This window comes from Humulus lupulus, chromosome 2 (assembly GCF_963169125.1).
Source record: "Humulus lupulus chromosome 2, drHumLupu1.1, whole genome shotgun sequence".
NCBI classification, from domain to species: Eukaryota; Viridiplantae; Streptophyta; class Magnoliopsida; order Rosales; family Cannabaceae; genus Humulus; species Humulus lupulus.
Window position 1 is genome coordinate 2,397,338 of NC_084794.1, and position 144,179 is coordinate 2,541,516.

Genomic DNA, 144,179 nt, shown 5'->3' on the forward strand with positions numbered 1-144,179 from the left:
CTATATATATATATATTTATATATTTATAGCATTTGAAAATTTCAACTCCACGCCCAAACACGCACACATATATAAAAATACATATATTTAAATATGTATAATGCTCTTACACTTTTAAATAAATTAATAATATTAATTAAATCTTTTCTTACAATAAATATTTTAATTTTTTGGGACCCTACAATACAATCTATCCATAGATGTAGTAGTGGTCGTGGTGGTCGACATGAATAATAGTAATACCATTAATTGGAAAAATGCATTTAGAGAAATAGTAAACCAAATTTATCATATAATAATAAGTTTAAGAGTCGAGTGTATATTATCAATGTTGTTCAACACTATAATAACGTGACATATTGTTATTGATGTAATTTAATATTGGATGCCACACATTTTAATTTGATAATAAATATTATAAATTATTGCTAACCAAACATAGAGTGTCTTCTCATACGTTGTTCGTCGTTGAACATCTTAAGGTGTCAAATAACAACAATCATATATAATATAGGAGGTGGTTGTTTTGAGTAGTTGAGCTACCTTGGAAAGTGTAGAATTACTTAGAATTGAGGTAATATTAAACTCTTGTATACAAAAGGGTTCACTTTACCCGTAAAATACACGTAGGGCTCACACAAATTATTAATTTTACCTCCTTAAAATTTGAACCAAACATAGGAAGGGATTTAGATTCGCATTCTCACATTTACTTTACCCCATACCAAACCCTAATAGAGAATTACTAAGGGGCACCACTGGTACCCAATACAACAAGTAAGTGATACTTACTAACCAACTTTGGTATATAATCAAATATAAGGTCTCACATATTTAAATTTAATAAAGTATTATAGAATATCACTAACCAACTTTAAGGTGTCACCTTATTTGAAATTAGACGTCGCAAATAATTAACTATAAGCCTATAATAATTAATTAATAATCTCTCTAACACCTTATTATGGTCTGTCCCGATGCTAGATTAGTAATATGTGAGGAAGGTTTTATGTGGGGATGAGTATATAACCCACATATATGTATATATTCATATATTAACTCCCGTTGACTTCTCTTATCTATATATTTACAATATATTTCCATACATATCTTGCCATCTATTATATATATATATTAAAAAAAAAAAAAAAGGCTATCATCTTCATAAGCTTAATTTTCTTGATCTCTCTTTCTTTCTATATAATCCACAATAAACCAGCTGAAAATCCATTTCAGCTCATATACTTATATATCATGATGAATAGTAATATCACAAGATCATCATCATCTTGTTACACCAATTTATTATCACCCGACGATGAAGATCAAATCACAGGTAGTTTGTCTCTTCAAATGTACTCCAATAATGTCAACAATGGTAATATTCCATCTTCTTCTTCTTCACTCCCACCGCCTCATGACCATGCTCAGACCGATCATCACTACTCAACCACCACCACCACCACCACCAGCCTCAGCTCAATTCTCTACACTCTTTCCATTCTCAAACACAAGGTCCAGCAGCTTCAATCTCTGGCCGCCATCCTTCTTTCTCCGCCGCCAGCCGCCGATGATGATCAGCCTGAAGCAGCAGGCTCCATGGCCATAGCCGCCGGCGTGAACATGTACAATGCAATCCAAGATATCATTGCAGCTTCCTCTTCTATGATGGTCACTTTTCAACAGATGGGGATTTTGTCAACCACGGCCTCTACCACAGATCATAATAACATTAGTAATACTATTCAAGATCAATGGCAGCAGCGTCTTAACAAGGTGATCAACAATCCTCAACCAAATTTCTATTCTAGTAGTGAAACTGTTTGGTTCGGTACTAGTGGTCAGGATCATCATCATCATCATGAGATCTACAACAACACTACTACGACTACTACCAATACTTCTTCTTCTATTGATAATAAAGATGTTATTAACAATACCACAAGTAATACTAGTAGTCAAGATCATCGAATCATGACCCTTCAAAGTAGAGATCAAAGGGTGGATCATCACCAAAACATGACTAGTTGTACCTTATTTCCTAGTGATACTACTACTACTCCTCTAGTTCTAAAGAGTGGAACAAAACGGTCAAAGAATGAGAATGATGATAATAATAATCACTTCGACATAGTTGAGTTGGAAGCTGCGGATTTATTGGCCAAATACACACACTATTGTCAAGTTTGTGGGAAAGGTTTCAAGCGAGATGCCAACTTGCGCATGCACATGAGGGCTCATGGAGACGAGTACAAGACTAGCGCAGCCCTAAGCAACCCCACCAAGAACAAGATTATTAACAATACTATCATGATCAGTAGTAGTGGTTGTAGCAGCGATTGGATTAATCATAGTAATGGTATGATGATGAGTTTGCTGCCTAAGAAGTACTCGTGTCCACAAGAAGGGTGTAGGTGGAACAAGAAGCATGCCAAGTTCCAACCTTTGAAGTCGATGATTTGTGTGAAGAATCACTACAAGAGGAGCCATTGCCCTAAGATGTACGTGTGCAAGAGGTGTTCTAGGAAGCAATTCTCTGTGTTGTCTGACTTGAGGACTCACGAGAAGCACTGTGGGGATCTCAAGTGGCAGTGCTCTTGTGGGACAACTTTCTCTAGGAAGGATAAGCTTATGGGGCATGTGGCTTTGTTCGTCGGACACACTCCTCTCACCATCGCCTCTTCTTCTACTTCTCGCTCTCGTCATCAGATCACTACTCAGCTTCCTCATGACCATAATATGATAAAGATGATGGACCAGTAAGATTGATCATATATATATATGCAAGTATGTATATATATATCATGCTTTTGTTTTTGTTTTTGTTGTTGATTGTATTGTACGTGTATATGTTTTTGTGATCTTGGTATGTAAATACTACCTATTATTATAACTCTAGAATTAGATTTATATGATATTAATTCGGTAAATTAATGTATATCTACATTATGATCAGTATTATTAATATATAGACTACAAAAATTAAGGGGGATGATGAGTAGTACTATTTGAACTTCATATGTATAGTTTTATAATTTCTTGATGAAAATGTATGTGTTTTTATTATATATTGATTTGTATTATATATATATATATATACTAGTGAAACTCTAATACATTCATTGTTCATTTGCTTGTAAATATTATATAGAAGATGAAAATAAATTAGTAGGTTGTAAACATAAAAAAATGTTTACATGGAGAGTTGTTTCCCGATCTTGGTTGCAGAAGACACAATAATTGGCATCGGAGATATTCATGAAGGCAGCCAATTTGGCTTTGCATGGTAGAGCTGAGCATTCGATAGAATTTGCCACCACATCACATGATCTCTTATGCTCTTTAGTGGATCTTACTCTTCCATATTGTTGGCCGAATATCGTTCTTCTCAGTCTTTGAAAGGTAACTACTGTAAAGCTGAGCCCGAATTGTAGTGAAAACTAAACAATCGGATCGCTATTCCGGGTGATCTAAGAATAATAATCGCACTAATCAATAATGTTTGTTGAATTTAGTGTTCAAAATGCACTGTTCGATCACGATCACCGTCGATCTCACCTTTATGTGGTATTCTAAGACATCCTTAAGTGATTATGGATTATTCCGAACCTAATCAATGGTTTAGATTGCTATGCAGTATGTTCTAAGAATAATAATTGCACTAATCCATAGTGTTCTTGTTGAATTTAGTGTTCAAAATGCACGGCGATCTCACATTTATGTGGTATTCTAAGACATTCTTAAGTGATTATGGATTATTCCAGACCTAATCAACGGTTAGATCGCTATGCGTGATGTTCTAAGAATAATAATTGCACTAATCAATAGTGTTCTTGTTGACTTTAGTGTTCAAAATGCACGGATCGGTCTCGATCGTCGTCAATTCCACCTTTATGTGGTATTCTAAGACATCCTTAAGTGATTATGGATTATTCCGGACATAATCAACGGTTAGATCGTTATGCGTGATGTTCTAAGAATAATAATTGCACTAATCAAGAGTGTTCTGGTTGATTTTAGTGTTCAAAATGCACGGATCGGGATCACCGTCGATCTCACCTTTATGTGGTTCTAAGACATCCTTAAGTGATTATGGACTATTCTAGACCTAATCAACGGTCAGATCACTATGCGGGGTGTTCTAAGAATAATAATCGCACTAATCAAGAGTGTTTTTGTTGATTTTAGTGTTCAAAATGCAGAGATCATTATCGATCGTCATCGATCTCAGCCATATGTGGTAGTCTAAGGCATCCTTGAGTAATTACAGACTATTCCAGACCTAATCAATGCTCAGATCGTTATTCGGAGTGTTCTAAAAATAATAATCGGAACTAATAAAGAGTGTTTGTGTTGACTTTAGTGTTCAAAATGCACAAACCAGTCTCAATCGCCGCCAATCAAACCCCTTTTAATTTTTTTTTTCAAGAAGAGTTTACAAGAATGGCAAGGAAAAAATTGTAAGAAATAAAAATTGAAAGAAAAGTTACAAAAAAAACCAAAAAAAAAACTATTAACACCAAGCTCAATTATTTTCTAAAAGTAAATAATTTTTTATGAAAAAATTTATTTTATAAAAATGTAAAACAAAAGTTATATTTTTCTTTAAAATTATTAACTTCTTGAAACAAATAAATTTAAAAAATATTATTTTGTAGTTAAATAATGGAAAAATTAAAAATTATTTAAAAAGTTTAAAAAATTATTAAAAATTCAAGAGTATTTGCGGCGAACATGTCGCCGCAGATACTTGTGATTTTGCCGCAAATAACATCATGAAAATAATCGCAAATGACCAGTTTTTTGACCTCATTAGCGGCGACCAATTTCGCCACAAATAATTATCTTTCACCACAAATATAGTACCATAAATCTATAAAATCATTTATGAAGATAATTAGCAACAAAATTCCAGTTTCACCACAAATAATGTCATTAGTTGCGGCGAAAAAAGATGGCCGCAAAAGACATTTTTTCTTATAGTAAATTATTTTACTAAGTAGACGAAAGGAAAAGAGTATGGACTATTCAAAGTTGATTGAAGGCTATGATTTGATGGTAAACTTGTTTAGCTTTCATTTGCATAAATTTGTAATTATTAAGCCTAAAACCCTATATGCTACATCCCCTAAAACATAAAATATTATACACACAAATATTATACACTATATTTGCACGTAATGATGTATAATTAATTTTAGTCTTTAATATTATTATGTGAGATATATTATTTTAAATCCAAACCTAAAACCTAAGCCCTAAAACCCTATATGCTACATCCTAAACCCTAATCTAAACCTTAAAACATAAAATATTATACACTCAAAGATTATACACTATATATGTTTACACATAATGATGTGTGATTAATTTTAGTCTTTAATATTGTTAAGTGAGATATATATTATTTTTAACTTGGTGGTAGAAATTAATATCACATTATTGATAAATAATGCCATTTCCTTCCTTTTTTTTTTCAGTTTTAACTATTTATTTGTTCTTTTTTTTATTAATGTCCAAATGCAATTTATTTCCTGAAAATTAAACACAAATTAATATTTTCAATTATAAAATATATTACAATAAATTCATGAAAATATTAATTAAAACTTAATTTATTTTACAATTTAAAACCAATAAATTTGCATTTTTCAGCACTAATCATGTGTTGAGTTCTAAGTGGGGAATCATGTATTCCATTGTGTTTTGCCTATGAAAGGAATTAAAAGATTTGGAAAAAATGGAAAGTTAAGCCATCGATTTGTTGGACCATTCTAGATTTTGGAGAGAGTTGGGGAAGTGGCCTATAGGTTAGCCATGCCTCCAGTGCTAGCAAGAGTGCACAATGTATTCCATGTGTCCATGTTACGAAAGTATGTCTCAAATCTTTCTCACATTCTTAGATATGAGGCGTTGGATATGCAACCAGACTTACCATATTAAGAAAAGCCAAGAAAGATTCTTGATAAGAAGGAAAAATATTACAAAATAAGACGATCGGGTTAGTCAAGGTTCTTTGGAAAAATGACTCTACAGAAGATGCAACGTGGGAGTTGGAATCAGATATGTTGGAGCAATACCCAAAGTTGTTCATGTAATTTTGATGACGAAATTTCTTTTTAGGAGGAGATAGTTGTAATATCCGCTTCTACTGGTAAGATAATTTTGGTAAACTGGCTTGGGTCAGGGTAATATTATAAAATGTATGTTTTTATGTGTTGAATTATATGAGTTATGATATGCATGAATTATCATAGTGTATTTTTTGTTATTTATGTATTTCGGTAGGCAATCTACACACATGTTTCTCCAAGTATGAGAGAGATAAATGATAATAATAGTTATGATATGGGAGTCAAAATAAAAATATAAGTTTTGTGGTAAAAAGTGTAATTAAAAAAAAAACTATTAGCTTAAAAAAAAGACAAGTATGGACTTCGAAGATCACGTTAGAAAATATAAAAGTTAGAAATAATGATATAATATGGTCAAAAGTAAGTTACAAAATAGAATAAATGTGGATACAAAAGAAGAGAATAAAACTCATAAAATTTTAACATAACCATTACCAAAACAACACTTAGCCATAAAATGACACAAAACTAACATAAGCAATAAACAAATCCATAGTCAATATTTAAGAGCTTAACATTTTAACTACGTTGTAATAATGCTTATGAAATATAGATACATACCAATTTATTAGCCAATGATTAATCAAATGAGAGATAGCCTAGCAAAATTCTTCTGAAAAAGCAAATCTTCCCCAATGAAAAAAAATTTGTTGTCCCCAATTTTCTGTCTCCTCTATGTCTCACAAATTATTTTAAGACACCTCATTAATTTATAGTTTTAGTATATTTGGCAAGAGAGAAAAATGTAAATCAATTTAAATATATGTTAAATAAATAAATGATATGTCTTAAAATAATTTGTGAGACATGGAAGAGACAGAAAATTGGGGACGACGTATTTTTTTTTTCTTCCACTATACCACAAGAAATTTAAAAGAATGAATCGATAAATTATCAATAATAATCATAAGTAAAAAATAAATAGCAAAACTAAACTAACCAAAAGGTAATCCATTTGGTTACTAAACTATATTAGTACTTGTAACTGAATAATCGACCACTCCACGTCACCGATCCGATCCGCGTTCCCCATAATCAAACCACTCCACGTCACCGATCCGATCCGCGTTCCCCATAATCGATCACTCCACGTCACCGATCCGCGTCCCACTCTTTAAGCCAATCAAATCTCTTTCTCCCCTTATATATATACACAAACCCAATACCAAAAATCTCACTCACTCTTTCATTCGCTTTCGCTTTATCCTACACTTTCTCTCTCTAGAAATTTCAGTAGCCTCGTAAGAAGTCAGTAACGAAGAGCAATGGCGCCCAAGGCCGAGAAGAAGCCAGCGGAGAAGAAGCCGGCGGAGGATAAGAAGGCGGAGAAGGCTCCGGCGGAGAAGAAGCCGCGGGCTGAGAAGAAGTTGCCGAAGGATGCTTCGGGGACCGATAAGAAGAAGAAGAGAACGAAAAAGAGTGTGGAGACTTACAAGATCTACATCTTCAAGGTTCTCAAGCAGGTTCATCCCGATATCGGAATCTCCAGCAAGGCGATGGGCATTATGAACAGCTTCATCAATGACATCTTTGAGAAGCTTGCTCAGGAAGCCTCCAGACTCGCTCGCTACAACAAGAAGCCCACCATTACCTCTCGGGAGATTCAGACCGCCGTTCGCCTTGTTCTTCCCGGTGAGCTCGCTAAGCACGCCGTCTCTGAGGGCACCAAGGCTGTCACTAAGTTTACAAGCTCTTAGACCAATGGCTCTGTTCTTGAGTTATAGTCTTTATATCTTGCGAATGGTCGTGTAGGGAATTAGTGTTTGTAGTTTGTAAAGTTCTGTTCTTTTTTCATTTTTAGGTATTGCATTACAGAAGTCTTATCAAGTTTTGTAATTCCTGAATTTAATTTAGTAACAATCGAATGGTTTTGAAACGAAAAGATGGTTCTTTATCCCATTTAAGATTCTTTACTTCAAATTTTAATTTCTAAATGAAAAAGAACTGGAGTATGCAAAAGATTTGAGAACTTGTTATGGATCCTTGTTTGTCTCATCTACGGTTATTTTTTATTTTTTTGCATTTTTACGTTTTTTTTTTCTATTTCATTTTTTTAAAATCTTTTTCTCAAATATACAACTTATGTTTTATTTAATTCATTTTTACAGTTTCTATATATATATATAGTTTCGAATTTTTCATAGGAAACAGAATTTAATCCGATATTTTGATCATATTTAATTAGGTAAATTTCATGTTATATATATGATAATTTAGTGAAATTTTTAATACGACAAATTAACTTACAAATGTTAAGGATATTCATAAAAATGCCAATGCAATTTGCGGTTTAGAATTTTTTGTAGTGTGGTTGTGTTTTTGCAAAATTGCATGGTGTAATTTGTATTTTTAAATTTTATAAATGCAATTTAAATTGTACTGTATCATTATATATAATAATTTTTTTATATATATATTTTTTACATATTTAAAATTGATGAATTAATATTTATATAGTAAAATATACACTATGTAAAAAAAAATATAGGAAGTTAACACATTCTATTTCGATCTAAATATATTATTTATTAACTAAAATTTTTATTTCTATATGACATTTTTTCTTTGTTATTAGTTTATGGTTTTGCTAAAAGTTTATTAGTTTGTTGTATATTTAATTATTTTGTTAAATACTCAATAATTATGAGATTTATTATGAATAGTTATTAATTATAATGTTTAATTGTTAAATTATTTGGCGATAAGTATAAACCATCCACACCGCCCCGCACCACACTGTATTTTTGCGGTACGATTTATGCAGTTTAAGGTCTATATGCAGTGCGAGTTGTGATTTGAAAAATTGCTCAAACTGCATATGCAGTGCAGTAAAAAAAATTAGAAAAAAACCGTACTACCCGCACTACGTACACTCTACCAAATATATGACAATTTCAATTTTTTGAATAAAATTACCCTTAATATCCAAACAATCATTTTCTCTCTCAGTCTGAATTCTCTCTCTAATGTATCTCATTGCATCACTCTCTCTCTTATTCTAATCTTGTAAATCTCGAAGAAATACTAAAATTAAAAGACAAATAATCTCAAACGAACATTTGAGTGAAAAAATATGAACCTCCAAAGTTTTTGTCAAATTTCAGTGCAGAGTATCTAAATTGCATCAAAAAATCATCGGTTTGGACAAGTTTTCATGATTGTATCGCAAAAACTTCGAAATACCATCGGTTTTGCATCGAAAAAATATCGTTTTGGCAACAACAAAAAATTTCATCATTGCATCGCAAAAGAATCATAACATCATTGATTTTGCATCAAAAAATTATCGTTTTGGCCAAAAATTAAATTTCATGATTGAAAAGTATTATAACATTTTTCAACTTTTTTGAAAATATGGATTTATTCTAGATTCTCCAACGTAATGATATTATGAATTACTAACAAGTTGTCAAGTTAGAATGTAATCTTTTGATGCTATGTATAGCGATACGTGCTCTAAATTATTATAATAAGAGAGAGGTACGTATATCCATGAATGAATAAATTAATTAATTAATTAATGTATTTGTATATATCTCTTCTATATAAAAAGAGTGCACATAATAAAACTTATTAGTTTTAATTGTTTTTTATTTTCCTTCTGTTAATTTTAACAGAATATTCTTATATTTAACAGTAGGTTATAAACATGATTTAAAATTAAATAATATATTTTTGAGATATTTTACAATGATAATTATTTAAAAATAATAAAACTATATATTTTATAAATTAAATAAAATTTAATTAAACTTAAACTTAATATTATATTAAACATATAATGTATAATCTTTTGTGGTCATTACCAAATTCAAAAACTAGAACAAACATAAACTTAAACAAAAATAAATTAATTAATTAAGATAGGGTATTTTTAAGATATGTTATGATAATTTAAATAATTAAATCATATTTATTTAAAAATAATAAAGACATACATATTGTAACGACTCAAATTTCTGAATAAGGCTTAGGGCCTTGATTATGAGGCTGGGAGATCCATAATTGATTTATTATGCAATTAAATGATTATATGCATGTGAACTCATTTTTGATTAATTGGGTGATTTTCATAATTTGGTCCATTTTGAGTATATTTGGCATATATGTGGCATGTGTGTGAAGCTTCGTTATTATTTGGTTATGCTAGGGTTACTCAGCATGAGACGATCCTAGGAGGTAAGCTAGTGGAAAAGTCACAAAGAGATCCATACTTGACTCGGAGTGAGTCAAGGGGTATCTTGAGTATTTAGCACATTACCGAGATATTGGGTAATGGAAATAAATATTTGATGATAAATTGGGAGTTAGTGAGATCAGGGGGAAATTCTGGGAATTTTGACTATTTTACCCCCGGGGGCATTTTCGAGACCCCGAGCATTAGGATTTGCTTGAGGTTACTTAAGCTTGAAGTAACCTGTTAGAATTATAAAAAGAACATTCAGAATGTTCTATCTCCCTCCAATTCCATTTTCGACACTCGATCGCATTTTTGAAGAAAGCTTAAGTTTTAGGACTCAGATTCAAGCGAGGATCGAGGCATCGCGATTCTAGGAAATATTAGAAGCTTATTAGCCAAGGGATTTAGTTGGGAAACAACCCAATAAGAGGTAATCAAAGTTTTAAGTTTTGAGTTTTTAAGCTTGAATTGAATTTTGTGTTTTGATGAGTTGGAGTTTGGGTTTTATTGATATTGGATAATTAGGATGTTTGGGAACTTTGATTTTGGAATTTGGAGATGTTTTGATAGGTTTTTTGGAAGGCTTTTAAATGGATAAAACGAGGTTTTTGGCTAGGTTCGTGGTTGGGCCGCAGTCTTGTTCTTGGGCACCGCGGCCCAGGCTTGAAGAAGGAGGAGGCTGGCTGATTTGCAGGTAGGGTCGCAACACAAGGTTGGAGCACCGCGACGCAAGGTGCAGTCAGAGAAGAGGCTCGGCCTCTGTTTGGAGGCGGGTCGCGGCTCAGTGCTGGGGGGCCGCGACGCTTAAGGGCAGTTTTGCCCAGAGTTTGTTTTTAGTAGGATTCGACGTCCTGGAAACTAGTTTTGGTTTTGGAAGTATTTATTTACTCATTTTGATGGGGTTTTATATTATGGTTGTGACTAGGCTATCACTAGGGGCTTGGAAGGAGGATCGTGCTTAAGGATCATTTATTGGTAACCAGTGCTTGGACCAAAGGTACGAAAATTGCACCCAGAATGTGACATGAATGGTTATTGACGAGGCATGTTTAGTGCTCTATATATGGACATTGATTACATTGAAAATGCATAAGATACATGTGATTAGGGCATGATATGAATGTTGAATATGAGATTGATCAGAGCTTGAGTATCTGTAAATGTGCATGATCATAATTATGCTGGCAAATGTTGAGTAAGCATGTTGAATGCCTTATATTTGAATATATTGACATTGATTGCATAGTAAATGCATAGCAACTTTTCTTATCTGTGTATGGTACTGACTCATTAGTCAGCAACGACAATGGTGTCAGTGTTGATTATGAAGTTGTGACTTATTAGTCAAGTTCGGCAATGGTACTGGGCACTGGTTGTATGGTATTGGCTTATGAGTCAAGAACAATATTAGTGTGTTTAACGCAAGCCGAAAAGACTAAATCTAATCGACATAAGCATCATCATCATAAGCATGAAATGCTTGTCCGACCTTAAGTTCGATGAAAACAAAAGCGCTTGTATAGTCTAAATGCTAGTTACTTAAAGCCGGGGCCAAAAGGCTCACGTGACTATCCGCTTTTCTGGGTTCTTATTTTCTTGCCTTAGGGCAATCATTCTTAAGACGACCCACTGCTCCACATGAGAAGCAGGCCCTTGCCCTACATTCTCCCAAATGGTGCCTCTTGCACCTAGGGCATTTGGGATAAGACTTCCAGGCTTCATTACCACCTGGACGACCCATTGAAATACCACGAGGCTGCCTATCAGGACCTGGAATTGGGAAGGTGTCAGGAACCTTCCTCTTCTGATCACTGGGGCCTCCACCCCTACTTGAACCCACAAATGGAGGAGTTGTCCTCCTGAACTCCTTTTTGGCTACACTATATTGCCAGATTTTGTTCTCCGCACTCTCAGTTGTGTGGGCCTTCTCAACCACCTACGCATAGGTAGTAACCTCAGCCACAGTGGTAATACGAACATCACGGGCTAATCTGGGTTGTAGCCCCTGAAAAAATCTCTCCCCCCTGGTCCCATTAGTGGGCACCAGCTCCATGGCAAATTTTGCCAAACGATCAAATTTCAAGGCATACTCAGTGATTGACAAACCTCCCTGAAGTAGCCTGATGAACTCCTTAGCCTTTGCCGCCCTGATGGCATCGTTTTAATATTTCTCGTCGAACAGTGTAATGCCCCAAATTTCCTAATAAGGTTTAGGACCTTGATTAGGAGGTCAGGAGGGCCATAATAACTATATTATGTTATTAAATGATAATATGCATGTTTGGGTTGGCCAAGTTTGCCTTTGATATGGCACCCACAGATATAACTCGAAAGGAAAAGTTTATTCAGGGGTTGAATCCTGGAATAGCTCAGGGCATTAGAGTTGCCTTAGTGCATGAAGTCTCTACCTATGTTCAGGTGGTAGGGAAGGCTCTTGCTGTTGAGAGCGCGGGACATCAGATTGGGCAGCAGAGTGCTGGAGAGCGCGAAGCTCAGATAGTGGCACTTCTACTTATTGGAACTGTTGGAAATTCTCATTGCAGGATCTTTATTTATTTTCATGCATTTTACATATTATCAAACAAACATGCAAATTCCTAGAACATGCTCCTATGAAATTGATACAAATATAGAGTAAAGTAAAAACTTACATTACGCAGCGGAACTGGAACAACTCCATCCTTCAATCTCTCTAACCCTTGATTCCTTTCTGTAGCAGAGTATTATTAAGAGATTGAACAAGATCAGCAACACAGCCTTCCTCACCAAGCCTTTGATCATCCTAGAACTAGTGTGGGCTGGTTCTCAACACATGAGATAGAAATCTAGAAAAGAAGAAGAGATTGTGGCTCATAAAGGATTAGAGTGTCTAGGTTTTTACTTACCCAAATCAACTAAGACTAACTTGCTTCATTTTGAAAACCCTAGATATCATATTCCTTATATATGCAACTTAATGAGATTTATTTAAATTTAAATTAATTAAAAATAATAAACAAAAATAAAAGTCTTGGGCTGCCATAAATGGACTTGGGCCCAATCTCTTTGTTTTGAATTTAAATCCCAACTGGGTCTAAATTCAAAACATTTTATTTATTTATTTATTAATTAATTGATTAATTAAATCCTTATTCAAATTAACTAATTATAATTTGAAACTTGATTTAATATTATTTATTTATATTGATACAAATTTATCAATATTAATAAATTTACCCAAAGATTCTCTTTTATTCTCTACAACAGGAGCTTATCAGTGTCGGAATAGAAGTGGTTGTAGGCAAGCTGGCTAACTTGTCTATCCAATCGAATCTGCTAGAAGACATACGGAATGGTCAGAGTCACGATGATTCGCTAGCAACGCACATGGATGCAGTCAGAGAAGGCAAGACTACAGATTTCTCAATATCCAGTCAAGGTTTATTGAGATATAAGGATCGGGTATGCGTGCCAGACGATCAAAGTATTAAGAAGACGATCCTAGAAGAAGCGCACAGCACCCCATACTCGGTTCATCCAGGGTCTACCAAGATGACTCATGACATCAAGGCAGTCTATTGGTGGCCAGGGATGAAGAAGGACATAACGGAGTATGTATCTAAGTGTCTGGTATGCCAGCAAGTGAAGGCGGAGCATCGGCCTGCAGGATTATTGCAACCGCTTATCATACCGGAGTGGAAGTGGGACGATATAGCCATGGACTTCGTGACGGGTCTGCCAAAGACAAATAAGCAGCATGATTCTGCTTGGATAGTCATAGATAGACTAACCAAGTCGGCTCATTTTCTGCCTGTTAAGACTTCTTATACGGCAGACCAATATGCAGACATCTACATCCAAGAGATTGTACGATTGCATGGAATCCCCAAGACGATAGTATCAGATAGAGGATCAGTGTTTACGTCAAGATTTTGGAGAAGCTTACAGCAAGCCATGGGTACTAAGTTAAGCCTTAGTACAGCTTTCCATCCTCAGACAGATGGGCAGTCCGAGCGTACGATTCAGATTTTAGAGGATATGCTACGCGCATGTGTACTTGACTTCGGAGGATCGTGGAACAAGTACTTACCGCTGATCGAGTTCTCGTACAACAACAGCTACCAGTCGACGATCGAGATGGCACCTTATGAGTTGCTATATGGAAGAAGGTGCCGATCACCGTTGCACTGGGACGAGGTAGGAGAAAGGCAGCTTCTAGGGCCCGAAGCTGTTAGGCAAGCTCAAGAAGCAGTAACGCTTATTAGACAGCGTATGCTTGCTGCTCAAAGCCGTCAGAAGAGCTATGCGGATACCAAGCGACGCGATGTGGAGTTCCAAGTTGGAGATCAAGTCTTCCTGAAGATATCTCCTATGAAGGGTGTCAAGCGGTTCGGGAAGAAAGGCAAGCTCAGTCCCCGATTCATAGGTCTTTTTGAGATATTGGACAAAGTGGGACCAGTTGCGTATAGACTAGCCCTACCGCCAGCACTAGCCGATAGTCACAACGTCTTCCACATCTCGATGTTACGCAAGTATGTGTTAGACCCATCTCACGTCCTCAAGTACGATACCATAGCGCTCCAGAAAGACTTAAGTTACGAGGAACGACCGGTTAGCATCCTAGATAGAGGGATGAAGCAGTTACGGTCCAAGAGCTTTCCTATAGTTAAAGTCCTATGGAGCAATAGTTCTGAACGCGAGGCAACGTGGGAGTTGGAAGAGGACATGCAGAGCCGGTATCTGGAGTTATTTGGTAAGTAAATTTCGAGGACGAAATTCTTTTTAGTAGGGGAGAATTGTAGAGTCCAAGAACTTTACTTAGCTAATTGTTTAGTAGTATTATAGTATGTTTAGTGTTATCTTTGTTACTATGGATTTTTGGTTCAGACCGGGAATTATTTGGACACTCATAGTAGTACTTATAGATTTTCTAAGTTTAACCTATAGTTTAAGAATATTAAGTATAACCTAAGGTTTGATTAATGTGACTGATATTAAGGATTATATTTACTATATTATAAGGTTTAGACATCAACTAATAGGATTTTAAGCACATGTTATGAATGGTGATTAAGGATTAAAGATTTTTGAGGATTAAATTAAATAAGAGTAAAGTTTGAATGTTATAGGGTCAGTCAGCAGCCTTGAGTACGTTGAGGGCTTAGTCAAGGCTGTTTACTCCATTCAAACTTAGCTAAAAATGTGTAAATTCATGTTTAAATATTCAGCGTATGCCGATATATCGCAGCTATAGGGGGCGATATATCGCAGCACGTAGTTACGGAAAACACGAATCGATGCACGGTCGCCTCGGGAACAAAGGTCCAGGCGATATATCGCCTATAGGGGGGCGATATATCGCCTCCACCAGCATGTTTTCAAATACTTTTGAATTCTTTTCCTTTCAGCCATTCAAACTCCTTCAACAGTCCAGCATCTTCTGAACGAGTCTTCAGCCTCTGCTGAACGATTATTCAAATGATTTTCACCTAAAAAGCCATTATTTTTATTCAAGTAAAATCAAGATATTTTCATTCCCAAACTCTATAAATAGGACCTAGTACCCAGCCATTATTCACCATTTGCTCTAAGTTCAGAAGCTGCTAGTGTTAAGTGAGTGTGAGAGTGTAAACACTTGGTTTGGGGAAAAACTATAAGCTTAAACATCATAAGCTTATCAAACACTTTGGGAAGTGAGTTCTATAGTATTTCGGTGGAGGTTAGATTGATCTTGCAATCTTTGAGGTAAACCCAAAACTCTAGTTCTTTTCTGTATTTTTATGTTATTTCCTTTCTCAAAACCTTCTACTCAGTCCCCTAACCTTATTCTTATTTTGGTTAGGGAATCCAAGCTTTTAAGCATATAAGTCGGTAAGTATGTTTTCTATGGTTTAGTCTTTCCATCTCTTTCATTTCATCTCCTTTCTTTAGACTTACTCTTTCTTATGGTTTTAGGAGTGTTCCAACAATCCCAACTCAGTCCATAATCTCGGTAACTTTGGTAAGGAAATAGGCTAGAATCAACATGTTATGTGATTATGTTATCTATATGTTTTATGTTATTAAAAGTGTTATGATATATGTGTATGTTTGTAGGCTTGGGCATATGACCCATATGACTAACAAGACCCCAAATGGGTTATGGGCATATGACCTACTTAGCTAGTAGGACCCCACTAATCCCATGGGCATATGCTTGTTTAGTCTATGGGACCCCAAGTAATAATGGCCATTATAATAAGTGTATGTTATATGTATTATGTTAAGTCTTTATGTTTTCTTATGAAATTATGTATGTGACTTTGTGTTAGATTTTCCTTACTGGGCATTAAGCTCACTCCTTTCTGTTTATGTGCAGGAAAATAAGCTTAGAGGCGGTAAGATTCGTGGCGCTTGGAGGATGTGTATCGATGATGAATGGAGTCAAGGGGCCGACCGTTAATCGATTCGAGGATGTAGTTTCAGTTATATGTCTTTTTATATGTATTTTCCGCACTAATTATGTAATGTTTTATTATTTTAAATTATGTTTTTGTTTTAAAGACAATGGGATCCCATATCCGTTTTGGTATTTACTTTGTAAATAACTCTTATTTTGCAAGTTATTCAATAAATTATGGTATTTTCGCAAATGTAAGTTCTTTTAAGGATTTTATGTATAGTTTCGTTAATGGTCCAAATAGTCTAGAGTAGTGGGTCATTACAACTGATCTAATCTTAGGACTCGTTCTTTTGAACATATAATTGCAACTATAATCCACTGTGACCTAGTCACTATAATTGTAACTATCCATATGTTCGAGATTTTATAAATGTCTGTATTATTTCAATAATCATGTAATAAAACAAGCAAGCAACGCAGTTGTGAAACTAAATGATTTCTACTACTTTTATTGATAATATGAAATCGTGCTACATGTCCGACATGGTTTTATAAGGGCATAAAACCCAACAGGAACAAGTAAGAATGAAAGCTGGAAGACTCGTCCAATATGCACGCGGTGCAAGAGGCATCATCTTGGTGTATGTCGAGCAAGGGCATGCTTCTCATGTAGGATGTTTGGATATCGTAAGAAGAATTTCCCAAGGCTAAGAGAGCTTGAGCAAAGGAGGATAGACAACTCGATTTCAACTCGAGTGTTTATTCCAGGGAAATTAGAGTCTGAGACCGAGACCGAGACTAGTTCCTCGGGGGTGATAGGTTAGTTTTCTAGTTCTGAGTTTTGAGTTATGTTGTCTGGCTTTGGTGCCATGCTATTTCTTTTGTTAGTATATATAGAGAAGGGTATAAAGATGGTCTATATAGATCACATGGTTATGTTGTGATGGAAGGCAATATTGTATTGGCAACTTAAGAGATGAGTTGGGTTATGGAAATGACTCATCAGTGATCTTGATAAAGTTGGTTATGACAGGCTTTGGTTTGATCCAGGGTATGGATTGGTTATGTAATTAAAGAGCAATCTTGAATGGCAAGGAAAGTATAGTAACTCTAGGGCTTGGGAGCAGAAAGCCTTGTGTTAGTCGGTTTGGTACATGGTTTTATATGCTTATGATACCTGTAGTGAGAGCTAGAGTTTTGTTGCAAGGAGATGCATGGAACTCTTAGCTAGCGTGATGGATATCACTTGAATCGTGCCAGTGAGATCAGGACAGACTAGATTAGTCTGTGGGTTCTGAATGTGTTACCAGGTGGTTTATCAGGGTTTCCTTTATATGTAAGGAAACTAGGGTGGTGATTGGATTAGTGCCAGAAATAGAATCAGCTGTAAACACTGTTTTGAGTGGCTCAGCGGAGTTATAAGAATTAAAGGTTTAGTTGTTGAGTAAGATGAAATTCTATAAGGTGGATCTTGGATCTGGTTAGGACCAGTTAGAGATCAGAGAGAGGAAATTATATAAAGGATTGTGTTGGTATCAAATTAGAGCACTGCGAGTGCTGAATATGTCTTGAGAATTGGTTAAATGCTAAGTGTTTATGAATAAGATGAATAGTGCATTCAAAGGTTTATTTGAATGGGATTTGTGATCGTCTTGGACGATGATATTGTGGTATTTTCTCTATGGAGAGTTGCCAAGGTTGAAGAGTGCCTTAGGGACAGGAGTGTCCATGGGTGGTAAAGATGTTTCGGGTGCCTTGGGAAGGTGTTCTGGGTCTTTTATGGACTAGGATCAGCTAGTGGTTGTTATAACATCCCAGTAATAGAGAAAAGTGATTGCCTATGCAACATGTTGATTAAAGGATCTGACCAGAACTGGAATAAAGTTTCTGGTGGGCCAGGTGGCCAGTATATTGTTTAAGATTATTATCTCAAGAAAGATAAAAAGGAAAGATGGTTAAGTGAGCCACATATAGGAAAAAAAAAACGAATGGAAAACTTAAACTGGATTAGCTGAGAGTTGTACAGTGACAAATACGAATTTATGATGGTATAGAGATCGGACTTGAAATCCGATGGATATCGAGATTAATTGGGAGATTCTAGATGAATCTCATGCTATTCTTTTATTCGCTTCATTCAGGCATCGTGGAAAGGTAACAAGATATGAAAGCTTTTTAGTAATGGCCTGAGATGAAGAGGGATGTAATGGGATGCATGGTAAAGTTCTTCACATGTTAGCAGGTCAAGACAGAGTATCAGGAATTAGCAAGGCCATTACAGCCTTTGAGTATTTCATAATGTGAAAAAGAAAGCACCGTGATGAGTTTCACGGTGGGATTCCCAAGTTGATAGATCAACGTAAGTTGGCATTAAGTCATTGTGGACTGGTAGGCCAAGTGAGTTTATTTTATCAGCAAGGATAAGTATATGGTACAGCTGATCGGTATTCAAATATTTTGCGAGAAGGATAAAGCGCCTTCATGAAATTTAAGGTCTATCTTATCAGATGAAGACTCTAGTACGACTTCCAGGTATTGGAAGGGTTAAGAAGGCGATGAGTATGTAGATGGAACTCAGTACAGTTTATTACTCTCAGACTGATAGTAAATCAGAGAGAGAGGGTTATCCAATTATTATTGGAGGAACATCTTATAAGATGAATGAGTTAATATATATATATATATATATTTGGATCCTGAGGTGGTTCAGGGGACTACTGAGATTGCTGGAGATTGAAGGTTGGTTGCTCATTTATCAGAATAAATGAAAAAGTTTTATTGAATTGAAAAGCAGGAATGTGGAACTCCAGGTAAAAGAATATGTCTTCTTTAGAGTATCACCATGGAAATGGGTAAGGAGTTAAGAGCTAGTTAAGCCCTAGAGTAATTTAACAATTTGAATCCTGGGTAGGATTAATCAGGTTGATTTTGGATCAGCCTTTTCTTTGGCACTGTCAGTTATGTAAAGTGGGTTATATACTTCCATGCAGTGGACATGGGTTAAAGGAACTTATGAGTTAAGTTATAAGAATATGATGGTTGAGGTTAAGTATTCCGGTAAGGAATAGCCAATTCAGATTGTGACAGAAGTAATCGCGAACTAATCAGACCCTAAAGAATCTTACCATATTTTTTTTCCATTCTAATCACAACACAACAAATTACACCAAAAAGTATATTATTTATTATTTTATATAAAATAATATACATATATTTTTTTTATTAAATACTAATATAAAAATAAAAAAATAGCACTGCCTTTTGTTTTTGTCGTTGTTATAGTACTCTACCGTATTTGGTGAAGCTGCCCTTAATTTTGATGTTGGTACAACACCATACATGGTAATATAAAATATGGATACACACCAATTTATTAGCCAACAATTAATAAAATAAGAGCTATCCTAGCAAAATTCTTATGAAAAAGCATAGTACATAAGAAATTTAAAAGAATGAATTGATAAATTATAGTCATAAGTAAAAAACAAATAAATAAGTATACATTTGTAAAAAAAAAATATTATTATTACTTGTATTTTTTTGTTGGTAAAGCTTTAATTAAAGATTCGTTAGAGAAAAATATTTGAAATTTAGAGGTTTTACGAATAAATAATGAAATAGTAGTTTTCGGATGAAGCGACGCCAAATTAAAAAATTTGGCCAATTTCAAAATCCAAACAAGCATTACACAACAAATCCAATCTCCACCGTCCATTCACTCGTTCCCCATAATCGACCACTCCACGTCATCGATCCGCGTCTCGCTCTTTAAGCCAATCAAATCTCTTTCCTCCCCATTGTATATATACACAAACCCAAAACCAAAAACTCACTCATTCATTCGCTTTCGTCTTATCATACACTCTCTCTCTAGAAATTTCAGTAGTCTCGTAAGAAGTCAGTAGCGAAGAACAATGGCGCCAAAGGCCGAGAAGAAGCCAGCGGAGAAGAAGCCGGCGGAGGATAAGAAGGCCGAGAAGGCTCCGGCGGAGAAGAAGCCGCGGGCTGAGAAGAAATTGCCGAAGGATGCTTCGGCAACTGATAAGAAGAAGAAGAGATCGAAAAAGAGTGTGGAGACTTACAAGATCTACATCTTCAAGGTCCTCAAGCAAGTTCATCCCGACATCGGAATCTCCAGCAAGGCCATGGGCATTATGAACAGCTTCATCAATGACATCTTTGAGAAGCTTGCTCAGGAAGCCTCCAGACTCGCTCGCTACAACAAGAAGCCAACCATTACCTCTCGGGAGATTCAGACCGCCGTTCGCCTTGTTCTTCCCGGTGAGCTCGCTAAGCACGCCGTCTCTGAGGGCACCAAGGCTGTCACTAAGTTTACTAGCTCTTAGACCAATGTCTCTGTTCTTGGGTTATAATCTTCATTTCTTGGCAATGACCCAGTAGGGAGTTAGTGTTCCGAGTTTGTAAAGTTATCTTCTTTTTTCATTTTTAGGTATTACATTACAGAAGTCTTATCTAAGTTTTGTAATTCCTGAATTTAATTTAGTAACAATCGAATGCTTTTGAAATGAAAAGATGGTTCTTTATCCCAATTTCGTTGTTTATGATTCACTGATCCACATTCTGTTGAATATTTTAAATTTCTTCATTGTGTTTCAAAGTATCAGAAACGTATTTTAGTTCTTTATTTAGTTTTGATGTTATATTACTGAAATTCACTAGAATGATTAAATGCTGTTTTTCGTTTCATATTAGTGTTTTTGGTTTTATGTGAAATAACAGAAGGGTTTGAAATTGATACCCATTTAAGATTCTTCACTTCAAATTTTAAATTTTAAGTGAAAAAGAAGTACTGGAGAATGCGATAGATTTGAGAACTTGTTATATTTTTTTTCATTTTTACGTATTTTTTTTCCTATTTCGTTTTTATAAAAGTTCATTTTTCAAATATATAATTTATGTTTTATTTAATTCATTTTTACGGTTTCTATATATATAGTTTCGAAATTCTTATAGAAATTAGAATTTAATCAGATATTTTGATCACATTTACATAGGGAAATTTTATGTTATTTTCCTAATAAATTAGTGAAATTTTTTAATACGACAACTTAAGTTATTATTATAAATATATTATGTATGTTCATAAAACCACCCATACTGCACTGTAATTTACAGTTTAAAATCATTCGCGTTGCGGTTTGTATTTTTGCCAAATTGTGTGGTGTGGTTTGCAGTTTTAAATATTATAAATGCGGTTCAAATTACACCGTATGTCGACATTATATATAGTAACTTTTTTATATTTTTTTTCTTTTTTAGCACATTTAAAGTTAATGCATAAATATTTATATAGTAAAATATACACAATATCTAAAAATATATATATAATGTTTTATAAGATGTTAACACATATTTTACTTAAATCTAAATATATTCTTCATTAAATAAAATCTTTACTTCTATATTATATTTTTTCGGTGTTATTGGTTTGTTATATTTTTATTGTTTTGCTAAAAGTTTATTAGTTTGTTGTACATTTAATTATTTTGTTAAACAATCTATGATTGTGAGATTTATTATGAATAATTATTAATTATAATGTTTAATTGTTAAATTATTTGGCTATAGGTATAAACCGCCCACACTGCGCGGTGCGGTTTATGCAGTTTGAGGTCTATGATGTACGAGTTGCGGTTTGGAAAATTGCTCAAACTACATATGCAGTGCGGTCTAAAAAATTAGAGAAAAACTATACCACTCGTACCACGAACACCTCTACCAAATATATGACAATTTCAATTTTTTGGACAAAAATACCCTTAACATTCAAACAACAATTTTTTCTCTCAGGTCGAACTCTCTCTCTCTAGTGTATCTCATTGCATCACTTTCTCTCTCATTCTAATCTTGTAGATCTCGAAAAAAATACTAAAATTCAAAAAAAAAAATCATCTCAAATGAACATTTGAGTGAAAAAATATGAACCAACAAAGTTTTCGTCAAATTTCACTGCAGAGCATCGAAATTGCATCGAAAAATCATCATTTTGGCCGAAAATCAAGTTTTCATGATTGAATCACAAAATTTTCGAAACACTATTGATTTTGCATCGAACGCTCAAAACACGTGTTGTAGATGCATTGCCATACCGAATATAAAAGAAAAAGTTCAACTAGATTTTGTGCGCAAGGCAATCTATTAGCCTCATCGCATCTGGAGTAATTTAAAGTAGATGCATTGTCATACAGGAATATAATTGTATTATTTTAGTTTCAAAAGTCTTGAGAACTTGGTGTTATGAACCCTTGTTTGATTTCTGTGGATGGATTTTAGGCACATTCAAACTCAGAAAAAGGAACTATGACAAGTATAATTTTGCATGCACACCTCTTCTTTAAAATTCCTTTCTTTTCTTACATCTTAACATTGTATCAATTCGTGACACACTGATGAGTTCGAGACTGATTTCTAAAGAGTATATAGATTTTTCACTCTTTAGTTCCTCTCTAATCAATGTCAGCATGTACATAATATTACACGTGACCCTCAAACGACTTAGCACGAAGTGTCTTAGTAAATTGTCACGATCTAACTAATCATATAGTATTTCATTTCTATATGCTTGCGCCTCTTGTAACTCCTAAGTTCTTTTCAGCTAGTTACAACTATATTGTTGTCAAAGTATAGGATTAGTATAAAACTTGAGTCATACAACTTTTTTAGCTGTTTCACAAATAAATATATACTCAATTTCTATGGTTGAATCTGCAATATTGTATTGTTTATTATTTTTCCAGATTACAACTTCACCACCAAGAGTAAATATTGAAACATACGTCGACTTTCAACTGTTTTTATTTGATTGGAAATATCATAATCAATATATCTAGTTGGACTTAATTACCTTTTGAATGAACAAGCATAAGATCACTCATTATCCGAAGATACTTGAGAATATACTTTACCGCAATCCAGTGTTTCAAATCCGGATTTGATTGATAACAATTGTTGTTAACTCTATTAAAAACAATTATTTTTCAATGTTTTTGTTTAGGATTTTAATTAGTTTAACGTGCTTTGGATTTTTTTCTTTCAGTTTAATAATTAATTTGGTATTTATAATGGAAAATCTTAGAAAAAATATGAAGTTTGAGGTTAAGTGTTAACTTTTTTTGTTCGTCGCATATTGACTTGGTACACGTTGCACAAAGCCGAAATTTCAACTTTAATTTTAATCATGATTTAGTAATAATGAGCAATAAATAATAGAGAACACCAGGATTTATAGAGGTTCGACCCCAAAGATCGGTAATAATCTACGTCCTCTTAGATTTGTATTAATCTTGAAGGTTTACACAAGATCACAATAGATACAAGTGGATTTCTATGTGTAAAAGACAATACAATATGACTGAATCGTTATTGAGTACCAAGCCAAGCTGCTCGATATTTCCTGGTGCTGGTTGGCAGGTTATTTTTCTGAACCCCATCCACTGTGGTGGAGGGTTTGCATATATATTGATCTTGTCGCCCAAGGGTTGTGCCCGAGCGTAACTGATGGAAAAATATCCATATATTCTTGCAGGTGGTTGCTTCCCTATTCTTTTGGAGGTTTGACCGAGTCTTCAGGGTTGTTATTAGGCGCTTAGTCAGAAAATGACACAAAACCAACATATGCAATAAACAAATGACACAAAACCAAATATATTATAACAAAACAACACTTAGTCAGAAAATGACACAAAACGACCATAAGCAATAAACAAATCCTGAGTCAATATTTATGAGCTAACATTTTAACTACGATTTAATGCTTATAAAATATAGATACACACCAATTTATTAGCCAAGACACTACAAAAAAATGGGGTCTTTACCTACCAATTGTAAGTGTAGGTAAAACTAGCCTAATGGTGGGTAATATGGTTTACCTACCAATATTGAATTGGTAGAGATTGGTAGGTAAATGTTAGTGGGGAAAGAGTCTTTACCTACACTTATTAATACTGGTAGGTAAAAGAATCAGTGGACCCCACTAAGTTATAAATCAATTGATGAATTATCAGATGACGTGTTTGATGACGTGTCATCCTACGTGTCTGTTGACATGGTTTCCATAGTAGCATACACGTGGCATACGTCAATACCGCCACTTGGAATCTTGTGGTTGCTCCACATGTCAAACAATAATTTGTCCACGTACTACAAGAAATTCGAATGATTGTGTTACTTATCCCCTTTTTATCGGTTATGTGGCACTAAATGATTGGACCACGTGGCATGTTGTGGTATATCTATTTTTACATACACTTATTTATTGGTAAGTAAAGATTATTAGATAGGTAGTTTTAATTATATATTTAAATTAAATTAATATAAATAATAAATGAAAGTAATTAATTTTAAAAATATTTAACATTGTTTCTCAAATAATTATTTAACATTAATAATAAAATAAACAAACATATATTATAAAATATTCATTGCTTAACGATGAGTATTAAACTAATTACATTTCATAAAAAATATCAGCAAGTCTATTACAAGTCATTACAAAATCAATAATGTCATTTTATTGATATTCTTCTTATTTTTCACTTTGGGATTATTGCACGAGAGGCTTCTTTTTCTCTAACTGAACTTGTGAATGTCGATGATGACTTTGGGAGGTGGACACCGACGATGGCTGGAGGTGGGGTTCAGGTTGGCGACAATGGGAAGATTATATAATTAATTTCAACACAATAATTTTCCCAATTTAATCATTACAAGGATTTCAGAAAACATGACTTATTATTATGGACATTTATGACACATGACATACCAGCATATATTTAAAACAAATATATGAGCACACCAAGTTTCATAATCACCAACATAGAATGAGTACACTTATTCTTGAACATCATAGGTGTTGACTCCGTTTTTCGTCAACAGTGAAAGAAGAGCACGAAAAACAATAATCAGTTATGGCCAAAAAAATATGATCAAACAAGCAAGATTTTTTACGTGGTTTAGCAGTTAAAATCTGCCTAGTCCACGAGTCTTTCTTATTAAGACTTAAGAATATCTCTGAAAATCCTTCAAGGATGAATTCTCTAGAGTTTATTCTCAAGATTACAAAAATTTCGTCCTTTACAATGGTGCATGACCTCTCTATTTATAGAGAAGATTTCAGAATACTATCCCACATATTTCGGGAAGTTATTCCGTATATGCAAATAAATTAAATGGCATTAAATGCCTGCAATTCGATATACAAGGAAACGTCCCCTGAAGATCAGGGGGCGTATAACTGAACAAATAAAATCCTTTGATTGTAGGGGATTTACAGTAATAAATGTAGACCGCGTCTCTTATTGATGACTCATTAGGATATTCAAGTTATTATCCTATATCACCAAGGCCCCATTCACTCAGGTTTCCCATTGAGTTTCGAGCTATAGCATCTTCCCGAGGCTACACGACTTCGAGCTCATACGCACGTCAGGCTCGGAACCCTGATCCGAGGCCATCCCGAGAACAGATGCACTTCGGGTCTATCTTTCGAGCTTGTGAGGATTTCGAGGATATCATCTTCGAAGTCGTCTCTGCTTCGCAGGCTCGATGCTTAGATCTCAGACATATTCCAGACTTTACAAGTTCGTTCATTATGAATCCAGCTTTCGAGGTGACAATTCTCATGGCTCGAAATCTGGGTGTAACATCTTGCCCCCTCAAAAGTATTTGTTCGAATTCTATGAGAAGGAAACTTTTGAACTACTTTCTTCGGGAACTGCACCGTCACATACTTGAAAATGGACACGCGTCAGTTGGGTATTGCTCATTCAGGGTACTCGAGTACCTTGGAAATCTGCCCACGATCGTTCGTCTGCCACCTTTCTGGTACCATCATATCATTAATCCCTATCCTTTGGATTTTGCAAGGGTTTTGTTCAATGGCTCAGATTAACCCCATTTTGCCTTCCATATATAAGATCCCATTCATCGTCTTCCTTTTATTTTTCGCTCATCAGAAGAAAGAACAAAAGCAAATTGGAGCCGAGCGTTCTCCTTCTCAAGTTCTGCGAGCTTGGAATTCTCCTTCTCAAGCTCCGTGAGCCTAGCATTCAGCTTCTCAAGCTTGGATGCCTTGGCCTCAAGCTCCTTAGCTCCTGCCTCAAGCTTTGCATTTGCTGCCTTCAGGTCATCACTTGCTTTGAGGTGGAGATCCTTCGCCTCCTGAGCATAAGACTTGCTCGAATGGATCTCATTGTTCAACTTATAGTTGAGCTGGGCAGTAAAGGCAAGAGACTGACAAAAGAAGAAATCGTCATTAACGTCAGGACTGTATAAATATAACCAAAAAGTAGAAGAAAACTCATCGCGGCAGCGAGCTCAATGCTCTTCTCATAGAGGGCAGTGCAGTCTTGGGCATTGTTCAAAACTTGCCATTGAGGAGCTTCGAGACTGCTGAAGCTCTGGCCGATTCGGGACATAACATCTGAACACAGCATGGACCCGTGGGTTCTAGCCGCGTTGTCAATTACATACTCCTCGACGTGAGTAGAAACTGACAGCTTTTGAGCTCGAGAAGCAGAAGGCTTTCTAGGAGGTGGACCAAGGGATGGCTGAACCGCTATAGGAAGTTGGGGCTCGGCCATAGTGGAGGCACCAACCTGCGAGGTTAGCGCCACTGCAGAGGCACCGACCTGCGAGGTCGGTGCCACTGGGGGAGCACCAATCTGTGAAGTCATCGCCGCGACGGAGCTCGTAACAGGCGGAGCAGGAGGAGGAGTTTTCTCGGACCTCCTGGGGACTTTGGTGGGCCGATCCACCTTTCGCGACCCCGCCCTGGGACGCTTGCTCCTCTTGTCACCACCACTTTCGATGATGTTGTCAAGGTCGGAATCCATCTTGTCTGCACAAGTCACGACACAAGGTGAATCATAACAAAAAGAGGGAATAGTATATAAAGTGATTCAGTATCGCATAGATATATGAAGCAATGATAGAAGGAACATAACTGGAGCTCTCCCCCGAGCTCGAGCTTGGGGACCATGAAATACCCCCATCTTCAGAAGAGGCGGGGGGAGTACCTTCCCTATAGGTGGACGTCAACCTCGAAAGGTCCCTATAATCATTGGTCCCATATTGGACGGCTATCCCGTCTCACACCTCGTTCAGACTATACATGGTGTCATACTTCCCGAACCAACTATCGAACCTATGAACTCGGTCGTCTACCCAAGTCCATATACATGGTGTCATATTGGACGGCTATCCCGTCCCACACCTCGTTCAGACTATACATGGTGTCATACTTCCCGAGCCAACTATCAAACCTATGAACTCGGTCGTCTACCCAAGTCCATATATAGAAGTGGTCCCTATCATCTGGGCACAAAACTAACCTATCGGGTTTATGTTTTAATAAGGTGGGGGACCACATTCTCGAGCTAAGGATGACTTTACCTTCTTCATCCGAGTCTGAGCTCGAGGCTTCATCGTTAGCCTCATTCCCCGATGGCGGACTCCTTCGGCGAGCTGGAGGTGGAGGCCTCACCTCTCTCCTCGGAGGGAGGATGCCTGTGGGCAAAGGCACCTGCTCCCAATGATCATACTTGTTATTGGACTAGTCCAAGGTGGACTGGCCATCTCCCAAAAGCCCGCAAGCTCGGAGCTTACTCTCATGTAAGAGGTACGAGAGAGACCTCCGGCCGTAAGGGAGTTGGAGCAGAGTCTCTCTATGCTCCTTCATGGCATCATCGGGTGTAGGGCGGTGAAAATTGGCTGGAAAATAAGACACGTTTCAACTAAGTACGAGTTTACAAATAAAATCCCGAGCACAGAGATAAAGAAGGTTGTAATACTTACGAATCCGTCTGAATGAGTAGCATCGAGACGGGGACAAGCCATCTGTCCAGAAGAAGGCTTTCTTAAAATCTGGTGGATGATTAGGAAGATCCTCAAACACCTTTTTCTCTTTGGGGTAGCTCGAAAGATAGTAAAAGCCATCTCCTCCCCGAGCTCGGGAGGGGTTGCTTTTCAGACAGAAGAGGTATAGAATCTCCTGTGGTGAAGGTCCTTCCCACTTCAGCTCGTGGTATAGTGACCTCAGGACAGACAGAACCTTGTAAGAATTGGTGTTGAGCTGGAATGGAGCCAGCCCAACAAAATTTGTGAAGTCCTTGAAAAACGACTTCAAAGGCAGTAACGCTCCTGCCTTCATATGCTCTTGGCTCCAGGTCGCATACCTCAGCTTGGGATTTCCATCTCTCGGGGTACGGCAGCTTCTCTCACTGGGGGTAGGAGCTCGACACCTTAGGGTGCTTGACAGCCTAAGGCCATGGAAAGCCAGGATATCAGTTATCTGGCCTAGTGAGGTAATCGAGCTCCAGTAGTGCTTGGCTTCGAAGAACTCCCTCCTCGGTTGCGAGGTAGATGGCTCCTCCATGAGCGAGAATTGGAGCTCTCCCGGGCTATACGCAACGGTCACCTTTAATTAAGGGTCGAGAGGAATCGGCCTAGGACCAGAATCAGGTTCTGGATAAAGAGCCCCCCAAAGGGTTCTCCTCTTCCTTTCTATGAACTCGTCAATTTGGCGGCGATAATGAGCTCGAATCTCCTCTTGTTCGCGCGCGAGATCGTACTCGCGAATTCGACGTTGATTTCGAGCAAACAGGGACTCCGGGCTCGGGGTTTTGGGCGAGTAAGGGATTGCCAGCAACGACCCCCACCGTCTTTCCAGATTCTGTGACATCTAGCGAGAAAGAACAAATGGTGAGGGCCATGCATGCAAGAGTTCAAGAATTATGAGCTTGACAGGATAAGCTCGGAGAATGCTTAAGAATGCAACGAGCTCGAAACTAAGACTCCGATTGAGAGTCAGAACGTGTATTCCACGAGAAAAAGGAGGAGAGTGGACAAATTTTTTTGAAAATCCCGAAAATCAGGGGAAAAAGAGTGGCGATTATCCAGAAAAGGTAATCTTGGGTATCGTGCGTTCTTTAAAACCAAGGTTTTATACTTGGTATCTTGGTGTGCAAGATATGTCATTTAAATTTTGAAACCCAAAAAAAGAGAGACCTTATTCTACACAAAAACTGAATTTAGAACCAGTAAATTGAGCCTAGCATGGAGACTTAAACATGAAAGCCCATTGGTCAAAAATCTCCTAGCGTGACAAACCAAGAAAATAAACTAGTACATTCACAGAAATAACAAGAACAATATGGACAGAAACTGGCATAAAGGAAAATAAAAAGACAATCGGACACTTACACAAGGATATGGCGATTGCAGAGAAATTGTCGATTGAAGGAGAGGCTGCAGGCATGTGCACACGGTCTCGAACAAACTGGCGGTCCTCTGTTTCTTCGGTTGAGAAAACATGCACAAGCAAGAACTTCTCAGGGATAGTCTCTGGTTTTGTTCTCTTCTTTCTTCTGATGAGCGAAAAATAAAAGGAAGACGATGAGTGGGGTCTTGTATATATAGATGGAAAAAGGGGGTTAATCTGAGCCAGTGAATAAAACCCTTGCAAAATCCAACGGATAGGGATTAATGATATGATGGTACCAGAAAGGTGGCAGACGAACGATCGTGGGCATATTTCCAAGGTACTCGAGTACCCTGAGTGGGCAATACCCAACTGACATGTGCCCATTCTCAAATATGTGATGGTGCGGTTCCCGAAGAAAGTAGTTCAAAAGTTTCCTTCTCATAGGATTCGAACAAATACTTTTGAGGGGGCAAAATGTTACACCCAGATTTCGAGCCATGAAAATTGTGACCTCGAAAGCTGGATTTATAAGGAATGAATTCATAGTCTGGAATATGTCCAAGATCTAAGCATCGAGCCTGCGAAGCAGAGACGATTTTGAAGATAATAGCCTCGAATTCCTCACAAGCTCGAAAGATAGACCCCGAGGTACATCTGTGCTTGAGATGGCCTCAGATCAGGACACCGAGCCTGACGCGCGTGTGAGCTCGAAGTCATATAGCCTCGGGAAGATGTTATAGCTCGAAACTCAATAAGAAACCTGAGTGAATGGGGCCTTGGTGATATATGATAATAACTTTGAGTATCCTAGTGAATTACCAATAAGGGACGCGGTCTACATTTATTACTATAAATCCCCCATAATCAAGGGATATTATTTGTTCAGTTATACGCCCCCTGATCTTCAGGGGACGTTTCCTTGTATATCGGATTGCAGGTTTTTAATGCCATTTAATTTATTTGCATATACAGAATAACTTCCCGAATTATGTGGGATAGTATTCTGGAATCTTCTCTATAAATAGAGAGATCATGCACCATTGTAAGGGACATAATTTTTGTAATCTTGAGAATAAACTCTGGAGAATTCATCCTTGAAGGATTTTAAGAGATATTCTTAAGTCTTAATAAGAAAGACTCGTGGACTAAGCAAATTTTAACTGCTGAACCACGTAAAAAATCTTGCTTGTTTGATCATATTTTTTTGGCCATAACTGATTATTGTTTTTTGTGCTCTTCTTTCACTGTTGACGAAAAACGGCGTCAACAATAGGCAAAATAAATTCAAAGTAACAATGGAAAAAATCCACAAACTATAAAAATCAGATTATAGACACATAACCAGACCCTACAACCTAAGAGCAACATTAAATCTTAATACAAATATCAGAAACAAAGTATCAAACAATATATACTAAAACATATCCTAGCTCAAAACAGATGCCTTCATATATAGGCATTAAAATAGATTCCTTCCTCAAAACAGAACCTCGCCCTACACTTAAATAGCAACACTAAAGCTAAATGCAAATGTTAGAAACAAAGTACCAAACAACATATGTTAAACCAAATCCTTACTCGAAACAGATCTCTTCATATATATATTAAAACAGATTGCTTGCTCAAAACAGAACCAGTAACACAAACAAAGATTAATGCAAAGTTTTGGAAATAGTAACACAACACAAGAACCAACAAAACGAGAATACTGAGGACAAACTAAGCTGTCAAAGAAGTAGACCCTATAAGAAAGTTGTAATTAGAACCAGAAACAAAGTACCAAACAAAATATATTTAAAAAAAAAATCCTTGCTCAAAACAAATCCCTTCATATATAGACATATTAAAACAGATTCATTACTCAAAACAAATCTCTGCATATACATACAAATTTATATACATGTATACATAATTAACCAAACCAGAAAAAATATATTTAATAAAAAAAATATAAATCTAAATGCAGCCGAAAAGCAAGCCACTAACAACATTTGGATACAAAGTACCAAACTAAATCTGAATAAAACCAACAGAGAAAAAATTAAAATACACAAACAGAAAAATCATAAACAATGTATGAGAACACCATAATCAAATCATAACAAAGTACCTCACAACTACGATTCATCATCAAACCTTCAGATTAATGGGGATTTAATCAGTATAAATCATACAATTTTACCTCCAAGGCCACAATCCATCTCCCTACCATCAAGCCTAATTCAAAAATGTCAAAGCCACTATAACGCCCTGGATAGCCAATACCGCTACACTGTGTACTTATAAAGGTGCATGACTTGCTAATCAAGTCATTTAGTTAAAAACGTGTCACTGAAACCATTAATGTGCTAGGGTTAAAATATTTTGGTCTCAAAAGGTACATTTCATATAACCAAACATTTTACACATGGGATCTCAAAAAGGAACAACGTTCAAAAGTCAGTTTACAAAATTTCCAGAGTTCAAAACAACCATTAGCCACTCTAAGGGCAAAAAAGATGATTATGGTTCTCCTGCTCTTGTCCCCCTCTCAACTGTGGTGGCTGAGCAGCTGATCATGTACATTCTGCTCTCACAGCTCTCCGACTCAGGGCTGATCAAGTTTGCCCTTGCCTTTACTTGCACCACAAAGCACCCGTGAGCCAAGGCCCAGCAAAAACACATCATATTATATAACAAACAATGATAACAATTTAATAACCATTTAAGCATGACCATATACTTAACATTCCATACTAATCACATAGCACGTAGATACAACCAATGATTCAACCAATTAACACTCAGCTAATCAGCATGACAAATCTACCAATCAATAATAACAATTAAATCAAATGATAATCAGGCTCGACACCTTAGGCCGCACCCTCTGTTTACCCCACTGACTCCGGCCAGCTTAAACCGAGCTCAGTGCATAATAAGCTATTCTCAGCTACCAATGGCCGAGCCGCTCCCTTTGCGCTAATGTAAACTGCGGCACTCTTAGGCCGCTCGTTTACTATTTACATGGCATAATACCATCCTCTATAAAGAATACAAAGCAGGGAACCCTTAGTCCCATTATCAATTCACAACCGGTGCAGTTTTCTTACCTTTAATTACCAAACATACTGGTTACACGAGATGCCTCTTGAGCACAATCCATTTCTCGAGCCCCTAGCTTAAACCTAGTCACAACCAAGACAAATGGATACCATTAATAATTGTAAAAGGCTTCTAAATAAGGTTTTAGTCTCCAGAACATCGAAATCCACCAAGCACGGTAGTAGATTCGATCCCGAGCACCCTAGGTTAAATTCCCATGTTTAAAACGCCAAAATCCCAAATTCCCTTAAGGGTCGCAGCTCAAGCCTCCCATGTCGTGGCATAGCCCCCAAACAAAGCCCATCTAGGCTCAGAACCAGACATGGGCCGCGGCCCTACATAGACCATGCTGCGGCCCGCCCTCCATCTCCCACATCCATTAACTTCAGAGGGCCACGACTCACCAAGAACTATGTCGTGGCCCGACCCCTTCGAACCTAGAAAAACCTCCATTTTTGACTCTCAAACCTCACTCAAAACCCTCCCAAACTATCCCAATTCCACAACTCAATTATCACAAAGCTTCTAACATGATTCCAGCAACACAATCCAACGAAAACCCAGCCTAGAAACTCCTCAAAATCCCACTTTAATCTCTGAAATCAAAAAGCTTAAAAACAACAAAACCAGTCAAGGAAACACTAGAATATAGCCTTTAAACCACAAATTCGAGCTTACCCTCTTTGATGAACCAGCTCTCTAAAAGGTTTCTGAGCTAACTCCTAGATTCCAAGCTTCAATTCTGTCCTTCAATGTCAAAATCCATAAACACCTCAAAACCCAGCCATAAACACAAAATTAATCACCGTGCATAAAGCTTTTATCTTACCTTAATTCTGTTTAAACTCCTTAGCTGAACACTAGATTAATCCTCCAAGACTTTAGCTCAATCCACTGAATTCCAGCTGAGTTTTCCTTAAGTTTTCTGTAGTGTTCTTTGGGAGAGAAAGGGAGAAAGAGGGGAAGGGTCGGTTTAACTTGTGTTCTACTATTTTCTAGAGTCTTTAGTCTATCCTTATGCAATTAAGTTAATCCCGAGGCTCGGGGTGCCGAAAATGTCCCCGAGGGCAAAGTGGTAAAATTCCCCAGTATTCCCACCTAAGCTTCCTAACCTCAAATATATCTACAATTATTTATTTCCATAACTCGATAACCTAAATAACCATCCAATACCTGAGATACCCATTGACTTGCGCCAAGTCAAGTATTAAGCCCCGTTGTGATTTTCCCGCTAACTAGCTCCCTAGGATCGCCTCAAGTCGCATACTGCGGATTTACCCACATAATAATGTGGTTCTCACAATTATAGCATATAATCACATTTACATTCATATAAACACACTAACATGCTTATCATATAATCATGCATTAAGTTAATAAATTCACACATAAATCAATTATGCCCTCCCGACACACTAATCAAGGCCCTTAAGTCATATTAGTGATTTTGGGTCGTTACAACTATCCCCTCCTACTGAGAATTTCGTCATCGAAATTTACCTGAATAGCTCGGGATACTGATCCCGCATCGCCGTCTCAAGCTCCCAGGTCGCTTCCTCGACCTTGGTATTTATCCACAACACTTTAACTAATGGAATCGTCTTATTCCGTAGAACTTTGTCCTTCCGATCCAAAATCTGAACCGGTCGCTCCTCATAGGACAAATTTGTCTGCAGTTCTAAGTCCTCATACTTCAGTACATGCGTCAAATCTGAGACATACTTCCGCAACATGGAGACATGGAATACATCATGAACTCCCGACAACGACGGTGGCAAGGCCAACTTGTAAGCCACCTGTCCAATCATTTCCAGAATCTCGAAAGGTTCAACAAACTGAGGGCTCAACTTGCCCTTTACTCCATATCTCCTCACCTCTCGCAATGGTGAAACTCGCAGAAACACGTGGTCCCTAACCTGGAACTCCACGTCTCTACGCTTGGGATCAACGTAGCTTTTCTGTCTACTTTGCGAAGCAAGCATTCTGGCTCGGATTTTCTCAATAGCTTCATTTGTCTTCCGAACCATATCTGGCCCCAAATACTTCATCTCACTCATCTCGTCCCAATGAATGGGTGATCCACACTTCCCTCCAATATATTCGTAAGCAAAACCCTTTACCTACCAATATTATTGGTAACGAAATATTATTCTAAAATATTTTTAATTTTATCAATATTTACCTACTGTTGACCGCGTTTTTGGCCAACGACGTGAAAACATCAAAAACGATAAACCTTCAAGAGAAATAAAACGACACAGACAATTTTGAACAGAAAGTAAATAACACACGCAATTTTTATAGTGGTTCAGCCCCAATATGTTGGTAATAGCCTAATCCACTTAGAGTTGTGATTATAGATATGTACTCAAGATCAGATGAATTGAGCCAACTGAGTTTCTTCAGTACACATTACAAGAATACAAGAATTCGTTATGATACCAGCACTTTTTCTCTCTAGAAAACTCAGACCCAAAATTTCCCAAAAGTCTCTAAAAAGAAGAGAGAGCCCCTTTTCTGATCTCATAAGCCATATATTTATAGGTTTAGGAACATACATCTGATATCCCATAGAATCGGGATATTTTATTATATTTATTACATTTAAATTACAAAAAACATTCAAAATGTAACAAAACCCCAAATTTGTGGGAAGAATGAGAGATTCCCGCGCGTGCCAAGACCGATTCTTGTTGAAGCTGTTTCTGGGAATCTTGACTTAGTCCTCCTCTATCTGGTCGACCCATATCTCCTACTGACCACTCATGCAAGTGCTGGTCGGACACATGCATGTTGGACACATGCAAGTGTTGGTAGGACATACACTTGCTGGTAGGACATGCACTTGCTGGTCGGACATGTGCATGGTGGTAGGACATGTGCATGCTGGTAGGACATCCACTCCTCTCGCCTAACATGGCACTCTCCTCTAGCATGCCATATCTCTCGTCTAACATGGCACTCTCCTCTAGCATGCCATGTCTCTCGTCTAACATGGCACTCTCCTCTAGCATGCCATATCTCTCCTCTAACATGGCACTCTCCTCTCTTCGGACCAGAGTCCGACCACATCTTGGACTACTCTTCGGACCAAAGTCCGACCACACCTTGGACTCTCCTTGGACCAAGATCCGACCACACCATTGGGCTCTCCTCGGACCAAGATCCGACCACCACCCTTGGGCTCTCCTCGGACCAAGGTCCGACCACTCCACCTTGGTCTCTCCTCGGACCAAGGTCCGACCATGCCCTTGGGCTCTCCTCGGACCAAGGTCCGACCATGCCCTTGGAGTACTCCTCGGACCAAAGTCCGACCATACCTTTGGAGTGCTCCTCGTACCAAAGTCCGACCGGGCACACCCTAGCCCAGGTACTCTCCTCGGGTGCACTTGGCTTGGACATGCCACCTCTCAAGCAGTCCAAACTCTTCACTGATGCACTGGGCTGCTGCTAAGCCAGATCACCCAACTACTCCATGCCACTCGCCATTTCTATTTCCACATCATCATTTTCAAATTTTGGGGATAACACCTACCAATAGTTCGTACCATTAAATATTGGGTAGGAAAATGTATCTTTACCTACCAATATTTATAGGTAGGTAAGAAATTGATAGGTAAATGTCAGATTTCCTGTAGTGAGAATTAATAAAACGAGGGGTTTATACATTTTTGGACCTTGTGTTTTATCCCATTACTTATTTGGACCCTGTGTTTTGTTAAATGATTAAAATAGAACCTTAATCCCAATTTTGGTCAAAGTTTTTTTCAACTGAAATCACAAATTATTCATCAAACTAACAATTCAGAACAAAAATAAAATCATTCTGCTTAAAAATTGCGTTGTTATATATATATATATATTTTTTTCATCAAAGTTGAGTTTAAGAGTCTATTTGAACCATTTTACAAAATATAGGGTCCAAGTATGAATTTATTAAAATACAATGTCCAAACAAGTGATCAGAAAAAATATATAGTAAAAAAAAAAAACCCTAAAATAAGAGCTAGCCTAGCAAAATTCTTATGAAAAAGCATAGTCCATAAGAAATTTAAAAGAATGAATTGATAAATTACGAGTAATAGTCATAAGTAAAAAAAAAATAAATAAGTATACATTTGGAAAATAAATAAATAATTAAAGATTCTTTAGAAAAAAATATTTGACATTTAGAGTTAGAATCCAAAATTGGGGTTTTATGAATAAATAATGAAATAGTAGTTTTCGGATAAAGCCCCGCCAAATTCAAATATTTGATCAATTTCAAAATCCAAACAAGCATTACACAACAATCCTGTAATAATCCAATCTCCACCGTCCAATCGCTGGTTCCCCATAATCGACCACTCCACGTCACCGATCCGATCCGCGTTCCCCATAATCGACCACTCCACGTCATCGATCCGCGTCTCACTCTTTAAGCCAATCAAATCTCTTTCCTCCCATTGTATATATACACAAACCCAAAACCCAAAATCTCACTCACTCATTCATTAGCTTTCGCTTAATCTTACACTTTCTCTCTCTAGAAATTTCAGTAGCCTCGTAAGAAGTCAGCAGCGAAGAGCAATGGCGCCAAAGGCCGAGAAGAAGCCAGCGGAGAAGAAACCGGCGGAGGATAAGAAGGCCGAGAAGACTCCGGCGGAGAAGAAGCCGCGGGCTGAGAAGAAATTACCCAAGGATGCTTCGGCAACTGATAAGAAGAAGAAGAGAACGAAAAAGAGTGTGGAGACTTACAAGATCTACATCTTCAAGGTCCTCAAGCAAGTTCATCCCGATATCGGAATCTCCAGCAAGGCCATGGGCATTATGAACAGCTTCATCAATGACATCTTCGAGAAGCTTGCTCAGGAAGCCTCCAGACTGGCTCGCTACAACAAGAAGCCCACCATTACCTCTCGGGAGATTCAGACCGCCGTTCGCCTTGTTCTTCCCGGTGAGCTCGCTAAGCACGCCGTCTCTGAGGGTACCAAGGCTGTCACTAAGTTTACTAGCTCTTAGACCAATTGCTCTGTTCTTGGGTTATAATCTTCATTTCTTGGGAATGACCCAGTAGGGAATTAGTGTTTCGAGTTTGTAAAGTTATCTCCTTTTTTCTTTTTTAGGTATTTATTATATTAGGGTTCCTTTTTGTAATTCCTGCATTTGATTATTACCAATCGAATGCTTTTGAAATGAAAAGATGGTTCTTTGTCCCAATTTCATTGTTTAAGATTCACCGGTGCACATTCTGTTCAGTAATTTAATTTTCTTTATTGTTTTTCAAAAAATTAGAATCATATTTCAGTATTTTATTTAGTTTGATGTTAATTATTGACAAAGCAAGTCTTTTAGTTCTGGTTGTTTTAATTATATAGTTCTTGGGTGGTAAAAATTCATTCTTTATGTTATATTAACTCATATTAGTATGTGATTGTATAATTAATTGGTTTTTAATTTCAAACAATTTAGTAATATATTTTTATTTGCAATTATAAATTAGGTGTATGCAACTTCATTATAATTCAATGTTGGGGTATGAGACATACATGTACATATATGTAACTCGAAACATCCCACCATATAAATCCAACAAAAGAATATAAAAATCACTACTCAATATATCAAATTAAGCCAAATTTACTCAAATGTGCAAAGATATCTTCAACATCTCTTTAAAAATGTCTAACTGATCAATCCAATTACTAAAATATACATCTAAATTAAATTTAAACAAGCTCTAATTATTCATGTGCATATTAATATCGAGTCGGCCGCATTCTCTTCCTATGCATTTTTCATAAGATAAATTATAGTAAATGATCCAAAATAAGGACATCAAGATGTTAAATGTTCTTATTATAAAAATTGTAGAGAAATGATAATTTAAATTGTTGATTACTTAAATTGTTATTTTTTATGTGCGTATAATTTTAATAAAGTAGTATATGTATATTATTTTTTATTATAAAGTTATGTTGATTTTTCAAGTTTTTTATGGGTAGTTGTTATATTATTTTCCAACTAGTGATATGTTTTTTGTGGTATGGTATATCAATTTTTTTATGATATTTAGTTTCTATCTTATTATACATAATGGTAATATATAATTTTGTATCATAATATATACATTTTAATGGTAGTATATTATTTTGCTATCATAGTATATACATTTTTTAGTAATAATTTTGTAAGTTTTACTTAGTAATGTATTTTGTGTATGATATATCATTGAATAACTCATAAAAAATGAAAAAAATTCAATATAACTTTAAAATAAAAACTAATTAAACAAAACTAATATACATATATCATAATATTAAAATATTTAAAATAAAATAGTAATTTGTTAAATGACATATTTAGTAATATGTAATAATATAAATGTGGATTGGTCATTTTACTTCAAAATTAAAAATATTAACATTTACTTACTTTCACATGCTATTGGTAGTCATTTTGCACCAAGCTCCTTCTTCATGATAGTCACTTCGCCTATATACACGATCTCTCTAATCATATATTATTTCATTTCTATATGCTTGACCCTCTTGTAACTCTTAGGTTCTTTTGATCTAGCTACTGCTCTGTTGTTTTCAGAGTGTAGGATAAGTGGAACAACTTACCACAATTACTTTCTTCAATTTAAATGGAATGAGACCTCTACTCGATCCTGGATTAGGGGGTCAGCAGGGTCATAATTGATTTAATATGCAATGATGTGATTATATGCAAGATTATGTGAGTTATATTATTATATGATGATAATTGCATGCATGTGGGCTCACTTCTTATTACATGGGCATTTTCGTAATTTTGATCCGTTAAGGGCAAAATTGTATATTTATGTGCATGTTGGTGATTTATGGGTGAGACCACATTATTATGTGGATATGTTTGAGTTATTCGGCATGAGACTGTCCTAGGATGCAAGTTAGCGGTTTGGTCATAACAAGATTAATTACCGGGTTCGGGGTGAGCCTAGAAGTAATTTGATGCTTAGTACATTACTGGGAATAAACGGGTAATGAGATATGATTTAATTATTATTTGAGAGTAACGAGAATTGGAGGACATTAATTATGATTAACGGGATAGATGGATTATGACAGTTTTACCCTTGCTAGCCTTGAGAGGAATTACATGGCCCTAGGGGCATTTTGGTCTTTTGACTATGGGATAAACTTAAGGCTGGTAAGTTGTAGAAGGAAGTAGGCAGCCAAAAACAGACTTCTCTCTCTATCTCTCGATCATCTCTTTCTCTCTCTCAGGTTGAGATTTTTGAAGGAACTTGAGGATTCAAGCTAGGGGATTAAGGTTTGTGAGCTTAGGATCTTAGTTCAACCATTGAAGGGGTTTGATTGTGTGTTTGAGGTAAGATTTCCAGCTGAAGTTTTAAAGTTTTTGTTATGTTTTAAGGTTATGTTTAAGCTTTGGATTTTGATCATGGAATTGTGTACGTGTTGATGTTTTGAGTGATTTAAGCCTTAGGTTTTGTTGTTAAACTGATGGATATGTTTTGTTGATGCTTTGTTTTGATTTTGGGACTAGTTTGATGAGGTTTTGGCTAGTTTTGAATTGAGAAAAAGGCAGGGGAGCTGGGTTCGCAGGGTAAAGTCGTGACCTGGACCCATTGTAGAGCCTCCGTTGGGCCCTGTCTAGCACGTGCGCTGCGACCACTAGGTTAAGTCGCTGCCTGCCCCTGGTACTCTAGACAGAGGCTCTCTATCCTAGGGGCGCGTCGCGGCCCTAGGGGGAAAGTCGCGGCCCGCCCCTCCTTTTTGTGCCAGGATGAGTTTTCAAGAGTTTTAGGCTCGGGGTTTTATTTCTCTGAGCTCGGGATCGAATCTACTAATTGTTTTAGTACGATTCGAGGTCCCGAGAGTGGGGTTTTAGAACATGAACCTTTTATTACTTATTTTTGGATCGATTGTTCTCAATGGTCATTCTTTTATTATTTCACGCTCGAACTAGAGGTACGAAAACTGCACCCATTATGTGACATGAATGGTTATTGATGAGGCATGTTGAGTGCTCTATATATGGACATTTATTGCAATGTAAATGCCTAGCAGCTTTGCTTATTTGTGAATAGCACTAACTTATTAGTGAGAAACGACATTGGTGTTAGTACTAGTCGTGAAGTCTTGACTTATCAGTCATGATCGGCAGTTGTACAAGGCACTGGTCGTATGGTATTGGCTTATGAGTCAACATCGACATTAATGTGTTTAACGCAGCTCGAAATGATTAGACCTAATCAATATGAGCATGAAATTCTTGATCGACCTATAAGTCGAAGAAAACTAAAGCGTTGGTCTAGTTTAAAGGCTAGTTATCTAGAGCCAAGGCCAAAAGGCTCAGGTGACTGAAACGTCACATGGCTTAGGGTGTGCAGAGCCCCAAAGTATGACTCATTAGTCACTTATCCAGAGAGTGACTCATTAGTCACCTATTAAAAGAGTGACTCATTAGTCACCCATGAAGAGTGTGACTCATTAGTCACCTACCCAGAGAATGACTCATTAGTCACCAATCTGGTTAGGGCTACAAGCCCCAAAATGAGTACATGATGATTTATTGATATTGTATACATGCAATAATAAGTTTTCTTGCTGAGTCTTCGCTCACGGGTGCTATATGGTGCAGGTAAAGGGAAAGAAAAACTCACCCACCCTTGAGTGGAGAGCTTAGGTGACGATGTGTACATATGCGACCGCTTAACCACTGAGGCCAAGGTGTTTCTCAGGGGAACTAGGGTTTAACCCTATATTTTGCTGCTTAGGTCGGTAGGTTGTAATTTTTATACTGTAATGACCATTTTGGATTGTAAATAACTTTGTAAACACTTTTATGGACCCATGTACAGTTTAACGTTTTAAAAATAAATATATCCATTCCTTTTGACAGAGATTTTCACCTGGCCTATTAATGACAACTAGATGCACATTTATAACCTAATGACTTATTTAGCGAGTTAAGCACTATTTAAAGAACACAATGTGACAGTTTTGGGTTATCAAGGGCGTTACAGATCCTCTCTTCTTATTCATCTTCTTCTAACGTTTTTTATACTATCCTTCAATTGCGAACACCTCCACTGCTGGCCGTGGCTCATAAGTCAAGTCTTTCAATCAAATAATATAGACAAACATAAATCATTTATCATAGATATGAACAATACAACCAGACATGATTAATAAAACATCTCAATCATAGTTATAACCATGTTCAATGACCAAACTCAATACTTAACCATAGACAAGGTGCAATTTTCTTAGGTTAGGTTCTTAACGAGACACGTATCACGACCCTGAGCACGATCCTTTCCTCTTGAGCCAATCGGTGAACCCTAGGCACAACCATAATAATGAATAACCATTAATAACGAGCGAATAATGGCTTCTGGATCGAGTCCTAGCCTACAAGACCTCGAATTCTACTAAACTGAGTAGTAAAATCCTTCCCGACCTTAGGTTTGAGTCCCAACAACTCAAAACTTCATTTGGCCATTTTCCCCAATTAGAGCCGCAACGCCCCCTACTAAGGGCCGCGACGTAACAAGTCAGAGAGCCCCATGCAATAAAGGCACATGACACACCCAAAGGCCTTTGAGTTCATGCGGGCTGCGGCGCTCCAAGAATAGTGTCGCGGCGCAACCCGCAAACCCAAAATTCCAGTGTTTTCCAGCGATTTTCTCTGAACCAAAACCACTAAAATCAGTCCCCAAACTTCAACCAACACACCAGAATTGAGTTCTAAACTCATAATAACACGTTATAGGCAGCATATTAACATCAAGAACAAAGCTAAAACCTCACCACTGACAAGAATCATGAGGCTCCATCTAAAAACCAATTGGTGATTAGTGGAGTTACACATGTTCTTATTAATAGTTCAATATTCTTACACATATTCCATGTGGGACACCATAGTCTAATATCCCCCCTCAAGATGGTGGCGATTTTTCGCTCACCAATCTTGAATCACCTGATCACAAGTGGCCCATTTTGTCAGCTCGCTTATTTTTTTTGGATCTCAAGTGTCTTTTCGCACTATGCGGATCTCGTGCGGCTTGGCTCACTCTTTTGGATCGGTGTGGATCGAATGCCCGCTAGGGAATTGGCTCTTGATACCATGACAAGAATCATGAGGCTCCATCTAAAAACCAATTGGTGATTAGTGGAGTTACACATGTTCTTATTAATAGTTCAATATTCTTACACATATTCCATGTGGGACACCATAGTCTAATAACCACAACTTAAAATCCAAACTTTGAGTTCAAAACTCAAGAACACTAAAACCAAACAAGAAATTCACCAAAAATAGAGTAAAATTCTTACCTCAATTGAGTAATTACGACCTAAAGCTGCACCTTAATCCAATTTCCAGCTCTAAGCCTCCAATTCAAGAACTTCCTTCCCCAAAATTCAAAAGCTTAACCAAAAACCAAGAGAGAAAGGGGGAAGCAAGAGAGAGAGAGAAGTGGGAGAACTGCTTAAGTGTTTTTCTGATTTTGGGGGCTTCTAATTGACTAATTCAATCCAAGGCTAGGGAAAAAACCAAAATACCCCTTGCCCAAATCTTAGCTCTTTAATGCCCTCAAGGGAAAAATGGTAATTTGCCATCATTTTCACTAAATCACGATTAACACCATTTTCCTCAATTAATTCTAATCTCCCCAAATAATCACCAAATAACTTCCCATTACGTGACAAATCCTGGTGATGTGCTATATTACCGAAATACCCATTGGCTCACCCTGAGCCGGTTGTTTAAATCTGTTGTGACTTTTTCGCTAATTTTCTCACTAGGATAGTCTCGTGTCGAATAACTCAAATATATCCATTTAATAATGTGGTCCAAATAAAAAAACACATATATTTACAAATATACCATCAACGGGTCAAAATTACGAAAATACTCTTCTAATAAGAAACTAGCCCACATGCATACTTAATACACCTAAACATGCTACAATAGTCATATCATATTATAACTCACATAATCCATATAATTATAAAATGCACATACTATTCGTTTATGCCCTCCCGACACATTAATGAAGACACTAAGTCTTATTAGAAAATTTAAAATATTACACGCCTGCTGCCATTTAGCATGCAAGACTAGGGCATGTAAATCCCGATGACATTATCATCACATGCTCATCTCAGAGGCACATTGATCACTTCATGAGCTTACTACAACAAACCTTTGTTGTTCGTGATTTAGGTACGCTTCACTACTTCCTTGGCATTGAGGTTACCTACTCCACTAATCAGATTCATCTTTGCCAGCAAAAGTACATCAGAGACATCCTCACTATGACTGATTTACTGGACTCAAAGTCTGCTTCCACGCCATTTGAAGATCCATTCGAAGAATTGTAGGGTCTCTTCATTACGTCAGAGTGACTCGTTCGGACATTAACTTTGATATAAATCGTGCATGTCACCCTACATAGAAAAAATTAATAAGTATTCTTTTGGAAAAAATTTAAATTATTTATTGGAAAAAATTTAAATTATTTATACTTGTATTTTATTTTTGGAAAAGCTATAATTAAAGAATCTTTAGAAAAAAATGTTTGAAATTTAGAGATAGAATCCAAAATTGACGGTATATGAATAGCTATTTCTCATCAATTTCAAAATCCAAACAAGCATTACACAACAAATCCAATCTCCACCGTCCATTCACTCGTTTCCCATAATCGACCACTCCACGTCATCGATCCGCGTCTCACTCTTTAAGCCAATCAAATCTCTTTCCTCCCATTGTATATATACACAAACCTAAAACCCAAAATCTCACTCATTCATTCGCATTCGCTTTGTCTTACACTTTCTCTCTCTAGAAATTTCAGTAGTCTCGTAAGGAGTCAGTAGCTAAGAGCAATGGCGCCAAAGGCCGAGAAGAAGCCAGCGGAGAAGAAGCCGGCGGAGGATAAGAAGGCCGAGAAGGCTCCGGCGGAGAAGAAGCCGAGGGCTGAGAAGAAGTTGCCGAAGGATGCTTCGGGGACCGATAAGAAGAAGAAGAGAACGAAAAAGAGTGTGGAGACTTACAAGATCTACATCTTCAAGGTTCTCAAGCAGGTTCATCCCGATATCGGAATCTCCAGCAAGGCCATGGGCATTATGAACAGCTTCATCAATGACATCTTTGAGAAGCTTGCTCAGGAAGCCTCCAGACTCGCTCGCTACAACAAGAAGCCCACCATTACCTCTCGGGAGATTCAGACCGCCGTTCGCCTTGTTCTTCCCGGTGAGCTCGCTAAGCACGCCGTCTCTGAGGGCACCAAGGCTGTCACTAAGTTTACTAGTTCTTAGATCAGTGGCTCTGTTCTTGGGTTATAGTCTTTACTTTCTTGGGAATGGCCGAGTAGGGAATTAGGGTTTCTAGTTTGTAAAGTTCTGTTCTTTTTTTATTCTAGGTATTGTATTAGAGAAGTCTTGCCTAATTTTGGGTATGTGGTGACTGTAGTGAAATTCCTGGATTTAATTTATTTCCAATCGAATGCTTTTGAAATGAAAAGATGGTTCTTTATCCCAATTTTCATTGTCTATAATTCACTGGTCCACATTCTGTTCAATAATTTAATTTTCTTTATTCAGTTCTTTATGCAGTTTGATGTTATTGACAAAGCAAGTCTTTTTGTTTTGGTTGTGATAAAATTCATTCTTAATATAGTTACTGGTATTAGGAAGTAATTGTGCTTTAATTGATTTTTAATTTCAAATAATTTAGAGTTAGCTTTCTACTTGCAAATATAAATTAGGGATTTGCAACTTGAAAAGAATTGTGCCCTGAAATTCAATAGAATTCCATTCTGTGTTAGACTGAGAATCTTTCTTTTATGATTAAATGCTTGAAATTTGAAACTAAAAGAAGCCAGACAACTGTAGTAATTGCCCCTTTAGCCAACTATGTTTTTTTTTGTTTTCTTTTCATATAAAGATTTTTTGTTTTTATGTGAAACAGAAGGGTTTGAAATTGAAGCCCATTCAAGATTTTTTACTCCAAATTTTAATTATTAAGTGATTATGAACCCTTGTTTTGTCTAAGGATGGATTTTAGGCACATTCAAAGTCCGAAAAAGGAGAAAAATTTTGCGTCTTCTTCAAATTTCCTTTCTTTTCTTACATCTTAACTCCTATATCTTCAGATTATATCAATTCCTAATACTGATGAGTGACATTGATACAGATTATTCACTCTTAAATTCCTCTCTAATCAATGTCAGCATGTACATAATCAATGAACACAAAATTCTTTTGGAGCTCATTCAGAGCATAAGCCAAACCAGCACTCAGGATTGCTAATCCCGCCAAGAGAATCCGAACTTGAATCTCGGAAGGAATCCCAGCTGCAGCACAGGAAGCAACTGTGGCGCCAATTAGCAGCTTTTGCCATGTTTGGAATGCTGTGTAAGCTCCTTTACATGATGAGCACTTAAGGGTGTGCTGCTCGAATCTGTCTAGCATCTGTCGAAACCAACCGAAATAGATAACAAACACAAAAACCAATCAGATGATTCTGTTGTCTGTGGAGACAAAACCAATTAGATAATTGGTTGGTTACTCACCTCGCGTTTTGATAAGACCGTTGATGGCAAAGGTTGTTGGCTGCTTGTGCCAAACCATTCTGGTTGGCTGTTGCCATGGCGCCTCAGCCAATTTCGAAACGCCAAGACGAAACGATCAGCCTGGGTGGGTGTGAATGTGAGTTTAGTGTATTCCTTGTTAACATCTGTAGAACCGTCCTTTGATTTCGAAAGAAAAACCTTTTCTTGTCCTTGAAGGACAATCATGTCTCCATCGTACACTTTGTTTGAAGTCCAGTGCTCATGCCATCTCGGAATTACCTGACAGAAAAACAACAAATGTCAGCACATAAAATTTTCAAACTAAATGAATCTATCACTAGAAAGATCATATTTCCTCACCTGCCACCAAGCAGGCCCTGGCATTGTGAGCTGGAAGAAGTTTCGAGCACTACAAACGATAGAACGAGTCTTCCCTGGTGCCATTGGTACATTGAATGAACAAATCCAAATAACCCATTTTTGATCTCCAACTATGGGGAGCTTTGTGTCTATCTCTACTCTGAAATGCAATGACATGCGCGGTTAAGTTTCTGAAGCAAAAACAGCAAAACAAGAAAATAAAAATACAAATTCCTCTATAATTTACAACTGAATATGGCAACAAATGTCATTTCAAAATTTTCCCTGCAATTAGACCCCATAAAATATTGCAACGATGGATATCTGAATAAGTGATCCTCGACGCTTTTGCAGGGAACTAAACTAAGAGTTCATGAGCCCTAACAAAGCTATCAAAGTAGAAGTGTTTACTGGAAAGATGTTAGTAGCTACAGAAATGTTTAACTGCCTTAGCAAGGGGTTTGCATTTTTATTTTGAGCTGTTATAAATTTAAGAGAGTGAATGAAGTTACTTGTTTATGTAATAGCAAGGAGCAACAAACTCGGCGCTGATCCGTGGGTTCCCATCATTTGCACCAGCAAAGCCCCAAGGGCCAGTAGCCTCCATCTTAAATGGCAATGGCTTAGCTCTGTCTCTTCTTCCTGTAACCTGTGGAGAAGCAACCGACAAGGTATGTCGACTAATGTAAGTGTCAAAGAAGCCTATGGCTATGGCTATGGCTATGGCTATGGCTATGGCTATGGACTAGCCTTAAATGATAACTAAAAGAGCTATGCACTTAGACCCTTATGGGAAATCAACTGTTTTTTCAAAGAAGCAAATACAATCAAAGTTAGGACTAGAGTTAGACAACGGTTACAATAAGTATTTAACTTAGTGAAGTCTTCCAAATTATTCAGTCAGGTGAGAATGAGTGAGATCAAGTAGATATTATACATGACCAAGTAAGTACCGTGTGATGAGCAAAATCAATATGGGATGGATCAGAGACATTTTCCATCAGTGTATCATAGCCATAGAAGAGATCACGCTGAATGGTCACAGATGAAAACTCAGGATTATTAAAGTCATCAGGCAACCTAAACATTTAAAGGCATTATTTTATTAGAAGATCATTAAAATATTCAGAACATGACAATAATCAAAGCATAGAAATATTTAAATATTGGGTTTATGCTTTTTTAGATCCAGTGTTTTGGTTCATTAACTGTTTGGACCCTGTGTTTCGACAAATTACTTTTTGGACCCTGTGTCTTCTAAAATAATTCAAATAGACCCCTAAATCTAATTTTGATCAAAGTTTTTTGAACTAAAATCACAAATAATTTATCAAACTAACAACTCAGAATAAAAATACAGTTATTCTGACTAAAAACTGTATTGTTATATTTAATTTTTTGTTCATCAAAATCAAATTTAGGGGCCTATTTGAACTATTTTACAAAACACAGCATCCAAAAAATAATTTGTTAAAACACAGAGTCTAAACAAGTAATGAGTCAAAATACAGGTCTAAAAAGTATAAACCCTTGAATATATACACTAGATACCCTAGTATGAGTTAACAACAATATTAAAACACATACTTTCTACAAAAAAGAAATGTTAAAATAAACTATTTGAAAACAAAAACAAAGATTTCAATGAATATAATAGATTACATGGGAGGCTTGGTGGCATTTGCTCTTTCCCAACCATTCTCATCAGGCCAAACGAACAGCAGACCTTGGGAGACCAGTGTGGGGAACCTTGTAGCACATGCTCTCGGAGACCGGATGGCACGAGCTTCCGGCCCTTCTGGTGCAGCCTGTGGAATTTTAGCACAAGATCCACATCCAGCAAAAGACCATCCATGGTATGAACACTGCAAATTACCATCTTCATCAATTCTTCCTTCCTGCAAAACCAAACAAAAACTCACTTCTGTTAAGGTTCATATTTTGGATTGAATGCTCGTTTGAGCTAATCCCAGCTCAAAACCAATAGGCACTCTCAAGATGGTAGCTCTTTCTCATTACCAATCATGAAATGAATGTAAAGTAGCTCTTTTTAGTTCACTTTAATTTTGGATCGGTTACTCTTTTGATTTAATGGAATCTGATACCATGTTAACATCTCTAACTCAAAATCAATAGTAATAATTCGATGCGTGACACGTTAATAAATTCAACTAACTTAACCATATAATTGTGCAAGTATTTCAGTTACCATAGCTATGAATCTAAAGATTTCGTTTTTTTAATCCCAAAAGAGCATAATCAGAGACTAGAGAACACAGTTCGATAAGCTTACAGATAAAGGAGCAAGACGATGTGGGCATTTGTCATCGAAAGCAACCCATTGCCCAGTAGCCTTTTCGTTCCACAGAACAAGGTCTCGACCCAGAAGCTGAAACGGAGTGGGCAATCGAGGGTCCAAATCTTCCACAAGAGAAACTGGGTACCAGTGATCTCTCCAGGAGAATTTCGAATCCGAGCTCTCATCACCCGTCTCCTCCTCAGCGCCGTACTCCTCTTCTACCAGTTCCTGATCAAGCTCCGAGCTCGATGGCTGAGTAGGAGGAGCAGCCACTCGTAGAGGCGAGAAAGTGGCTGATTTGGTAGAGATTTTGCGGTTTGGAGCATTGTTGGATATCAAGCAAGAAAGGGTTTTGAATGGTTTGTCAAAAGAAGAAGAAGACGAAGAAGAAGGTAAGGAAGGGAATGAAGCAAAAGCAGAAGAAGAAAGGAGTAACGCCATTAAAGGTGGGGTTTTGAAGTGTTCAAACTGATTAGAAAGAGTAGTTAATTTATAATGGGTGAGACTTGAAAAAGAGAGTAGAGACAATGGAAAAAGGAGGAAGAAGATGTTGAAGAAGACGACTTTGCGTGCAAGCTTCAAATATCTGACTGAAATGAGAAAGAGAAAGAGAAATCACTCTGTTTCTGTAATTTTTTGAGCTCTAATTATTATTATTATTACTAGTAAATTTGAGAATATTATAGAGGTTGCTAACGTAGCAACAAGTGATTGGTTTAAAGTTTATATTTTTATCATGTCCACAAATAATATGGATGAACCTTAATTTGTTATTGTGTTATTTTTATGATAACCTTTAGTATGTAGAAAAAGTACAAGTCAAGTCTTTCATTTTTCACGTTGATTATGTGTAAAAAAAAATTATGTGTTTTTCACTTCTTATTGTCCAAAAAGTGTGTTTTTAAAATAAAAATAAAAATTTATAGTTTTAAAATAAACTTTTGAAAATGTAATTGGTTAATTTGTAAATTATTTTTTAATTTTAAAAAACTAATATGTAATTGGTAGAGAATCTGAAAAAAATAAAATAAAAAAGTGATGGATTTGTAAGATTTTAGAATATAATAATTTGGATTGAAAAAAAACGTGAAAATAAGAGTATGATTGGTTCGCGATTAGAAAACTGTATTTTTGAAAAGTGAAATCTGAATTTAGCGACTAAAAACATGTTTTTGAAAATGTGATTGACTCAATGTCAGTAAACTGTTTTTGAGTTTTAAAAAACTGAATCTGTGATTGATATTAAATTCGAAAATATAACATAAACTAAATATATGGGATTTTGGAAAATAATTTCACAACCTTAACAAATTTTGGATACAGATTTGAATTTAATTTTAAAAAACAAACTACCAATCACTAATTATAATGAGTCCTACTAATTTTAAGTATTTGAAAACATAAAATTGGATCTCAATAGGATACCAATAAGATCCTAACATTTTCAATTTTGTAGCTTAAAATTAAAATTAGTATTTGAATTGAGAAATTAAAAATAAATAATCAAACAAATATTCATGTGATTCCCACCATTATTAAGTTTTAGAATTCATAAAATTAAATTTGAATTCACTAACAATTATCCAATATGTATCTATTTATTTATTAGTAAATTAAGTTATAAAAAGCAAACTTATAACTTGAGTTTTACACGTGGGATGGGCAATTGGAAAATGCAATAGCTAATAATTCATAACACAGAATCAAAAGAAAATATGTTTTTTTTAAAATCTTACTATCAAAATTATATGTAATCCTATTTTAAAGAAATGTTGGGTACTCTTATCAAAATTATTCCTCCTTGGGTTTGTGTTAGAGATTAACTTAAATAGCTCACAAAATACCTTGGTGGCTTATTAAAATTCCTTAATTATCTATAATACGAATTAATTGATATAGTTTGACTACATGTGATCATATTATTGTTTGAGAATTAATGCAATAAAAATATAGTTTGAATTAGAAGATTAATAAAACTAAGGTTACAACTCTATGTTTAAAATACAAATAAAAGTAGTGAAAATAAAAGAAGAAAAAATATGAAGAAATACAACCGCGAAGAAATAACAATACAATATGAATAATAGAGAAAAATAAAAACAAAAGAAGAAAAAGAAACTCTCACTTACACTATCGTAAGTGGAGAGTAGTGTGGAACAGCAACTTGAACAAGTTTCTAGACTTTTATTCAAAAACTTTTTTCTCTAATCACTAAGCACTAAGGTACATGATAAACGAGTTTTAGGCTCGTTTATGGTCTTAGTTTTTAGGCTATTTTTCATTAGTTAGGACTATGTTATTTCGGAATTATGCTCGTTTGTTCTTGTTTCAGGGTGATTAATGTTAAGCGATACAAATGATGAAAAGGAGCAAAAGTGGAATAAATTTGGGACAGAATTGTGAATTTTGATGGTTCTGTAAGTAGTGCTACAGCGCTACCAAGGGAGCGCCATAGCGCTAGGAAGCAACTTTGAAGAAGCTCGTTTCTGACTTCAGTGCTACAGCGCTGCAACATGAGCGCTACAGCGCTTGGACGCAGTTTTCAGGAGGTGGTTTCTGACTTTAGCGCTACAGCGCTGGTGCCCAGATTTTCCCCATTTCAGTTTCTGACTATAGCGCTACAATGACAGCGCTACAGCGCTGGGTTACGATTTTTCACCAAGTTAATCACTTCTAGATGGGCAATTGGGTCTTTTCCACTCGAGAATTGAGAGGGGTTTTTAAAGAAGCATAGTGTGCGACTGAGGGGCATTGGCCTAAGGAGACGGCTGGAGGCACATGATAGAGGATTGCGAGCGGACTTGAAGAATTCATCACAGCTTTTCTTCTTTTCTACTTTAAATTTCTGTATTTTGGATGCTTTTAATTTCTCTTATGGTTATTATGAATTTAATCATGAACTAAACCATTAGTTTAGGGTTTTAATGGATTCTCCTGAACCTTTATTTTAAATTAATGCAAGTTTTATGATTTCAATTTTATCTTGTGATTTATTCAATTTGATTCTAATGTTTGTGAATGATTGATCACCATTAACATGAAATATATGATTTTGATTCGAAATCTGAAAAGTGAGAATTGAATATGCTGTAATTGAATAAACATAGATTTCATATTAGGACGAGAGTACCTGTGTGGTCTGTGTAGTTTTAGGGTTGTTAATCTTAATGCCTATCTTATGTTTATTTATCACAGAGATGTAGAAAATTTGCATAAGATTGAGACTTATATATCCTAGTACGAATATAAGTTATTATTGTTGACCTGCTATCACAAGAGAATAATTGAATAATAAGATTTGTGTTAAGGAGAATTAAAGAGGATGGTTGATGAAATTAATTGCCCTAGTTTTTAATCCATTGAATTTTCGTAACGTTATTTGTTTTCAGTTATCGAAGTTAATTTTAGATCTTTGTTTTACGATTTTTAGTTGATTCTTGTGACTTAATTATTATTAGCCAAATAGAAATAGGAATTAAGTTTGGGTACTTAGTATACAGTCCTCGTGGGAACGATCTCACTTACTCTTTATTACTTGTTACGATTACGTGCACTTGCGTATCGATTTTACACAACAAGTTTTTGGCGCCGTTGCCGGGGACTATTTAATCAATATCAAATATAATTGATTCTTGATTCTAATTTGGTTTGTATATATTTTTTTTCTTTTATGTTTTTTTTTCTATGTTTGTTTTTTGTCTTGCGAGGAACTTGAGGTGTCTCATATGCAAGTCCTCATGAATTTTTTTCAACACGATTTGGAGCCTTTATACAAGGCATGGTGGAGATACAAAGCTTTGCTAATGAGGTTCCCATACTATGGTTTGTCCAAAGAGTGTCAATTAGAGGTCTTCCTCAATGGGTTGAATGTCGAAGCGAGAGAATGGGTAGAAAGAGGAGATGGTACCGCCAATTTCTACCAATTATCCGTGGATGAAGCCTATTGGATGTTGAAAGACATGGCAGAATACAATGAATGGTTGTATTGGAATTGTTCAGTGACCAACAAAGGATGGGAGAGCACTTATAACAATATGGAGCCAACTTTGAACACTTGCACTCAAGGACCAAATGAGGAAAATTTGGATGATTTTCAAGAAGTAATTATAGAAGAGAAACCTCACCAAGCGGCTCAATCATGTTCATTGAAGGTATTGATGATGGAGTATATGGATAAAAATGAAGCCGTAATTCAAAGCCAAGATTCATCATTGAGGAATTTTGAAAATTCAAGAGGGAAAGAGCAAAGTGAGGAGGTCAATTTGGGGAATGGTGAGAAGATGGAGCTACCAATGGAAGAATTTGAACATCAAATGGAGTCCTCTTCAATACAAAGTAAGGAAGAAAAGGGAGAGAAAATAGTAGTGTCGAATGCCATCTCTACCCAAGATGTGGATAAATTGTTTGAGCAAAGTAGTGAAGAAAGGCTACATCCACCATCACACGCCATACAACAAGTACTCGATCCTCAATATACTGAGCTAATGATAATGGAAAAGTACACATATGACGATCCTTATAGGCCACCACCATCTCCACCTCCATTAGAATCATTCCTTTGCATCTATCATTCTTATATTTCCAAAGAAAGTCAAGTTGAACATTGGAGCTCATCAATTCCAAATCTAGCCAAGCTTGAGGGCATTCCCAATGACAACCTTCAAGTTGTCTTGTATGACGCTTATTATGGGCGTCAACCACTCATTGATGTGTTTCAAAATATAAAACACTTACAAGGTTAGCAATGAGAGTCACTACAATGGAGCAATACTGTAACACCCTCACTTATTTTAGTTAAAAATCATATTTGAGGTGTTACGTTTTAAAACTATATCATAATTTATTTCTGCGGAAGTCTGGACATTTTTTTTTTTTTTTTTTTTTTAAAAACTTGAAAACTTATTTCACATTATTTACATTAAACATAAAGTGTGTCTCAAACATATTATACATAAGTATTAAATAACCCAATTTATTTTCAAAACATAACTTCACACTTTATTACAAACATCTCACTGATAACTGAAATAACCCACAAAAAGGTCGATGTGTTCATATGTACAAATCAGGGTCAGGACCATGCTTCAGTTCTCCTCATATCATTCACATATTTCTTTCTCTACCTGCAACACAAGACAACTGTGAGCCTAAAGCTCAGTAAGCAAAGTAATGCATGCAATGCTAATGATTACCCAATATCAATGGACATATACAACTTCTTTTTAAATTTTGGGCCCCTTAATATTGTGCACACTGTTTGAATTGGTCAATGCCTGCAGGGCTTGTTACACATATAATACAAAATCCCATGGGTTCTCCTCCGGCTAGCCTTCACCACAGTAGGGCACATTAAAAACCTTATTCCATCGTTGCCCCGTCAGGCTCAAGAGTTAAGGCGGCCACACACTGTGGTGTCAATACATATAACAATAACTCATATGGAGGAGAAATAAAAACGGAAATATGGCAAACAATATAATTGGTTCACTAAACCTAGCCCAAATTATTGGGCAGCCACTATAAGCCTACTATAGGCCTCCGTTTACACTTATTAACACTTTCATTTGCCTTTTCAAAACAGTGGTACTGAACTTAAACTTCTTATTACAACTTTCTTTTATGTTGCACAAAACTTGCAAAGGCATCATATAATTAATCATCATAATATCATGCATGGTCTTATATCATATAATAATTTACCATATCACTATTATGCCATGCATACAAATTTATGATGAAGTGTCACTGTATGTTAATACCACTTACTCACAAAATATTCATATAATGCATACTTTCACATAACACATAATTCTTGTGTTGCAGTTGAGTACTTTACTTACCTTTTGTCCACAATATATTTCACCGTGTAACAAGTGATGTCTTAGGTATTGATGTGCTTATCCTGACAATAGCATGGATTTCTCATCATAATGATGGCAGTAATACATTGAACTCTCATTTAAAAATACCCATAAGACTTCATATCAAATTTCATACCCAAAACATGCCTAAAATGCCTTAAACCACCTAGATCGAGCATTAGATTTATCTTAGACATTTGGGGAAATTTTGACAGAGTTTCCCCTTAATTTTAGCTATCCTCAAATATCAAAATACACCAATAATCAACATCAATTAACCTGCCATAACCATATATCCCAAATACCAACATGATTCATCATAAAGTTATCATATACCGATTTTGATAAAATTCTTATCTCCTAGATCATCACCCAAATTAAATGAGTCTCCACATATATTCAAACATTTATAAACATATATACTCTCTTATAAACTCAATCAAATAACCAAAAATCATCTTGTACTCCAAGAACCCCAAAAACCTCATAAAACACAAAATTTCACTTACCGAGCAACTTTTCGGCGAAAACAATCTCTTCAAGCTTTTCTAAACCTCAAACCACTTGGAAACCCCAAGAAATATCTTAAAAAGGATAAAACACCATATATAAGTTCGCAGAAAAATTCAAAAACATAGTTTAACTTCCAAGTACAAGAACTTACCATAAAAAGGCTAGAACTAAGCTTAATCTACTTCTTTGGCTTTGCTTTCACTTGGATCTCCTTAGAATTTCTTCAAACCAGCCAAGAAATGGTTTTTGGTTTTATTTTCTCTCTGTTTTTCAGAATAATGGTCGTGCAAAGTGATAAGGTTTGATGAAAATTCCTTATTTTCAATGATTTAGCCTTATTGTCAAAAGTTGACACCTTTCATCTCATCATTTCACCTTTTGACTTATGAAAACCTTATCACTTCAATAATTTCGACTTAATCATCTGCTAGGCCTATTATCCTTATGTGTAAAACACTCATACCAAACCTTAGGTCCATATGACTTCATACCCAATAGTTATGCTTACCCGATCGAGCGTAGCGCACTTATGCTAAGCTCGTTTTGACTTTGCATCAATACCACTGATTATGTATACCTCCCATCAAGAATTGATCTAATGGTTCTAAAACCATTTTTACATCATCAATGAGACCTTAATCATACCTCGATTACATTTGGTAAATCCATAAATACTCAATTTTACACCGAAATACTAGTAATCGACATTGTACTATTTTCCACTACTTAACCTATTTTGCCTTCTATATCTCACTTTCAACACTTAATTCCATGCCTTGTCCATATTTATCATACTTTCTTATATCTTGAGCACATCAAACACCCATAAAAGACAACTCAAATGCCACAAGGTTAATAATATTGAGCATACATATAGACATCACATACACAACTTTTATACTTATACATGAAAACACTTATAAGAATATGCATATGCTCAAATTATACATATTGTATGATATGTAATGCAATGCAATCATGTGATTATTGGCTATATATATCAAAATAATGTGGGTGCTACAAATACATTAGATTACAGGGAAGTTTTCTTTTCCTTTTCTTTTATTTATACATTGGGGACAATGTTTAGATTAAGTTTGGGGGAAGGGATTTGATTTTTATTGCTTTGCTCATTGTAGATATCTTAGTTTGTTTAAGTTTTGTTAGGTTTAGGTTTATATTTATTTTTATGTTTTGAGTCATGTTTTAGAGTATAAATTAAGTTGACAATAATGGCCATTTCAATCTGATTGACTGTTTTGTAGTATAATCCAAAGGAATTTTTTTCGTGCTTCTAAATTAATCTGTGTGCTTGGTTAGATTACTTTGTTTTTCACTGTGATTTGTTGACATCAGAGATCTATTGTTCATACATTGCAAATGTTATACTTGAGTTATTTTATGCATGTCAAATTTGGTTTGTGGATTAAAAAGTTTGAAAAATTCTAGAACCTACTTGCTTACTATTTGAAATGAAATTTGAAACAGTGCACATTTAGGAAAATGATATAGGCCATTTTTGGACTGGTTGTGCCTTTCAAGCTAACCCTATTAAAGTTTATCCTTAGTCAACCCTTTCGAGCCTTATAACCATTTTCTTGATTAACACATTCTTTTGAGCCTAACTGTAAAATGAAATACCATTTACTCTTTTTGACCCATACCATGAGCATGAAAATCATTATATGAGGGGAGTGAATGTGTAAAGAGATGCTGGTATTATGTGTTATTCAGGAAATTACTTTTGATTGAGAAAGATAAAAAAAAAAAAAAAAAAAAAGAAAGTGAAAAATGATTATGCTCCCAAACAATTATTTATTGAAAAATCAAAGTTTGGGGGAGTTTATTGAAAAAAATATAAACATTCTCAATCATTGCACAGAAAAATGGGTAACAAGGGATGAGTGGTGTGAATTTGTTGGGCAAGATTGTTTAATGGAATGCTTGTGGTATGATTAAGCCTAAAAACTGTCTCTTTGTCCACCTATACCTAAGCCTTCTATTTCAACCCTTATAAAGCCCTATTGATTCTTATTTGTGCATTTGTTTATATTAATGGAGAATAGTAAGTGATGCAGGCATATGGAATACTTGAGTTTGTGGTTAGTTGGTGAGAATTTGATGTGCATAAAGTAGTTCAATTATTTTATTTGCAAGTTATGAGTAAATGATCTTTGATGTTGAGAAATTGCAGTGAATTGTGAAGTGGTTAAGACTGAAAATCTAGATTAAAGTTTAAATTGCATGATTATTTTTCCTGAGAATTATATATGCATAACAGTCTTGAGTGTTTGAATTGGTTAGTTATGTCAACTTGGTTTGTTAGGTCTGAGTCTAGTTAGATTATTTACTCGAGGGCGAGTAAATGTTAAGTTTGGGGGAATTTTTTAGGTTCATTTTAGGTTTGTTTTAGAGATCGTTTTAGGTTGTGTTTTTAGTTATTTAGGATTGTTTAGTGCAGATTTATGCTTGTTTTCTTTTTGTTTCAGGTTTTAATGGTCAATTACATAATATGGAGTGAAATGAGAAGAAACATGTTAAATATGATAAATAAGATGGATTTCGTGTTGATTGTGGAGTTTCAAGACATTATGTGTGGAAAATACTACATTGAAGATGCTCAACACACGTCGTTTATGCTCTATAACGCAAGTTTGAAACTTCAAGCCGCATTTTTACAATGATGTATTCACTTTCTGGAAACACTTCCAGAAATAGAAGTTGTAGATATTTCTCTTAGCTTTCCATAGCTTTTTGAATCATTCAATTCGGAGTTATATCGAAGGAGTTATGATCAAAATACGATGAGATGACGCTGCAGGCTGTTCGAACCGAGTTTTGTCGGTTCTGACTTTAGCGCTACAGCGCCATAATAAGAGCGCTACAGCGCTAGTGCACCAGATTTTGAAGCATTTTGGCACTGTTAATAGCGCTATAGCGCTCCAGAAGTAGCGCTACAGCGCTAGAGACGCGATTTTCACATTTTTTACCACTTTTTGAATGACAATTTGGTCCTTTCACTTGGGAACTTTGGTAGGGATTTTTGAGAAACATATAATGCGACTGAAAGGAGGTCTGGAAAAGAGAGGACGACGGCTGGAGTAAGAACACCATATTGGAGGATTCGTCCCTGAGTTTTCTTCATCTTTTTCTATCAATTTTCATGTTTGTAATTGAACAGTACACAACTTTAGGAAATAACTCTCTAAAATAATCAAGTCTGATGTTTATTTTCTAGCCAAATACTTTGTAAATAGAAAATAAATTATTTTACAAGTGAACAAATGTCTCTATTTATAAAGTTTGAGATTACAAATTGATTTTCAAATTCCACAAATCCCTCGAGTGTTACCAATGATAAATTTAGTGTTTATCAAATTAAAGAGATGATTCGAGATTATTTGGGGTGTTACAACGTTCAAGACATCAATTATTGATTTGTAACTCCAAGTCACAACTTTGATTGCAAGCTACCAAAACGTGAATCTTTCAATTTTGTAAATATCCAAACAATTATGGCTGTCAAAATATCATCCCTAACAACTATAAAACACTATAGCACATGAAAATCAAATTAAGAACGAGTAACTTCTTTTAAGTTACAAATTGACACATCTCATTTTATTTGTTACATTCATTTAATCAACATTGTATTATTGATATAAAATAATATAACAAATATAATAATATATAATAAGATGATATTAATTACACAACAATTATGCTAGTTAATGTGGTGAAATAATCACCCTCATCATGATACAAATAAACCAATTTTGCTACTATAATAATATATGTTGGGATTGGGTTGGTTTCTACACCGTTATCCTAAATACATTTTCTTCTTCTTCTTCAAAAGACTATCCTGCAGCAACCAAAGAAGAAAACATTGGATTCAATCCCAAGCTTTCTGCACAGATAGTTTCCATAGTTGACTTCAGAGTTCTGATGACAGTCCAACAAAAAACACACCAAACCTACAACTTTCAACTCGAACTATGAAAGACATTTAAACATGGAATAGAAGTTCCAACTAAGTTAGTTTGATAAGAGACTGAATTCAACATAAAGTTGTCATATAAGGAAATGTTCTAGGAAATTTCGACTGTCAACCACAAAATCTAGCATGGAGATTCTAAGAAATTTCGAGTTTTCAATTTATATCTCAGTACATTGCTGAGAGAAGTAGCTCAAATGGTTATACATGTGGTTTGCTCTTGTAAAGTCTAAAGTTTGAGTCTTTTTTTGTTTTTTGTCAGGAATAGAGTTTAGTACTATTCAGATTGTAACGTAAAAATAGTACAAATTGGAGAGGAGATTTCCTCCAACCAGCAAAACTCATCGTCTAGCCTAAGCGCATGCTTTTCCAATCCATGGGCCGCATTATTAAACTTACGACCAATATGTGATAGAGATGCCCCGGAAAAGTAGACAATAAAATTTTAATATGTGAGACAGAGAGTCCTTCTTAGTTACTTGTATAGTAATTGTTATAGTTTTCTGGTCTCCAAATATTGTAGAATTAGGCGAATAGTGCAGTTTCAAAACTTCATATCAGTACATTTAACCTCAGTTTCTGCTCCGCTAAGTTTTTTCTTTTAATGTTACTAATTTAATTACAATAGAAAAATGTACAGAAATTTCTAATAAGTCTTAGGGAGTGTTTGTTTTGAGTAGTTGAGTTGCCTTGGAAAATGTAAATGATGGACTTAGGATAGAAGTAATATTAAACTCTTGTGTACAAAATGGTTCACTTTACCCTTAAAATACATGTGGGACTCACACAAATTATTAACTTTACCTCCTTAAAATTTGAACCAAGCATAGAAAGTGATTTAGATTCTCGTTCACACCTTTGCTTTACACCATACCAAACACCTCCTTAGGAAATACTCAAAAGCTTGTACTCAATCTATTCATTCCCTCAACAATTTGACAAAGTGATTATAACTGAAGAGCTATTATTATATCTCTACACATTTTGCTTGACAAAACATATTTCATTGTTCTCCTATTGAAAAATAGAAAATTTTGAACAAGACATGCAGAGCAGCAGCAGCAGCCATACCTTCTCAGTTTAGGAAAAAAAAGCCTTATGACTTTTTGGTGTATGTCTGGTGATCAGGTCCAACATCGCGAGAGCCAGTGTTTATATACGGCCCTCGAAATGTTGCCTGGGGTGACAATGGCTTTGATGGGTCAATAACAGGCGTCTTGGCCGACCTGAAATGTGGAAACCAGTACCAGATTTCTATAAATCATGCAAAATAGTAGTATGCACCATCCATTACTGGAAAAAAAATGAGCATATCACATTACTTACGCCATATAAAAGGGAAATGCCAAGCCTGCACCTGCAAATGCCACTAAACCAGCAGCCACAATCATATTTCTGGAACGGGACATGGTGCCAACCTGAACTATACTATGTATGGCCTAAAACAAAGGCAATCAAAATATGTTAAATTTTATTTATCAAAGATTTTAAGTTTGCCTAGCTAAGATAAGAGGAGTGACTCAATTGATCAGGTGTATGATTTGCTACAACAAGACCTGAAGTTCGAGTTTCTCCTGAATACTCATTGTTATAGTTTTCTCGTTCTCAAATAGTGAGTCTAATTCTTTTGTTTTAAATTACTTTTTAGCTAATACGAATTCAAAAATGGAAAATATATAGGGATAACAATAATTTTATAAAGGAACGAGTTATCCTACTCAACACTGATTGGTTTTGAGATGAAACCTCAATCTTAATCTTACTGGTCTTTTCCTCCTCAAATTGTAATATGGTATTAAGAGCAGGTTCGACTTCCGCTGCACTACACTCTTGACCTCAATTTGGGACATTTCCAATATATGTCGATTAGTATTGGATTCTATGACCAATTTACTATATTCCCACAAATTTCCTGAGTCGACCTTGTGGCATTCTGTTAAATATTCGCGTTGGTTTTGAGATGGAACCCCATACTTCTTATCATGCACCATTTACTACTTTCCAGACCACTTTCCACATTCTAATAGATCTTAACAAACAATAACAATATCTTAGTGAGATGTAACCCCATTTCTTATCTTACACCCTTTCCTACTTTCTAAACCACTTTCCACACTCTTAACAGATTTTAACAAACAATAACAACATCTTAGCTTCAACTGAGATTGATAAATTCATGGGTATTAGAACCCAGTGAATACACTCTCATTTAGCTCATGTGAGTGACTATTAGCTCCAACTCAGATTGCTGCACTCTATATAATAAAGGCATATAAAGAACAAAAGATCAAAACTTTATGTTCCTTCCCAAATATCAGATTGGAGTAACCACTACACTAAGCTATGCCCCAAATAACCAAATACAGAAATCACACAATTCCAAACATGGGTTACCTTCAGTGCAATAGTTCCAATTTTGAATCTGGTGATTTATCAAGCAAGTGGAATCACCCAGAAACAAAATAAAAAATTATATCGTTGAAAATAAAATAACAATAATTTAAAAAATAAAATTTGAACAGAATATGTTTCAGTAATGGGTTATTCTCATCGTTTACGTATTTGAAAAAACTCATACATACGTACACACACATGTATATATATACATATGATTCAATTCTCAGTTCCTATAAAGAACTTGTCAAGTGATTATAATTTTAATTTAATGAAAAGGATAATACTTTATAGAAGAATAAATAAATATATATATAATGCTTTATTATAAGAAAAAAAATGAAGAGATTTAAATGGAAAGCGAGTAGAATGATCTGACCTGACTTGGCGCTACAGCTCTGTTCTGAGTTCTCCAATTTGCTCAAAGAAACCAGAAAACAAACTTGTCTGTGGGAGTTCTACACAACAATGGTTTGTTGAAATTATTGGGCCCTTAGTTATGTAGGCCCAGTCATCGTCTACACCAAAAGCCCAATAAACAGCAATTTTTTTTTTACAAATTTTTTAGAGATCTCATTTAATTTTTAACACTTTTAAAAAAAATTAATTTTATACTCAATATTTATTTGAATCTACCAACTATACCATTTAGTCATACTTAAGTTATATGTGTATAACGAAGGGTATTATGGGAAATGTCATTATAATAATGAGTAAAATTTAACTGTATTTATTTAATGATTAATTTTAGTTAACTTATTCTAAAATTGGGCACTTATCAAGTAACCCATTTGATATTCTATAAGTTGAAATTGTACATATTTAGTCCCCTAAACTCAAATGTGATCAATAATATTTGACCGATATGAGCAAACTTCCTTCAATTATATGAGTTTTAAATTCAAATTTAATTACTTAATTAGTTATAACTTAAATCAATTTAGTCATATTGATCAAATTTGAGTGCAAGTTGCATTATTAAAAATACATGGTACTAAATCTGTATTTTGATAAAACACAGTTATCAAATATTTATTTACCCATAAACAATTCGTTGAAAGTTGAGGGATTTCTTCTAAGTATAACTTAATATATGCATAGCTAATTTATGAGAATTAGATAATTGAATCAATCCATTTTGGTTTTCAAAGTTCACTTCACTCGGTGATATGTTTATCTAGGTTAACATAACAGTTTTATAACATTGAGGAGTGCTCCAAACTCTCTTTTATCATTGTTTCACACACATACTCAACTAATTATTTTGCATGTGAAAAACACAAGTGTAAGAAAGAATCTTTGTACATTTTCAAACTTTTGTGCATTCAATCTCAGTTTTTGTTCATTTTATTTTGTAATTAAGTGATGTAACATCTTCAAACGAGTTAGTTTTTTTTTTGAAGATTTAAGTAAAAAAAAAAAACAAGTGGGATAACATTCATTGCGTTGTGTCTGATTACAAATAACATCCATTGTTAACTGATCTAATCTTATTTAATGTTATTCCACTCACTAACAGAAGTAGAATTTAAAGACAGCTTAGCTTCTTCACTTGTAAACAAAACAAACCCCACCAATCAATCACCAATACATTATCAGCAAATCAAATTCAAAAAACAACTGTTCAAACAAGTTTCCTTCAAATTTGAGGAGATTATCCTAGCTCAACAGGGAAAAAATGGGGACATCGTACAATGATTATATACGACTTTAAGATCATAATCCTGGAGGGTGGAGTGTGGAGTGTGGAGTTCATAATCAATGCCTCTATAGAAGTGACAGTTCTCCAGCAGGAATGGATCTCTTGACTAGTTTAGCCCAAGATTCATTGGTTTCAGCGATGACTTTAAGAGCATAATCCTGTTCATTACACAAATTAGTCACATATATATATATGATAGCATTTTAACTATATTGATCACCATGATGAAAAGTAGATATTGTAAAGCTCATTAAGCAGATATGTAACTACAATCACAGCCTCTGATAAACCATTAAACCTGATTAATTATCAGAGAAAAGGCAACAACTAATTGGCTGAAAGGTAGAAAGGAGGAATAAAGTAACTCAATTGAGTTGAAGTACCTTATTTGCTGGTTTATTGCCAAGACCAAACTTGTTAGCAGGCTTTCCATCTGGGATCTTGTAATCTCTAAACCAGTCCCTTATGGCTGTCAGAGTACCCTGCACATAGCCAATGCATTAGCTCCATCACTAAACGGCTAAGAGAATTGAAAGAAATATAACGAATCTTAAGTTTTTCGCTGTTTTGCAATTTAGTGCCTTAGAATTTTTTCTTTTCTTTTGGAAATCAAGTTCTTGAGTTTTAAAAACAGCAGCAATTAGCTCATTCTAGCTAATATGTAAACAAAATTATTTGTTTTTAAAAGTTATAACAATAATAATTCAAAAACTAAAAAAAGTTGTGAAAAAGTAAACAAAAAGGACTTAATAGGCTACTGTTTATAGAGCTTTTAAGGATTTGATTATTACTCTTTATAAAACTTGAGAATATCTCTGGGGTATTTGTGCTAAAACCCTAAGAAATCCAACTATATAGTTCCCCATTTGCAACTTCAGAAGCCTTCCTATATCTAAGTCTTAAGAGTGTACAGAATCATATCAAGTAGTAAGCCCAAAAGGAATCTTAATAGTAATAAATTGACGTTTTGAAATCAAGATTCAAAGGCATGTCATTTAGAAATAAACAAAGAACAATTTTCCCCACAACCAGTTCAAAAACTTCCTATTCTCAGCTTAAATAACAATTTGTTTAAGCTCCTTTGACCATTCACCCACTGTGTGCATGGTTAAAGAAAAAAAAACATGAAATAAGTAAAAGACAGTCATACCGGGAAATGCTTTTCAACGTCATCAACGTCGTTCACTAGAGAAGCTTTAGGATCATCCAATGAAATTGCTACTATTTTCCAGTCAAGTTCCCCCTCATCAATCATAGCTAAAGCCCCCAAGGGCTTGACTTTGAGAATCTCACCTATCTTTCCCTGACGCTCACCAATCTCTACTACATCAACTGCAAGTTTAAAATAAAATGAATAATTTGGTCATTATAGTAGTATTAACATAGAACAAGGGTATGTAAAAGAATGCAAAGCATCAAAACCTGGATCATTATCTCCAAATGCCCCTTCAACTTCAGAGTTAGCCAATGATGGGTCTTCCCATGTTTGCGGAAGCAATCCGTAGTTCCAGTTTATATTATAACTGAAAATACGAAAACATTGTGCAGAGGCATTATGTTATAAGGTACATTTACAGCTAACATAAGATAGAGTAGACAAAAGTGGAAACTTTGAAATCAGAAAATAAATCATTGTTAGATTTCTCTATTAACTTTTGCAGTGAAATGAAAGATGGCTACAAATATACTAGCAAGCCTCTATTATTGTTTCATAGAGAAAACTAAAGTATTAAGCCTTACGGGTAGTATCGAAGCTTTCCTTTCTTTGTGTCCTGCTTAATTGGAGTGTGAGACTCATCAGTAGCAACCTCCATCTTTGCACTTGATTCTTTAGGTATCTCAACAACAAAATTGAAAATGTTGTCTCCCAAGCGCAAAGGAATATCATGCCAAGGGGAAATCTGTCCAGATAGTAAAATGACACAAAAGGAAACCTCTTCAGTATCTTCAAGAAGACAATACTTAAATAATTAATGCCTAGACCCTGGCTGGTTTTCCACATATCACAACTCAAGCACAATGTGTTAGATGAGAGGTATTTAATTGTCTTTCCTTAAATTTTTCTTTACTACTTAACAGATATGATTCACTCAAAACTTCTAATCATGTCATTTATGATATGTTGGGTAAAACTTCTAATCAAACATTCTCTGCAAAATATACCCTTTTGAAAGTGATTTTTCAGTTACAAAAAAAAAAAAAAAAACTTACATTTTAGACTATTTACAAAACACTCTTTCTCAACCAAGCCAAACCATGCTTAATACCATACATCACTCAAACTATTTTTGCAAATTGACAATGCAAAAGGTCTAATTCACCTAATCTAGTTTTGTGCTTTTTATCTTCTATTTTCCTTTAATCTCAATGATTCATAGCTGTTGTAAGCAATGTTGGCCATCATTTTTCCTTTCCCCCAAAACTCTCATCTTTTTATTTCAATCCTTAAGCAAATATGTCAACCCAATAATACATTTTCTCACCCCCTCACACACTTCTACTCTAACGTGAATATTCCTATCCCATTCCTCTTTATTTTCTCAGCAACCAAACAAACACCAAGACAGAAAAAAAAAAAACATAAAAATATGAAAAGTCGAACCTTTTTCCCAGAATTGTCGACAAAGAATACTCTGTAGTCTAGCGTTTCAGGCTGACCTTCCTCCTTGGTCAGAATCTGAGGGTTGTAAATAGCTCGACAAGAGAAGGACCTCTTAGGCGTCGCAGCAAGCCTCCTGGAGAAATAGAGGCTGCTGGTTCTGTAGGGAGCATTCTTTGGGAGAAAAGGAGAGGCTTTGGAGAGAAAGCATGTAGTGGTGGAGGTGGCTATCGCGGTCGCCATGGATGGAGGATTGGATTTGAAGCTGGCGAGTACTGAGTTGAGTTGACTGAGTCGAGTTGAGTCTGTGTGAGTGAGTGGCTAGTATGGTTATAAATTTATAATATGGTTGCTTAGGTTATTATTATTATTATTATTATTATTTTGACACGTGTTGTTGCACGTGCCAATTGGTCTAACCTTTAGATTTGCAAAGCAATTAATTAAAAAAAAATTATGTATAATTAATTTATTAACAAACCACTCCCATATATTTATTCTTTTTTTTGCAATATTGTTAAAAAAAAATAATTAAAATGATATGAAGAGATCATACAATCTCAACTTTTAGTCACAATAATAAAAATTAGTGCATAGAAGGAATATCTTCTTTTGTTTTTTTTGAAACAAAAAGCATAGGAGGAGGAATATCTTAAAAGTTGATACAAAGCAATTAATTAAAAGTAAATCTTAATTTTATGTTTAATTAATTCATTATTGATGTTGTTAGTGCACTATATATATATATATATATATATATATAAAAAGAGAGACTATAAATTTGAAAAGATCATGCAACGTAATCTTTTTAAATAAAGTCATCTACCACCACAATAAGCTTTTTTATTTATAAAATAAATTAAAATCTAAAGAAAATCTTATAAAATACTCTTAAGAAAAAATAGTTACTCTATCTACTCCAATTTAATTACAAAGAATACCAATAAAATAACAATTACTATTTGTATTATGAAAAAAAAATTAGTAGCGTTTTCACATATCTCTAAACCAATGTCATTTTAGAATTACTTTTCAAATAAACATTTAAGAAGCTAATTAGTACTAAAGTCCAAGATAATATATATATAAATATGGAAAATTACATTTTATATGAGTTTTTTAATAACATTTTAAAAAATATGGCTTTTTTTTTAATAGTATTATTTTATGATTTTTTTAAAATTTGTATTCTTTGGGGCTTTTTACCATATTTTTGTAAAAAAATCATTATTATGCAAATTTTTTGTAAAAAATCATTAGTATACCTTCTTTTTTTTCTCATAATCTGAATTTTTTTAATTAAATTTGTCCATACAAACCAAAAGAAATTAATTACCATATTTTTACATATTAATGGCTAAAAAACCATATTTATGAAAAAATCCCTATAAATATTTATACGTGACTAATTTTTTTATAAGTGTGGAAAAAACATGTTTGAACTTAATTTTCAGTGTCATAAAAACAAATTACACTAAACACTATTCACGAATCGAGAATGTAAGAATTGTCCAATATTTATATATATATTTGAATGAGATGATTTTATTGCTAAGCAAAACTTTCATCTAAAAAGGAAAAACTACAGATCAAAATGAAGAAAATCAAAGCATTGACTCTAACATTTGAGTACAGCAAAAGAAATCCTCCAAGCCTCGTTCCATTAATCAAAATTTGAGCTTTCTCCTCAAAAGATCCAAGAACAAAGGAACAAACAAATACAATCAAAATTGGGAGGCCTTCCAAAAGATATTAAATTTTGACAGAGTCATAAAATGGAAGAAATAAACAAGAATGAATTTCCCATTTTAGGTTTGGATCAAACTATAATACAAAAAGAACAAAAATTAAAGGTCATCATTCCCATTCCCTCCATCCCACCCATCCGTATTCCTTTTCCTAGTTCTATCATATTCATAATTGGATCATATGTTTTTTTTTTTATAAACCCTAAAAAGGAACCACCCACCATATCTTGAAGAATTTCTAGTATACTGTTTGCTCTCATGTACACCAAAATAACTAGAAAAACGACCCTGTACATCTGAAGGAAAAGGCTCGGCAAAATGCCCGCTTTTCCGTCCCAAAATTTCGCTGAAAAAATACATCCAGCTACCTACCAATCTTATCTCCCAACGATTCTGCACTTGGGAACCACCTTCCTAAGCACCGGTGTCCCTTGAAAGATCATCATCTGGTATTGTCTCTTGAACTTGTTTAGCTGCAATACAAAATCAAATAGATACACCGAGTAATGATCATTCACGGTGATAAAACTCAAAACAAGAAGAAGAAGAAGAAGAAGAAAGACTCTTGGATTCACGCACCTCGTCTTGTGGTAACTTGCTGAAACCAAACTTTTTGGTCCAAATCGATACTGCCTCGTCAGCAGCTGGTAGCACAAGATTCTTCACGTTCAAGAAAGCGAGAAATCTCTCGAAACATGAAAACAAGGTTTGGAAGTAACCCTGAACAGAACTTAAAGTTAGAACAACTTCTAATCGAGTATATTTTATCGAAGACGATGATAAGAAAGTATTGAACATCATAAATAGCAGCTTGAACAAACCTGTCCTTGGCATTCAGCTCTCGTAGCCACCAAAGGAAGCTCCGCCACATCTGATCCATAGATGCGGAATATTCCAGCCGAGACAACGCATTGGCTGCATTACAAGAAGTGTTTTCAAGTTACCATATTGGAAAAAACTTTGACCATAATAACTAAATTACATTTTTGCAAGATTCTTACTTGACTGTCAAAATTGCACAGTACATGCGACTAAAATCTTGGCCCATGCTGGTTTTTCTGTGAAATCAAGATAATCAATGAATAAGCATTAAGCAAAAAAAAAAACTCTTTCCCCAACAAATAAATATCATATCCTCTGTTAATAAAAGTTATTGCTCACCCATAGAGCATTGCTGGGATTAGATCATGATTTGTAGAAGAATAAGTTATTGGAGCAAAAGAATCCTGAAGCAGAAATGAAAAACAAAACAAATGAGTACGTTATACATGGAAGATAAAACTTTGAGCATCTGTAATACTAAAATGCTTGGTTGGAGCTGTAAAAAGTGTTAAAGTTAGACAGCAACCAATAAACACTCACATGGAAAATGGCAACGGCCTTGGAAAGCAATAAGACAGCTTCATCATTAGAAGCCATTTTTTTCCCATTAAGTATCCTCCATTTAATATCAAGTTCGGTCCGACTCTCTGAGCCTTCCTTGTTCTGCTTCTTGTTAATAACATTGATAAGAGACTCCGGGAGCTTCTCTTCTCCACTAGCTAGCAATTTTTGCAAAGCCGAATGAATCCTCTGACAATCTCTGCAACAGAACCATGCCCCGATCGGCAATTCCTGGTTGACAATCATTTTTTAACTTTGAGTAAATAAAAAATTTAACAAAAATAATGATGATGAAAAATAAGAACAGAAATAATGAGGGTCAGGTCACCTTAAGATCTTGCATTCCATGCTCTTTCAAACAGCCAACATGAAATTCTCTTTCGCACTGAGAAAAAAACAAAGCACCTAAGTCAAAACTGGAAAATTACAAAATCTTTTTTTTTTAATGAGAGAAATATACCTGGTCACAAAATAGTACAGTGCGCGGACCAAAATCTGATTTACTAAAATCGTGATCTCTGCAGAAGCAAAAATTAATTATATATATTAAAAAGAAGAGGAAATGACATGTTTTGCAAACACCAGGAGCAGACAAATACGCACAAAATGTCGGTGATGTCACTGTTAAGAGAAAAGAAAACAAATAGTATGCAATGTAACCACTAAAAAAAGTCAAGTGCCATGGTGTTGCATCAAAACCGAACACTACGATACTATTCCACTACAATAGAAGATATAAAGACACCTGCATAGTGCACATCCACCAAAATCAATTTCTTCAGTATTGATTATGCGGATGCAGCGGTTGGCAATTTGCTGTATAGGATCAACACCTGGGACCCTTCCAGCTGCAAGGGCATTGACATTACGCTCCACAGACTTGTCATTTACTTGTTGATTTTGGCATATTTTGCAATACCAAGTGCCACTAGGAACTATAGGTTGATTAATACATTCTGCAATGGCCCCCAAAAAATAAAAATAAATCAAACCTACAATCCATGCAGGTGACAAAAAGTTGAAACTTCTAAACAATAGACATGGATCTATCAAAGAGATAAACAGATGACTTCTCACACCTTTAGAATTGCACAACATAAAAGATAAAAATGTAGACATACCATAAAACTAAAAATTTATCCAGCATGCACACAAGATCACATGCCAAATGAGAAGGAAAAAACTAGCACAAAAAAAAACTCAAAGAGAAGTAACCTACGTCCATGAAAAGCCCTTGGACATCCATCACAGCACAAAAGATTTCCTCCATCATGACAGACATAGCAGAGATCATCATTATCATAGGTAGAGAATTTCCGATTCTTTGATATTGACAATGACAATTCGTGGAGAGACACTCCATTAGATGTGTATATGTGCAAGTAGCTGCCAAAAGAAAAGGTAAATGGCAAGGTTATTACCGATTATATAGAATCTTTGCTGCCAAAAAGTAAATGAGACATGTTATGATCGTCAACATGACACCAGCAACAAGAGGCATTGCCAAATTTTAGAATCATTTGACATTATAGACCAGAAATTTAGACCTAACTACCGAAAAGAATTGAAGAAACACTCACGGCTTTCGGCGTGATGCCCAACCAGCATGAGCTTCAAACTGGGAGGCACTGACCTGCACATCAAGTGTAAGAAAATAAAATTACAAGATGTGGTATAATTAGGAGTATTGAATACTAGAGGAAGATAAAGTACCTCAGAATTGCAACAACTGCATATGATTCCATAGCCCTTTTTATAACCCACCAATAATTTCTGCAAACATCAAACAAACACTAATTAATTCACTTGTACACAAAATGTCTTAAACAAGTGAAACTCACTATACTTTATTGAAACCTGTCCACGAGCATAATATGCTACTTCAGTTCCATCTGGCAAAATATCTTCCTCGAATACCAATTTATGCAGCCGAAGATCCCTTTATGTCAAAAAGAGAACTATAAATTTAGAAGGTACCTCAATTATGCAGATTGTCAAAACACAAAAATAAATATATTACAAAACCTGGGAACAAGTAAGAGAGAGAGAGAGAGAGAAAGTACTTTCGTGTTATTCTTCCTCGACTCTTACTTTGTGATGAGTTATTGTTCTTAGACAAACTACTAGTACTCTTCGGAGAAAAGACTGGTTTTGGTGACCTGAAATATCTTAAACATAAGCTTGTCTTAAAAACTGTGGTTGTAAAATCAAAAAAATTATTGAAAGAAAAAATAAATAGTAATATGAATGAAAGAATTAATGCATCCTGCCAGATCAACCCCTCTTTACAAACAATATTGTAGTAAAAATTCATAGCTATGAGTTCCTGTACACATATGCATAATAAGAACATAAAGTCTGTTCCATAAAGATAACCTGCCTTTACAAAGTAACAATAGAAAAAGGCTTACTCTTCATTGTTGTCAGCACTTTCAACCCTGTTAGATTGAGATTCTTTCAATGTGATACATGAATTACAAAGTAGCGATGTTTTTCGATTGGTGTCTTTGGGAATAGATCCTGTAAATATGAATAATCAAAGAAGTTACAATCCGTGCAGATACTCGTGATGGAGAAAATAAAAAAAAAAGTAGAGATAAAAGCAACCTTTGCAATTCATACAGATGTTACACTTAACAATAGAAGAACAACCAATGGCCATTTTGACTGCTTCTTCCAAACTGACCAGCGAAGAATTTTGGCATGCTTTCATGACATCACGAAGGGTGTTCCCATTGTCCAAGTATATATACTCTGGTGGACGTTTATTTAAGCTAGCAGCATGCAGCTCAAAAACAGTAGGAGTAACAACCTACAAAACACAGAAGTTCAGTAGAAATAAAGCAAAATAATACACACATGGACTTGTACAAACCAAAACAAATGACGTGTGTTCTTACTTCCTTTCCTTTGCAAATATCACAATGACATGCTATTCCAGACCCTTTGATCACTCCTCGAAGTCCAGAATCTTGAGGTCCTTTTACCTAGGTACGAAGGAGTAAATGAATAAATTTTAAACCAGCAATCACAAGCACACAGAAATTGAAGAACGGCATAATGAATGAAATTGGAGAATATAGTACCTTTTGGCCTCTCATGTACCTAACCGACTGTCCCTCGAGAATTCCTGTATCAAGAAGGTCTTTTAATTTGGCAGGAAACTTCTTCACTGTATTGTATGTATCCAGCTTTGTTGTGGATGTCACAATTAAGCTACTCATGTTAACATCTTTCTCACTTGCATCTTCTTTTGCTGCTGCTTCCTTCACCACACCTGGCATCTCTGACTTTGGCTTCAAGGCTGACCGAGTAAACCGCCTTGGTGGTGTCTCAAGCACAACGTTGCTTGCCTTGTGTTCGCATTTAATCAAAACTGACGCTTGATCATCAACCAAATGCTTTGTGGTATCAATTTGCTTTGCTTGTTCTTCCAAGGAATTATCTTCATATAAGGTTCGATCCAATGAAAGCAATGGAAAATCAATTTTCTCCCCATGCTCCTCAATGGATTTATCTCCTAAAGGCTTTGGGAGATCAATATTCTCTGCTTGTTCCTCCAAGGGCATATCTTCATGTAAGATTCCATCCACTAACAGCTTCTGGTGATCAATTTGCTCCTGTGTATACTTATCATTAGACATGGGTTCATCTACTAAAGGCTTTGGTGCGTCAATTTTCTCTGTTTGCTCTTCTAAAGACTTATCTCCATGCATGGTTTCATCTACTAAAGGCTTTTGAGGATCAACGTTCTCTCCTTGCTCATTTGTGGAAATGTCTTCACACATAGGTTCATCTCCTAAAGACTTTTGAGGATCAAATTTCTCTCCTTGATCATTTGTGGACTCATCCACGCACATAGGTTCATCACCTAAAGCCTTTGGGGAATCAATTTTCTTTGTTTGCTCCACCACAAGCTTATTTTCACATATTGAATTGTCTAGTGATGACTTTTTGGGCTTGCATTTTTCCATTTGACCCTCTATGGAATTATCATTGTGCAATGATTCCACTTCAGGTACTACTTCCTGAACAATTTCCTGCTTTAACTTTAAAGCAGATCGAGTAAACCGCCTTAGTGGCTTTGGCTTTGACTTCTCAACCACCACTTCCTTCGCTGCTTCATGCAATAATGATTTTGGGAGATCAAATCCTCCTGTTTGATCCTCCAATGGCTTGACTTCAACGGACAATGATTTATCTTTGAAACTACACTCGTCATCGGAAAACATTTTCGGTTCCATTCCCTCCACTTGCTCCTTCACATGCTTATCTTCACATATTACTTCTTCTAAAGGCTTTTTGGAAGTGATTTTCTCTGTATCCTCCTCCATGGGCTTCCCCTCCATAACTAAAACCATTTTATCTTCTATTTCATCACCCGCCTTTGTTTCAACCAAACGACAACGTTTGGCCTTGTGCACCCCTGCCACCAACTCAGAAGCATCGATCTTAAGCTCCTCATCGCCCACATTATCAACCACATCGCTCTTAGCCTCCTCCTCACTTAAAGGATCTGCAATCCTCATTTTAACTCCTTTATTGCTTGTTTTTGAAACTTTCTCCATTTCTAAGGAAGTAGAGGCCTTCAAACTCTTCCCACTCTCAATATCCAAACCCACACTGTGAGGTTTCGTCGACCGAGTTCGACCCAAAAACCCACTTGCATTACCTACACCCTCATTGCAAGCTTTCCTCGACCGAGTTCGACCCAAAGACCCACTCGCATTATATAAACCCTCATTGTCAGCTTTCTTCGATCGGGTTCGACCCAAAGACCCACAAAGCTCTGCCTGAACCTTCAAAGCAAAGGCAAACTCTCGCTTCAAACCCGTCCGAACTTGAGATAAAACCATGAACTCCTCTGAATCTGTACCTTTCGCCATGGAAACCTAACAATGTCTACCCAAAAAAATACCATTACGCAAAAATATACATGTAAGCTTTGTATTCAAATTCAAACATATACAATCACTAAATACAGAAAACCAGTGTGTTGAATATTGAGACATGATTTTTTTGAATGAAACAAAAAATTATAGGGGTTATGACTTGTGATGAAGATTTAAATATTAAAAAGTTTCGGTTAATGAGATAGAAGGAGAGATAGGCCATGTGTAGGTCAGTTTCTATGAACAGCACTTTGACAAGAGGTACAGAGAAAATAAGCCCACTCAATGGTTTCTTTTCATTTCCTAAAATACATTATAGATACCATGATAGATATTTTCATAATAAATTTGCTATAGCTATTAGAACTTAGAAGTCCCTCTTTCAAGTTTCTTTTTTCTTTTTTCAAATTTGCTATGCTTAGGTTTCATTTATTTACTTGAGGACTATACTTAAATCATTTCCTGAGACTAAAATGTAAATTACTAATTTTGTGTGTCTCAATATTTTATTAAGAACTTAATTTAAATTACAACACAACACTAGCACAAGTTTATCAATAATGAGTAAAAAACTTGAAACTATTTCATGAACAATAAAACTAAGAACACAATTTAAATAGGACAGATGAGATACATGCATAATTTTCTGGATATAAAAATTTACCATTTTGACTTTTGTGTAATTCCTATAGTATCTAGCTTCTCATTTTCATGCAATAATGAGTGAATGTGTGATTTTTTTTTTAATATCTACACAAAAATGGGTCTTTTATTCTTCTCCTTCTACGCTCTAAAATCAGTTACAATTTTTTTTAATTATTATTATTATTTTCTTCTTTTGGCAAAGGTTTCGTCAAATCAAAACAGCTCAGATTGAAATAGCAATGGAATAGAAAACAACAAAGGCATCAAATTTTAAAGAAAAAAGAAAGAAATTGGCAATACCTTACGGAGAAATTGGATAATGGAATCCCTAGCTGATGACGAGGCTTACATACCCAGGCCTGGTTGTGCTGTGTAAAGAAAAAAGATCCCCTTTATCAGTCGAGAAAACGTGTTGACAATCAACAATGGTGGGTTAGGGCATAAAAGGCGCAGAGATTAGAGAGAGAGAAAAAAGGAAAGGGGTTGAGAGAAGACGAAAGGGTTTGGTTTGGTTTGGTTTTCTTTATTCATTGGAGAGATATTGGGAATGAAATTCACATTTTTTAGGGTTTGGTTGGATTTGATTTAATTTTGATACTGAAATTATATTTATTCTATATTGAAATTAGGAAAGAAAAGTTTGCGAAAATTAGGAATTTCTTAATTTGTGAAATTTTCATGAAAATTTTCTCATAACAAATTTAAGTTACATTTTATATATATATATATTGAACAAAATGTTTGTTATACATACAAAGCTTGTTCTTTTTTTTTATTGTTGAAATTTTATTTTTCTTACCAAACATATGTGGGAAAATAATAAAATATTTATCAAAATTATTGGCGCCAAAAATAATTAAATATATTATTTCATTAATTTATTCTTATTATTGGCATCTCTTGTTAATTTGGATGGAGGACTTACTTGACAATCTATAATTAGCTTATATCTAAAAAAAATTAATTTAAAAACAATAATTCGTTACTAACTACAATGCCAACAACACTCTAAATTTATCAAATTTTAATAAAAAAATATAATAATTAAAATTTAAAAATACTAAAAAGTTTTGTGTTATTAATCTTACTAAAGATCATGACTTTATATTTATTGACATGAATATTTTGTCATTAATTGGTGATTTTATATTTATTACTATCCCTATTAGATATAATGGTTGAACATATCATAGATTGATCATATCACTTTATTATAAGAATTTCATGGCTTAATTTGATTGAACGATTAATTAGATAATATTTTCTACTAACAAAATCCTTTAAGAAAGAAGGTTTATGTAAGTAAAATTTAAATCATTTGAAAATTTTCTAACAAAATTCCCACAAAGTCTATTTCAAAAGTTTTTGTTTGGACACAATTTGTGAGTTTCATTATTCACTTTTTTTTTAAATTAATTTTTAATTGTAAGTGAAAATTATTTACTATTTTTGTTTAAAATTTTTATTTTTTTCACGAATTTACATACATATAATTTTTTTACAAATTTATAAATGTTTTGAATGAGATTTAAACATCATATTTTTGTAATAAAAAACATAAAAACAGTGTATTTTCTCATTTGATTGTCTTAAGCCTTTTAGTTGGAGTGGGCCTGGGCCAGTGAATTGGGCTTGGGCCAATAAAATATTAAAATAATAATAAACTAATACGACCATTTAAATCCAAATCCGGTTCCAAAAATCCAAATCCATTTTTCCGTTTTCAAAAAATCCAACCATGTCAACGCCAAAGCGCACCACCACCACCACCACCAAGCTCCCGTCTCCGACGGAGTCACCGTCGAAACCGTCGACCAGCGGAAAATTCCGGCGACTGTTCACCGAATCCGACGAGACGCGGCTCCTGAAATCGTTCCTAAAGCTGTCGAAACACTCGTCTCCTTCTTCGGCCATCACATCCCCAAACCTGGAACGAATCCGAACCCGTCTGGGTCACAAATTCAGCCACAGCCAGATCATCGACAAGCTCCGCCGTCTGCGCATAAAGTACCACCGCGAAGCAAGGACCAAGTCCCTCATCAAGACCCCTCACGATAAGAAACTCCACAAGATCGCTCGCAAGATCTGGGGCAAGAAACCCCAGTCTCCCAAAAGAGAAGACCATGCAGAGGAAGAGAAAATTGAAATGGAAATGGGTTGTGGAGGTTTGTTGGAGAACGAAGAATTGTCAAAGGGAAAATGGTGGGAGTGTTTGGATGAAGAGAAAGTGAGGGAGTTGCAGAAGAGGTGGGTGAGGCTGAGAATGGAAGAAGCAGAGGTAATGATTGAGAAAGCTGAGTTGATTAAGGAGCACATGAAGTTGATAAGTCAAGCTTTAGGATTTTCTTCTTCTTCTTCTTCTCCAACTTCTACTCCATGATATGTAACTGTCTAGTCTCTGTTATTTTTTTTTATTTTCATGATTAATTTTCATGTTTGAAAAAAAAAAAAAGTGTAGGGTGCAATTTATTGACAACAAATTTGAGACATGAGAAAGAATTTGCTGCAATTTAAATTTAATCTAATTTGTTGTATCTAAAGTGCTATTTTTTTGGTTTTAGGAGGGAAAAAAATACCAATCAATTCCATATTCATTAAATTATGCAAAATTTTGTAAGTAAATTCTATATTTGCATAATGTTTTTTTATATATATATAAGGTCAATTTCACAAAAACTAATATGTTGAATCATTTAAAAAGAAAATTTAGATAACTATTGTGCTTAGCAAGTGGTTTATGATATATAAATTTCCCCACTGTTTTTGTGGAGTGATTATCTTTTATAAAGAAAAAAATGAGGAAATTTTCTCACTATTGTTGTAATGAAAAAAATAATAATCATTTTTTTAAATAAATCTTATTACATTTCAATTCTAAGAGCACGCTCAATGACTATTCCATCTTTAAAATACATATTCAAAACATATTATTTTATTTTAGGTCTAACTTTTATATTACAATATACATTAGTTTCTCTATTTTTTTTATATATATCATTTTAATACTATATTTTTAAATATTTTCTTTAACTCTTAATAGTATCATAATATCTTTTAATGTTTATAAAATCTACTCATATATTATATCACATAATTATATTATAATACTACCAAAAAAAAATAACAATAAAAATTTATTAAAAAATGAAATATAATAATATTATAAAATCAACATATATTTATTTGTGTGTGATTTTATATATTTGTAAATAATGTAAGAAATAATATAAAAAAATTAATATTATATATTTACATAGATAAATAGTGTATTTGAAGAATAAAGCATACATTATAGACTCATTTTAATATATTTTAGTATAATTTTACCTATTTAGTTATTTTAAATCACCTATTGAGAGTACTGTAAGGGTGTTTATTGTGTTCAAAATGTCTCTAAAGAAATTGGACCTTAGTAGAAATTTTACTCCCCTTTACACGTGTTCAAAAAAAACCACCAAGATAATTTTCATGAAATATTTTCATATAGTTTTTATACATATCCAAATTGGGACAAAAATACAAAACCAACTTTGTGTATTGAGAATGTTATTGTTATGTCAATGTGACCAAATTAAGTGCTACCAAGAAAAGAATTTTGACCACATTTTTCTTTTCTTGAAAAGGTTAGAAAAGACCAAATGACCAAAATACATGCATAGAGATATTCATTCAACCTTGCTATGAAATCAAAACAATTTTAGCGCAATGAACTTTCATTCAAAGCTAATATATATGTGAAACCCACCAAATCAAAACGAAACACACAAATGGCAGACACTTCCATCAACCTCCCATAAATAGTACATAACTGGATTTTAAATCCACAAAATCATAGTACACCAGAGGTAAACACAAGTTTTTTCATCCGATGGAAGAGACTTGATGGAGTCATCCTCCTCCTAATATAGCCCAGATTAACTAAGTAAAAAGCTTGTCATTAAATTCTCCAAATGGGAGAACTAAGTAGCATAGACAGTGCAAAATATAATAACATCCAAACTACTCATAACAAACCATAAAGTTCAAGTATCAAGTATTTAATTTCAGTTCCAGATACTCAAATGTTGATTGATATCTGATTACTTGGGCCTTATGCTTGGTTCTCCTGCTGCTGCTGTTGATAGTTCAGAGTCCTCCTAAAGAGCATGATGTGTGGCTCGGGGCGATGAATGGCATAGTGAACCCAGCCACGACTCTGCTGCACTCCAATAGCACGCCATTCATTCTGAAAACCAAACAATTAGGAACAATAACATTCATAACAATGTCGCCACCTCAGGTCCTTTAGAGAGTTTAATACAAAGAAATTACCAATACAAGGCATTACATTCAAGTTAAACCCAAACCCATATCTTAAAATTTCAAAATCACAAACAAAAAGTACAATAGGGATTCAATCATTCAATCAATGAAATAATGCTTAACACACAAAGATTCAAATGATAATTGAAAGAACATGAAACCTAAGCAAAATCCCATTTCTCATAAGACAGCTTAAGAGACAATGCATAATCAAAGGTGGATTATATTGTTCGATCCCATTTCTTCTTAAATATATACAACTCTATGATCAAACAATGATTTTGAATCAAAATCCATACACAAAAACCACAAATCAGACTCAAAATAAACACAACACGGAACACGCCAAGCCCAGACCAAAATCAGACACATAAAAATCACACCCAATATTCACTTTTTTTATTAAAAATAAAAATTCAAACCTTTCATTCAAATCAACCAATCAAAAGGGTACAAAAAAGTAAAACAGAAAATTAGGTTTCTTAGAAAAAAGGCAGAAAATACCTCAGAGAGAAGGCGATTCTTGGGGAGCAGTTTGGCCACTTCCGGAGGAAGAACGACGTGCCTGAAAATATATATATATATATATATATTCCGATTAAAAGAGATGAAATGAAATTGAAATATGAAAGAGAAAGAGAAAGAGAGAAAGAAAAGTACCTGTACTCATAGGTGTCGTCGAAGTATTTCTCGGAGTACTGGATCTGACCCATTTGAAAATTAGGGTTTCTGCTCAAATCTGAAAAAGGGGAAGATCGATTGAAGAAGAAGAAGAAGAAGAAGAAGAAGAAGAAGATAAGGAATCGAAAGAAACTGAAAGAGAGTTGATGAACAGTACGTACCTTCACTGCGGTTCTGCTCTAGAGAGAAAATGAGATGCGAATGAAAACGAAATGCAAATGAAAATGAAAATGAAAATGGATTTGAAAAAAAGTAGCTATAAAGGCATATTTTTTTTAATTAAAAATTTTATAATATTAAAAAATAAATTCAGGCATAACGATCATATTTTTTTTTAATTTCTGTTTATTTTGAATTTCAAATTTTGAAAATCTTCCCGCTTTTTACAACCCACCGAGGTGAGAAAGGTCCTTAATTATTATTATTCTTTTCTTAAAAAAAAATTAATCTTTTAATCATATTTTAGATTTTACAAACAGTTATTGGTTTCGTTGTCGTTTTTTCGATTTTCTTTTGATGAAACTGTCGTTTTTTACTTTGTTGTAGTCTTTCTATTGTACACCTCCATTGTCGTTTTTAATTTTTCCGTGCTTGCTATTTGATGTCGTTTTCTGTTTATATCATTTTCTAATGTTGACAAAAATCATTGTACGAATTAATCATGTCTTGTAGTGGTGTTGTCTATTCGGTTTGGATTACCATTATCACTATTAGTCAAGTTAAAAATGGATGAACCTAATATTAATTTTGAAAGAATCTCATAATATAACTAAAAATAGATCCTACATAATTAGGTTGGTGATGACTTAAACCAATCTAATTACCTTGAACAATTCAAAACTAATCCAATTACAAAATATTAGATTTTCAATTATAATTGGATTTAAAAAGCTGGATATTAATTGGATTTGATTGGTTGGCGAAAGATATTCTGAAAATTCAATTAGTAACCGATCAAATCCAATATTTATTAAAAAACTAGAAAATATAACCGCTCTCCGCGCAATCTTTTGTAATTATTAAAACATATATGTTTTAAAATATTTTTTGGGAGATTATGGGGTGGTGATTCATTTTCACCATACTCGTACAACATGTTCTTTATATGGACACGTGAAGACATATTGACTATAATTTTCACCTTGTATTTTAGTTGTTTACCTATTTTGACTATTAATTTTTTAAAAAATTAATTTGTGGACCTTGTGTTTTGTCAAAAATTCAAAAATATGAATGTAAAGATAGATTATTTGAACCATGTATAATTTGGTTGATTACCCGTTTGAATATTTTATTGTTAAAAGTTAACATTTGGATCTTGTATTTTGTCAAAAAGTTAAAATATAAATAGATAGATTTTATTATTATTATTATATGTAGATATTTTTATCTAGTATAATTTTTATTCAAATAAAAATGAGAAAAATAGATATATAGAGAACCGAAAACTATTATGTAATTTTTAATTAAATTTTTTTAGTATTTTTCAATGATAAAGTAGTTAATATATTTAAGCAAATTAAATTTTTAATTAAATTAATATGTATATATATATTGATATTTTCAATTGTTAAGATATTTTAGAAAATAGAAAATGAATAAAAAAATTAGATTAAATGAGAAAATAGAAAGAGTGATTTGAAGAGATTTTAGAGTGTCACATAATCTTCTTGAAGCTCTCCTTTATATATATAGATATATATTATTAAATATATATAATTAGAGTAATGATAAGGACACACTTATTTTGCACATTCTAAATATACTCAATGATGAGACATGCATCTTAAACCACACAATTAGATTTTCAGAGTGTCATTCGTCAACCGATCCAATCCAATTAACATCCAGATTTTCAAATCCAACATTTATTAAAATATATATATTTTATTTATATTACTAAATAGGGTTGTGCAAAAATTTCTGCAACACGCCTAACATGAATAACTCATCCAAACCAATCCAAAAAAATCGACAAAAAATGCAACCCGAACAGCCCGACCTTCATTTCAAACTTCCTGGTATATTTCTTAATTATTAATTATACATATATAAAACTAAATTCAAATTAACTTTTTTTTATAAAAAAAACCCCTATATTTTAAAGTAATAATTATTTAGTTACAAATACAAACTAAAAATAGAGAAAATAATAAAAAAATTAGTGAAAATTTATTTTGTTTTAGAAAAAAGCTTTAAAAAAAAGTTTCAGCTGTTTGGACGGGTTAACTGCCCAAATCGATGGTCGGGTTGAACTTTATTTTTTTTTAATTGGGTGGGTTACGAGTTGAAAAGTACCAACCCGATTATAAGTTTGGATTTGTAAAAAATCCACCAAACCCGCCCAAACTGACCAATGAACACTCCTATTATTAAATATATATAATTAAAGTAATGGTAGGGCACACTCATTTTGCACACTCTAAATACACACAATGATGTGACATGCATCTTAAATCACACATACAAATAGTGGGTCTCATCCTGAAAAAATTGAATGGTTTAAGATGCATGTCACATCATTGTGTGCATTTTAAGTGTGCAAAATGAGTGTGTATTTATCATTATTAATATAATTATGTTAGTTTTTATTAGTTGTCATTTAATCTTATTGTTTTTTTTTTGTGAATTAAAAAAGTAGGGGAACTAGATGACCATTTAAAGCCCATAAATGGAAAAACTGAAGATCCTAGAAACACTATGAGAGCTTAGTTGACTAGGCTTTGGCTTTGGGGTTCTAAAAAAACATTTTTTTTAAGAAGTTACAAAGATTAACTTTTCCTCAAAGCTTTTTTTTATTTAGTGTAAAAAGCTAGAGCGCATGGACATCCCAATCAAATCTTAAAATGACTTTTAAGCTTTAAAAGTCTAAAATTAGCTTTCAAAAGAAATGCATTAAAGCGCACGATATTTAAGTGGTTCAGGTTATAAAACAACCTCAATCCATTGAAGCTTGAGGTGGCAAGCTTCAATGAAAGTTTCTCACGCAGCGTATATATTACTGAATACCAAAAAGAGGGATTAGAAATCCAAAAGCCAAAAAGTCGTTTATGATGGAAGCCTCAGCCCTATTTATAGGGGCTGAAGACAATTAATTCTCTTAATGGAGATTTATTACAAATATTCTCAACCATGGGAGTTTAATGCTAATTAACACATCTGGGAGCACTAATTAAGGTGGTGGGCCCTGCGTATCGCACGGGCCCAATTTGTAGGTTGCATCCCACAATTTTACATGCCCACTGACACTGTCAGAACGCAGCTACATGTTTCTGTAATGCCTCAAATTTCCTAATAAGGTTTAAGACCTTGATTAGGAGGCCGGGATGGTCATAATTGATTTATTATAGTATTTAATGATTATATGCATGTTTATGTGAATTATATTATTATATAATGGTGAATGCATGCATATGTGAGTATTTATTATTATAATGGTATTTTGGTAATTTGGCCACTGTGGGCGTAAATGTATATTTTGGGTGCATGGTTGTGATTAATTAATATAGCCACATTATAAGGTGGATTGGTTCGAGCTATTCGACATGAGACGATCATGAGATGTAAGTGTTCGGTCTAGTCATAACGAGTTTAAGTTCGGGGCTCGGGGTGAGTCTCGGGGTGATATTAATGGTTATAGCGTTACCGGGGATTTTAGGGTAACGGGATATAAATTATTGGAATTTGAGGATATTGAGATTAGCGGGAATTGGGAAGCGTTAATTATGATTAACGGGATAAGCAGAAAGTACCAATTCTACCCTTGAATTGGTTTTAGAGGCTTTAGATGACACAAGGGTAATTTGGTCATTTAGGGGTGGATATATATGACCTTAGTGGCTGTTGGCTGTAGAAAGTGGTAGATTAAAACAGAACAAAACAGAGTTCTCCTCTTCTTCCCTTCCCGTACACTTTCCTCCCTTCTCTCTCCTTTGGTGTTCTTGAGTTCTAGGAGAGTTTTCAAGCTAGGAAATCAAAGGTGGCAGCTAGGGGACTTGTTTCATCCATTAAAGGGGATTCAAAACTGTGTTTGAGGTAAGTTTTATCCTTTGGTTTCAGGTGTTACTCTGTTTTCCCTTTTAGTTTTCAGTTCATGGTTTTGATGTGGGAAGTGGGAATCAAAGGGAGTTTTTGTGTTGGTTTGATTGGGATTTGATGAGGGTGAGCTATGGGTGTTATTTGGGGGTTTAATTGTGTGTTTGAAGGAGGATTAGAGATGGTTTGAAGGACTGGTTTGAGAGGAAAGAACACAGGGGAAAACTGGGTTCGTGCGTGGGCGTTTTGGCTGTTCTGGGCTGGGCGCCGCGCAGCTGTGGTGCGCCGCGACCCTTGGCATCTGGTAGGGGGGAGCCTTTCTGTTTGAAGGCGCGCCGCGGCGCAGCAGGGGAGGGCCGCGGCCCTTAAGGCCATTTTGACCAAAAACAAGTTTTTAGCTTGGGGATTCAAGCCATAAGCCTCGGGGTTGAACCTAGTACCCGGTTAAGTGGGGATCGATGTCCCGGAGGCTAGATATTGATTTGGGAACTTATGTTGATCATTTTTATTGATGATACCTTATATTTGGTTATGGCTAGGTGACCGCTAAAGGACTAAAAGTTGATCGTTCTCAAGGGTCGTTCTTTTAATCGTTCTAGCTCGACTATGAGGTAAGAAAACTGCACCCTGCGTATATGTATGACATGCGTGGCTATTATAATGCATGTTGGTTGATTACTGAGTATGACATGCGTGGTTATTATTAATGCATGTCGGTTGATTGTTATGTATGACATGCATGACAATTCTTGATGCATGGTGGTTGACTATTAAACGTGACATGCATGGCTGTTATTGGTGCATGTTGGAGTGCTGGATATATTGCATATGATGCATGAGAAACATGTGATTATGACATGCTTTGTATACTTGGTGTGATATCGTTCAGAGCTTGAGCATCTGTGTTAATGCATAGTCCTAATTGTACTAATATCTGTTAAGTAAGCATGCTGAATACCTTGTTTATGGATATTGGACATGTGGTATATGTTTGGTGGCATAGCTTACCTGTGTATGGCGCTGACTTATTAGTCAGAATCGACAATGGTGTCAGATCCGTCTGTGAAGCTGTGACTTATTAGTTAAGTTCACCACGGGCTGAGCACTGGTCGTGTTTTACCGACCCAAGGGTCAGAGGTGGCAGTGCGTTGTAAACGCCGGGCCAAATAAAGGTTGGATCCAATCGAGGTCGGCATTGAATGACTCATATGGGGTATTAGTGCTGGACCAACCGGAAGGTCAATGAGAATTATAAGCGCTTGCCTAGTCTAAGACCAGATGATTTCAGCCAAGGTATATGACCCCGATGACTGGTTGTCACACGGCTGGGGGACGCTGTCCTTAGTCACGACTCTAGAGTCGAGAGGATGGTTATGTTGGTGATTAATCACCATGCACCTATCCTAACCAAGCTTATGAAAGAAACACTTATCGGTTAAGCCCTGGTGACCCTATCGTCACATGGCTAGAGGGAGCGATGCTCATTAGTGTGACTTTTGGCTATTGTCACCTATCTGTATGGACCGTTGGTTCCGAATGGTTACTATGATTATTGTTGATATTATATCATGTTATATATTGTGTTTTCTTGCTGGGCTTCGACTCATGGGTGCTACGTGGTGCAGGTAAAGGCAAGAGGAAGCTGGACCATCCTTGAGTTGGAGAGCTTAGGTGATGACGTGTACATATGCAGCTGCTCGTCCGCCACGGCCGAGGTTTAAAGTGGAACTAGGGTTGAACCCTGTTATGCCGCTTAGAACGGCCTGTTGTATATATTTTCTGTAATAAACTCTGAAACTTTATTTTCGGGATCCCAATGTATATATTAAACGTTCTAGTGAAACGTTACATCTTATCCAAAATGTTTAACCCCTAAACCGCTAATCATACTTAGTTCACGATTTTGGCCAAATGACTCGATTAGCGAGTTTAGCACTGTTTACAAGGCACACCGTAACGGTCCCTGGAGTTGGGGCGTTACAGTTTCTCATGTTAGGCGATGCATTGGAACATGTCAATTGTCGAGTGTACGGGCTTGACACCACTACTCGAGACACAAAAAACTGTTAAGTGGTCGCTTGCGGTACAAAGCTATTGTGATTGACATCTGGCGTTCCCTCCAGGTTTCGTGGACAAACTCCTAGACCTAGAGGACCAACTGACCAAAAAGACAGGAAAGACATAATGGATGTTTTTGGGATGTGGCCTAACTTGAAGACATTCATGCTTGAAAACGGATCATAATGCTGAGAGGAGTTTACGCTTCGAGGAGCTTTGGGCGAGCTCCACAAGACTTCATTAGCTCCCTATGGGCCTAATTACTTCTCTAATGACTACCATGTGTCCTTCGATGAAATCACATACAACTTTAGTTATATGTATATATATATTTATATCGGTGGGATAAACACCTATATGTATTAAATGGAATTACCCCAAAGATGGAGGAAACTAGTGTACCACTCGTTTTGGAATATATAAAAGAGAACTATAATTATATATTACCTCATCGATATCCCCTCTTTTTCATCTATATAAATATAAATATAATTCTCCTCTACCGTAACTATTGTAAAACCTTTTTCTTTATGAACTTTTGAATGTGCCGATTTTTATATTGAAGAAAAGAAAATATTGTTACTAGTTAGTTCGGAATGCAAATCACGGGATTCTGACTGTTATTGTCATAGTTACTTTCATAGTTACTTTCTGTAATTAATATTCTTTCCATTATATATATATATCTTCAGCAATCTCATGATTGTTCTCAAGGCTACTCAACTAAACTCAAATCACAACCCTAACCCTAGAGTCCGGTATGATGACTCTCTTGAGCTCGGTCTCGAGCAACTTGATCAAGCTAGAGAAATCTGGTGAGATTGAGTTCAAATTTTTGTCCAACACCACATGAGGTGGTACTATATAGTTGGTTATACCAATACTTCAAAATATTTATCAAATTCAAATATGTGGGACTATTTGATGCATCTCAACATTGACTATTTGATTGTATTGCATGCATTACAAAGGAAAATACTTGTACGTAGTACTACTACTACTTAAAACCCTAAAATACTATATAATATAATCAAATCAAATACCCAGCCTGGGGTGAAAACACATTGCCAAAGGATTGAAAAATTGCCCTGGTGATGAAGGAGAGGAGGAGAAAATAATATATAATAAGCTTGAAAATCCCTCTCCTACATTGAACCAAAAACTATGTCAAGCAGCCATTAACGCCGAGCGCGGCCGGAGGATTAGGGCACAGCGAGAGGTGGCTCCTCCATCAAGAACAACCGGTCCAAAGTAATAGAGAAGAGATTTCCATGGTGGCTGGCATGGTCGATGAGTATATAAGTCGAACATGGATATATATATATAAATTATAAGAGATGAAGAGAAAAAGACGTGTGTGAATTAGGAGAAGGTTTTGATGGTGTTTATATAGAGAAGAGTGGTGGCGAACCATGGGTTCCTTCTCCAATGGAACAGCATCTTCCATGGCATATGCGGCGACCAACTCCATTCACTCCATTAAGAAATATATTTATAGCTTTTCTATTTTAAAAAATAAATAATTAAATGGAAAAAGTTCCCTTATATATTAATACCTTCTTTGTATGTTGTCATCTTTGCCTTATTATAATATAGGGCTTATTAATTAATTCTTATCTATTAAATGATATATGATGTGTCGATTGACACTATTAGTTTGTATTGATATTATTTTGGTGGATGTTGTGTGTGTTTAAGTTTGGAGTCACTCTCTTTTTTCTACTTACATAACCTGCCATTGTTGCTTTTGTTTTGTTTTATTATGTCACCATTTAAAGATTTTGTATTAGTAGGGTTGGGTCATGGGGTGTGTGGTTGACAAAAGTGTTGAAAATAATGAAGGAAAAGGGAAGTTTTGAGGTGAACTTTCAAGTATATACATAGAATATACTTGATTATTAATGTGTGTCATGTGTGAGTGAGTGTGACTATATATATATATATATATCAAGGCTGACATTCCCTGATATTATTTAGTGGTGGATGTTTAGGTCATATTAGGCCATCTTAAAAGATACAATTAGTATATTCTATTTTTACTTTAGTTAATGTCCTTTGTTGACCATTACCTAAATTCTAATGCAATTATATATTTTTAAAGAAAATGGAGACTTTTATATGCATGTGTAAGATTCGATCGTGATTATTGACGCAATACGAGTCTGAAAGGTACGAGTATGATATGTCACGAAAAAAATATGAGTTTGAATTAGGCACAACATCATGTTACGTGCCGTTTTAGGTATCAATGTAAAGCACGAGTAAATTAGCCTGAAAACATGATGCAGTAAAAAATCATAATTAAGTTCGATAATTTGACATTAATAATAATAAATATTTATTTATAAATTATATTTAAATTTAAATGATGATAACTTTGAGTATTTATAGTGCTACGACTAAACTAATTATAAAATATAAACTTAAAACTATATTGATTTGTATTAAAATTTGCCCATTACAAGTTTAAATATTTATTAGTAGTATTCAAACTCTAATAATTTATAATGATGAATATCTTTAATATAAATGTATGTAAAATATTATTGAAAAGCATATAAAAATAATTGTAACAAAAAAAAAATCACATTTAGCTTAGTGGTTAGTCTCTTATAACTAGTGGAGTGGAGCTTTTGAAGCTCAAAATTTCATTCTCACTTTTTTTTTTTAGTAAAAGTAACTGGGCCCAAATTTAAAATATGGGCCAGCTTAAATAGGGCTCGACCCACAATTTTATACAGGATCGACACAGATCTAAATTTTTTAAGGCATGAAAAATATAGGCCATGCTAGTCTAGGTTGAATTTTTTTAAAACAATATACTAGAATGACAAGACTTCGAAATTTCTTTCAATTCATGCAAACTCCAATTGAGTCTGATTGGAAGACTGTAATTGAGTCTCATTAGACAATGGCATGCATATGAGAAAGTAGGTGTGTTCTATATATGCTTTGTATCTTGTTGGGTTTTGTCATGTGAATTGGGCATCACACCCAGATGACAAACGTTCAATGTTTGGTTATTGTGCTTGTCCAATGCAAAATAAGGTATTTTGTATAAAAAATTATATGTAAATTGGTATTTTTCAAAATTGGAGGTCTTTTTGTATAGAAAAATAATGGTATTTTTCAGTTTGTCCAGCTGATTGGTTAATTGGTTGTACAGTTTAATAGCCTTTTCAGTTTCGATCAATGAGACTTAATTAAACCATTCTAGCTCATTTTCTTGGTTTCGTGATAATATATGTGAAATAGTTACAAATTAGTAAATATATGTGTAACTCAAATACCACATATAGGGCCGACCTTAACATAGGCGGGTGGCTTATACTTAGGGCTCCCAAGTTAAAAGGGCTCAAGTTTTTTTTTAAAAATACCATCTTTCTATACAAAAAAGCTCCAAATTAAAAAAAAATACAATTTTTTATAAAAATATCACATTTTGCATTGAACCAGCTTCACAAATCTATAATTTAGACACAAAATAGTACATATAGTATCAACCGAAAACAAAATCAATTAATACAAAATATACAAATTAATACAACAATATATAATAACTAAACTAAATAAATACACTAATTATAAATGAATTGAATATTGATCTCAATACGATACAATATAAATCGATGACAACTAATATATATATATATCCAAACAGCCAATATTATTTCAAGGAATACGCAATTTCATGATCGAAATCAATAATATTGCTATATATATATAGTAACTAACAACAAAACTTTATTTAATATGATCTAAATTGGTGGAAAAGTAATAAATTCCACGAGAATAATAATTAAAGTTAGAGAAAATTAATAAGGCCTTATAATAATAACGGCTACGAAAATATTCTTTCCTTGTTGGTTACATGAATATATATATATATATATTTATATTTATATGTTGGTGGGCACAATTAAACACCATTATATATATATTAAATTGAATCATTCCAAAGATGGAGATGATGAGCTATCAACAAAAAAAGAAACATTGATATGAAAAAATTCTTTTTATTATCGAATATGAAAAAGAGAGTTATTGTATCTTATCTTATATACCGTGTATACATATGTATATATAGGATAATTTTTTATAGGGATTCACTTTAAGCCTTGGTAGGGCTTTCAGTATTTCTAGACCCATAAGCAGTTTTTGGCGCGATTTTTTTTTATGATCGTGTATATTGTAGTTATTTAGAGCATCCTGCAATTTTTCATAAAATTTCGAATAGTTGATAGTACTAAAAAATTAGGTTCAAACATGTTGCTTTCCACGCGCATCAAAAAATTTGTCACGTGTGCAACAACACGCTTAAATCAAATTTTCGGTACTGTAAACTATTTAGAATTTTCTGAAAATCGCGCTGATGCTCTAAATAGCTATAATATACACGGTCATAAAAAAATTCGTGCCGAAAACTGTTCAAAGGTCGAGAACACTGAGAGTCGTACAGTAGACTTCTCTCGTATATATATATATATATATAGCAATCCTATACATGTAAATATATATTATTCTACCCCGGGCCACCAACTATTAATCACTTGTCAACCTTTTCCTTTACGAAACTTTTGAATGTTCCAATTTTCAGATTGAAGAAAAGAACATATTGCTATAGCTATAGCTTGGAATAACCATTATAGATCTCTTGAGTTTCATCCACGAAACCCAAAAGTGATAAATATATATACATATTATTCTCTCCACTATATATATATATATATATATATATATAACCATCCCATTGTTCGATCAAACTACTACTCAACTAAACTAGATTAGAACTACAATCATTTCAATGACGAATCCAAGTCAGCAAACGCCAGGAGTGGCCAAGCCAACAAGACCAGGACACCACAGAATCCTTCGTATGGTGGCTACGTTCTTTCTAGGGTTGATAGTCCTAGTGGGTTTAGCCGTACTCATAATATGGCTCGTACTCAGGCCAAAACGACTCGTTTTCAGCGTCGAAGATGCTTCGGTCCACAACTTCCATCTCTCCAACGACAACCATCTAAACGCAACGTTTGACTTCGTCGTTCGCTCGTACAACCCCAACACCAAAGTCTCCATCTACTTCGACTCCATCGAGTCCGACCTCAATTACGACGACCAAACCCTAGCCTTTAGCACCGTCAGCCCTTTCTTCCAGCCCCGCCGCAACGTGACTCGGCTCCAAGTCAAGCTCACGGCTTCGTCCACGGCTCTCTTCAGCTCCGTCTCCAAGGACCTGAGGCTCGAGAAAAAGTCTGGCGAGGTCGAGCTCAACCTTGATCTCAAGGCAAGGATTAGGTACAGAGTTGGTGTTTGGAAATCTTCTCATCGAACCCTGAAGATCTTTTGTTCTTCGGTTTTGGTTGACTTTTCCAAGTCCAAGACCTTTGACAGAACTTATTGCGACGTTGAGATTTGATTTTTCTTTTTTTGTTTACACAAATTTATGCTTTGAGTATAAATTTAGTGTGTCGATCTCTTTCATTATTATTATTTTTTCTATTAGTGATTCTCGAGTTGTGTGGTTGACTAATTAGGGTTGATCGATCACTCGAGTGATCTTTGATGATTATGAGATTGCATGTGTGTGTAATAATTGTTTTTGTAAAATGATTGATATTTGTGTTTGATGTCTTAATTTTTGTTTTTGTATTGAGTTGTGATGACGGTTATCTAGAGTATCTCCAATGCTGATACTAGAAGTGTTGCTATAGCTAAATGTGGTTTCTTATGTTAGAAAGGAAAAAAAATTTGCTGTCTCCAATTTCCAGTCCCCATCCATGTCCCACTAATTATTTTAAGACATCTTATTTATTTATTTAACGTATATTTAAATTGATTTACAACTTTCTCTTTTTCCAACTATATTAACACAATTATATTAATACTATAAATAAAGCTAGAAGTGTTACTATAGTTAAATGTGAGTCTCCAAGTCAGAAAGTAACTAAGAGAAATTGCCAAATTTTGGCAACGTTGCTTATTATTTTTTATTTTTTAAAAATTATTTTTTGTTTAAGTAGATGAAAGAAAATATAAAAATATTAATATTTTAATGTTTTTGTCATTGTTGATTCTCTAATGGAGAGATATGTCATTCTTTGAATTCGAATGAAGAGATTAGGTAAACCAAGAATAATAATATATACTATAGTGTAAAAATTATAATCTCAATATAAAACAATATTAATAATAGTGAAAAATATCACAACTGTAAAAATTCTTTTTATTTTAATCTCAATATAACTATATAGAGTAAGAACAGTAAGATATATATAAACAATGCTTGATTTTGGCTTCATAGTAACTATAGGTATAAAAAAAAGTACCAACTATATATATATATAGTTGTTATAAACCTTTTTCTTTAATGAACTTTAGAATGTTCCAATTTTGAGATCGAAGAAAAGAACACATATTGTGGCCACATCAAACAAAATAAAACCATATATAGATTTCTTGAGTTTCATGCACGAAACCAAAAAGTGAAACATACATAAATAAAGTGTTAACACTATAAATATATATATATCTATCTTCAAAATGATTATCTCACAAGTACAATAACTACATATCATTATTATTAAATGGAGAATCCACCACGACCAAGTGATGATGATCATCACAAGCAAACGACAGATTTAGCAACGAAGCCACCAACCAGACCAGAAAGCCACATCCTCATCAGCTGGTTGGCTACGCTGGTTCTAGTGTTGATAGTCGTAGCGGGTGTGGCCGTGCTCATAATATGGCCAGTCCTCAACCCAAAACGACTCGTTTACAGCGTCGAAGATAGCTCAGTCCCATACTTCCACATCTCAAACGACAACCACCACCTAAACGCGTCGTTTAACTTCACCGTTCGGTCGTACAACCCCAACTCCCGAATCTCCATCTACTACGACTCGATCCAGTACGAGCTCTCTTACCACGACCAAGCCCTAGCGGTTGGTGCGGTGGACCCATTCTTTCAGCCTAAGGACAACGCCACTCGGTTCAGCCTCACTGCTGATACTGCTGCTGCGTCCAAACAACGACTCATCATCCCAAGCTCGATCTCCGCAGACTTGAAACTCCAGAAGAAGCTTGGTAAAAAGGTTGGGCTTGACCTCAATCTCAATGGAAAGATTAGGTTTAAAGTTGGTGTTTGGAAATCTTCTCATCGAACCCTAACAATCGTTTGTCCCTCTGTTTGGGTTGACTTCTCTGAGTTCAAGACCTTCAGCGAAACTAATTGCGTTGTTAAACGCCTTTGATTTTTTAGTTAGAACTCGTTTTTTGATATAATTAAAATTGCATGTGTGTAATATATATATATATATATATGTGATTGTTTTTGTATGTATAAACCTATTTGATTTGCTTTCGTAATAATGGGTTTTGTGAGATTGTTAATAGATTATTAATGTTACTTAGCAAAGTTAATGGTGCAATTTATTTTGTTGATGGAAAATGAGAGGTTTTGATTAAATTATGTGCTTAGCAATAACGAGTTTTTATTGTAAGCATATTTTCTCTCTTATATGCTTGCTTGATTTGTATATTGTTATTGTTATTGTTATTGTATCGACTTGCCTCGAAAAAGTCTTTACTATTGAAAGTTAGTATAGTTGCTAATTAATAGATAATTTATTTAAGCGAATATAATTATTTGGTATTTTGTATTTTATCGAAATATACATGTTTGGTACCCTATGTTTTTAATAATATTCATTTGATACTTATAATTTAAAATTGTATGTATTTGATATTTTACACTCAAATTTGAACAATAAAATTTTATCAATATGACCAAATTGCTCTCAATTATATGTAATTAAGTAATTAAATTTGAATTTAAAATTTATATAATTGATGATAGTTTGGTTATATTGATAAGATTTTATCGATAAAATTTTTCCCAACTACGAATAAGATCGAGAGGAGCCCGAAAGCCCCCAAACCAAGGAGTCCAGAGTACTAAATATATACGATTTCAAATTATAAGTATATCGAAGATGAGTATTATTGAAAACATATGATACCAAGTATGTATTTCGATAAAACATAGGGTACCAAATAAATATTTACCATTTATTTAACATGTTTTGCTCACTCTTATAACAATTTTTTCAACAATTTTTATATGATAAATTTTATGAGGATAAAAAAGTGACATTATAAATGAGAGTGTTGCTATTTGGTACCTATATTATATTATAAAGTAAGAGATAGATGAGAAGAAGAGCATTGATTGGCAACATATGCTTAGCCAATTACTCTAATTACCAATACTAACTTATATAATTTCAATAACTTAATAAAGTTTTAGTTAATTCCACAATAATTAGCAGAAAATTATTTATAAACTAAGGGAGAAGATCCACTAAATATTATTATTATCTTGCTTATAGTGCAAAAGACCAATAATATTTCATAAAATCGAGTAAGAATCTTCTTCTATATAATATGCTCTTCTTTATTAATTAGCTTTTTTTTTTAAAAAAAAAAAAATTGTGGGATTCTTTCTTAGCTTCACAATAAAAATAAAAATAAAAATACCCTTGTGATTGGAGATCATATTAGATATTTAGAATATTATTAGAAGTGGGCATACATCTTCATATATATAGTTTATCATTATTACAATCAATATTTGTCGTTTTTCATTAAAGTTGTCGTTTTTCAAGAGCATTGTCGTACCGTCATCGTTGCTTTCTGTTTAGATTCGAAGGCATATTTAATCTAAATAATTAGAAGAAAAGTATTTTCTGTTATTCATTGTCACCACTGCCTCTGCTTCTGAATGGTTGTGTTGAACACACACACATATATATATATATATATATGAAATCTTATTCTTTTAAGTTTGGTATTGATCACAATTTTTGCTTCTATATCATTCCTAGATTCCTCATGTTGGGTTTTTGTTAATTTTAATAGTAAAAAATTCACTTCATTAATTGTAGTGAAAAATCCTTTTTATATTAATTAATCTCAACATAAAACAAGACTAATAGTAAAAAAAAATATATATAAAACAATACTACTTTTGTGTTGGATAGTAACACACACATTATTAAAAAAAAGTATCTTATTAATTAGCATAAAAATAAAATTATACCAACACACACATATATATTCTCATCTACTAAACTATATATATAATCCATATAAACCTTTTTCTTTTATGAACTTTTGAATGTTCCAAATTTGAGATTGAAGAAAAGAACACATTGTTAGTGAGCTTGGATTAAAATAACCTTGCTCGGCCCCATTAAAAATAATATTGTTAAGTAGCATCAATAGTGTCCAACACTACAAGAAAATAATATAAATTGTTATTGGTAACAATTTAATATCGAGTAATACACATTTTAATTTAATAAGTATTATCGAATATCACTAACTAATCATAGTGTCACAGGCACTTTATATATTAATATATATATATAGAAGAATTCTCCTATAGGGGCTTCACTTTAAGCCCTACCGGTAGGGCTCTCAGTGTTCACGACTCGTGAACAGTTTTCGGCGTGATTTTTTTATGACCGTGTATATTGTTAGCTATTTAGAGCATCCTGCAAATTTTCAGAAAATTTCGAATAGTTTACAGTACCGAAAACTAAGTTCAAATATATTGTTGTACGCGTGACTAATTTTTTTTATGCTTATGGAAAACAACATGTTTTAACCTAGTTTTCGGTACCGTAAACTATTCGGAATTTTTTAAAAATTTACAGGATACTCTTAATAGCTACAATATACACGGTCATAAAAAAAATCGCGTCAAAAACTGTTCACGGGTTGAGAAACACTGAGAGCCCATCAGTAGAGCTTAAAGTGAAGCAACTAAAAAAACTGTCATATATATATATATATATATATATAGATTTCTTGAGTTTCATGCACGAAACCAAAAGTACCATATCTATAAATAAAGTGTTACGCTCCATATTCTCAACTTATAAATATATCTTGAAAGTGATCTCACAAGTACAACTCGATTATTCACATAAAAAGATTGATCAATGCATAACATTATAATCACTAATTAAATGGAGAATCCAACAACAACTGAAGATCATCAACAAACGAAGCCACCACGAACTAGACCAGAACGCCACATCCTCATTATTTGGTTGGCTACGCTTCTTCTAGTGTTGACAGTCGCAGTGGGTTTGGTCGTGCTCATGGTACGACTCGTCCTCCACCCAAAACGACTCGTTTTCAGCGTCGAAGACAGTTCAGTCCAACACTTCCACATCTCAAACGACAACCATCTAAAAGCGTCGTTTAATTTCACCCTTCGCTCCTACAACCCCAACTCCCGACTCTCCATCTACTACGACTCAATCGAGTTCGAGGTCTACTACCGCAACCAAACCCTAGCATTTGGTGCGGTGGACCACCCATTCTTTCAGCATCGTAAACACAAGGTGACTCGACTCAACCTCACTGCTACTACTACTGCTACTATGTTCATAAGTCTCCCGAGCTCGGTCTCTGGAGACTTAAGGAACCAGAAGAAGGTTGTTGAGGTTGACCTTAAGCTCAATGGAAGGATTAGGTTTAAAGTTGGTGTTTGGAAATCTTCTCATCGAACCCTAACGGTCGTTTGTCCCGATGTTTGGATTGACTTCTCTGAGTTCAAGACCTTCCATCAATCTAATTGCGACGTTAAACACTTTTGATTTTTTTTAGATCTTATACTAAATAGAAGTATAGATCTAACACTCTAGAGAATGATGATTTATAAGTGTATCTAGAAGTACATTGTTTTTGTTTGTTTGTTAATGATTCGAGTATATATAATTAGGATTTGAGCACGACTTTAATACTTTTACGATTGCATGTGTGTGCTAATTGTTTTTGTACGTAAAATTTTATTGATTTGTTTTTGTTGATAATATGGTGTTTTTTTTTCTAAATGATGAGAGGTTGGATTTAATTATGTTTAGCAATAACGATAATGTAAAATAAAGAATTGCTTATTTAATTTCCTATTTATTCTTCTTGTCTATTTATAGTCATTTGTTAAAAATATAGTAAAGTATATTATATATATAGGAAGATGAAATTATATAGAAACTAGAATAATATTAAGAGTGAAATTTACATATGTATATTTTAATCTCAACAACTGTAAAAATCCTTTTTATGTCTTGAGTTTGAGTTTGATGCAAGAAAGGAATAAGATGCTACAATAATACTATATATGTAGTAGTGCAAAGCATCTTCTTTTGTTCCATTTTAGCCTCCAATTATAATAATATAACATTCGATAAATTTATAACTAGTGTTAATTAAGAAAAATGGTGTAAGTTAACACTCAATTAATTACGGGTGTAACTAAATAGATCGGGGCGACCTCGCCCCGCAAGAGCTCTGCCCTATCCTGCAAAGGGTTTTAATGTAGGGTGGGTATCGAAGGTGGTGGAGCGGGTCAGATCCGACCCATTTTTTTGCAAAAAAATTAAAAGTGTATAAATCCAAAAGAAAATTATACAAAATTGATAATAAATTGAGATAATTATTAATTAACTAGATATGTTACAGATAGCAAATTGTGAACAAAATATTCGTAAGTAATTAACCAAGACATGTCAGTGTATATCTCTCTCTCTATATATATATATACTCACATATCTCTCACTCTATTTATACTACTACTACTACAACTCATCTTCACAATGAAGCTTTTAAAAAAAATATTTATACCATTGGTCTTTCTCCAAGTTACTTTAATGAGTATCTTCCCCAAGTTTATCAATGGTCACCCATTGACTTTTAAGAGTCTCTTAAAAATATAAAAATACCAAAATATTTTTTATTTTCCAAAAATATCAACCAACTAAGTACTCAAGTTTTTTAAAAGCCCATGATTTATCAAATAATTCCAAGTCCAATAGTTGTGAAAAAATTCCATTCAAAAGTTGGGCTATCCATTCACAATTTGTAGTCCCTATCTAAGCCACCTCCTAATAATGCCATCTTTGGTTTGGAAATTTTATTATTTGGCATATTATTTCATTTTCACTCAAAAACATAATGTTAATCCAAAAGTTTTTGTTTGTATGTGTCAAAAATTGATTTAAAAAGAAAAAACACATTTTGAATGAAAATACTTCTATATATATATACCTATATTACTTGGAAAAATAAAATTCATTTGGGCTAGGACTATTGATTTGTATGGGCCATAAAAAGAAAAAAAATTTGAGATGTTATTTTTTCTATAATTATTTTCAAAAATGACTTTTTTTTTAAATGTGTCATAGAGTTTGTGACATTCTAAACTATATGATACCATTAGAAATCTCATACTGAAAAAGAAAAAAAAAATTGTTAACAAATGTTAGAGATTGATTTTGTTGTTGTACCTAAGTGTTATTAAAAAAAATTATGAACTATAACTAGTTTCATAAATCCTAACAAATATATAGGGTAGGATTTCAATAATAATAGTATTTATAACACTACAAATAAATATATCTTTTAGTGACAACCTTTTAGTCACAACATATGTTTTGTGTAACTAAATGTCATTTTTAGTCACAACAAAAAATTATTTGTGACTAAAAAGTCATACTTAATTACAAGTTGTCACTAATGTAGTTTTTGTCACAACCTATTATTTTTAGTAATAAACTTTGTTGTGACTAAAAATACATTTAGTGACAACAAATTGTGATTTTTGTGACTAATACTTTTAGCCATGGACTTTTTAGTGATGACATAAATAAGATGGATTTTCTTTAGTCACAAAATTTTTACTTGTAGTCACAAATTTTATTGTGACTAAAACTAAGATTTTTTGTAGTGATAAGTTAGGTGTCATAATGTGTTTTCTAGAGTTAAAATGGAAATAATATTTCATTAATTAACAAAATAAGTAGCTAGAATCATAACAAAAAAGTTTGTATACATATTTATGAGCATTCTTTTTTTTTTTTTTTTAATTATGAAGTGTGAAATATGATAAATAACAATTTAATGAAGTAGAAGTTAACCCAAACTTCATGTCCTTTTCATATGTAAAAAAAGACATGTTTTTTCTTTACACAAATAAATTTGACTGGTTGTTTTTTGGAGTGTGGTCAAAATAAGTTTTTTGGAGTGTGGTCAAAATAACTTGTCCATTATATAGCTAGATATAGGAGTACAGCGAATGAAGGAGTAGACAAAAAGAATATATATATATACATATATATATATATATGGGAATTATTCTATACGGCTTCACTTTAAGTCTTATCGGTGGGGTTCTCAGTGTTCTCGATCCGTGAATAATTTTTGGCACAATTTTTTTTATGATCGTATATATTGTAGCTATTTAAAGCATCTTGCAAATTTTCAGCAAATTCTGAATAGTTTACATTACCGAAAATTAAGTTCAAACATGTTATAATATGGGTGACTAATTATTTTGATGAGTAGAACAAATGAAGGAGTAGACAAAAAGAATATAAATATATATATAGAGGGAGATAGAATATTTATTGATGAGTGAAGAAAATTAAAAGTTACCATCTCATCTCATCTTCCTCTGCAGTTCAATAATGTGCTGTCATTTATGATAAATAAATAAAAGAAAATGGTAGTTGCCTTTCCTTGAAAAAACCTCCATACCTGGCTTTGCATTGCATCTTTCACTGCACATTAATTTCACATCAATTTTTAGGTGATAAGTTCAACTTTATTCTAGCCTCATTATTACACCTGTAATAAGAACAAAAAAATATAAATAAATCCAATATATAATAATAATATTATTATTATTATTTCACTGTAACTTAAATATTGTTGAAGTTGTAGGTAAATGTAATATGTGGTCTATTGTTATATATAAATTTAAATATTAATTTGGTATTGTTGTGAGATGAAAGCTATCTATGACATTAATTTTTATCCAACCTTAATATAGCTTAATCATTCTTCTTTTTAATAATAATAATTAATAAGAGAATAATAAGGATTCCAATATAAAAGATAATAATGCATGCTATTGCTAGCTATATATATACTAAAAAATAGTAATTATTTAAACAATTCTATCAGTTGTGCATACATTTTGTGTTTTTCAGCTCGAGAATAATTTTCGGCGCGATTTTTTATGACTATGTATATTATAGTTATTTAGAATATTTTATAATTTTTTAGGAAATTCCGAATAATTTATAGTGCCGAAAATTAAGTTCAAACATGTTAATTTCTACGTGCATAAAAAAAATTAGTCATGCGTGCAACAACCTATTTGAACCAAATTTTTGGCATTGTAAATTATTTCCTAAAAATTTGTAGGATGTTCTAAATAACTACAATAAATACAATCATACAAAAAATCGCGCCAAAAACACAAAAAATATGCATCGGTGTACCATAAAAGTATCCAATAAAAACAATTATATGGAGCATAAAAATAGTACTTATAGAAACAATCTTTACATGATGATGATCGAGAGAGAGGGTCCTATAAGAATAGGCTCTCCCTCACAAGCTATAGTTGATATTGTCGACTTCATTATTATTATGCTTTGAAAAGTGATGTTTATATATTTATCTAATTATATATATATAATAATATGATGTGTATCTTAGTTGAATATGTGAAAGTGAAACTCTACATATGTAACAAATAGTCTAAAGCCAAAACACCTTTAGGAATTGATAAGGATATACTTTGAATTTGATTTGATTTGATTGGAAAGGGATTACACCAAAATTTGAATTTATCCATTTATGTTAATTAATTAGTATTTGATCATCAACACGATCAATATTATCCTACGCATAAATTTGAATAATTAATCATAATATATATGGAACGATATGAAATGAGTATGGTGTTGACAGTTTTTTTTTGTCAATGTTGGTGTCGACAACAGTTAGTTTCGTCGTGTAAATAATTATAAATTCTAATTTTTTATTATAATAACGTATATTGTAGTCATTTAGAACATCCTACAAAGTTTTAAGAAATTCTGAATAATTTTTTGTGCTGAAAACAATGCTCAAACAACTTATTGTACGAGTGCACTCAAAAACAGGCACGCGTGGAAAATTTGACTATTTAAACAATGTTTTCAGCACTGTAAATTATTAAAAATTTCTTAAAAATTTGTGAGATGTTCTAAATAACTATAATATACTCTATAATAGTGAAAAATTATAATTTATAACTATCCACATCTCGAAATAAACTTTTATTAATACCGATGTTGACAAAATATTGTCAACACTAGAGTCTTTTCCTGTATATATTATAATTTCGCATATATATATAGGGAGCGACTACAATGCATCCCATATTTTTGCAATAGGGTCTAAACTGTATGTTGTACGCGTGTCTGTTTTTTTTTGTGTACGCGTGTAAAATTTGACAGTTTGAAATCTGTTTTTGGCTTCATAAACTATTCAGAATTTCTTGAAAATTTGCAGGATATTCTAAATACCTACAATGTACACTATCATATAAAAAAAATTTGAATTATATCTATCCAAGTGCCGAAATAGAAAAAAGATATACCTGTATTGCAAAAAAAGTGATGCGTTATAATCGTTCCCTCTATATATATATATATATATTTGATTTGATGTACACCAAATTCTATCTATATAATCCCTATTGATTGGTGAATAAAGAGAAGCAAGAGTGTGACTTGAACTAGAACGAATGATGTTGAAGTTACCACATTGTAGGTACCTTGTTATGAATATTAAGTGCATGCATTAATCCCACTTCTAAACATGGAAAGAATAATTAAACCAAAAAAATAAAACAAAAAACAAAAGTCATGGGTTTTGTCTTTGGACCCTAGCCTTATAATTTTTCAAGGGCTCCATTCCATTTCTCTAGAAGTCTAGACTCTAGAGACTAAAGAAATTAAAGTGAGGCATGTAGATATTTTACCATTGGCAGATATATTCTCACAATTCTTCTTATTAGATAAATATGAAACTCTCTCTATATTATATGTTGTGCTTTTTTTTTTTTTAGTGAACCAATGCCGACATGGACCTATCACTTCCTTCATTCCCTAACTCTTTGGAGTATTATTGTCCAAAAAAAGAAGTATACTATAATGACACATGAGATAGTAGTTACTTATTCAAGTATAATCTTATACATAACATCTTATTCACTAGGGATGTGTTTTCCAAGTATCTCTTTATGGTGGGATAAGAGATTTTAAGAGTGTGATTGGTTTATGATTTGAAAAAAAAAAATATTTGGATTTTGAATTTGATTTGAAAATAACTATTTGAAAGTAATATTTTAGCTTTTGCAATTATTGATTGGTTTGTGATATTGTAATTTAAATAGTTGTGGAACCCATTTATTTTATTAGTCTAAATTTTGAGGATTTGTAGAAAACGATTAATTGTTGTTTTCTATTTGCATGTGTAAATTTTCAAAAAGTTGTTTTGAATTTAGTTTTGGAAATGACCTGCCAATCAAGAATTATGTGGGCCCATTTATATTTTAGTTTTCAGAAACTAAAATAGGCATTTTTAATTGGGGTACCTAGATACGAGGTCTAGCTAGGCATGTAAATGGGGTGGGTTTGCCCTGCCCCGCTTCCACCCCATCCCACCCTGATTAGTTTCTTGGAGCGGAGCGGGGCAGACCTGGTGCCCCAGCTCCCATTTAATTTTTTTTTTTAAAGAAACATTAAATTATAATTTTAGAATTCTCCATAAATCTATTATTGCAATTCTTATTTTTTACGCTTCGTATTAACTACACCCTCAAATATTATTTTTTATTTTTTTATTTTAAAATTTACAAAAATCAATACAAGGATAATGATGAATTATATAAAGCATGTTTTTCTATATTTACAATTATTTCATAGAGTAGTTATGGAATAAAAAATTATATAAATCGTACACCTAAAGTCTATTTAGAATTAATGATATTCTAAACCACATATAAAAATGTCAATTTTATGTACTATGCATGTATATAAGTAACATGAGAAAATTGAGTTAGAGTATATAAAAAAAAAAGTTTTCAGGGCGGGGCAGCCCGCCCCAAGTTCCACCCTATTTTTACCGTGGCAAAGACGCTCCGTAGGGTCGGGGCCCCACCCCGCCCAATATGCCATGCCTAGGTTTAGTCTGCCTGTGCCAAGGCCGGCCCTGACCATAGGCAAAATTGTTTGATGAGAAACAGAAGATTACTTGGAATAAATGATATCTTTTTTACAAAGAGAAAAAAGGAATAATTTTATACATAATTGTGTACAAATCTTTGTGATGTTGAATAATGTGTGATCTAGTGGGAGTACTCTCTCTATTTTTATCTCATTTTTGTCTTAAAGATATTATATCCAAAAACGTACCAAATTGTATTTTATATGTATATATATACACTTCATAAATATTTACTTTTACTTTGAGAAGACTTTACTTAAAGAATGTTAAAATTAATTTTGTCTATATGTATTGCCTTAATTATTAATTATATCTTTCTTTACTCAACTACCAAGGCCCCATATTCTATATATAATATTAATACACTTACTTACATGTTTCTATTCCCATATTTTCTTGATGATGATGATAAATTTTTCAAACCTTAGATATTAGAATCTAAACATTTATATATAAACACTGTTTATTTTGTTAGTACATATAATAATAAAGCATATTAGCTTCTGATTCTATCTAGTTAGGAAAGGAATAAGGACAAGTGTACATAGTAGTACTACTCTCAATTGGAATATATATTTATATATATATAAATAATATGTAAAGTTATAATCCAGAACTTTTAAATTATTGATTGATGGTAGAAGAAAAGAAAAGGGTTTGTTTTTAAATTGAGAAAACGACTTTCGGCATAGAGGAAGATGATGATTTAAGCATACCAGGACCCATGTAGGCAAGGTGTTCGTAACAATGCCACAGAGAAAGAAAGTTGATGAAAAAAACCCTAGAAGAAACACAATATGTTGGGGTTTTCTTTTTTTTTTTTTCTTTTTTCTTTTTTTTTCTTCTTTTGCATATATATATATATAGATAAAAAAAAAAAGGGCACAACAGTTATATTATGTGCACGGAAAGCTTATACAGTAGTGATTTGAAGATGAGTTTGACACTTTTTGTCCAACTCCACCATGTGAGGGTTTGTTTTTTCATTCTAAATATATATGAATATATATATGTATATATATATATAAATCAATCTTCTTTTTCTTCTTGTTGTTATTGTTCTTGTTTGTTTGATTGAAATTTTATAAGTACTTGAAATGACATATAATCCAATCCAGCCAGCATGCATGTGATCTTCAACCTCCAACAATGGCGGACCCCATTCACAGAGTAGTCCCTTTAGAATTAATATTTTTATTATTATTATTTTAAGATATGGTTGGCTTGTTTTATAATTTATTATTTATATATATTATAACAATTAATATTAGATCTCTCTTATTATTAATTATTAATTAATATATAAGAGTGACACCGATCGACTTTTTTGGCAAACCAATCTGAGTCATTGAGTCAACTCCTCTATTTGGTGTTAATGACATAATTTTGGCATATTATTGTTTATAGTTAGTATATATATATATTTATATATTAATTAATTTTAACTCAATTAATAAGCAAATTAAGTTGAAATTTTAAGTATCCATTTTGGTTGTTATGTGTCTCTTTTTATAGCCACCAAAACTTATAACTGTTTTACCAACTTTTGTATTGTCACCATTAGCAAAAAAAAAAAAAAAAAAAAAAAACTTTTGTATTTTTAAGCAATACTCATATGTAAATATATATATATATCTATTTTTTTTTTAATTTTGGAATATTTTCTGTTTAAACTTTTATTTTTCAGTCAATTGTAAATAGAAAATTTGTTTCATTCCCACTTCTAGCGTTTGCTGTAATAATAATGGATTTGGTTCTTATTCTTGATTTTGTTTTTCCTTAAAACATGGTTATACAAAATTAATGAAAATTTATTATGTCAATATATATATTGATTTGTTTTTTTAAATAAAATAAAAAAATTTGTAGATCATTTATAATATTATTAAAAACCATAAATATAAATTGTTTGTATTTTTTTTTTTTTTTGAGTGTGTGACATTAATGGTTATAAAACATCAAGTTTTACCACCTTTATTTTATACTTTTTTTTTACCATATTTGATGTGGAGTAATTTCCACAAAATTACATGAATAAAATTATGGGTTTACACTTTTTTTGACTTTTTATTTTTTCTCATTACCTGTTTGGACTCTATGTTTTGACAAATTACTTTTTGGACCCTGTGTTTTGTAAAATTATTAAAATAGAACCCTAAATCTGATTTTGGTCAATATTTTTTCAACTAAAATCACACATAATTTACCAAACTAATAATTCAGAACAAAAATAAAATCATTCTGATTAAAAACTGTGTTGTTATATTTAATTTTTTCTTTATCAAAATTGAGTTTAGGGTTCTATTTTAATTATTTTATAAAACATAGGGTCCAAAAAATAATTTTTCAAAACACAGGGTCCAAACATGTAATGAGATAAAACACAGGGTCCAAAAAGGTATAAACCCTAAAATCATATTTAATAATATTTCATTTACCTCCAATAATAATAAAAATGAATTTAAATTTATAAATTTTTCGTTTTTCAAAAAGCTCATGTAATTTGCAATTCTAATCATTTTTACAATCATCTACTCGAAATTAGTAAAAACATATTTTCAAGCAAGCAAATCTTTATATATATATATATATATATCTTTTATATAAAAAGTGTGTAGATAACATAAATTTTTGATTTTAAAAGTTTTTATTTATTTTTTTGTTAACTATAACAAAATATTTTTATATTTAACAGAATATTCTTATATTTAATGGTAGATTGTAAACATGACTTAAACTTAAATAAATGAATAATTTAACAAATTAAAATAAAATATTTTTGAGATATTTTACAATGATAATTATTTAAAAATAATAAAACAATATATTTTATAACTTAAATTAAATTTAATTAAACTTAATATTATATTAAATATATAATATATAATATTTTGTTGTCACTGTCAAATTCAAAAACTATAACAATATTAACATAAACAAAAAAATTAATCTAAAATAATACATTTTATGATAATTTAAATAATTAAATCGTATTTATTTAAAAATAATAAAGATATACATATCATTTTTTTATCTTATAAATTTGTGTGATAGTTTGTTTTTTATCAAGTGAATGAAGCTAATTTTTTTTTCATCAAATAACATTGTGAGATACATTAGAAACTAAAAATAATTTATATATCTATATTACTATTTACACTATGATTTTTTCTATTCTTATTTTATTTTTATTATTAATTTCTTTTTAAGTATTATTGTATTTTATATATATGTCATGTAACCATGTAAATATATATCTATACGCTGTGTTTAGATGTGATATATGTAGAGATTATTGATGTAAATATTTATATATACTATAAAACTATAATTAATTCTATTATCTCTTTTATATAATAAGTGTGTAGATAACGGAAATTCTTGGTTTTAACGGTTTTTTATTTTTTTATTGTTAACTTTAACAGAATATTCTTATATTTAACGGTAGTTTGTAAACACTTAAAATACAATAAAATGAAATAAATAATTAAAAAAAATTGAAATAGGATATTTTTGAGTTATTTTACAATGATAATTATTTAAAATAATAAATAATTAAACAAATTAAAATAGGATATTTTTCATATATTTTACAATGTTAATTATTTTAAAATAATAAATAATTAAACAAATTAAAATATGATATTTTTGAGATATTTTAGAATGATAATTATTTAAAAATAATAAAATCATACGTTTTATAACTTAAATAAAATTTAATTAAACTTAAACTCACTTATTATAATAATATCATATTAAACATATAATATAATCTACTGTAAATTAGCAACAAATTGTTTTTTTTTTAAACTAGCAAGAAACTTAAATTTAAAATCTATGTATAATATTTAATATTACATTAAATATATAATATATAATCTCTTATTGTCACTCTCAAATTCAAAAACTAGAATAAACATAAACTTAAACAAAAATAAATAAATTATTTATTTAAAATATGATATTTATTTCAAAATTTATATGACATTAATATAAATTTAATAAAAATAATTAATAAATTCTATAAATAAAACTAAGCAAACGTGCATAATGCACGTTGCTTGTACCTAGTATATATACATATATATTTAAAACAGTGAACCAATTTTTATTAAAATTATAGACAATATTTACAATTTTAAAACTACGCAAGCGTGCATTGTACGTTGCTTCTAACTAGTATATATAAAAAGTATAGAATACTCTTGTCCTTAATTACTTTTTCCTATATTTATTTGTTCTTAATAATCCTTTTCAAGCCATAATTAACTATGTACTAATCCAACCGACAACCACATAATCAATTAAAAGTCAAAGGTTAAAATAAAAACATTTTGACATTTAAAGACTATTTGAAGACAAAATAAAAAATTAGATGGCAAAACCATACTTAATATGATGTAATCTATGATTGAGTGTTTGATCAATTCATGTAGTTTCGTGTATAAATAATTTTGTAATTAATTAAGGTCGTGGGTATAACCATGTATTAAGTGATATGAAATTAAAGGTTTACAAGATGATTTAGTTAGGAGTGGAATGTAACGTGAACTTATTTAATTATTATACATGTTTTCTATTATTTAATAGAATCTCTTCTTTTATCATCTTATTGAAAAATATTTTTTTTAATTGCATTTTTGTTTATAAAAAAAAATAGTATAGTAGGCATATATAGAATATATAGTTGACCTAGAGCCTTTATATAGATGGGATTAGATCTATAATAATATAATAAAAATTAAATACAATTCAAATAAATAGTCTAATGGAAACTAGAGAAGCAATATTAGATAAACACATTTCCAATGTAATGCTTGGGTTTACAAAAAAAAAAAAAAAAAATCTCCAATGCCATGTTGTTGTACAAAATTTATTATATGATAAAAATTGTGCAAAAAATAATATTAAATAAAGTGTATTATTAAACACATTAACAAATGCTACACTTTCAAATTTTTAATAAATATTCATAAAAATTGATCAATAAAACTTATATATTTCATTAAAACTAAGTTATTTCCATATAATTTGTTTAAATTTTATGTTAGTTCTCAACAAGATAGGGAATAAATCCCATTTCGCCCCAGTTCATGCATACTCCTGCATGAAGGACGCTAAGAATCACGGTTGGGGACTGGGAATCCCTACGGGATTCTTTTTTAGTTAATTTAAAAAATAATAATTTATATTTTAAATAAAATACAATTCTAATTTAAAATTGATCAAGCCATATAACATACCGTTCATGATCCAAATAGTAAATATTATTTCAAAATAAAACTAAAAGATCTTATAGAAAGTCACCATATTCATACTCCATTATATGTAACGACCCAAAATCACTAATAAGGCTTAAGGGCATTGATTAGTGTGTCGGGAGGGCATAATTGGTTTATGTGTGATTTAAAATGATTTAATGCATGATTATGTGATAAGCATGCTTATATGATTATGTAGATATGTGAAATGCATGTGTTATGAGTATTAATATGCATGTAGGTCATGTTTAGCTTATAGGAGCATATTTGTAATTTTGGCTCGTTAAGGGCATAAATGTGATTATATGTGATAAATTGTTGAGACCACATTATTATGTAAATATATTTGCAGCATATGGCTCGAGACGGTCCTAGTGAGTGGTTTGGCGAAATAGTTACGGAGGGGATTTATACCCGGCTCGAGAGAGCCTGAGGTATTTTTGGGAACTTATAAATTATATCAAGGGTTATTAGACATTGGGGAAAATAATTGGATGATGTGATTTAAATGGTAAATATTAGGAACATTTGAGGAGTTAGTGGGAATTGGGAATAAATGACCATTCTACCCCTAGATTAAGTTAAAGGTCAATTTTGTTTGGAGGGCTAAATGGTCATTTCCTAGAACTAAGGATATAACCAGATTTTGTTAGAATAAAGCAGAGTATTGTGGAATCACTGAAGAAAGAAAAACACAAAAAAAGCTCTCTCTCTCTCTCCCTCACGATTTATGCTCTCCCCTTCTCTCAAGTTGGCTATGGAAGCTTAGGGTCAAGGGGTGCATAAACTAGGCTTGAGCTGGGAAAATCTTTGAAGAAAACATAAGGAATTGGAAAGGAATTTAGCTGGGTTGGAGCTGGAAATTCAGAGGAAAGGTTAGCTAAATTTGAGGTAAAATTCTGGGCTTTCATCTCTGAATTTGACTAGGTTTATGTTGAGGAAATTTGGATATTTGAATATGTGGTTTGGACTGAGTTTTGGGTATTAAATTGGCTGAGTGTTGAGTGGTGAATTCTACTGAATTGGAGTATTGCTTTTGGTATAATTGTTTAGGAGATTTATGTTTAAAGTATATGGATTAAGATGTTGAGTTAGTAGTTGGTTTAGTGCTGAATAGATAGGGAAAATTCTGGGTAGAACTTAGGTGTTCTTGGCTGGGAGAAGGAGGAGAAAACCCAGGTTTTCTCTGGGTTCACAGGCGCGCCACGACCCAGCCTGGGGGCGACGCAGTGTGTGTGGCCCTTCTAGCCGTGGGAGCTCTTTGACTTGGGGGGGCGCTGCGACTTGCTTGGCCAAGTTGTGACCCGCCTCCCCTTTGGCGTGAGAGCTTGCTCTCTGACTTGGGGCAAGTCCCGACTTGCTGAGCCAAGTCGCGACCCGCCTGGGGGTTTTGAGCTTAGAAGTTTTCTTAGTGTTGTTAGGGCTCTAGGGTTCGAACCTAGGGGCTCAGAACAATTTCTACTGCTCAGTTTAGTAGAAATTAAGGTCCCAGAGGCTAGTTTTGCTCCCAAAGTATTTTATTTTTTATCGGAAGTTGATAGATATCAATGACTCTTGTGACTAGGTTTGTCACTGAGGCACGAGGTTAGGGATCATGCTCGGATGCAGTTCACCTTTTCCGCTTGGAATCAAAGGTAAGAAAACTGCACCCGGTTATGTGGCTATGTTGGGACTAAGTGTTCCCTATACTTGTATGCAATATTGTATGATGGTATTATGCCATGTGAGCACGAGATAAACGAACTAAGAGTGCCAAAATTAATATTTGCGCACAGGACGCGGCTCGGCCACTGGTAGCTGAGGTTAATTATATAATCACTGAGCTCGGCCTAAGTGAGCCAGAGTCAGTGGGATAAACAGAGGGTGCGGCCTAAGGGTGTCGACCCTGGATATTGTATGATATGTTTACTATTGTTAATCTGATGATTATATTATGTTTATTATATGGATGATTGATTATTAGTTCGTTGACTGATATCACTGATTATGTGAACAATGTGGTCTGCTGAGTATTTGATTAGTGATTTATGAATTATTTGATTATTGTTATTGGTTATGCTCTGTATATGGTTTTCTTGCTGGGTCTTGGCTCACGGGTGTTACGTGGTGCATGTAAAGGCAAGGGTAAATTGGACCAACCCTAATTTGGAGAGCTCTAGGGATGGAATGTACATAGTCGGCTGCTCGGCCGCCACGGTCGAGGGTTGATACAGGGACAGGAGACCCTAAAATGTCTATTTTGCCATTAGAGTGGCTTGTGGTTGTTTATAACCTTTGAAAATTTTGTAAGCTGTTATTTTACCTTGTGTTTTGGGATCCTGTGTATCAAACGCTTTTATGACCAAAAATATTTTAACCCTAGTTCAATAATGGTTTTAGTGACACATTTTCAACTAAATGACTTGATTAGCAAGTCTTGCACCTTTATTAACACAGAGTGTAACGGTCTTGGTTATCCAGGGCATTACATTATAATTAATAAAAAATATGTATATTCATCATGGAAAAATAAAAAATTTGAAATTGAGGACTTAATTAATTTCAAAAGATGGAATTAATAAGTTGGAAATTCTATATCTAGCTACAAAAATTCTGCTAAATTTAATTTATATATCAAATATACTATGTAGTCATATTTTCTTTCAAAGTTTAACATTTACATTAATTGACACTTATACTAGAGATAAACTAATTTATATATTTTCTTCAAATCATACACACATTAGAAAAATTCACTTAAGCTAAGCACTTAATTTGTTTGTATTGCATTAATTAGGTTGCATATAATTACAGTTTATTTCCTAATTGAAAAAAGAACCTGGCAAATACAAAATAAACAAAAGATAACATAAGCGTACATACGAAAACTTTGTATAATCCAGTGCGAACCCGAACCCTATAATGAAAATGAAGTAATTCAAAGAGCTCGAGAATACCATATATATTCTATTCACAATGTGGTTCCAATTCTAAAAATGCATTTTACACAACTTAAGGTCCTATTCAAGTGTGATTCATGGATGAATTTTGAGTACATTAAATAAAACAAAACACAAAAAGTACCAAAAGCTTAATAGTCCTCACTATTCATCTTGTGACCATAATTGTGTAACTTTAGGCAAACATAGGTAATAGTATTGTCTATGACACCTCTAAAATTTATAATATATAATATTTATATATGAATATATAAGTACTGTTAAAATTAATTTATTTAGAATATAGATAAATAGATGGATAGATTGTGGTGGTTGAAAAGGAAGAATTTATTTTTAATTTATTTTTTTTGAGAAAAACAATGTTGTCTAGTTGCTTTAGTATTAAGGGGACATCCCAAACCCAATCTAATCTTTAGGTATAATAGAAAAGTAAGTAAACAAAGTTCAATCGATTAGATTAATATACTAATTATTACAAGTTCATCTTTTTGTTATAATATGCAAATAATATATCATAATCACTTTCCAAAAAAGCTTATTAATTGACTAATTATATAATGACATACTTTGTAATCACTTCTTTCACATATACAACTCACTTAATCTCTTATTATTACTTATATATTTATATTCAATTAATCTATTTTCCAATCCATTCTTAGATTTCATTAAAGCTAAATTTAACCAAACCAAAAGTTGGCTTTATTATTATTTTTATTATTAGTTAAAATATACATATGCAACCCTTTTTGAGATGCATGCCACCTTTCTACATTGAATATCTATCAAACCTAATTTTAATTTAATTTTAATTTTAATTTTAATTTTAGTTTTAGTTTCATCCCCCACATTACTAGTATTTAATTTCAATTAATATTTTCTGACTTCAAAACCACTCATTTCAAATAAAGTTTTTTTTAAACATAAATTAGGGGACTTTTTATAAGTACCAATGACCATAAAATTTTATAAATATTTTTGCTTATAAGATAAATTATTATATAATTCAATTAAATTAAATTAATTGAACCAAAGTCCCACCAAGATCAATACCGACCTCTTGAATTTTAAATGTCTAATATTGTTGTGACAGAATAGTTGTTAGTAGTAACATCATATTAATTATATTTATAAATATACATGTTCTATTTTTCTTTAAGGGTCAATTTCTTATGTGCTTATAATTCAAGTAATTACACTAATTTTTCATAATTATATTATAAATTAAATTATATATACATCATACATAGCTGGCCAATTATTTTTAACTTATATGAGTTACCATCTAATTCCCTCAAATTGTGACTTTGTACCAAATATACTCATTGCATACATTGTATTCTAGAATATCACAAATTAATTTAACAAAATAAATAAATAAAGTAAAGTCAATTGTAATATTAAACCATTGACACATTTCATAATTATTGTATTTTTGACCGATTGAAAATTCTGTACATGTGATTTTACCGCGATTCCCTCCGCCATTTACAAACAAACATAAACTTACAAACCCAAAACGGCGCCGTAGCCCACATAACCCCACAACCAAACACAAAAGCCATTGAAACGGCGCCGTTTGGGCGTTTTGGAGTTTTTGTCCGCATTCTCCACGTGGATAATAATAATAATAATAATATTATGGTTTATCAAAATTATTATTGAAGAAGAGAGCGGGAGAGGTTTCGTGAAATTTACCAAAAAGGCAAAAGAAAAAAAGACATTAGACACGTGTCAATTTGCGGTGGGTCCCGGGCCAAATTTTTTCTCTGACGTTAGAATTACGGAAATTTTATGGGCTCGAAAACGGTGACGTTTGATCGCTTATTATTATTTCGTAAATCTCTGGCTCTTCCCTCTCTCTCTTTCTCTCTCTTCTCTCTGAAACTTCAACACAACACAACACAACACAACACAATTCAATTCTATTCTTTCTCTCTCTAATAAGTCTCTCTCTCTTTCTGTTACTTTCTTCAGAGCTACCTAGGGTTTCGTTTCCTTTACTTTCAAATCTGGTGAGTTTCAATTCTCATATTTAATGATCTTGTTTTACGTTTTCTCTGAATTTTGTCTCTGTCTTTGCTCTTTTTTTTTTTTTTTCTGGATTTTTGTTGATATTTATTTTTGTAAGAGTGATTTTGGTCACAATGCGGATTTAGTGTTTGGTTTCCGGGAAAAAGTCTTTGGAAAATGGCGGAGAATGAATTTGTGAACATCTTGTTTCGGATGTTGTTTGATTTGGAAATGCTGATGCTGTTGACTATTTCAAAATCATGCGTTTGGCTCTGTTTGTTAGAGCTTTTTGCTTTTGAGATTTCATGTGCTGGAAGTCTGGTATTGATTTCTTCTTCTTGTTGTTTGGTATGCTTTTAGGGAACCAGACAGAGTGGTTGAGGAGTCAAAACTGATCTAGGGTATTGACAAATTCGAATTTTAAGCTTTTGTCAGGTATTGGGATATTTATATACTATTTATATTTATATTAAAAAATTTATGGACATGTTAATTGGAAATGGAGGAAAAAATTGAGTGAATGACCATTTTTGTTTTTGTTTTGTGTTTTTTAATGCAGAAAGCTGTTCATGTAATCAATTTGTGAGTGGTCACTTTTTGGTGTTTTGTTATTTAATGCTGAATGGAGTGACGGTTTCATTTCTTTGTGTCTGTATGGTTATGCTGTGATTGATTCTGACGGTGATTATGGTGATAGAGATGATGGTTATGAGCAAGGCTAATGTTGATTACATATAATTGATGGTCTGATTTTTTGATAAGGAATCATCAAACTGTTATTCCAGTAGATAAATGCGCCTTTTTATGCATTTTATACTCATGGGTTAAAAGGCTTAATTTATAAGTTTGGGATTAGAATATGGCAATTGCTGGTCTGCACAATGTTTCTGTGCTTGATTCTTCTTTCCTTAGGGACTCTCAGACTCAAGCACCTAGTCAAATAAGCGAGGAAGAGGGGAGGGTAAGCACCCGGGCATCCTCAATTCTTCAAATGTGGAGAGAGCTTGAGGATGAGCATGTGGTGAGTCGAGCCCAGGAGAGGTTCAGGGAAAGGTTGTTCCAACAAAGGGGTGATGGATTTATTGCGGATCTTTCGAGGACTGACAGTTCCGAAAGCCATGGAAGCGAACGTATTGGTGACTTGGAGGTTGCCAGTTTGGGTGAGAATGATCATGAGGTTTTGAGTAATTATAACAGTGAGCATTCTTCTGATTTTGGAGAGGTTGAGAGGGTGAGGGTGAGACAAGTTTTCCGAGGATGGATGAATAGCGGTGCCGGGGAATGTGTATCAAATGTTTCTCACACCAGTAACAGTCCGAGGGCAGAGTGGCTTGGTGAAAATGAACAGGAGAGGGTGAGAGTAATAAGGGAGTGGGTACAAACGAACAGTCAGTTGAGAGGTACTTGTGCTGGCAGCAGAGAAAATCAGCCTGCTGAAGTTGGTACTCAAATTGAACAAGTCCGTGATGGGTTGGTTGTTAACCAGAATGATGGCCGGCATCAACAAGTTCGGAGGGGAAATCGTAAATTGTGTGGTAGGCAGGCTCTTCTTGATATGCTAAAGAAGGCTGAGAGGGAGAGGAAAATGGAGCTTCAAGTGTTATTGGAGCACAGAGCTGTAACAAATTTTCCTCACCGCAACCGCATTCAGGTCTGTTGCTAGAAGTTCATTTCTATAAGAACAAGTAGATCATCATTATATCTAATATTGTAACTGTTGTCTAATATTATATATATGTATAATATTTTGGTGAAATTGTTTATGTTTTTGCATTGATAGACATATTAGGGTGTGATCATTCCAAGATTTGAAGTTGTTGAGCCCCAAAAATTTGGGAGAGAGAAATTTAGCTGTGGATTTTGGGTAAATACCAAATTAACAAGTTAACTCATGCCTGTAAAACTACAGATTAGAACATTTTTAGGAAGTACCAGATGTAAAATAAAAATGCTAGATGCCTAGATTGATGAAGTAATTTCCCCTCAAAAAAGAAAAAAAGAAAAAAGGAAGCTGTAACCCACGCGGGGTAGGTTTAGTTGGCAAGTCCACAGTGTTCTGTGGTTCCATTTCTTATGGGACTACTTAAAATTTGCTGTACCTTTTTGTCTCCCAAAGATTGTGGGATTCAGCAAGAAGATCTAATAATGAGGGCAAATTATTTTTTGATAGTTCGTGGCCCCCTTAAAAAACACGCTTGAGTTCAACTCAGTTACAATTAGTCAATAAAATTGACACCCTTAAATTGTGGTACTGTTATATATATCATTTTTTTTTTGCTGATATGATAATTGTGGGGTTGAGCTGTGCTTAAATCTTGAATTCAAGATTTACTTTGAGGTGTTGTTAAAACTTTTCCAGTGTTGCTAATGATTTAATTCTACATTTTTATTTTCTCAGTCATTACTAAGAGGTTGGTTCTTGCGTAATGGAAGTATGGTTGAGAATGAGAGGCCCTCTTCTGTGGCTGAAAGTGAATTAGGCTTATTGAGGCAAAGGCATACAGTCTCTGGTCTGAGGTATTTTCTAATTCAGAGCTAAATAACTTTATTTTTCTTCTTTTTTCTTGAATAAATATACAGTTTAAGATATGAATGGTTTTTGCTCAAACATTTTGGATCTTTTTCTTTCAATTAGGGAAGGGTTCTCCAGACTGGATAATTCTGTTTGTGCTCAAGCAAGCAGCAGTCTTTCTGATACATCTAACGAGGATAATATTTCAAATCGAAATGGAGAACCTCAAGAAAATAACTTATATGAAGTCAGAGATGATATTTGCGAACAATCAGAACTTAATTATGAAGCGAGTGAAGATCAAGAACATGACAGTCATGGAATATTGGATGGTCAGAGTGAGTTTGGAGGCAATGTTGTTGAAGATATAGACTCACGGGAATCAAATGCTCATATTATAGAAGGATGGCACGAACAAGTGCCAGATAATGTGGTAAGACAGTGGCAATGGTCAACCAATTCTGAATTTGTTGACAGGAGAGATGACACTGAACTAAACACGGATGTTGACTCACAGGAAAATACTACTGGTGAGTGGGCCCATCATACATTGCATGTTGGTGTTGAAGAACGTAGGAATATTCTGGAAGCCAGTTATGCAGCCAATGATGAATCCGAGCCAAGAAGGGAGTCAAATGACTACCCTCATCTATCCGGTCCTGCAGATAATTTAGAAGGTAACACAGTTGCTCATATGATCACGCAAGAGTCTGCTTCTGAGGTACAGCAGTGGCAGGATCAATCTTCAGCAATTGAGGAGGGAGACTGGGTTCAAGACGTTGCTGAATATAGTGAATGGACAGACAGTCCAGGTGAAAATATGGGAAATCAGTCACAAGCTGCCGAATTTGGATGGTCCCAGGGAAATGAAGATTTAGAAAATAGTCACTTGGAAGAGGTTCCTGAAGAGGAGTGGCATGAGGAAGGTGATTTCCAAGAAGCTGTGCAAAGTTGGCTTGAAGGGCCTTCTGATAATGAAGCTGTTCCATCCAGGCAGGTTGATACGTATTATTTCCCCGATGATGATAATGTTTATAGCATGGAACTCAGGGAACTACTAAGCAGGTATGGAAAAAATTTGGCCAGGTCTTGTGCATTAATCTTTGTAGATGTGTGATTTATTTATTTATTTTTGTGGATTCTTTTTCTTCATTTTCAGGAGAAGAGTATCTAATCTACTTCACAGTGGCTTTCGCGAGAGTCTTGACCAGTTGATACAATCATATGTGGAAAGGCAAAGCCATGCCGCTGTAGACTGGGAGCTGGATGGTTCATCACCATCACCTGCATCTGTCGAACAGGATCTCGATCAAGCAATTCCAAATCAGAGTGAGGTTCAGGAGGATGCTGTTGTTAGACCACCTCCTGTTGCTCCACCCTCACACCCAATTCCTCCTCCTCCCCCAATGTGGGACCAGAGGCCACACCGTGATTCGTGGACACAGCATGACATGCATCAACGATTTGGAATTGTATGTGTATGTCTCTTCGACACTTCTTGGATTTTGGTTCTTTTACATATGATGTTTATGTTGCTAATCTTTTTTTGCTATACAGGAGTGGGAAATCATCAATGACATGAGGATTGACATGGCTAGACTACAACAGAGGATGAACAACTTGCAAAGAATGATGGAAACTTGCATGGACATGCAACTTGAGTTGCAGCGCTCAATAAGGCAAGAAGTCTCTGCTGCCCTGAATAGGCCAGCTGGTTCACAAGGTACTACACCAACAAATTTAGATCGAGTTTTGCTTATAATTAATTTGGAAAGGACCATAATCATATAAATCGTTTGCAGCTGCTCCAGCAGAGTTGGGTGAGGGTGAGGGTGGTTTGGCCGAGGATGATACCAAGTGGGATCATGTTAGAAAAGGAATGTGCTGTATATGTTCTAATACCAATATTGACTCTTTATTGTACAGGTTGGTAGAGATCTCATACTTTTTTTTTTGATAATCATATCTAAGGTGTCTTAATTGTGTGTATGTTTTTGTTATTGCAGATGTGGGCACATGTGTACATGTTCGAAATGTGCTAACGAGCTGGTTGAGAGTAGGGGGAAGTGTCCAATGTGCCGAGCACCCGTAGTCGAGGTGATTCGTGCTTATTCCATACTATAAATTGAATATAATAGTATACGAAAGAAATGAAAAGGTAAGACTGATTAACAACAACATAGCTTTCTTTCTACACTTCACATAGTTTTGCGATTGGTTTCTTCTTGATATGATTTCTGATGATATCTATTAAATATATATAAAGAGTGTATGATTTCAACAACAGTGTCTTCTTTTTTTTTCTATTCATTTTTTGACCCCAATAAGAATATTGAGTGGAAAAAAAAACCCATATTTGTATGTATATCGGCTTCCAAAGCTGGATTGTTGCTCGTTAATTCTTCCATTGGATTTATTTATGAGATAATCCAAAATTGAGAAATGTAACCACAGCAATAATTTTGTTCATGAAGGTATATTAATGAACTTAATATTAGTAAAATTGAGGTACTTCAATATTTTATTTATTTTAAAATTCACAAGCTCAGACAAAAAACATTATATTATTCATCTTCTTTAAAAATTAAAAGAATCTATTCATTCTTTTTTGGGGTGTGTGAGGAGGCTGAAGACAGACATTAAAATAAAAAAATAAAAAAAAGAAGATATTCATTACAAAATATCATTAACCAGTTGATTAAAAATTATGATCATCATTACTTAAAATAAATAAAATATATATTAATGTAACCACTTGGTAGGTGGGCAATCCTTGTCACAATTATATGTACACGTGGCTGGCATAATGATTTTCCTTTCCAGTTAAAAACATATACACAGACAAACATATCTAAACTTAAAAAAGAGTGAAACGTCGTCGTACCAAAAAGGATAATATTATTTATTATTGCAAATAAACATTTTTACCTCCGCTCTTCTCCGGCTCCTTCCAAAACTCGACTTGACCGGCAAACAGGGCAAGTCACGTGCGAAGACAGCCACGTGTCAATACAACCAGGGTGGAACACGTGCCTACAAAACGGCATCACTTTAACGTCGTCGTTTTCCCCAAACTCACCCAGGCATATCGCGCACTCCACATTCCGATACGCCACCGCGACGCCGCCGTAGGAGCTCACAGGCACGGATGCGGGGTCCAGTCCCTTGCGAGAAGTGGCCGCCGTGGGAGAGGCGTTTCGGGTGGCGGTGGGGACGGGGCTGGGTCGGCAGAGGTAGAAGCAGAAGAAGATGACGGAGAGGAGAGCTGTGGAGAGGACGAGGATGACGAGCACCATGGATGAATTCATGGCCAGCAAATGAGGCGGCGGCGGCGGTGGAGGTGATGTGGTGATGAGAGGGGCATCTTCGTTCACTATGTATAGCTTCCGATTAGTAGTGCTTTTCGTTTTAAACATCGAGAGGTTTTTGAACTTTGCAAAAATGTCAACTTTTTTTTTTCTTTTTCAAAAGAGAAATTGATTGAAATTTGCTCAAGTGAGTTCGTCACTCGTCAGTGTTTATCCACTTCTCTCTCTCAACTTAAAAAAAATAATATAAATTCTATAGTATTCTATGTCATCTCGAGTAAAATGTTTGTTGGTAGAGAGTGAACTGTTCAGTCAACAACAATGTTTTTATATAATAATAATATCTGTAGAAATATCAAGAAGAGCAAAGCAAACATCTAAAAACGACATCATTTTAAAAAAACGACAGTGAATATGACAAACGACAAATGGCGTCTATGTGCTCGGAAAACGACAATTAAAATGTGAAGCCAAGTGTTCGATAAGAATCGCGACTTGAATAGAGATAATATTGCTCTGAAGCTATGTTTATCATATAAAATAACTCCCAACTTATTTATCATTATTTTTGTATATAAATATGAAAAATTGCAAAACTAACTAAATTCATCATGTTTTGAAAACTAACTATATTTCCAACAAAAGTTGCAAAATGATCATTTCTGATGGAGAATATAATAATTAACATTAATTAATTAAGTTTCCAAAATACAAACATACATATATAAAAACAAACAAACATTAATTTGTGAACTAATTAACTAGACATGTACGAGGCAACGGCCTTAGCGCCCTCGGCCATGGCGTGGCGGCCGAGTTCTCCCGGCAAAACCAGCCTGACCGCCGCCTGAACCTCCCTCGACGACAGTGTCACCTTTCCAGTGTACTTCACCAGCTTGGCCGACTCTTCGGCCAGCCTCTCGAACATGTCGTTCATCATGGTGTTGACCACCGTCATGGCCTTGGCCGATATCCCCATCCCCGGATGCACCTGCTTCAGAACCCTAAACACGTACCTCTTGTACTCCTCCTTCCCTCTCCCACCTCCCTGCGCCTGATCAAACACCGTCTTCCTCCTCTTTGGTCCACCTCTCTTCTTCTCCAAAACGCCGCCGTTTCCCTCCTCCCCCTCCTTCTTCTTCTTCTTCTCCAAAACGCCGCCGTCTACGACAACTTGCTTGGTAGCAGCTTTTCGGGGTTTGTGATGGACTATAGGAACGACAGTACTAGTGGTAGTTGTAGTAGCAGTAGTAGTAGTACTGGTGTTGTTAAAAGATTCATGGCTGTGGCTGCTGTCATTGTTGGTGTCGACAACTAGAGCAACTTCGATAGTTTCTCGTACCACCTTCTTAACAGACACGGTCTTCCTCTTCTTGTTCTTCGATGATGATCTCTTCGGAGCCATAATAGTCTTGTCTAACCTTAATCTTTCGAATATATGGGAAATTATATATATAATTATGATGAGCGGTTAATAAAGTATGGTAACTTTTTTGTTTATTAGGGCATGGTGGGGGAAGTTGGGCTTGACAAGTGGGGGTGGACGTGTCAGCTTGTTTGTGAACTCGAAGGCTACGTGGGTTAAAATAAAAAAGTAACTAGAAAACCCCAACCGGAGGTTTTTATTTTTTATTTTTATGAAAAAAAATGTATCTTGATTTCAAGATTTTTCTTTTTTACTATTTTCTCTTTTGTTGGGACCACATGTTTGTTTTCGTGGGACATTCTTTCTTTGTTCTCAGGTATATTCTTTCAACTTTATACGTGAAGTTAATATATATTAACCGATATATAGACACGTGGAATATATATAGGTGATAGGTGAGTAAACTCTACCCTGGAGTTATATTTTATGATTAATCAAATGATAGTTAATAATATTTATTAAATTAAAATATATAAAATTCGATATTGAATTAATTTCATCTTTATATGCTACTTTTTTTAGACATCATCGCTAAAGAGGGCATCTCCACTGACAATCTATTTTGTTGCCAAAAATTCTAAAATATTATATTCTTTATTTTTTCTTTCTGGAAATATTTTTATGAAAAATAAATGACAATGTTATGTTGCCACTTTTCAGTAATTTTACAGGTAAATTTCTAATTTGGGGACTCATTTATGATCCATGGCAACTAGGAGTGTACACAGATCGAGTTTCAGATATATTGGGTTTGGGTTTTACGGGTTTTGGATGGAAGAAAGTGGTACCGAAACTAGTTCGAAATTTTTAGGTTTTGGGGTGATTTCGGGTTTGGTCAGATTTCGGGTGGGATTGGTCAAAAAATGGGCTTTGGGCCGAAAATAGTTCTTCGTAAAAAATTTTCAAAAATATCATTTTTTTGTCACTTTTTTTTTTTTTTTTTTACTTTTCACATATATTTTTTTAACTTTGTTGTTAGTTTAGCAATGTTAATTTTTTACAATTTGGGCTTTAGTAATTTTTTTTTTAATTATATTCGGATTCGAGTGTAACCCGAATCCGCGTGTCCTTAATTTCAAAATCTGAACCCGACCCGAACCATGTCGGGTTTGATCGGATTTCACCCGAATTCGACATGTTTTGAAAAAAATCGGGTTTTCAATAAGCTGCAAGTCAAGCAGATTTTTCAGGTCAAATGTTTGCCCCTAATAACAACTGCAATACCAGCGTGCAGATGCTCCAATAATGTTCCTTAGCAGTATATCATATGTATTCATTATCCAAATTACAGTTAGTGAAATATTGAGTTTATAATTTGAATATGTAATAACAATTCTGTGGTTTTAGGTGATCGAAATTTTGTTATGTAAAAGAGGCTAACTATATAGAGTACTTCATAGGGAAAGAAATGAACAACCAACCGATTTATGTAGGAAAAGAAAAAAGAAGCAAAAAATCTCTCCCCCCACTATATTTGGAATACCATGATCAAACATAAAACAAAAGACAGTATACAAAAATAAAAATAAAAGATGAAAAGGCTCATCTAAATTAATTATATGTAACATATTAATTCTTTGTTTCCCAGAATTGCAATACATATCATCGAGCAATTATTAGTATATCACAATATATAAAATCGATTTTTTTAATGTTACATTATTGAGCAGCATATATTCATGACAAATAATATATATATTATATATATAACAAGAAAAAAGAAGCTTATATATTAGCTGTAGTTATATATTAGGAATATTAATGTATGATGAAATAATTAAGGGTCTTAATAATTAATACATATATATATATAAGTACATACTACATTTCAACCAATATGTATATTCAATATAATCATTTTGCTATATATTTATTAAAGACAGCTAACCCATGATTAGGACAACTAATCCAATTACCACCACATGACAAGAGAATATATATTACTAATTGATGATGATAATGATGATGGTGAGGTTGATTAGGGCGCCCCTAAAGGTGCCCTATGAGGTGTGCCCTTTCTTCTCCTAGATGATGAATTGGAATAATGATCATGATCATGAATATGATTATTATTATTAATGCCATCTCTGCTTTGGATTATTATTATTCCTCCTTTCTCTTCTTCTTCATCATCATCTTCTTCTTTTGATACCACTAATCTCTTTGCCCTTCTATAATCCCTCCTTATTCCCACTCCATTTTTTTCATTGCCTATCACATAATAATTTGCATCTCCATTCTTCTTTACCCCTACAAGCTATTATATATATATATATATATACGAGATTATTAGTAATATATACATATAACTTGAATATTATATATATATAAGATAATGTTGTATAGTGCTTCACTTTAAGCCCCATCAGTGAGAATTTTAGTGTTTGTCGTGAATAATTTTTGGCACATTTTTTTTATGATCGTGTATATTATAGCTATTTAGAGCATCCTACAAATTTTCAGAAAATTTCTAATAGTTTACAGTACCGAAAATTAGGTTTAAATATATTATTTTTCACGCGTATAAAAAAAAATTAGTCACGCACATCAAAAAATATCGCGCCAAAAAACTGTTTACGAATCAAGAACACTAAGAACTCATCAGTAGGGCTTAAAGTAAAGTTACAAGAGAATTACTCATATATATATATATATATATAAATAGATTTTTGGAAGAAGGGGGATTACTTACCTTGCATCCCAAGGAACAATATCGAAAAGGGTCCAAGAGAGTTCGGCCACAAATCTCACAGATTAGATTATGTGAATTAGAGGAAGAAGAAGAAGTTTGGAGCTTGAAAGCACTACTGCCATGACTACTGCCATGAGGTCTTTCGTTCAAAAACACAACTTTGGCACTGTTTATAACATAAGTCTGAACTCCACTTATGTCCAACACCTTCTCTATCTCCCCAACCCTAACCACATCATGATACGAAGACCTCCTTATCTATTACACATTCAATATTCACCCATTCATTCATTATTACACATATATAAACATATAAATATACATATATATATAACATGTAGTTCTGGACCTGAATAACGAGGTGGTCTTTGTGGTTGGAAGAACGGCAGTAGAAGCAGAAAGCAGAGGAGTGAGTGGTGCAGTTGAGGCAGTAGAGGTTGCATTCGCTGCGAGGCCCATCTCTGTGTGCACTGCACATTTTGAAGAACCTTGTCGATAGTAGCTCTTCCAGCCATGGTGGTGCCAGTGATCCTTTTATTACTTTCTCACCCTCCTATAAATTTATATATATATATGATGAATTAGAATAATGATGATGATATATAAATATAGTTATGCACATATTGTATATTACATACCATAATAGTCAAGCTGTTACCAGAGAGAGAGAGAGAGGGAGATCTAGTAATATAACATAAGATACTAAGCTATATATATATATATAGGTGAAAGAATTATATAATGTACTGTTACCAGAGAGAGAGAGAGAGGGAGATCTAGTAATAACACATAAGATACTAAGCTATATATATAGCTGAAAGAATTAATGTATACATATATATATATATATATTCACATAGACGGTTCAGATGATGGGATGATAGTTGGTCAAATGGGATTTGAACCGTTGGATTTGGAGAGAAAAACAGTGGTTCACACAAAGGTCGGCAGAAGAGAACCCAGCTCATTATGAGTCATGAAATGAGTTCATCATCAGTTTGGTTTGGTTTGGTTTGGCAAACGTCACTATATTATTTAATGTACTTATTTAAAAATATCTGGTGTAAAGTTAGATATATGACAAACATTATTATTATTATTGTTTTTATTTACTATAATTATATATCTATTATGAATAATGACTAATTTACTTTACATTGCATGCAATTTATATACGTATTAAGTTTAGAGAATTGTTAAGTGCCCAATACTATAATTATTAGTGCAATTTAATATTAGAGCTCGTATATTTGAATTTAATAAGTATTATAAGATATCGTTAACCAATTAGGAAGTATCACCTCATATAGGGTTAGACATCTTAAGATGTCAAATAACAACACTCTTAAGTTTTATCGGAGAAAAATATTATATTATACATTTTAAGTTCATGCACACACAAATATTTATGATTTTTTCTTTAATATGAAATAATGACAAAAATGCAATCTTCTTCTTCTTCTTCTCTTACACTCAATACAAAAATTATGTTCACTACTAATCTTGAAATATTGAAATTGAAGTTTAAATGCATATAAAATTGGTGTGTGAAGTATATAAAATGGAAAAGCTTAATACTATTTTAATTTAATTTGGAATGTGAGAGACCTACTCTTTTGGAATAATTAATTAAAGTCACATCACAATTTAGTTGGTCCGTAAAGAAAAGAACAATATACTATCAAAAATAAAAGAGCATAATATATAGTATATAGCTATATTATTATATACTTTCGCTGTCTTTGTAAGCATACCATGCATCTTGTCTTGTCCTAAAGTATAGGACTCCTCATTTTCATAACGATAATAATATAAATATATAGGGAGATTCTAGGGCTTCAAAAATAGTCCTATTAATGGGGGGTTTTTGTGTAATCCCGACTTGTGAATAATTTTTGGTGTAATTTTTTTTATGACTGTGTATATTGTAGCTATTTAGAGTATCTGCAAATTTTCATAAAATTCCGAATAATTACAGTGCCGAAAACTAGGTTCAAAACAAGTTGTTGCACACGTGACTAATTCTTTTATGAGCGTGGAAAATAACATGTTTGAATCTATTTTTCGACACTGTAAATTATTAAGAATTTTCTGAAAATTTGCAGAATGTTTTAAATAATTACAATATACACGATCATAAAAAAATCACGCTGAAAACTATTCATGGACGAGAATACTCAAGAACCCTACCGATGAGACTCTTTTTGAAACTCCTACAATAAATTTTCCCAATATAATACATGTATAATAAATTTTCCTACAGGGGCTTCACTTTAAGCCCTACCGGTACGGCTCTCAGTGTTCTCAATCCGTGAATAGTTTTCGGCGCGACTTTTTTTTATGATCGTGTATATTGTAGCTATTTAGAGCATCCTGGAAATTTTCAGAAAATTCTGAATAATTTACAGTACCGAAAACTAGGTTCAAACATGTTGTTGCACGCGTGAATAATTTTTTTTATGCGCGTGAAAAACAATATGTTTGAACCTAGTTTTCGATACTGTAAACTATTCGAAATTTTCTGAAAGTTTGCAGAATGGTCTAAATAGCTACAATATACACGGTCATAAAAAAAAGTCGCGCCGAAAACTGTTCACGGGTCGAAAAACACTGAGAGCCCTACCGGTAGAGCTTAAAGTGAAGCCCAATAAAAGAATTGTCCGATGTATATATAATACTCTATAGATAGAAAGGGGCCTTAATCAAATTTAAACTATTTAATGTGTTTGGATGTGAAGTGGCATAGATTATATATTAGTTAACATGCATGTGCATGCCCTACCCCTACATATCTAAACTGATATTTATGATATACATAAAATATATATTTATATATAACAATGTTGTATCCTAATGCCCTCTTTGACAACTTTTTTTCATTTTTTAAAATAAATAAATAAACTAATTCTTCTTGAGAGGTTTTACAACAAGAATTTCAAAATACATTATCTCTTTTTTTCAAAATTGTATGGGGCCTGCTAGATATAATATAATGAATCTCAGCATATATTTGATAATTTCACAAAAGGATCTTATGAAATAAAACCTTTTTTTTATTGGGCTCATGGGTTTACAACTTTCTAAAGACTAATCAGGCTTCATGGGCTTTCGTCGATTTTTTTAAACAATTGCAAATTGAAAGTTTTGTTGTTTTTACATACATACCAGTTTTAGTTAACATCTTTACACAAATACTCAATTTCAATTTTATTGTATTTATACCAATTTTTTATGTTAAATGTCCACCATGGAAATGACAAGAATAAATCTATAAGATAAAACCGTGTATAAAAATACCAATAAAATTTATGCACCAACAAATAAAAGAAAATAGTTTAGTCATTTTCATCTTTCTTTTGTTTTTTTCCCATGTTTGCTTTTTTCTGAGATGACTTTGAAAATTCAGCAGTCAATACTACTAAGTGACCGTCACGTCACATCGGGGCCCGTTGCCCTAAATAAATGACTAATAAGTCATACCGGGGCCTAGTGCCCTAGGATATGGGACTACGGAGTCACCCCGGGGCCCATTGCCTTATCCTCTGTATAACCAGTCTTGGAGCTAGCCCAACGTACCTGGCGCTTTAGTTTTCCAACGACCATTAGGTCGGACAAGCGTATGTCACGCTCATAATTAGGCCTAACCATATCGACCATCGCTCAGCGCTGTTGGTGCCCTTAACTTATAAGTCAATGCTTTTCAATCAGATAATGCAACACAAGCATACATCATTTAACAGTTATCCCAATACAAAACATTCAAGCATGCTTAATCAATTAATCACCGGCATAATCATAATCATGCTCTTCCGTAGGAGCCCAAGCCCTAATCAAATCTATGTTTAACAACCGAGCCAATCCCTAATCACATTCAACGCGAGTCCTAAAAAGATTCTTTAAGGACTCGCAATGCGAGTCCTAAAAAGTTCAGGAGGTGTTTTTTTAAAACCCAAAATCAAACTTTTTTAGGACTCGCAACGCAAGTCCTAAAAAGTCTAAGAGATGTTTTTTTAAAACCCAAAATCAAACTTTTTTAGGACTCGCGGAGATTTTAGGACTCGCAACGCGAGTCCTAAAAAGTCCAGAAGTTGTTTTTTTAGGACTCGCATATATGTGAGTGTCCTAAAAAAGTGTCCTAAAAACCATTTTTTGTAGTAGTGAGACCCACATGCATGCTTAATACACTTAAACATGCCAATACAGTCATATTATAATATAACTCACATAATTCATATAATCACAAATATGCATATAATATTCAATTGTTGCCATCCTGCCCCTAATCAATGCACTAAGCCTTATTAGGGAAATTTGGACGTTACATTAATGATCTCATTTGTACATATTTAATTAATGTTCATCTAAATTATTTTCAATATTACTCTTTTCTTTTTGGGAGTAGAGTTTAACACTATTTTCATTGAAAAAAAAAATGAAGATTGGATGAGTGATAACATTCATCTAACAAAGTTCTTTGTCTAGTCAAAGAGCAAGCTTAATCAATCTATAAGTCGCAAAATTTTGACTAACATGAGAAATAAATGTCTTCGATAGATTAGACAAAAAACTTTTAATAAAAACTAAAAGCTTCAGCTTGAAAGCTGGACAAGACTCCATAATAACATTAGCATCCACTTATAAAGTCATTAAACCACATGAATTATAAAAAAAAATGATAAGTTACGAATATTAGTAATAATAATACATCTAATAGCTTGAACCCAATTTAGTCCTCTAAAAAAATATATTTTATACTTTATATTCTTATTCTTTATAATTTCCATGTGAATCATAGAATTTTTTTTAAAGGGAAGGTTACAAAAATTACTTTTAAAAAAATTTCTAAGATTTAAAAAAAATACTAAAAATATAGAATTTGGAAAAAATTACAAAAATACGGAGGAGTATAATCGTAAATACATAGTTTTTTTTTTTATGTAAACAAAGTTTACAAATTTGTATCTTTCAATTTTTTTTTTAAATTTACATAAATACCAGTTTTAGCTAACATCTTTACATAAATACTCAATTTCAATTTTATTGGAATTGTACCAAAATTTTTAGTTGAATGTCCACCATAGAAATGGTGTATATTTAATAAATGTAAGTGACAATAATAAATCTATAAATAAATATAGAGCTTAGGATATAAACCAAATCTACTACAACAATAGATCTAATGCCACTTTGGAGAGGTAAATGGAACATGCCCATTGGGTCTAAAAGCCCAATAATAATTGTTACTAAATGGGCCACACATAAAGATCCACAAGGCTTATATTGTAAGAATTTTAATTTGTAATATTTCAATTTGATTTAAATATTATTCTTATTTGTTTTTTCTAAAAGAAAATACTAGTCTATCATTGCTAAGAATCATTTAGCATATAATATTTTTTATTGATCATGGAAAGTGTGTAAATAAGGCCTTGAGAAAATTGATCATTTTCTCTACTTAAAAATATGTACTTTTCTCCATAATTCAATACATGTATCATAAATGTGTCATAAAAAGAAAGATATGGAACTATTGGTCGAAATTAAGTTTTAATACAAGGTTTAGAAAATTTTATGTTTTGAAGGCTAATACTAAAAATAGAAGCATATCCATCATCTTCGTGTATTTTAATCATATTTTTTTTATGTAGACCTTAAAATCGAGCGATCTTATTGGTATTGGAAAACTAAAAGAAAAGACTACAATAATAGTCAAAATTGAGTTCAAAAAAAGTATCTCCAAGGCTAATGTGTTAGCAAAACAACATATCCTCTCGTATTATAGTCATATATATCTCTACATACTTTCAAACTAAATGATTTTGGTAGGGTTGAAAAGTTAAGAGATGGTCGAAATTGAATTCTAATGGGAAATTTTTCTATTTTAAAATTGGGAATTTACTCATTTGGTACTCTATGTTTTTGCAAAGTATCATTTTGACACCATCTGTTTTCAATAATGCTCATATGGTACCCTGTATTTTAAAATTATACATATTTGATACCCTAAACTCAGATTTGATAGATAAAATTTTGTCAATATGATCAAACTGTCATCAGTTATATGTAATTAAGTAATTAAATTTAAATTTGGAACTTACATAATTGACAACAGTTTGATTAAATTGGTAAAATTTTATTAATTAAATTTGAGTTTAGGGTACCAAATATGTACGATTTTAAGATACAGAGTACTATATGAGCATTATTGAAAACAGATGATACTAAAATAATACTTTGCAAAAATACAAAGTACCAAATAATTACCTACCCTTTAAAATTTAATATTAGCAAGACAGAGATTGGTGGAGTATATGACTATATTCAAATGTCATTGTAAATGTCAAACTATATAATATCAAAATCAACACATAATATCAAACTATATATATATATATATATGTACATATTTATACAAATAGGAAAATATAAATTACAAAAGTGTTCGAGTATACGGTTTGCATTGGTTAGGCGTGTTGCTAATTTTTTATATTTAATTTCTAATTTAATAGTGATGATATCTCTTTTAGCTTGATTTGTACTACAATTTTGTATTAATCAATTCAATAATTTATTAATAGTAATAAATCACACCGTGTGGCTTATATGTAAATATATATATATATATTTATATTAATAGTTTAATCTCAAAGAAACTTCGTGTATCGATTATATATAGTTTCCATGTACGTACGTCTCTTGTGAAAAAAATATATATAGTAATTATCATGTAATAACTTATACGTTAATCAATAGGTTAATATATATATATATATATATAGTAAAGTAACCATATATTTTTAAACACAAAAGTTGATCATTTGACTTTTGTCATTTCTTGATCATATATATTTGTCCTCATCACTAACTTTTTACAACATGAAATCTTTTTAAATCTGTCATTGAATATGTTTAGTGTTTAAACTATTTTCATAAAAATATCAGGATTAAAAGATTAAAAAAAACAAACTCTTTATAATTATTTGGAGCTTCGAAAAGACCATTTTATAATACTATTTTTATATGCTATATATACGAAAACATGAATGGTAAATAAAAGTGACGAAATTTAACTAGTAAAAATATGTTGAACATTACTTTTAGGGTTAAAATTATATACTAATATTTTTTCTTCATATATAAATATATATATATTTTTTTCTTACATACTCTCTGCAAGCGAGACTACTATGTGTTAGTATATATATATATATATATATATATATATATAATAAAGGAATCCACTTATTTGTTATCATGTATTTTTATAAAATATTGTTTTGATATACTTTTTTTTTAATAATGTTATACGGTAATCTGTATTTTAAAATCATACATATTTGATAAATAAAATTTCATCTATAACTAAACTGACATCAATTATATGTAATTAAATAATTAAATTTGAATTTGGAACACATATAATTAAGAGCAGTTGATTAAATTAGTAAAATTTTATTAATTAATTTTGAGTTTAGGATACTAAATATGTATGATTTCAAAATACATAGTATCAAATGAGCATTATTATAAACACATGGTACTGAAATGATACTTTACAAAAACACAGGTACCAAACGGTTACCTACTCATAAAAAAGAGGCCTAAATTATTAAGTTTTACTACAACCATGCGTATGCCCATTGTCACGTATTTTTAAATATATTTTCAAAATAGATATATGGAAAATTATTTGTTACTTTTAGTATTTTTGGTACATGCATAATTAAGTTGCAACTTTTATTTTTACATGATTGTATAATGTATAGTTATACTTCTACAAATTTTTAGTAAATTTCGGATAATTCAAGATACCAAAATCAGGATTTAAACAGCTTGTTGCACTTGTATATAAATATCAAAACAAGTATGTGTGTGCTACAAGCTACTTGGATCTTAATTTTGACTTCTTAAATTATTCGAATTTTTTTGAAAATTTGTGAGGAGTACTTTACATATTAAAAATATTAAAAGTACCTGTAAATAGTAATTTAAAAGTGGAGAATAATAATCTTTATGTAGTGTGACTCACCCTTACAAAGTATTATGCATATAAGTATAATCTTTAAACACGAACTACTTATTGCATAAATTTTATAATATATATATATGGTATGCTATAATGCCATATTTTAGTATAGTGTATATATATATATATACTAAATTTGTGTGAATTTTAGAATTTATTGACAATATGACGATGAGTAGCTAGGTAGGTCTGATGGAAGATGAATAATAATGTGCTTGGTTTGATAAAATTTAATTTCAATTATTTCTGTTATTGCATTAGACTATTCTAAAGGATTTAATTGAAGAAAAATACATTTTAAATAATTATAATATTTTTTTAGCGTATATGTGAAAAAGATTTAGTATTTTAACAAATAATAAAATTATCTGTTCATGTTGGTTTTTTTTAACTTCAATAATTTTGGAGGTGATGAAAAGTATTTTCCTCTTTTTATAATTTAAATTTTGAATAATGCCGAACAACTTCACAAGAGAGAAAACAAGATTATTGTCCTTTTTAATTCTAATTCTCCTTCACCAATTAAGATTATTATAATAGTGATATTTTATAACATTTATATTAATATAATTAATAAATATCTAGTCTAGTATTAAATATTATTATAATAATTATATTTTATAACATTTAAATTTATATTAATATAATAAATAAATATCAATTGATATTTTATAATATTTAAATTTATATTAATATAATTAATAAATAATATATTATATGTTATATATTATTATAATAATAATATTTTATAACATTTAAATTTATATTAATATAATTATTAAATATCTAGTTTTGTTTATATATTATTATAATTATTATATTTTATAATATTTGAATTTATATATAATTAATAAATATCTAATGATATTTTACAAATTTTAAATTTATATTAATATAATTAATAAATATTTATTGTTAATTAGTTTTAAAAGTATATTTTGTTAAATAGTTTGAATATTACTTAAAATTAACAAAAAAAAAATCGTTAAAACAAAAAATTTATGTTATCTACACACTTTTTATATAAAAGAAATATAAAATAAAAAATATCTTTTATTTTTGCATTTCTAATTTTATTATATATCATATATTTCTTTTTAATATTTTAAAAATAATTTCTACTTATTAAAATAATTTTTCCATAATAATTTTTTAATAAAAAGTGTACAAGGACCAAAAAATGTTAAGATTGTCCAATAATTGTAATTGATAATTGCATTGATTTCTCTTTAAAACTAAATATTTGAGCTAATTAGCGTAAATTAGCTCTCTTTTTTCATGATTACTTTTCCAAAAAGTTGAATTATTACTTTATTCATAGAGATGATCTTACTTTACTTTATTAAATAGGTACCAAAAGAACCCACTGTTCTTTTTTTTTTCTTTCATAAACGTGTTTTAAAATTTTAAATTCAAACATTAATTTGATATTTGGAGTTTTTTTTTTTTTACAAATCATTTTCAATGGGTCTTTTTTTATTTATTTTATCCCTTAAAATATAAAATTACCCACATTTTCTATTTATCTAATTCTTTACAATACACTATACATTAGTTTTTTTATCAATTAATTATTATATTTTTAATCTTTTATTCATTTTAAATATAAAATATAATGATGAGAAAGGAGATATATATTATTAAAAAATATGACCAATTAATAATTTTATTTATAAATAATATACACATAATATATATAGTGTTCCTTTTAAAAAAAATAAAACTTCATAACTATATTTTTTAAATATTTGTAACACCCACGTCACTATGATTACTTCGTAGAATGACGACTGACCCTGCAAACCAACACGAGTTTTTCTAGCATGATTTGTCCTCACTTGCACGCTTCCTGGGAAAACTTCTCAGGAGGTCACTCATTATGAGACTACTCCAGGTCAAACACACTTAACTTTGGAGTTTTCAAGTGATGGGCTACCGAAAAAAAAATACATCTTGTTGGCATAGTTAGTACCTATCAATCCATTTAAGTCATATTCAACTGTGTAGTCCTATATACATACACATTCTTAGAATCATCACACTTGATATTTCTCAGACAATGTAGGATTGCATAGTTTTTACCTCATTTTTCTCTCTGCGGATCACATGATTTTGACTGTCACAATTTCTATTTTACATAATTCAATGACGAGCTCTCTATGTCTATGCAACATTGAAAAACTAAAACAAATAAGAAAAACACCAAGATAAACTTTCATCATTAATGATTATGTATATATATAGGGAAATTTGATAAATCATGCTTACATTAGCTTAATAATTAAAATTTGAACCAAAGTTAACCACCCTATGATACAAATGCTTATCTTTCATTTAATACCAAAAATACCCCTCTCATAACAAAATCCCATACCTTTCCTCTCTAAAATCTTGCAAAAAAGATACACATGGGTAAGTAATTTTCTTTGATTCTTGTTGTTGTTGGTTGTTTTTATGATTTACATTGCTGTTTAGATGTTGGATCTGTAGTTTGTTGGTATTTTTTGCTGTTTTTTGGGTGAAAATCGTGGTCTGTGAAAATCTGCGTTTTTTTGGGTTCCTTGAATTTTTTTCTAAATGCCCGATAGTGTCCGATATAGGCCCGATGCAGGGACGATAGTTGTTGGGTTTCAAGGTTAGTGATGAGGTCCGATGGCCACCCGATGCTTGCCCGATATGTTTTGGTTACCCGATGGTCATTAAGGTTCGATGGCTACCCGATGGTTGCCCGATATTTATTTCATTCTACAAACCCTTTAAGTACGATAATGGATCGATACGAGTCCGATGCATGCCCGATAGTTGTTATTAAGTTAATGCAGACCTATTAGTACGATTGTACACGATGGTACCCGATAAGTGCCCGATGCTTGCCCAATAGTACGATGGTACACGATTTTACCCGATGGTACACGATAGTGATAAAAAAACTTAATAAAAACCGTACCTTTCGGCTTTTCCCCTGCCCATTTCCCGTTCCCTCCCAAATCCCAACTCTTCACTCCCACAAAACCATCGAGCAACATAAGTACTCACACCCGACGCTTCTCTCTCCCTCACCCACCATCACTCGACGCTGCTCTCTCCCTCACCCGACGGTCGGAAAAACCCCCACCGGAGACGTAGAAAAACCAAGCCCCAACCCCCACTGGAGACGAAGAAAAACCAAGCCCCAACCCCCACCGGAGACGAAGAAAAACCAAGCTCCAACCCCTCACCGGAGAAGAAAAACCGACACCCCATTGCGCAAAAATGTCTAGGGTATGTGTTTTTTTTAATCTCTTCTCCATTAAAAAATGTTATAGTATGTATTGTTGAATTTGACTGTGTTAAATCTGACTGTGTGACATCTGATAAACCGTAAAATTTTGAAAAAAATTTCTAGGTTTTTTTAGAGGTACGATAGTGGGTCGATATGGGTACGATAGTATTTGTGTTTCTCATAACTTCAGGTTGAAGATGAGTGTACGATAGGGGTACGATAGTGGTTCGATGGTGGTACGATAGGTTGTGTTTTCTGATAACTTGAGGTTGAAGATGGAGGTACGATAGGGTACGATGTTGGGTACGATGTGTGCCCGATAGTGGGAACAAATTGTTGTGTATGTTATAATACGATGGTGTACGATGTGAGGTACGATTGTGCACGATAATGTTATAGTTCCAGTTTTCCATTGGTGTCCGATATGGTGCGATAGATTCCGATAGTTGCTCGATAGTATATTGCAGAATATAAAATTTGATGTTTTTTTTTGTTATTCTATTTAATTGGGTATTTATTTGTTTTATGCAGAACTTAAGACCTCCACAACTGATAGTTCCAGTAGAGGAACATTTTACGGGACGTATCACTTGGCGCGGCAGTTGGTACTTTCCAAAGATTAAAGCAAAATTTATACAGTGTGGTTTATTGGATAGGGTGAAGGAATCCCCTTTCAAACAGTTCTTCATGGCGGAACCATTAAATTTTTCTGGTGCCTTAGTCCATCAATTGTTGTTGCACAAATTCAGAGGGGAGAAGACTGACGAAGTCCAGTTTTATATTGGGAAAAAAAGATGTAGATTTAGCCAATTGGAGTTCGCTTTAGTTACTGGTTTAAATTTTGAGGCCGGACCGTCTGAAGCTGAGATTAAAGCGAAGACCACTTCGGATCGGTTAATTCTTGAGTACTTCAATGGTCATTCCCAAGTGAGCATAGGGCAACTGCGCAGAACTTTTGAGAGTTGTCAAATAGTTGATGATGTGTACAAGATGGGTTTGTGCTTATTAGTTGAGGGTGTTTTGAAAGGTCGTGAGGAGAAGTTGATGGTTTGGACTGACATGCTGAAGATGGTAGACGACGTTGACTTCTTTTTCCAGTACCCGTGGGGGAAGATATCATACCAGAAGTTGTTACAAACTTGTCAAAAAGACTTTGTTGAAATGAAGAAGCATTTACAGAAGAAGATTGAGAAAGGAAAGACTCAAAAGGAGGCCAAGTACTCTATTTATGGGTATGCTGCAGCATTGCAGTATTGGGCTTTTGAGTCCATCATTGAGTTGGGTCAGGATCATGCTGTGAGATTGGGCCAAGGCATACCAAGAATGATCAACTGGCAGAGCAAGGAGAAAGTAGAGATACACAAAGAGCAACTTATTAAGTTGTTTGCCAAAAAGGTGAGCTTTTACTTTACTTTTGAATGTTCTATATTTTTTTCTAGATATGCAATTTTATGGGTACTGCACGATAGGAATACGATAGAGTACGATTTGAGTACGATTATGGGGTTATTTTGTGGTTTTTTGTCAACTGTTTGAAAACTGACTAAGTGGTACGATTTGGTACGATGATGGTCCGATGGGGGTACGATATGTATTCTTTGTTAATGTAGTAGTAGTGGTACGATATTGGTACGATGTTGTACGATGATGGTACGATAGTTAGCAAGCAATTCTCACTTACGGGTACGATATTGTTATGTTATGGGTACGATATGGGTACGATAATTGCATGATATGGGTACGATATGGGTACGATTGGGGTACGATAGTTTACCATTTTTCAGAGATGACAATTACTTATTTTTTATATTGTTTTACTTTCCAATCTAAATATGCATTGTTTTTTGTGGCAGTTGACAGTATACCCCTACCTGTGTGCCCGACCTGCTGAAGAACAGTATGTGAGGACCCTTACAGACAATGAAACCCCATTGTATGTGGACATGGGGTTAGAGGAACTAGAGGTGGGTCCCGATGGACAGCCTACACAGGAAGCCTTACAGAGCCAGGCTGAAAAGCTTGCTGAAAAGTTAGCTGAGCAAGCAGAAGCAGCAAATATTTTTAAGGAGGTTCCACCAGCTCAACCTGAGGCACCTGAGGTTCCCCCATCAACACCTCATGCCAGCACCTCCTCCCAAGCTGAGCAACCAGGCTACTCTATGATTTTGGCCAGGTTGGAAAAGGTTGAAGGGCAACAAAGTGCCCTTATTAAAGGTCAGTCCGAGATCTTGGGTCAATTGCAGAAGCTTATGAAAATGATGGAAGATCTTAGTAGGCCAGTTCCAGATCCACACCCTCAGTCCACTGAAGAAGGCCCTCAGTCTCCTGTAGATGAAGACATTCTCCCTAACGATTACAGACCTGATGATGTAGATGATCACATTTTTCGCACACCAGAGGATATGCAAATTACTGTAATCGGAGATACTGAAGATTCTGAAGTACAATTCTTAAACATAGCTCCACCAGCACCGGAGAAGAGGAGAGAAAGAAAGAGGCCTAGGTGGTTCGATGAGTACACTGCAATGAGGAAAAGGAATAAGAAATCGAAGACAGCAGTGAATGTGGATCCATTGAGGGTTGTTGATGGTAAATTACTTATGACCTTTCACAAGTGGTTGCTTGGCACCATTGGGAATAAATATCCGAGGGAATGCTTCTCAGGGACACACGATGCTGCTTGGTTCCTGAAACTGCATACTCCGAGGACATGGCTTTCTGACTCTATAAGTTTTCTATAACTTCATAATTAAATAATGTTGAAAATTTATTTAAATGTTTCTATATATAGTGGTACGATATGGGTACGATATGGTACGAATGTAGTACGATAATTATAAGTGTCAAATTATAAACTGTTTATATGTCAATGGTACGATGGTGGTACGACATTAGCACGATAGTGGTACGATATAATTTGTTAAGTAGTTACTATTACCATCATAATTTTAGAATTTGTAGTGGGACAATTTAGGTACGATGGTAGTACGATAATGTACGATGATGGTACGACAGTGGGACGCTAGTGGGTACGATGGTGTATAATACTAGTTTTTGCCATAAAGGTACGATGATGGTACGACATTAACACGATATTGGTGCGATAGAAGGTTTTATTGTTACTATATTCATGTACGATTGGGGTACGATAATGGTACGATTGGGGTACGATAGTTACTATATTCATGTCTGATAGTTTTTTGTTTGTTTATTTTGGTACGATATTGTGGTTACTGACTTAATTTTCCTTTAATGTAGCATTTAGATGCAGCATTCCATCTCATGAGGAGGCGTCTAGAATTTTATCCTAACGTGTACCCTCAGAAATGTGTTGTTATGCCTACAATTTTTCCCGAATCATTGAAGGGTCGGTGGGACGCTTTTCCAGGTTCTGACTACTCTAGATTTAGTTGGGATGACAGTATATTGGACCTGGTTAGGGGTGATGCAGTCCAGTTCTTACCGAGTTGGCAGAACAAGGAGTTCATTTATTTTGCCCTCTTCTTGAAAGACCAAATGCATTGGGTAGCTGTAGAGGCAGACCTGAATGGGTGGATGCTCAACATCTTTGACTCCAGTATTGGATCAATTTCCGAAAACGATTTGATCAGCTTGATGGTTGACTGGTGTACCATTTTCCCGTCGGTCTTGCGACAGTCCGGTTTATTTGAGAACCATGACGTTATACTCGCACCTCAGTTGACAGCATCAGAGAGTCAGGTCAGACCCTTCGATTGGAAACTCATTCCACGTGAATTCGTACCGCAAACAAAATCCAGGTGAACTTTATTAAATATCACATATTAATTATTATTTCTTAATTACAAAACTTTATTAAATTATTGTTTATTTTCTAATGCAGTGGCGATTGCGGATGTTACGTAATTGAGCATATTGAACATAAGCTTCTACAACTACCATTTGATAATGTAACTGACAATAATATGAAACTTTTTAGGCAAAGGTGGTGTGTAGACTTATTCTACCAAAACTTATGTTGAACGGTCTTAATTTTTTTGAATTGTATAATTTTTTTGATTGCTCTTTTTGTAATTACTACATTTTAATGTGCTTAATCTTTGCATCGTACTATCATCGATCACTATCGTACTCTATCGTACCCTCACTTGCCTCACAAATTTCACGAACAGTCCTGAAACCATACCATCGTACATTATCGTACCCTAATGTCGTACATTAACTATCGTACTACATCGAGCAACGTCGTACCATATTGTAAGATACATTTAAATAATCCTACAACAAACAATATCGTGCATTGTCGTACCGGCATCGTGCACTATCGAACCAACACTGGATTATTACATATTTAAGAGTTTCATAATGGAGAAAAAAACAGAAAAAAACCTGCAAAATCCAGCACATAACAAATATTACTAGTTCAAGCAGAAATAAAACATAATAGGTCAACTAGAATACAAACAAAAAAAGTTAACCTCGGTACTTGCAAGACGCTTTGTAGTGCCCTTTACCACCACACTTGCTACAACATCGTTGTATCACAACCTTGTCTCCATTAGAAGGATATCGATTTTTCCTAATTCGTCCGACCTTTTGCTTCTTCGGTCGGCCTACAGGTTTCTTCTCAATCGGTACTCCAACTTGGATGTTCTTAATGTCTTCAGGCAATTCCCAATCATCCTCATCACCAACTGGCATAATTGTCCCCTCATATGTGCTCTTCCAACTCTCTCTTGTGTAATATTGAGAGCACAATGCGTACATGCTAATATTTCGTTCTTGAGCAGCAGCACATGCATGTGGACAAGGAATCTTCATGATTTGGAATAGGCCGCAACTGCATTGTCGTGCCTCCAAATCAACTATACCACCGCTCTGAACTGTTCCTCCGGGGTGGACATTAAATGTATAAGGTCCAGCTCTGTCGACGCTTAAGAACCGAGATTTCTCAAATTGACATGACAAGTCCCCCTCCATAACTGGTGATAGAGTCGTGCTACACTTTTCAGCGTTTTCCTTTCGAGTAGCAAACCATGTTTGAATAGTAAACCTGATGAATTCAACAAAAGCAGTGATCGGGAAGGCTCTTGCGTCCTTAGTTTTGCTGTTGAAACTTTCAGCCCAATTACTTGTCATTACATTGTAACGGTCCCCTGGAAAGTACGCACGAACCCATCTTTCAAATCCAATGCCCTCAAGATATAGTGCAACTCGAACATCCATTGCTTTTATCTTTTCAAATTCTCTTTCAAAATCTGTCTTCTTATACGAGTATGCACAACTGTAAATATGATCCGTGAAGCAATCAGTCTTGAACTTGCTAGCCACGTTCATAATAATGTGGTGGTAGCATGCGCCATGGGGTGCATCAGGGAAGACAAGTTCCAAAGCATGAACAATGCTTTGATGCCTATCCGATACGAATGCTAAGTTCTCAACATCACCAATCGCTTGTTTCAACTTCCTCATGAAATAGGTCCAAGAGTCGTGGTTCTCACTGTCAACCATTGCAAAAGCAATCGGAAATATGTGGTTGTCTGAATCCAATGCCACGGCACACAACATTTGGCCACCATACCTAGTTTTCAAGAAGGACCCATCAATACATATAACAGGTCGACAAAACTTGAATCCCCGCCTACAAGCACCCAGAGAAAAAAAGCAATACTTGAAGCGACCCTCGTCTACCTTGAAATCAGTAATGGAATCGGGATTGTTCAACCGCAGCATGTGCAAGTACCCAGGTAACTTCGAATATGAAGCTTCAGGCGTACCCCTAACTATGTGGAGTGCTTTCTCTCTGCATCTCCAAGCCTTCTCATAACTCATTTCGATCCCGAAAGAATTCTTCATATCTTCTCTTATTTTGGAGGCTAAATAATCTGAACCGTTAACTGAGAATTTATCCTTGATCAGTTCGGCAACTACCAAAGGTGATGCTTGACGGTTATCTTTTTTTCGAACATCGAGGGAACATGTGTGTACATTTTCAAATGCTGTCACCTCGAACATGTTAGAAAGTTGCTTCTTCTTCCCTCTTAACCTCCACCCACAATCAGGATCCTTGCATGTAATATACCAAACATCAGTACCAGACTTCTTAACTATAAAGTCGAATCCCTTCTTCATTGCAAACAAGCCAGCAACCTTTTTTAAATGTTCCTTGTCTCTGAAAAACTTTCCTAAATGAATCTCCCCGCCCGATGTGCCACCCATAGATATATAGTGACTATTATCCTCAATGTCTTCTCTTGTAAACATCTGAGCTTTGAATTTACTATAATATGTCGAAGAAGAGAGTGGATCACTAAATTCTCTAGCATCATTTGTTCCGTCTGGACGACTACTACTAGTACCAGGTGTTTGGCGATCTTCTCTACGGGGTCTACTTCTACATGTTGTTTGCCTCGGTATTTGGTACGACAGTGGACTCAGGCTCAAAGCTTGAGAACGGACCTCTGTTTCTTGGTCGTCATTGCCCTCAAAATCATTTTCAGGGTCAGGACAATCAGGAAAATCATCATGAAATGGCATCTGTGCTACATGGTCAACTGTTGGTATGAAAGGGTTTGATTCAGGTATAGCAATGGCTACCAGCACCTCCGGATTTGTTTCTGGAACATAAGTCCCAACCTCACTACGAGTATCCTTAACAGTACTTGGTGGAGGATTACGATCAACAATGATATTCTTCTCCACCAAAGTCACAAAAAGGGGAACAAATTCATCTGGCTTCTTCAAAAGCATTGACAAATATAAGCTTACACCCTTGTCATTCCTTATAAGTTCAGGCCGATACATTAACCCTTTCATGTACTTATAATTCACTTCTAATTTCAGGTCATACTGCACTTTGTCAACCTCCAGCTCTGAGTACAGAAGTTCAACAAGTTGTGAGTAAGTTATGTCCTTCTCCAACTCGAACGTTAAATTTTCGGCTCCATTAAAAACCCAATCTCTACCTTCACGCTCCCAAACACCATTATACATTAAGTACGCGAACAAAGTTGACCCTATCATGTACAAAGAAAAAAAATCAGTAAATGGCAACAAAATGTCGAAATTTAGTTCAAATGTTTGGGAATCGTACCAGTATCGGGCCATATCGGGCGGTATCGGGCAAAATTTTATTTATGTTTTTTGATCACTTAAAACACTAATATCGGGCAAGTATCGGGTAACATCGAGTACCATCGTACTATTAGGTCAGCAGTAACTTAATAATAACTATCGGGCATATATCGGACTACTATCGATCCATTATCGTACTTAAAAGGATGTGTAGATTTAAAATAATAATCGGGGCAACCATCGGGTAGCCATCGTACCCTTATAACCATCGGGTAACCAAACTATCGGGCAACCATCGGGTTGCCATCGGACCTTCATCCCTAACCTTGAAACTCAACAACTATCGTGCCTGTATCGGGTCTCTATCGGACACTATCGGGCATTTATAAAAAAACTCAGGGAACCCAAGAAAACGCAGATTTTCACATAACACGATTTTCACCCAAAAAAACAGCAAAAAATACCAACAAACTATAGATCCAACATATAAACAGCATTATGAATCATAAAAGCAACCAACAACAACAAGAATCAAAGAAAATCACTTACCCATTTAATATCTTCACTATGAGCAAAAATAACACAAAGCTTGGTGTTTCTCCTCAAACAATCCACAATGTCCGAATGTGTATCTTTCTTGCAAGATTTTAGTATAAAAATCTTGTGTGTAAAACGTATGGTGAAGAGAGAGTGAGAGAGAATGTATGGTGAAGAGAGGTATGGTGAAGAGAGGTAGAGAGGAAGAGGGAGAATAGAGAGGAAAGGTGTTATGAGAGGGGTATTTTTGGTATTAAATGAAAGATGAGCATTGATATCATATGATGGTTAACTTTGGTTCAAATTTTAATTATTAAGCTAATGTAAGCATGATTTATCAAATTTCCCATATTTGTATGCATAGTGATATGATGATAAATAATGGTTGGTACATGTGGTGGATTCCCTCAAAGAAAGTACCTATTAATTATTAAAAATGCTATAAATATATGTATATATATATATATATATGAATTATTCCAGGTTGGTCCAATAAATGTTTTTACAAACTCTTATGTATTAAAATTAATATTGTTGGGCTGTCACCGACATGTTGTTTTTAATTATTATTTCATATTTTTAAGAAGTTACATAATGAAAACTTAATCCAAGGAACTCGAGTTATTAAGGAGGTCTTTGACACCTTAACTAAAAAACTGTTTTTTGTTTTTAAAAGCTAAAAACTGTTTTTTGAAAACAAGTGTAGGTGTTTGGCATTGTTTTCAGAAAACAATTTTTAAAAATAAAATTACAAAAAACAGAAAAATTTGAGAACAACAAAAAGTTGTTTTCTGTTGTTCTCAAATTTTCTTTCCATACTTTCACACTTCTTATTTTTCATAATTTTTTCTTTCAAATTATTTTATCTCATTATTTATTACAAAATTTTAAAATATTTTTCTCTTTGTAAATATATTTGTTAATTTTTTATTTAAGATTTAAAAAAAATAAAACTAAAAAATTGTTTTTAGAAAACATTAACCAAACACCTTTTGTTTTTTGAAAATTACCAAAATAGTTTTTTGTTCTCATTTCTGATAACACAATTTTGAAAATAAAAAATAGAAAACAATACCAAACAGGTCCTAAATCTCTCGGATTAAGTTTTATTGAAGATAAAAGGAGAGAAAAATTATTTTTATAACAAAATGAGTCTTATATATTACATTTTTTATAATTACTGTCTAACTTCCAAATTGTCTTATATCCATGGGTTTATACTATTTTAGACTCTGTGTTTTGCCTCATTACCTGTTTGGACTTTGTGTTTTGACAAATTATTTTTTGGACCCTGTGTTTTGTAAAATAGTTCAAATAGACTCCTAAACCTGATTTTGATGAACAAAAAATTGAATATAATAATACAGTGCCTAGGCATAATGACTGTATTTTTATTCTGAGTTGTTATTTTGATGAATTATTTGTGATTTTAGTCCAAAAAACTTTGATCAAAATCAGATTTAGAGGTCTATTTGAACTATTTTAGAAAATACAGGGTCCAAACAAATAATGAGCCAAAACACAGGGTCTAAAAAAGCATAAACCCTATATACATCCCTGTATTTTCTTTTCTCTCTCTCATTTAAGAAATGTTATTTTGTAAATTGGTATTTCAAAAAATTTTAATTTATTTTTCTCCATTAAGTATACAAACATAAAAAATAAATAAATAAACATATATAAATAATTAATCTAGACTTGCAATATTTAACACCAATTTTTATTTTTCCTTCTATCTAATAATGAATAAAAAATGCAAAAAACTAAGAAGAATAGGATCATTTTGGGTGGATGTGTAACAAGTTATTTTTATCTTCTTTTTCAAGTTACTAATAATAATATATAATGTAGTTTTTAAATAAATATTAATATACAAATCTTGAAGACCATTTAATATAATACTTAATTAAGCATGCTTCATGCATAGTCAATCAAACCATTTTCACGTGATTTATTTATCCATATATGCAATTACTACAATTTTTTT

At 33.7% G+C, this 144,179-nt stretch overlaps 18 protein-coding genes and 1 long non-coding RNA gene across 29 annotated transcripts; 10 read left to right on the forward strand and 9 right to left on the reverse strand.

The window, feature by feature from the left end:
• The first annotated feature begins 1,149 nt into the window (after positions 1–1,149).
• On the forward strand, positions 1,150–2,779 carry LOC133815766 (protein SENSITIVE TO PROTON RHIZOTOXICITY 2). The gene has a single exon (XM_062248570.1). It carries the CDS (start codon positions 1,256–1,258, stop codon positions 2,762–2,764), a length of 1,509 nt encoding a protein of 502 aa, XP_062104554.1. The 5' UTR covers positions 1,150–1,255; the 3' UTR covers positions 2,765–2,779.
• A 4,537-nt stretch (positions 2,780–7,316) lies between these two features.
• On the forward strand, positions 7,317–8,112 carry LOC133816866 (histone H2B-like). Its single transcript, XM_062249176.1, has one exon. It carries the CDS (start codon positions 7,401–7,403, stop codon positions 7,830–7,832), a length of 432 nt encoding a protein of 143 aa, XP_062105160.1. The 5' UTR covers positions 7,317–7,400; the 3' UTR covers positions 7,833–8,112.
• Positions 8,113–20,520: 12,408 nt separating this feature from the next.
• Positions 20,521–21,226, forward strand: LOC133816867 (histone H2B-like). Its single transcript, XM_062249177.1, has one exon. It carries the CDS (start codon positions 20,591–20,593, stop codon positions 21,020–21,022), a length of 432 nt encoding a protein of 143 aa, XP_062105161.1. The 5' UTR covers positions 20,521–20,590; the 3' UTR covers positions 21,023–21,226.
• A 16,225-nt stretch (positions 21,227–37,451) lies between these two features.
• On the forward strand, positions 37,452–38,184 carry LOC133816870 (histone H2B-like). Its single transcript, XM_062249181.1, has one exon. It carries the CDS (start codon positions 37,555–37,557, stop codon positions 37,984–37,986), a length of 432 nt encoding a protein of 143 aa, XP_062105165.1. The 5' UTR covers positions 37,452–37,554; the 3' UTR covers positions 37,987–38,184.
• A 6,583-nt stretch (positions 38,185–44,767) lies between these two features.
• Positions 44,768–45,522, forward strand: LOC133816869 (histone H2B-like). Its single transcript, XM_062249180.1, has one exon. The coding sequence runs from the start codon at positions 44,868–44,870 to the stop codon at positions 45,297–45,299; it is 432 nt and encodes a 143-aa protein (XP_062105164.1). The 5' UTR covers positions 44,768–44,867; the 3' UTR covers positions 45,300–45,522.
• A 546-nt stretch (positions 45,523–46,068) lies between these two features.
• LOC133816868 (pheophorbide a oxygenase, chloroplastic) lies at positions 46,069–49,836 on the reverse strand. Its single transcript, XM_062249178.1, has 7 exons — positions 49,209–49,836; positions 48,578–48,813; positions 47,869–47,995; positions 47,428–47,564; positions 46,916–47,075; positions 46,556–46,834; positions 46,069–46,454 (listed from the first exon to the last, which is right to left on the reverse strand). The coding sequence occupies exons 1-7, from the start codon at positions 49,653–49,655 to the stop codon at positions 46,200–46,202; spliced, it is 1,641 nt and encodes a 546-aa protein (XP_062105162.1). The 5' UTR covers positions 49,656–49,836; the 3' UTR covers positions 46,069–46,199.
• A 4,501-nt stretch (positions 49,837–54,337) lies between these two features.
• Positions 54,338–56,355, reverse strand: LOC133815767 (uncharacterized). Its single transcript, XR_009884833.1, has 3 exons — positions 55,740–56,355; positions 55,585–55,659; positions 54,338–55,116 (listed from the first exon to the last, which is right to left on the reverse strand). It is a non-coding gene; the product is annotated as an uncharacterized LOC133815767 (long non-coding RNA).
• A 2,903-nt stretch (positions 56,356–59,258) lies between these two features.
• On the reverse strand, positions 59,259–62,515 carry LOC133816871 (uncharacterized). 5 transcript variants are annotated; one of them, XM_062249183.1, is made up of 4 exons: positions 62,359–62,515; positions 60,912–61,024; positions 60,657–60,811; positions 59,259–59,453 (listed from the first exon to the last, which is right to left on the reverse strand). In XM_062249183.1, the coding sequence occupies exons 2-3, from the start codon at positions 60,992–60,994 to the stop codon at positions 60,682–60,684; spliced, it is 213 nt and encodes a 70-aa protein (XP_062105167.1). In that variant the 5' UTR covers positions 60,995–61,024; positions 62,359–62,515; the 3' UTR covers positions 59,259–59,453; positions 60,657–60,681. The 5 variants fall into 5 exon arrangements, with proteins under 5 accessions (XP_062105167.1, XP_062105166.1, XP_062105169.1 ...); XM_062249182.1 differs by having other exon boundaries at positions 59,259–59,498; XM_062249185.1 differs by having other exon boundaries at positions 59,259–59,533.
• A 1,030-nt stretch (positions 62,516–63,545) lies between these two features.
• On the reverse strand, positions 63,546–66,604 carry LOC133816872 (soluble inorganic pyrophosphatase 6, chloroplastic). The gene is made up of 6 exons (XM_062249187.1): positions 66,284–66,604; positions 65,422–65,582; positions 65,104–65,204; positions 64,832–65,013; positions 64,065–64,163; positions 63,546–63,839 (listed from the first exon to the last, which is right to left on the reverse strand). The coding sequence occupies exons 1-6, from the start codon at positions 66,521–66,523 to the stop codon at positions 63,747–63,749; spliced, it is 876 nt and encodes a 291-aa protein (XP_062105171.1). The 5' UTR covers positions 66,524–66,604; the 3' UTR covers positions 63,546–63,746.
• A 1,300-nt stretch (positions 66,605–67,904) lies between these two features.
• Positions 67,905–75,592, reverse strand: LOC133816873 (uncharacterized). 2 transcript variants are annotated; one of them, XM_062249188.1, is made up of 19 exons: positions 75,249–75,592; positions 72,498–74,313; positions 72,312–72,398; positions 72,019–72,223; positions 71,823–71,931; positions 71,475–71,579; positions 71,269–71,350; positions 71,125–71,184; positions 70,992–71,044; positions 70,631–70,797; positions 70,157–70,367; positions 69,872–69,929; positions 69,740–69,796; positions 69,391–69,642; positions 69,190–69,254; positions 69,030–69,086; positions 68,850–68,943; positions 68,608–68,748; positions 67,905–68,501 (listed from the first exon to the last, which is right to left on the reverse strand). In XM_062249188.1, the coding sequence occupies exons 2-19, from the start codon at positions 74,295–74,297 to the stop codon at positions 68,406–68,408; spliced, it is 3,699 nt and encodes a 1,232-aa protein (XP_062105172.1). In that variant the 5' UTR covers positions 74,298–74,313; positions 75,249–75,592; the 3' UTR covers positions 67,905–68,405. The 2 variants fall into 2 exon arrangements, with proteins under 2 accessions (XP_062105172.1, XP_062105173.1); XM_062249189.1 differs by having other exon boundaries at positions 71,475–71,570; positions 75,249–75,590.
• Positions 75,593–76,686: 1,094 nt separating this feature from the next.
• LOC133818906 (uncharacterized) lies at positions 76,687–77,328 on the forward strand. Its single transcript, XM_062252019.1, has one exon. It carries the CDS (start codon positions 76,687–76,689, stop codon positions 77,326–77,328), a length of 642 nt encoding a protein of 213 aa, XP_062108003.1.
• A 1,369-nt stretch (positions 77,329–78,697) lies between these two features.
• LOC133816874 (cyclin-dependent kinases regulatory subunit 1) lies at positions 78,698–80,222 on the reverse strand. Its single transcript, XM_062249190.1, has 4 exons — positions 80,093–80,222; positions 79,911–79,989; positions 79,755–79,815; positions 78,698–79,173 (listed from the first exon to the last, which is right to left on the reverse strand). Exons 2-4 carry the CDS (start codon positions 79,961–79,963, stop codon positions 79,039–79,041), a joined length of 249 nt encoding a protein of 82 aa, XP_062105174.1. The 5' UTR covers positions 79,964–79,989; positions 80,093–80,222; the 3' UTR covers positions 78,698–79,038.
• A 10,556-nt stretch (positions 80,223–90,778) lies between these two features.
• Positions 90,779–91,654, forward strand: LOC133815768 (uncharacterized protein At1g08160-like). Its single transcript, XM_062248571.1, has one exon. The coding sequence runs from the start codon at positions 90,829–90,831 to the stop codon at positions 91,441–91,443; it is 615 nt and encodes a 204-aa protein (XP_062104555.1). The 5' UTR covers positions 90,779–90,828; the 3' UTR covers positions 91,444–91,654.
• Positions 91,655–92,575: 921 nt separating this feature from the next.
• Positions 92,576–93,502, forward strand: LOC133815769 (uncharacterized protein At1g08160-like). The gene has a single exon (XM_062248572.1). It carries the CDS (start codon positions 92,612–92,614, stop codon positions 93,278–93,280), a length of 669 nt encoding a protein of 222 aa, XP_062104556.1. The 5' UTR covers positions 92,576–92,611; the 3' UTR covers positions 93,281–93,502.
• A 2,498-nt stretch (positions 93,503–96,000) lies between these two features.
• Positions 96,001–96,938, forward strand: LOC133815770 (uncharacterized protein At1g08160-like). The gene has a single exon (XM_062248573.1). It carries the CDS (start codon positions 96,062–96,064, stop codon positions 96,695–96,697), a length of 636 nt encoding a protein of 211 aa, XP_062104557.1. The 5' UTR covers positions 96,001–96,061; the 3' UTR covers positions 96,698–96,938.
• A 16,282-nt stretch (positions 96,939–113,220) lies between these two features.
• On the forward strand, positions 113,221–118,399 carry LOC133816875 (uncharacterized). Of its 6 annotated transcripts, XM_062249193.1 has the most exons (10): positions 113,221–113,378; positions 113,737–113,811; positions 113,936–115,027; positions 115,775–115,893; positions 116,012–116,321; positions 116,406–116,953; positions 117,048–117,366; positions 117,446–117,611; positions 117,691–117,814; positions 117,895–118,399. In XM_062249193.1, the coding sequence occupies exons 3-10, from the start codon at positions 114,236–114,238 to the stop codon at positions 118,010–118,012; spliced, it is 2,496 nt and encodes an 831-aa protein (XP_062105177.1). In that variant the 5' UTR covers positions 113,221–113,378; positions 113,737–113,811; positions 113,936–114,235; the 3' UTR covers positions 118,013–118,399. The 6 variants fall into 6 exon arrangements, with proteins under 6 accessions (XP_062105177.1, XP_062105175.1, XP_062105176.1 ...); XM_062249191.1 differs by having other exon boundaries at positions 116,012–116,953; XM_062249192.1 differs by having other exon boundaries at positions 116,012–116,953; positions 117,048–117,360.
• A 206-nt stretch (positions 118,400–118,605) lies between these two features.
• LOC133816876 (RING-H2 finger protein ATL57) lies at positions 118,606–119,489 on the reverse strand. Its single transcript, XM_062249197.1, has one exon. It carries the CDS (start codon positions 119,302–119,304, stop codon positions 118,813–118,815), a length of 492 nt encoding a protein of 163 aa, XP_062105181.1. The 5' UTR covers positions 119,305–119,489; the 3' UTR covers positions 118,606–118,812.
• Positions 119,490–119,953: 464 nt separating this feature from the next.
• Positions 119,954–121,012, reverse strand: LOC133815771 (uncharacterized). Its single transcript, XM_062248574.1, has one exon. The coding sequence runs from the start codon at positions 120,599–120,601 to the stop codon at positions 119,954–119,956; it is 648 nt and encodes a 215-aa protein (XP_062104558.1). The 5' UTR covers positions 120,602–121,012.
• A 1,431-nt stretch (positions 121,013–122,443) lies between these two features.
• On the reverse strand, positions 122,444–124,282 carry LOC133818938 (protein RGF1 INDUCIBLE TRANSCRIPTION FACTOR 1-like). The gene is made up of 4 exons (XM_062252057.1): positions 124,220–124,282; positions 123,664–123,867; positions 123,315–123,572; positions 122,444–122,879 (listed from the first exon to the last, which is right to left on the reverse strand). Exons 1-4 carry the CDS (start codon positions 124,280–124,282, stop codon positions 122,601–122,603), a joined length of 804 nt encoding a protein of 267 aa, XP_062108041.1. The 3' UTR covers positions 122,444–122,600.
• Positions 124,283–144,179: the final 19,897 nt, after the last annotated feature.

Coding starts and splice junctions, on each gene's coding strand:
- LOC133815766 (XM_062248570.1), top strand. CDS start 1,256: ATGATGAATAGTAATATCACAAGATCATCATCATCTTGTTACACCAAT.
- LOC133816866 (XM_062249176.1), top strand. CDS start 7,401: ATGGCGCCCAAGGCCGAGAAGAAGCCAGCGGAGAAGAAGCCGGCGGAG.
- LOC133816867 (XM_062249177.1), top strand. CDS start 20,591: ATGGCGCCAAAGGCCGAGAAGAAGCCAGCGGAGAAGAAGCCGGCGGAG.
- LOC133816870 (XM_062249181.1), top strand. CDS start 37,555: ATGGCGCCAAAGGCCGAGAAGAAGCCAGCGGAGAAGAAACCGGCGGAG.
- LOC133816869 (XM_062249180.1), top strand. CDS start 44,868: ATGGCGCCAAAGGCCGAGAAGAAGCCAGCGGAGAAGAAGCCGGCGGAG.
- LOC133816868 (XM_062249178.1), bottom strand. CDS start 49,655: ATGGCGTTACTCCTTTCTTCTTCTGCTTTTGCTTCATTCCCTTCCTTA. Junction 47,996..48,577: donor AATGCCACCAAGCCTCCCAT/GTAATCTATTAT, acceptor TTAAATGTTTAG/GTTGCCTGATGACTTTAATA. Junction 46,455..46,555: donor CGGTCTTATCAAAACGCGAG/GTGAGTAACCAA, acceptor TGGTTTCGACAG/ATGCTAGACAGATTCGAGCA.
- LOC133816871 (XM_062249183.1), bottom strand. CDS start 60,994: ATGTCCCGTTCCAGAAATATGATTGTGGCTGCTGGTTTAGTGGCATTT. Junction 60,812..60,911: donor GCATTTCCCTTTTATATGGC/GTAAGTAATGTG, acceptor TCCACATTTCAG/GTCGGCCAAGACGCCTGTTA.
- LOC133816872 (XM_062249187.1), bottom strand. CDS start 66,523: ATGGCGACCGCGATAGCCACCTCCACCACTACATGCTTTCTCTCCAAA. Junction 65,205..65,421: donor GGAAAGCTTCGATACTACCC/GTAAGGCTTAAT, acceptor TCGTATTTTCAG/TTATAATATAAACTGGAACT. Junction 63,840..64,064: donor GCAATAAACCAGCAAATAAG/GTACTTCAACTC, acceptor TGTAATGAACAG/GATTATGCTCTTAAAGTCAT.
- LOC133816873 (XM_062249188.1), bottom strand. CDS start 74,297: ATGGCGAAAGGTACAGATTCAGAGGAGTTCATGGTTTTATCTCAAGTT. Junction 71,185..71,268: donor CATATTATGCTCGTGGACAG/GTTTCAATAAAG, acceptor TGATGTTTGCAG/AAATTATTGGTGGGTTATAA. Junction 68,502..68,607: donor GCAAGTTACCACAAGACGAG/GTGCGTGAATCC, acceptor TTTGTATTGCAG/CTAAACAAGTTCAAGAGACA.
- LOC133818906 (XM_062252019.1), top strand. CDS start 76,687: ATGTCAACGCCAAAGCGCACCACCACCACCACCACCAAGCTCCCGTCT.
- LOC133816874 (XM_062249190.1), bottom strand. CDS start 79,963: ATGGGTCAGATCCAGTACTCCGAGAAATACTTCGACGACACCTATGAG. Junction 79,816..79,910: donor GACGACACCTATGAGTACAG/GTACTTTTCTTT, acceptor ATATATTTTCAG/GCACGTCGTTCTTCCTCCGG. Junction 79,174..79,754: donor AGAATCGCCTTCTCTCTGAG/GTATTTTCTGCC, acceptor TTTGGTTTTCAG/AATGAATGGCGTGCTATTGG.
- LOC133815768 (XM_062248571.1), top strand. CDS start 90,829: ATGACGAATCCAAGTCAGCAAACGCCAGGAGTGGCCAAGCCAACAAGA.
- LOC133815769 (XM_062248572.1), top strand. CDS start 92,612: ATGGAGAATCCACCACGACCAAGTGATGATGATCATCACAAGCAAACG.
- LOC133815770 (XM_062248573.1), top strand. CDS start 96,062: ATGGAGAATCCAACAACAACTGAAGATCATCAACAAACGAAGCCACCA.
- LOC133816875 (XM_062249191.1), top strand. CDS start 114,236: ATGGCAATTGCTGGTCTGCACAATGTTTCTGTGCTTGATTCTTCTTTC. Junction 116,954..117,047: donor CTCAGGGAACTACTAAGCAG/GTATGGAAAAAA, acceptor CTTCATTTTCAG/GAGAAGAGTATCTAATCTAC. Junction 117,815..117,894: donor ATTGACTCTTTATTGTACAG/GTTGGTAGAGAT, acceptor TTGTTATTGCAG/ATGTGGGCACATGTGTACAT.
- LOC133816876 (XM_062249197.1), bottom strand. CDS start 119,304: ATGTTTAAAACGAAAAGCACTACTAATCGGAAGCTATACATAGTGAAC.
- LOC133815771 (XM_062248574.1), bottom strand. CDS start 120,601: ATGGCTCCGAAGAGATCATCATCGAAGAACAAGAAGAGGAAGACCGTG.
- LOC133818938 (XM_062252057.1), bottom strand. CDS start 124,282: ATGAGCTGGGTTCTCTTCTGCCGACCTTTGTGTGAACCACTGTTTTTC. Junction 123,573..123,663: donor AAGACCACCTCGTTATTCAG/GTCCAGAACTAC, acceptor AATGTGTAATAG/ATAAGGAGGTCTTCGTATCA. Junction 122,880..123,314: donor ATTGTTCCTTGGGATGCAAG/GTAAGTAATCCC, acceptor TATATATAATAG/CTTGTAGGGGTAAAGAAGAA.